The following is a 144,179-nucleotide window of genomic DNA, read 5'->3' on the forward strand; positions in this document are numbered from 1 at the left end:
TGACCTCACCCACTGACAAGGCCAAGGGTGCACTGCAACAGCAGAAACAACGTAAAACAGTAACTCTTGTTGATTACAATTTTATATTTAATATTACATGACAGCATATTTACCCAGTATGAATACCTCACAATGTCGCAGGAAATTTCCCCTTTTGCTTTCTATGGCAGACATTTTTGGTGTGACTTTGTGAAGTAGCTTTGTGTGTAAAAGTGACCGTTTAGACAACATATTCTGCTGTATGAATGCAATATATAACAGAGTGACAACAAAACAATCACGGACCTCGATGTCGAGTGGTGAATGGTAAGTGTTTTAAAAAATCTGTTAACGTGTCATCCAACGTCATTTAAAAGTTAATTGGCAACAGGTGAACACAATTACAATGGCTAATCACATTCGTTTTTAATTCTTATTCTTAATGTTTCATGCAAGTTGCATTAAAAAGAACTAGGTTTCAGAATTGTGTTGTTGTTGTTTTAGAAGGTTGCTTGCCTTTCACAGTCATTTAAGAAAACTCATATGCATGGACAACGGATTTCATCTTATGAGGTTTGTTACCTTTAACCACATGGATGATGATGTATTTGTGCAAATTTTGTGATTGCTCTCTGAAGACAGTTAAGGGATATGTTAATCATCAGATCTTACACAGACATGAAGCAAATGCTCAATTTCCATGTTGCTTCCCAGAATGCAAAGTTAAATTCTCAAAATACAATGCTCTCAAAGCTCATGTTTATCGCCATCACAAAATACCACATACTCATTTTGATGATTCGACGGGCACGTTTGTTTGCAACAATACAGACTGTCAACAACGATTTACAGACATGAACAATGTCCTTTCTCATCTCAGGTCACATTTAACCAAGGGAGAGGTGGTGTGTTGTCCTTTTGAAAAATGTGACAAAAAATTCAGTTTAAGATCAAGTTTCACTGCCCATGTTTCACGAAACCACAGGACTTGTACATTTGCACAGTTACAGATTATGGATACTTTATCTAAGCAACCTTCTTCAGCATTTTTTGTTGTTACTGACGATGAGGTTGATGAAAGTGAATTCACAGACTCACTGACGAAATGTAACGCAAAGTCATTGTACATGAAAAATCTCTGCCTGTTTTATATGCAGCTACAAGCCAAATACCTGGTGCCATCATCAACCATTCAGATGATTGTGGAGGAATTCAGTGGATTAAATTATATCTGTCATCAGTACACACAGAAGATGTTCAGGGAAATACTCAAGTCAAAAACGGCCCTCTCACAATGTGATATTGAATCTGTGGTGCAGACTTTGCAAGGTCAAGATTTACATTCATCTTGTAATTCATTACTTTCCACAGAATACCAAAGAAGACAGTATTATCAGAAAAAATTTTCGTACGTGCATCCACAAAGTATGTATCTTGGTCGTGATGAGAACCGAAACCAACGTTATGCACAGTATATTCCATTGAAGAACACTTTAAAAACCATGTTAATAGACCCAGTGGTGTGGGAGCAGTGTGCCAAACATCAGCATGTACACTCTTGTGTGTTCTCTGACATCTGTGATGGCTCTGTATTCAAATCCATTGACTTGTTTAAGCAGCCTGAGATTACAATCCAACTTATTTTGTACCAGGATGCCTTTGAGATTGTGAATCCCCTTGGGTCAGCTAAAAAAAGACACAAAATGATTGGAGTGTATTTTACACTTGGCAACTTTGAGCCATTTTACAGATCATGCATTGATAACATTCAGTTATCACTTTTGTGTCATGAGAGAGACTTTAACTATTTTGGTCAAACCAAGATTTTTGCTAAATTGTTGGCAGATGTCAAAGAACTTGAAGAGCATGGATTTGTAACATCTTCAGGTGACATAGTACTTGCAACTATAGTGGCTATCATCGGTGATAATTTGGGGTCCCACTGCATCGGTGGTTACTCACAGAACTTCAGTACTGCCAAGCATTGCTGTAGGTATTGCTTGGTATCTCGCAGTGAACTTCAGAATGTGTGTGTAGACTTTCCCAATCGCACAGTTGAGTCCTATAAGGCGGCAGTGGAAACTCTAAGGACGACCGAAGAAAATGTTGTAAATGGCTTGAAGTTTGACTCCATGTTCAACTCTCTCAAATATTTTCATGTTGCTCAGCCTGGGCTTCCCCCATGCATTGGCCACGACTTGTTTGAAGGCGTTGTAGCTATTGATCTTGCCATTTTCTTGGAATACTTTGTAAAAAGGAAGTGGTTTTCATATACACAGCTGAACAGGAGACTTGCACAATTCAAATATCTGGATTCTGATGCTGGTTCTGCCCCCTCTCAGATATGTGAAAAAGGCAGAAAGTTAGGTGGTCAAGCAGCTGAGAACTGGTGTCTCCTCAGATTTCTTCCTGTCATAATTGGAGACAGAGTAGAGTCACAAGACCCTGTATGGCAACTGACTGTTAAATTGAAAGAACTGGTTGAGCTAGTGTGTGCTCCCAAGATTTTCACTGCACAGATAGCATATCTCAACGTCTTAATACCAGAATATCTGGAAACAAGAAAGGAGCTGTTTCCTGGTGAAAATTTGAAACCAAAACATCATTACATGCTTCACTATACGTCACTCATTTTAAGTCTTGGACCTTTAATTCGTTTATGGTCATTGAGATTTGAAAGCAAACATTCCTACTTCAAAAGAAGTGTGAGAAGAACACAGAACTTTAAAAATGTATGCAAGACATTGTCACACAACCATCAACTTCTTCAAGCATATCTTCACTCACAGTCATTTTTTTCACCAAAGCTTGAAAGTGTTGACTTGGCCACATTCTCTCCTCATTTGTACAGTGATGCTGTGTGCGAAGCTGTTGAGACAAGCTTGCTTAATGAACCAGACTTTGTTTCAACACGGGTAGAATACAAGGGTACCCTGTACAGGAAAGGAAACTTAATTTGCCTTAAATGTGAAGAGGAGTTTTCTATTTTACAGTTTGGACAGATTGAGCTGATTTTTGTGAAAGATGATGAGATGACTTTCCTTGTGACTCCCCGCCCCTCAGTGTATTTGCATGATTATGGACTTCATGAGATTTTGCCTGCGACAAAGGAATTAATTTGTGTAAATGCTGAGGAATGTCTGGATTATTATCCCTTAAATGAATACAGTTTTATGGGACTGAAGGTCATTACTCTGAAGCACAGCGTTGTTCATCTGTAAAAAGGATAAACTGTCCTGTCCCAACAGAAATGGATGCATTGTTGACTTTTATTGAGAATGTGTTCCCAAACCCTATAACTTCAAAGCTAGCCATAGAGGGTTTGAACAGCCTAGGTGTGGAGACCATAGATGACCTACAGTTTTTGAAAGATGATGATCTAGGTGGCTTTCTGAGACCGATTGAAGCAAGAAAACTAATAGCCCAAATCCCAAGTAAGTTTTCAAATCAATGGTTGTTTTTACATATACACTAGTCAACATTTGAAGCGGATCAAAAAGTTCATTAAGTTCACAAGAACAGGTATTGGTTTTAAGACAATTATTATGAAAGGTTTGATCCACTTTAAATGTTGACTTGTGTACATGCATACATTAGATGAACTGGAAAAACAACACCCCAGTCTCTTTCATTCTGTACTTTGTTAGCTGTACTCTTTACTTGTATTACAGTATGTCAATGTGTTTCTTGTTTCTGCAGTATGGTTTTTAATGCAGTTTTTTGTTTATGCCATGTAGATATTGCTTCCACTCTGCAAAACACTGCCAATGATTTGTCTGCTGAATACACTTCCGATGCATCAGGTTCACCTGCTCCTGGATGCTCAATTTCACCATCCACCTCTTCAAGTGGAAGACGTGAGTAAAACGCTGATACAACATTAAACAATCCACAAACATTTTGAAAGCAAAACATGTAATTTGTCAATTCTTGTTATTCATATACAGAGAATTTGCAATGTGAGCATGCCCAGCCTTTAGCACGCCTGGCAAACAAATTGTGCCACACGTGCAGTTTGCAGAGGCGTATATGTATATGTACAAACCCGATTCCAAAAAAGTTGGGACACTGTAGAAATTGTGAGTAAAAAAGGAATGGACTAATTTACAAATCTCATAAACTTATATTTTATTCACAATAGAATATAGATAACATATCAAATGTTGAAAGTGAGACATTTTGAAATGTCATGCCAAATATTGGCATGTTTTTGGATTTCATGAAAGCTACACATTCCACAAAAGTTGGGACAGGTAGCAATAAGAGGCCGGAAAAGTTAAATGTACATATGTACAAAGTTAAATGTACATTATTTTCCGGCCACTTATTGCTACCTGTCCCAACATTTTTGAAATCGGGTTTTATATGTATATGTGTATATGTATACAAATCTGCAGATTTATTGTACACTAGTCAACATTTGAAGAGTTTTGGGTATTGGTTTTAAGACAACTATTATGAAATGTTTTGATGATCTTAAAATTTTGACTAGTGTAGTTTGATGGTACAAATCAAACTGTGATGGCACGGGGCCTCAAAACATTGATTTTGGAAATTACAAACATTGTGATCCATACATGTGCCACTGTGGTGATTACCTGGTGCATGAATGGCCAAACCGTCTCCATTTGAGTCAGCAGCTTATGCCAGCGGAGTGTGAAGACTGTTGTGCATTGTTCAGAGCAACTACAGGGCCACAGTGCAGCAAATCACCAGCAACACGTTAAATGTGCCCATTTTATGCTAGTGATTTGTTGCACTGGGGTCCTGCGGTCCCTGTGAAAAATGCACAACAATCTCCCCTAACAAGTCAAGGACAAAAAACAAGTCTGTGCACCACTTTAAATGCATACTCTATATAGTGGCACATGAACAACCCACAAAGCCACATGCCATCTCTGTTTGTCCGTTATTAAACTTCAATAAATCTGCAGCTTGGGAATAGGCAATTTTGCCAAAAAAATTCAGCTGCATGAAAAGTGTTCATCCTGTAACCTGTGGACATTGGTTTATCTTCTAGGTGACAGTAGCTGTGAAACTTCGTTTTATGACCATGACTGGCATTATAGTTTTGATGTTCCATGGCAAAAAATGCCAGCAAGTTTTATGGAAAAGTTGCGAAATGGCGAAAGGCCAAATTGCTCTGAGAGAAGACAGTTGGTCCGCATTGTTGCTTCTGAGATCCTGGAAGTCAGCAAATGTCCAGCAAAAAAACATGTATCAGAAATAGCCCGACAAATGGTGATTGCATACCCAAAGTCTTTCAGAGATGAGATTAATTCCCAGGTTGTAGGAAGTGGATATGATTCTCTCCTCAAACAACTGGTGTGTAGAATTGACAATTTTAAAAGAGCAAAAGCTATTAGTACACCACTTTGTGGTACTCTAGAAGTATCAACACAGAAACGAAAATTGTTATATGGTTGTATTAGTTCTGATCCACAACTGCTAGTTGGAGAAACATCCGAATTGCAGCAGGAAAAGAAAGAGAAGTTGCTAGTAATGTTTCAAAATAATGAAAGTGATGTAAAGACAATCTATGGCTTAATGACTTCTACTTACACCTCTCAAAGAAACAACATCCAATCTGGAAAGGAAACCAAAGATTTACTTGATGAGTGGCCATATCTTTTTCAGCCAGCAGGAATGAAAGCACACTTTAAAGAGCTCACTGGCATTGACATAAACAACAGCTTTGAAGAGTCTGCTTCCAGTAAGTTCAGAAGAATATTGGAGTACTTTCAATTTCAGTGCACAGAAAGAGCAAGCAGAGCAGGGAGAATCCTCACAAAGTATAGAGCTGGAGGGGATCATGTTTGTGGGGCAGTGATGTTGCTGCTAACCCATTTCAAAAATGACCAAGACCACTTTCTTGTGATGGTAGAAGACACGTCTGTTACAAGTGATATATGCTCAGAACAGCTTCCAGCAACACCATGTATAGTAGTGTGTGGTGGGTATTATTTACTATGATCTTGCAACACAATAATTCCTGGTTTCGGGTGACCAGAACTCACATTCTGTTAAATATTATGTCTAACTAATTTTGTGTTTGTTCAAAGGAGAGAACCCACTGACAGACAGTGTGTACATGGTAGCAGTAGACCAGATGATTGTAAATGACCATCTCTTGAGTTTTACAGAAGCTCTGTATCTGATGTTCTCTCTTTACTATATATTGAACATCAGTTACCCTGTAGAACTGGGAGCCACACTAGAATTCTTGCAAAGGTAATTCATAGACTGCATTCCTTTAGTTAAGAAGCATACAACAATTATTTAAGGATATTGTTTGTGTTGTGTTTTAAAGGTGCATCTTTAGGATAAATCCTCATAAAGGTACCAAGGTGGAAAAGAGAGAGAAAAAGAGAGCGTACTCTGTCAACCCCAGAGTATTGAGTCTGACGTCAAAAATTGCTGCATTTGACTGGGGAGAGTAACAGGTATAGAAGCTCTGTTGTGCACCAAAGGACAATAATTTTTATAATTAACTCCAATAAATGTGATGTAATTGTCTGTGGCCAAAACTGAGAGTATTTGGTTAAGGCTTGTTGCTGTTTCTGCTCTTATTTTGGTTTGGGTTTTAATTTTAACTGTTTGTGTCCCCACAGATGTGGTCTTTCAGAAGATTGATATTTCGCTGAAGAACAGGACAGACCGACTTTTTGTAAATCAGTGCAGCGCTTTGTTCATTTTTATTACCTTGTGATGTGATAAACTTCAAAACTATCAGACTCCAGGCCCAGTGTTTTTGTTTATTTTAAATTGAACACATTTGTGTTCTGAAACATGCTTTATCCATTTTCCCCATTTGACATGTTCAGAATGATAAGAATCCAGGTCGACTTTTTTTTTTTTTTTTTTTATTGAACAAATTTGTGTTCTAAAACATGACTTTTGCTGGGAAGTGTTTTTCCATTGTTTGATCTTGAAGGTTTGCTATATAATAAAAAGCTGAAGTTGTTTACAGCAATACTCTGGCTACCATAATTTATTTTACATATAACATTTTACAAAAGTTTGTATTGTAGTATTTCTTTTTTTTTTTTTTATCATTGCTTCTGTCACAGTGTACAAAGATGTCCCTGTACATTTGGTTTAAATGGGGGTGCACGCTGAAGAAGTTTGATAACCACTGGCTTATAGATTTGGCTTTTTTGTGATTAAAAAAAGCCATTTATTTGCAATGAAAATTTAGGAAATGTTTGAAAAGTGGTAATAAGGTGCTTTATTAAGAGAAGAGTGTTTATTAAAAATAAAGTATTTATTGGGTAGGCTTAGGGGTCCGTGTAGAAGGGCTTTTATTCTCACAACAATGTAGCATCCATTTAAATTTTCTAATAAATTTAATCATTTTCACATTATTATTATTTGATCCTGTTAATCTACAAAAATGCTAAGGTGCAACTATCTGCCAATATAGATAGCATCTAATTAGTATTTACACTTACTGCAAATTTGATAATTATAGTTATTAAATGAAAATTATTTACACCCAATGTAAATAGCATCATGTCAAAATGCTGATATTGTCACTTAGTGAAAATAAAATATATCTGTATTTTTCTTAGTGTAAATAGCATCTACAGATGGTTATTTCAGATTTTGATATGGAAATCATGACTATTAACTTACCTTAACAATAAATGGTTTTCCAGAAGTGGTGTAACAAGTGGGTTGGACAGGAGTGTGTGTTTGGATGAGGATACCAATAAGTGAAAGCATACTTGAAATATGACCTCTTTAACCCCGGGAGCAGTGTGGGGAGAAATTAGGGTAAGGTGCCGTGCTCAAGGGCACCACAGTCGCAAGACGCCGGAGGTGAGCCTCGAAGCGGCAACTCTTGGGTTACAAGCCCGACTCCCTAACCACTAAGCTACAACTGCCCCCATTGAAATAAACTGCTCTAACAGCCACAAGAGAAAACTGATGCGTTTCGCCACTAAACACAGCGGCAAAAAACTACAAAAATATGATTTTATAAACAACACAGTCCAGCGCCGGATCGCCTCTTTAAAAAGCGAACGGTAGGGCTATGTATGACATGTATAAAATCAAAAGTAGGCTAAACACTGACTAAAAATCAAGGAAACAACATAGTACATTGTGTCGGATCATCAATGAAGTTTATAAAAGATGCGCAACTTAATTGAATGTCTTCAGTGGCAAAGCCACTAGTGTGGAAGCCTCGTTTATTTGATTCTTGTCAAGTCCTTGGTTCGAATCTGTATTTTATACCTTTTGGTATCACAAATCACTTCGAAAAGGCATTTATTTTCAACAAAAATGAAGTAGAAATAAAGTGTCTAATGAGTGTTTAATAAAACACTTTATACTGTATCCTGTTAATGTATACAATTACCGAGATGCGAACAGAATCTGCCAAAATATAGAATATAGCATCTAATTACTATTTACACTTATTGCAAACGATCGCGACATTTACATGATGTAAATAAAATATATATTTGTTTTTAGTGTAAATCACAACTGTTGCTTTTTGCACTTAGTGCATAGTCACTGCCTAATTCAACTGGAAAAATGTTAGCTATATTTGGTGTTAATGTATGCATTTTTAGTGGAATTTCACTGTTCTGATGAAAATGTGATATGACTGTGAAATTCTACTGGTTTTCTCTGTAAAACTAAACATTTTTCAACTCTGACCAAAAAATATACAAGAATGTTTTTTTAAGGACAAGTCAGGATAACAATAGACAACAATTACTGTTATTTAAAGAAAAATGTCATTTTTTTGCAGTAACAAATTTAAATAGTTAAAAAACAGGGAAAATGTACATAAGATGTGAAAGTTAGCATTTTTATGGAATTTCACAGTTCTGATCAAAATGTCATAATACTGTTAAATTCTACCGTTTTTTTCTGTAAAAATACATTTATTTTTTACAGTGTAGCAACACCTTGGTAACAGCAAAGCAACACCATAGAAAGCACCCACAATACCTTAGCGACCACATAGCAACACCTTAGGACCAGCAAAGCAACACCATAGAAAGCACCCACAATACCTTAGCGACCACATAGCAACACCTTAGTAACAGCAAAGCAACACGATAGAAAGCACCCGGAATACCTTAGCGACCACATAGCAACACCTTGGTAACAGCAAAGCAACACAATAGAAAGCACCCACAATACCTTAGCGACCACATAGCAACACCTTAGGACCAGCAAAGCAACACCATAGAAAGCACCCACAATACCTTAGCGACCACATAGCAACACCTTAGGACCAGCAAAGCAACACCATAGAAAGCACCCACAATACCTTAGCGACCACATAGCAACACCTTGGTAACAGCAAAGCAACACAATAGAAAGCACCCACAATACCTTAGCGACCACATAGCAACACCTTAGGACCAGCAAAGCAACACCATAGAAAGCACCCACAATACCTTAGCGACCACATAGCAACACCTTAGTAACAGCAAAGCAACACGATAGAAAGCACCCGGAATACCTTAGCGACCACATAGCAACACCTTGGTAACAGCAAAGCAACACAATAGAAAGCACCCACAATACCTTAGCGACCACATAGCAACACCTTAGGACCAGCAAAGCAACACCATAGAAAGCACCCACAATACCTTAGCGACCACATAGCAACACCTTAGTAACAGCAAAGCAACACAATAGAAAGCACCCACAATACTTTAGCGACCACATAGCAACACCTTAGTAACAGCAAAGCAACACGATAGAAAGCACCCACAATACCTTAGTGACCACATAGCAACACCTTAGTAACAGCAAAGCAACACGATAGAAAGCACCCACAATACCTTAGCGACCACATAGCAACACCTTGGTAACAGCAAAGCAACACGATAGAAAGCACCCACAATACCTTAGTGACCACATGGCAACACCTTAGGACCAGCAAAGCAACATCATTGCAAGCTCACACAATAACTTAGCGACAACATAGCAACACCTTGGTAACAGCAAAGCAACACGATAGCAAGCACCCACAATACCTTAGCGACCACATAGCAACACCTTAGTAACCGCAAAGCAACATCATTGCAAGCCCCCACAACACATTAGGGGCCACATACAGTCCTGCTCACCATTATTGGCACCCTTGGTAAATATGAGCAAAGAAGGCTGTAAAAATAATTCTGCATTGTTTCTCCTTTTGATCTTTTATTAAAAAATATACAATATTCCAACATTTTATTAATGAAAAACAATTTGAAGTGGGGGGAATATCACATTGAGAATTTTTTTCTCTAATACGCCCTGGCCACAATTACAGACGCCCCTAGAAATTCTTATGAGTAAAATAACTCCCAAGTATATTCCCGTTCATATTTACATTTTCTGAGCACACCAAGGGGACTAGAAACATGACAATGTCCAGTTATGACTTCTTGTTGCACAGGAGAATAAATATTAGTAACACAAAGCCCAAGCCCTTCTGCTCTTATGGAAAAATAAACTGCACCATATTAATCTGCCACACTGGAACTTCAACTAGGACTGGGATCTATGGCCATATGGAACGAAAAATAGTTTTTTTTGGCAGCAGTAACACAAGATGGGTTTGTTGCACACAGGGACAAAGAATGCACCATGTCCACAGTTAAATATGTCACCAGATCTTCATTGTTGTGGATCTATTTTTATACCAGAGGTTCTGGACATTTTGTTCAGATACATGTCATCATGTTTTATATCAAATACCAACAAGTAAAAAATCAAAACCTGACTTGCTCTGCTAGAAATATTCCAATGGGTCGTGGTTAGATCGTCCATAGGCACATTGGTTCAAAATAAACATCAACATCAATAAAAAATAGGTCACTGAACACAAGATCCTGCCATAGCCATCCCAGTTCCCTGACCCAAACCCTATAGAAAATGAGTGATATGAACTGAAGAAGAGAGAGCACCAACATTTGAAGGATCTGGAGAAATTCTTTATAAAGGAATGGACTTAGATGACTCTCAATGTATTCTCAAAACTCATCAGACCGAAAAGAAAATACCAAGAGCTGATTTTCTCATAAATTTAGGTGAATTAAATACAAGGGCCTACTATTGTAGCCAACATACACTCACCTAAAGGATTATTAAGAACACCTGTTCAATTTCTCATTAATGCAATTATGGTGGTGGTGTAATGGTGTGGGGGATGTTTTCTTGGCACACTTTAGACCCCTTAGTGCCAATTGGGCATCGTTTAAATGCCACGTCCTACCTGAGCATTGTTTCTAACCATATCCATCCCTTTATGACCACCATGAACCCATCCTCTGATGGCTACTTCCAGTAGGATAATGCACCATGTCACAAAGCTCCAATCATATCAAATTGGTTTCTTGAACATGACAGTGAGTTCACTGTACTAAAATGACCCCCACAGTCACCAGATCTCAACCCAATAGAGCATCTTTGGGATGTGGTGGAACGGGAGCTTCGTGCATCCCTCAAATCTCCATCAACTGCAAGATGCTTGCCCTATCAATATGGGCCAACATTTCTAAAGAATGCTTTCAGCACCTTGTTGAATCAATGCCACGTAGAATTAAGGCAGTTCTGAAGGCGAAAGGGGTTAAAACGCAGTATAAGTATGGCGTTCCCAATAATCCTTTAGGTGAGTGTATATGGAAGATTGTTTTTTTTTTCTCAATGTGATATTCCCCCTACTTCAAATAGTTTTCCTTCAATGAAATGTTGGAATATTGTAGATTTTTTTTATAAAAGATCAAAAGGAGAAAAAATCTGATTTATTTTTACAGCCTTCTTTGCTCATATTTACCAAGGGTGCCAATAATGGTGAGCAGGACTGTAGCAATACCCAAGCAACCTCTCATGACAACTTTTAGCAGCCACATAGCAACACTATGGCAACTATATCAATCTTTTTAATTTCAAAAAGAACTAAAAATGTTACTGTTGACCTATAGATAACAAAGCATGTGCATGCGCAAGTGTGTTTTTGTGTGCTTTGGCTTGCGGCCCACAGCCAGGTGCAGATTAGATGAAGAGAAGATATCCATCAGAATATGTGAGACGCCAACATCACATTTAGAAAGATTATTTTGATGGAAGTGAACACTTAAGCGTGATGTTTTGAAAGTGAATATCTCTGTTCTGTCTCTGTATCTCATGGAGCATGACAGTGAATCTGTCTATCTATACTTCCACACGTCTTTCATTCTCATGGTGGACCTCTCGCCTCACAAACAGCTGTTCCTTTGACAAGCACACCTTCATTGGCTGCAGAAATACACATGTTTCAAAAGAAGACAGTGAACGGTTGTTACTCAATCTTAAGTTAAACAGCTGTTTTCTGCACGCGTCTAGAGTCATTAAGAAAACACACAATAAAAGAAGAGCCCGAGGGATTGATGACGCAAACTATGCTTATTTCACAGCGGTTAAGCAAGCTTTATATAACTCAAAAGAGCCAAACTGTAATAAAAACTATGAACGAGCCACAAACTGTAAACAAATTGTCAGGCTGTTCCCAAAAGACACTTTTATTGCTTCAAGAAGTTGTTTTATTGTATTTTGCATAGTCAACACAACCGTTATCTGCACCCTATTTTCCTCATAGACTGAATGATGTTTCTATGTAATAACAGGAGAACAAAATAGATGAGAAGAGCTTTTTAAACAGATGCAAATGTGAAAGAATCGTGAAAAGCGACAATTGTACAGTGTTGTGAGGGCTTATTATGCTTAAGGAGAAGAACGCACAACATCAAGAATCGCTGACCTACATTAAGAAAACACAAATTTATTATTGACAGCCTAGCTCAGATATAATGCTTTATTTAGGAATTTGAGGAGAAATATTTATGGAGAGGTCACGTCATTTGGGATATCTAGGAGAGACGTGAGGCTTTTAGACTCATTGCTGTCTAGAAGACACATCTAGGAGAATTGAAATAAACTTATTTGGGTTCTAAACTAATTTGATTATTTGAAGAATTAAAGGGATTTGGATGATTGTGTTAACAAGTACATTTTAATGGGTGGGACAGTTATGCAAAGCCAGGGTTAAGAAGCTTCACAATAAAACCCAAAGTGTCAAAACAAACGCAATACTACACCATCCCCTAGTGGTCGGTTTGGGAACGGCATACAAAATCCAAGGTTGCTGAAATTTTTGGGGGATTAAAATGCTTTGGATTTAAAGAATCTTCCTGGGCACATTGGAAGATGTGGAAGGAAACCGTGAGTGTTTAAACCTTGTGTATGCAGTGAACAGTTGTTTTTCTTTCCTTGGCTTAAAAACAAATCAGACTCTATACAGTTTATGTACCCGTAATTCATTTCAGTGTCCCAGTGGCAAACCTGCAAAGCATTTTGGGTAGTGTCAGTGTAGGTCGCAGGATTCTGCATGTATCCCTCTGAACACGGTAGAACTGCGTCACTGAGCCTGAAAGTGTGAGGTTGAAATGCACTGTCACAATGTGTGAGGTCCATTCTCATAAGACCCCCCAAAGGTTTTGGTGTAGATACAACACATGGATCATCAATGTGCAAAATAACTTGATTCTGCTCGATTTTGGCGCTTTCCGAGTCACTGCAAGAAAAAAGTAACCAGCGCGATCACCATGTCATCTATACTGTCATTTTATTAAAAACATCCTTCCGAGTTGTGATCCAACGGGCTTAACAATAAATATCCATCAATCATTCTTTCATTCCTGTTCCATACCTCCTATCCTTCACAAGTGCTTGGCAAAGCATTACAAACTTTTTAAAACATTTTAGGATGATAATAGTTGACTTACAATGAGGACGGCAGAGGGCAAACCCCCACGATCTGAACGCTGCTGATATCTGGATCCTTTAGTTCTCTACAACTGGTCAGGAGATCTCTCCGCGGAAGCTGTTGGTGAAATAAATTCACATATCTTAGATATCTTATATCTTAGCCGAGGAATACTGTTATAAATCCTTTAGTTATGACATTCCCGACAATATTTTCTCACTGTCATGTCGTTTGGGGTTATTTTTTTATGTGGAAGACAAAAATAATTCTTTCTATATGACAGTACTTACAGTAGTATAAGTGAACGTTTATGTGACCGCGTCTATAAATCGAATCTAAAAGGCGAAAGTAGCCCAGTAAGTTTAGTCATGGATTTACATGAACTTTTGTCGATAAAAATGCATAAAAATGTTAGGGAAGATCACAAAAAAATTCAAGTTTAAATTTCACAATCGCTAACAACTAAAAACCAATGAGTAAGATGGTAATGAGAGTAGTGAGACAGGCCAGACGTCGCCCTGTTGTAGTAAAAGTCACATGGACTACTTTTTTATAAATTACTAATACAACTATTTATGTCTAGAAAAGAGCTGCAGATCCTTCATTTATGTGTTTTCGTGGATAAATAAGCATCATAAAACATCAACATCACATACACATAACATCATTTGACCATTGAGACACCGTGACACTTACCTGTCTCACCTTAGAGACTTTACTGTGAACGGGAGACGGAAGAGACGCTTTCCAGTCTCTCAGCCTTCTGTAGGTAGAGAGAAAGATAAAAGTAACTTAAAGAGAGACATTGCATGTAACAAGACATACAGAAAAGACTATTACTGTACCTCTGCGTGACAACAAGAATGAAGAAAACTACAACAGAAATGGCTACTGAGAGGGTCGCGATGAGGAAATACAGGACAAATGCAACCAGACGGGGCACGAGAGGTTCTGAGACAAACACACAAAGAATGTGGATGAGTTTACTGTGTTTTAGATTGATATAACTGTAAAACGTTACTTCTTTAAGGATGGTACCAGGTTGTGTGGTCCAGCTGACAAGGTCGGTCCACTCTGAAGGATATCCAGCGTAACGCTGTCCCGGACGTCTGGGCATGCTCAAACTGCATCGGACCCGAGCCCGGTACTCTGAGGAACCAATAAGAGAGCGTTCTGGTATAGAAAAGACCGTCACTGGATCAGGGAGAGAGATGGTCTTCACATCCTTCTTAAGAAAGACAGACATAAAGTAAATATACACACCGAGGGAAATAAAAGTATACAAGCTGCCCACACAAGTACTCACAGGAGTTAATGTGCTCCAGTACTCAAGCTGGGAAGTAAGACGTATGGTGCGGTACTTGGGGAGAGTCCAGTTAAGGATCCAGTCCTCTCTGCTAAGCTCGACACATAGAGCCGTGGGACACGCAGGTTGGACTAGAACACAAGGATCAAACATACGCATTAAACAACTTAACTGCTCGCAGATATTATATGAAGTAGATATTGCTAAAAGAATGGCCTTTCACTAAATATACTTGAAATAAGCAAACACATAAATACCATGTATACATGGGGGGTTGTGGACTGGTACATAGAACATTAATATAAAATAAAATATCATAAGGCTATCTCTTGTAAATACGCAATGGACGAAGAAAGACCTTAACCTTTATGTTATTAAATGTAATATAATTTCACCATTTATAATCTTAATTTACTGCACTATGAACAACAAATAAATAATAATGATTATTAAAAATAAATAAATACTAATATTTTAAATAAATACATTTGCATTGGTATAATGCACTGTGAACAAGAACACCCAATTAATATTCTGATGATGTTGAAACTTTTTATTAGTGGCAATAACAACAATACTAATAATAATAATAATACATGTTTTTACATAAATACTAATAATCACAATATATTTATAATTTTGATTATTATTATTATTTTAGTGCCTTAAATTTATTTCATTTGATTTCTGAGGCTAAATTAATTAATTTATTAGATCTATTTATACTTTTTTTTAATGAATTGTTGCCCTATTACTTCATATATTATCGTTACATCAAGTTTACAAACAAAGAATTGCATTACAGTAATTTTACAGTGCTTCCTAAAAACACACTTTATACCCTGGTAAAATCATTATGGCTCGGTTTCACAGACAAGGCTTAGCTTAAGCCAGGACTATGCGATAGTTAAATTATAGGAAATTAAAGTCGCTAAAGTCGCTAAAAATATTACTGGTGTGCATCTTGAGACAAAACAATAGCAGTGAAATAATTTTTCTGTTTAGACAGCTCCGACAAGTCTTAAGCCTTTTCTGTGAAACCAGGCATATAATGCATAAACTGTGTCTCTTTAATACAGTATCTGGTGATTAATTAATATACACATTGTGAATTTGTGTGTATTTATAGAGGTACTAACTGTGTTTGTAGGCGTGGATGACTCTGGTCACTGGTGTTGGTGTAAGTTGCACCTCCTGTACTCCAGGTTCAAAAATGCTGAAAACGCCAACCATTCTCAACAGACCCCTCGAATTCGTGACCTCCACGTTATCAACACAGCACCACTCACCCCTTAGAGAGACACTCAACATGTCAGATATATAAATGGCTCATTAAAATCTCATAAAACACACACGTACTTACAGTGAACTAGAGTGTGTTCTGTATGAAAGCGTATAGCTGATGTACTGCGCCACATCTGTCGTCAGCTTCCAACTACAGCTCACGTTCCTCTCACCACGGTACACACAGCGTAGGTTAGTGGGACCAGGAAGCTCATCTAAAACAAATATACGATTAAACAGTTTGGCTGAATATAAAACAAAGGTCAATACGACTCCAAAACAGCAGGGGGCTCCACTCGCATAAAGAATAATATGAGTTCTTATACTCACAGTCAAACATCAATGTGGGTCTGTCAAACAGCATCCCGCTTCCCTCTGTTTCAATCTTGTTCACTTTTTCATTTGCTGATTGATGAATGACGTCCACTTCCTTAACATACACATGAGATTGCTTTAAACAATAACAATAAATTATAACATAAATTCACACAAATATGGTGCAGATTTGGTTTCGAAATCTAAAAGGATCACAAGAAATGTGATCTGTTTGTTCTGACAGTTCAGTCAATATCTGGTGTAAACGATGGAAGTGTGAGTAGATGTAAAGATCGGATTCGTAGATCAGATTTCAAACCGCTTATGGATGCGGTTTGGATCGAGCTTGTAAACACTGGATGTGATTTGATATTTAAGTACAGAATACTAAACGGATTTGAGTTGGAAAAACCACAACACATAACACTGCATGTCCGAACAAAGACAAATGTTTTCGCTTCAGTTAAGCGTGACCTTCGAAGTCACCTGTTCCTTTTGACACTCACTGTGTGTCGATGGTCATGTTGTCTGAAGGGGTCAGAGGTCAAAAGAGTTTTCGAACAATCAGGGCTTAAACACGAGGGAGATAATATGTCATTCACCTGCTTAAAAATCCACTTTGTGTCATCTATAAATAAGTAAAAAAGATGCATTATTCACGCATTCACTAAAGCAAAAGAGACATTTTCTATAAAAATGAACAATGGATAGTTTGTTCATGACATAAAAGTATTCAATGATGACAATTTTACTGGATTTAGTGAGATTGTAGGTTCTGGAAACACCAGGAGAATGTGGCGTGTGGAAGAAAAACACATCATCAAAGCCAATGGCAAACAGCGATGTGTTATAACGGCAAAACACTCTCTCCTGCCCAGGAGCATTCTGGGAAGGGACGGGAATACGAACACAGGGAGCAACTCTGGAATAAAGGAAATAGTGAGATAATAATACTGGCTAGACATACTCTACATTTATGCATCTATTTAATGCGATATACATATGAAGAGCTCTTTTCCAAAACGATATAAATCCATTTTAATAGTCTTCATGAAAATGACATTTTTTTACCTAGACCCATACATTTTGATAATATTTAATTTATCCTGTTAAAATGATCTGTTGGCTCAGTCTGAACATGTTAAACAATGATTGTCAAATGAAACAACAATATTGTCGATTTTAAATTCAAGTTTTTTTTTTTCAAAACGCTACAAATCCATCCCGTTTTCAAACAGTTCGGGTTAATTTCATTTCAAAAACAAACAAACAAACAAGAGAACATGCAACATATGACATCAGGGACTCATACTATAAATGAATATAAATCAAATAAATGCAGATGCATGAAATAAATGACAGCCAAATAAAATAAATAGTAAATAAAATAAATATTTTCAACATCATGTTTCAATATTTTCAACCACAATAATAATTTAAAAATAACATACAAATACCACTAACGAGCGAATTCTGATTGGTCGAGAGGACATATCGCAAATAGGCTAAATAAAGGTTCGGCACTTATAGCGTTTTGGAAAGAAACTGCATCTTGCAGAACATTTTAAACAAGGAAATATAGCGATTTGGCATGAAACATTGATGGAGCAGTGAATAGGTTTAGTACACAGCAAAATATGTAACTTCATATGTATTTGAACATGTGCAATCCCTGGGATGGAACCCATGACCTTGGCGTTGCTAGCGCCATGCCCTAACCACTGATCTACAGGAAAGCTATAAACATGCTAGCTAATATAATTTCCTTGTTATTTATTTAGCTTGTTATCAGAAATAACCTGCTAGGACCTCTTTCTGTCTTACTTGCAGTTGTCTGGGTCCATGTGGAACAGAGAAAGAGAAAGACTGGGATTTTTCCTCCAGCTACAGCGAATGTGACTACGGTAGTCATTACGACACTCCAAAGACTCCAGAACAGAGGATTCTGGGAACAGAAAGTTGAAGAAAATGCTATATTCATGCGTATGTGACAAATATTACTGGTTCGGTTTCTGACTCTGATATTGCAGACTGTTTTTTATTTTAAAGTTTCAATAACCCAAACCTGATGTTAAGGCGCTCTGTCGAGGACATCGTGTAAGTGCACATGTGCACACATCAGACGTCAGGAGTATAGCCAGAGTCAAACGTAGAGAGCCCGCTGGACACATTGTGACCCCTGATCAAATCAACTGAAAGAAAATTTAAATTTGTGTCTCGTGTTATAGCAAGAAATGTGGTGTTACACAAAAACAACCAAAAACATTGAATAATTGACCAGGTGAGTGTATACAAGAGATAAAAGCTGAGCTTACCATCAAACAGGATTCAGTCAGTATGCAAGTAATGTGAAGAGCGATGGCTCTTCTCCAGTCCTCTATTAAAGCCGGACATCTGCTGGTCATGTTGACATCTTCAAGTGGTATGAACTTATTTTAGCTCGTGCCAACATGACCTCAAATGTGTTTACTTTCACCAAGTTTCAAAACCGCTTTGCTTGCAGATTTCAATGCACCATATGATTCCTTTCCTATTCTTGCAAGTGTTTTTAGTGCACGGCTTCTTTTTTTTATAGTGTTTCCGACATTATCTCTCATTACTCTTCATGATATTCTGGCCTCTATAAATGGGTCAGGTCCCTCTTTAAATTATTTTTACAGCCGTTTCATTGTCCGGCAGGCGAAAAGCCAATCGCTTTGAAAGTCCCATCTAAATATGCCACAGTAATAGCACACACTATCTAGCAGGGCAGGTTATTTGAAGTATAACTCAAATCCGTAACACATACAGTACGAGTCTTATGCCTATACGTTTAATATCTTAGGTTAGCATGTGAAGAAACTTAAGCAGTGAAGAGTTATCACTTCTATAAGCATTGGTGACATTTCTTTAGTGATTTCTTTAGATTGCACTGCATAGATATCATAATTTAGGTAATAAGCGATTCCAATCTTTCTTTCTTTAATATATTATTAAAGATGTATTGAGAATTGTGCATGCATGTTGCGTGAGTGTAAACATAAGCTCAGCTTGGAGAAGAATTTAGAAAGGTTTGGCAAAAAAATAACACAACACAGGTGCAAAGTTTCTCTAGTCAAGATCCAGAAGAATGACAGCTAAATAATACCACAAGAGAAGATCAACAAATACGAATAACTGTTAAAATTGCATCCATTAAATGCTTTATTTCTTGTAAGCTTGTTGTTTTACCATGCATTGTTTTGTACATTAGAGCTGTTTGAGTTTTTGGCTAACAAATGCCATAAAGGTTAAAGTATTTGTCCATTTTTAACATACTCATTAAAAATAATGTATACAAACATGCCCTCCAGACATCGATCACTACTGTACAATATATGCATATACATGTGGCGCTGAAATCAACATGAGCAACTCACCCATGATTTATAAATAATTACCGAAAATATTTTTTCTGTTTTAAACAGGAATTAAAAAAAGGAAGTTGGCCAAGGAAATGCCCAAAGAGAGCAATTTAGCAACCCAACAAAAAAGGTCCAAATGTCACATCGCCATACAAATAAAAACACTTGAGTAAGTACAATAATGCGTTGTTATATTTATGTATAAAATATAATAGCAACTGTGTCTACTATGTAATACTGATTGTGTTTATACCACAAATTCATTTTCAATTATAAAACACATGTAAAACAAAGAAAACTGTCCGGTAATTGTGAAATTAAAAGGAATCTGTGAAAACAACCATAGTCTCTAAGGGACAGTTTACCAAAAATATGAATTGTGTCATCATTGATTCACCCTCGTGTCATTTCAAACCTGTATGACTTTCTTTCTTTTGCAAAACACAAAAGAAGATGTTCTCAAGAATGCTGTAAACCACCAAGACATTTCTCAAAATATCTACTTTTGGGTTCCACAGAAGACAGATTCATAAACAGGTTTAGGGGAGGGGCGGTTGTATCAGAGACAGAATGTAGCTTTTTGCCATAAACGTCCCCTTTAGTACTCTGTGTTGTAGACCGACAGATCTTTAGAATGTGTTACCAGCAGCTCCCACGGAAACTGGTTGACGGGTCTTTTGACCCCTGCCCCCGTCCGCTTGCTCTCTCGTACCATGAGCGTGACATCTTCATCATCTAATACCCGTATCACATCGCCCGCGGGGTCTCGATAGTTCAGAGCAATATCTTCAACCTGAAAAACGTCCCTGAAGGGAGGAAAAACAAATTGCTCAGCCATTTAGAGGTCACAGCGAGTGCAAAAACGATTAGTATGACACCATTTCACTTCGTTGGGTTGTGTTAGCAGTCACATGACTCATATGCGAACGTTTGGCTGCTGTGCATGCAATGTGTAAATAATTGATGCATTATCAACATTATACAAATCAGGCTTATTAATACGCTTTTGTCAGTCGCTGAAACTCAATATTTGAGCTACAAAATACTGTTACCGTTATCTGTACAGACTACACAGGCAGCTGCCATTGAAATAACAAAATACAGCATTAAAAGCACACAAATAGATTTTTGAATACATGCACTTATTATTAGGAACACCATACTAATAATGTGTTTAACCCCCTTTCGCCTTCAGAACTGCCTTAATTCTACGTGGCATTGATTCAACAAGGTGCTGAAAGCATTCTTTAGAAATGTTGGCCCAGTACAGTGAACTCATTGTCATGTTCATGAAACCAATTTGAAATGATTTGAGCTTTGTGACATGGTGCATTATCCTGCTGGAAGTAGCCATCAGATGATGGGTACATGGTGGTCATAAAGGGATGGATATGGTCAGAAACAATGCTCAGGTAGGCCGTGGCATTTAAACGATGCCCAATTGGCACTAAGGGGCCTAAAGTATGCCAAGAAAACATCCCCCACATCATTACACCAACACCATAATTGCATTAATGAGAAATTGAACAGGTGTTCCTAATAATCCTTTAGGTGAGTGTATATACATAGTTTAAGAAATATTTTATTAATTTATTCTTTTGCTTATCCATCATACTGAACTTTTTTTACAGCGATTGCTGCAGTGCATTCTGGGACTGAATTCTTCGCAAAGGATACATGTGATGCTCTCTTTGAATTTTTTCTTATTTTTTTATTTGGAACAGTTTTTGTTTTGTTCATCGTGTCTTAAACTATTAAGGTAGACAATTAAAAAAATGTAACAGACCTTTCTTTGAGGGAAAATACATTTTCATCGCTTTGCTATATGAATCCATGGAGAAAAAAAACAATTTGATGGACATAAAAGAACAGGCCGTTGAACAGAGCGCTATTCTCCATTTGTTCGCACGCAACTTAACGCAGGTAAGGCGGTTGTGAATATAAAAAAAAGACACTGTTGTTGTTAACAGAGAACAGTAAAAAATGTAGATGATGATGTTGAGAATGAAGGAAATAAGCAGAAGATCACAAGGTGAGTTATATAATTGTAAAGAACACAATTTGTTCCACACACCAACAACTGCTGACATAATATGGTGAGGAAGGCGGGACAGGAGCCGTGAGGCGGGGCCGGTGGCGTGAGTGATAGTTCGAATCAGCTGTGAAACCGGTCCCGCATATCTCACGGCTCCCGTCCCGCCTTCCTCACCACAAGTTGCAATGCATTTTAGGTATGTGCATGTCAAACAGGAATGTTTGATATACCCAAAAGGAAAATTAAGTTTTGTACCTCATTCTGGAGAGAAGTTCCAGATAAGATGGTTGAATTGAGATGTCTTCCTCAACGCAAATGTCCCTACAGCAAATAACACAAACACAAACATCACAATAAGAACCATACAGTACAACAATTATATAAGATTAAAAATATATACAAAAAATATGAGCGGGGTCTTTGCCCGGGTTTTCCGTGTTGTCCAAGTCAATATGGCAAGCCAAAATAACAATAAGACAAGCATTTTTTCCAATAGTTTGTTGGTACTAATACAAACAAGTGTAATCTTTATCTTCCGTTCTGACCTTGTATCGATTCCTTCTGGCTTCAGCATATTGCAGCGCAGGCAGCTATATGAACCCCGAGCACGATCTTGTTTCTTGGAAGCTCCTCCCTCGTCATCAGATTCACTCTCAGGAAGAGGTTTAATAATCTTTACAAACGAGTCTGGAAAGATCCCCGTTTTGTCCCTCACGGTGCCCTAGAGAGAGGACGCATGGCATAGACGTATGAAGGTGTCTTCAGGATGTCAAGACTCTAAGTATCTCTCTGATGCGTCCATCCGACCATAAATGCTACAGTGCAGACTCATCATTTTTATTTTATTATCATCGACAGAAGGGGAAAAGTGAATGTTCTGAAAAGGCAAGGGCACACCATTATCGAGAGGTAATAATTCCCAAAAAAGGAAGATATGATTTCGACAGCCGTTATCTCTTCAGCAGGTACATTCAAGCCGCCAAAAAGCCTTTTGGCTAGAATGAAGCAATCTGAATCTCTCTTTCAATGGATCTCCATCATGTTATTTAAGGGTCTTATTCAGGTCTGTTATATCCAATTTTTGGTCGTCTCACTGCATTCAGTGCAATTCGTTTCAAGTTAACCCTTCTTGTTATGTTTGGGGTCAAATCGAGCCCAAGGCATCTCCTGAAAGTATCCTCAGTTAATAATCGGCAATATAATACAGAATACACAGTTACGGTGATATTTCAACGGAAAATGAAAATTCTGTCATCATTTACTCACTTACTTGTCATTTCAAACCTGTGCGCCTTTCTTGCGTCCACGGAACACAAAAGAAGATATTTTGAAGAACATTGCTAACACGCACGCATTGACTTGCATTGGTTTTGTGTCCATACAACAGAAGCCAATTGGTGCCGGCGCTGTTACAGACGTTCTTCAAAATATCTTCATGTTTGTTTTGCAGAAAAAAGAAAGCCATACAGGTTTGAGTGAGTAAATGACAGAATTTTCATTTTTGGGTAAACTACGCCTTTAAAGCGGGCTTACTCTATAAAATGAATACATTTTTGCAAATAAAATGTATTCGTTTTATATAGTATTTTTTAAAGATCAAATGATACTACTACAAAGAGTTGCACATCTCTAAAGTTTCATAAAGCTGTTTTAATGTTTTAAATGCCTTCGGTACATTTATATTGTAGGTTCTACAGTCTTTTCAAATGTACAAACGTGCTTGAATCTCACTCTACGAATATCTACCAATACTAATGAGATTACTTTTATCCTTTTCAACTCTCTCTCTCTCTCTCTCTCTCTCTCTCTCTCTCTCCACCTCCTCCTCCTCCTCCCTGCCTACCAATTGTAATCTACCTCTCTCTCTCTTTTATTCCCTCCATCCTTGTATCTTCTCGCTCTCCATCACTTGCTCACCTCCAGCCAGTCTGCGTTGACTCTCCTCAGGAGGAAGATCACGTCTCCAGCTTTCAGACTGAGCTCAAGCCGTCCGCTGGCGCTGAAGTCGAACACAGCCTAACACACACAGCAAGGACACGCAAGCGGGAGACACACACACAGAGGGAAAGAAAAACGCATCCTGAGTGAGAGAGAGCTGCAGGTAAGAGAACCTGTGCTTTAAGAACTTTGAGAAGAAGAAGGTAATTGTTGGAGGAGGCTAGTTAAAGAATAAGTGATGAGAGAATTAGAAAATGTAATAAAGTGAGAAAGACGTGGTAAATGCTGGTGTACTTTCAAAATATGCCATGGTTTTCCCACATAGTTTTCGCCTTTGTGCATACAAGAAAATATGCACAAAGATAAATATCATACCATACCATAGAAAAACTTCAAATACTATTTACAAAGACATTGTATAGCACGTCCAAATATCACTGTATTCGGACCCTAACAATACTTAAAAGAATTTAAATCAAGGTCATTTCATGTACCATGGTAATAGCAAGGTATTCTTTGAAGTGTCCTGTAGTACATGGATGTTGTTATCAGTATCATGGCATTACCATCTGAAAATAGCAATCGTGATGCTTTTTACAACAGAAAAGATGTGACTTGTTTTTAATCCGATGATAATTCCATTACAGCAGACACGATTCAAATGTGTAACTAAATGTGAGTGTATGTGAGTGTGTGAAAGTGCCGTTTTGATCTCTGGTAAGTGCAGCGTGGGATCAGACGCCAACTAAGACAACGAGAGAACAAAAATACTCTGAAGACTAAAACTGCAATGAGCCAAGGAAGAGGGGAGAGATGTTGAAAGCGATATATGATATGGAGTGATGGGAATACAGAAGATAGAGAGACTTAGAGAGAGAGAGAGAGTGAGTGTAAAAGCATGTAAAAGCATGTGTGTGTGCACGTCCTCCAATGACATTTGTTTATTACATTTTGCAAGCAACAACTTCAATGGTTTCGTAGAAATACCTTCTACACGCGAAGGACTTTTCTGTTTCACGAAAGGTCCTTTGTTAATGAAAACACGTTCTTTAGATTATAAAATGCAACCTGATGCAACTATTTCACGAGGTGGTTCATTTGATAAATTCATATGTTGTGAATCGTACAAAATGTATGAAAAACTCAATACTGAAGCCCAAGCACTAACCACACCCCTTATCCTAACGTCACAAGCTAATCGTACAAAATGTATGAAAAACTCAATACTGAAGCCCAAGCACTAACCACACCCCTTATTCTAACGTCACCGGCGCCAAAGCAAATCGTACTAAAATGTACGAATGAGATTGTTCAAATTCATGCAAATTTGCCACATCGTAAAACAGTTAAAAAGCTTAGAAAAAAATGCTTCTTATAAGAACCTTTGACTGAATTGTTGTTGGTGGAAACACAAATATTTCTTCAATGGCATCGCTATGAAGAACCTTTAGTAGCGCTTTCATTTTTAAGAATTTGAGGTCTACAAAAGTCTAGGAATGGTATTAAAGCCACAACCCAGCGGAATGGTTTCATTGAAACACAGCATTAACATTTTCTCAAAATCCCTGAGATTTCAAAATAGACACAATTGAGACATGCATCAAGAGTATAAATCTGAGAAGTCTTAAAGTCCTTTGGTATCTAAAGCATAGTTTTTTGTCAACTTTTTCAATTTAATCTCATTCCTGACTAGGAGACACTACTGATAATATTTAAAGAGATCTTAACTTGCATTTGCCTTTGCATTCCACTACACACCCCACGGATCGCTGCAGGGTAAACATGTGCTTAAACTGCTGTGCGCTTACACACATGCGCGTGTGCATGTGATGGGTGCGAGTGGGCATCTGCTTTCGCAGCGCCGTATCTGTGTTTAGATAATGCTGTAAATCTGCTCAGCTGTGGGTCGCTTGGTTTGTTTGCTCGAGTAGGAGTGTGTAGGTGAGACATGTTAGATGTTACCAGCTAATTACATCTTGGCAGTTACGATAAGTGTGAGTGTGCGTGTGCGTTTGTCCGTGCGCGCTCGTAGGCAGCATTCGAACAGAAAGACACGATTCGTGCCAAAAACCCATGCAATATTCTTCATGAACTCAGACCGAGTAAACGCAGAGAACAATGAAACTACAAAAATCCCACCGCAGCTGTCAAACCCTAAAAATGGCTTTTGGGTCAATTGTGTTAGCTCAGTTTTTATATAGTGCAAAGAAAAGTATATCGGTACAATAATTGGATTCTTTTAGGCACATTAAAGCTATTTTTAACACTGGGAGAGAAACTGTGATCTATCAGTGAAACGATACCTCTTATGAAAGAGGATGCTACAATGAACAATGGCCAGGATGAAACAATGCACCCAAACCGCACACTATAAAAAGTTAACAGGCGAGAAAACAACACCTTTGTTGAGTGACCATTCCTCATAACAAGCTCTCGCTTTCCCTCTATATGATTATTTTTGATTACGTGACTAAATCACCCAGGAATGATATAAAGTAGAAACGTGTGAGAACGGCCACATACACACGCCAACACACAGCTACTGTATAGGGAAAAGTGACAAAGCAATTTCCTCCCCCCGCGTTCCCATCGTAACATATGTGCTAATCACCCTAGCGCTGAGGATTTATCTAAAACACAAAAACAGTTTATTACCTCGTACAGCATCACTGCATTTGCTTAAAGGGATAGTTCACCAAAAAATCCAATTCTGTCTTTACTCACACTCAAGGTGTCCCAAGACTATTTAATTTCGTTGTTTTGTTGAACACAAAAGAAGACATTTTGAAAAATTTAGGAAAACAGTTCTCAGGCACCCTTGATAACCATTTTAATGTTTTCTACTGTGGTAGTCAATGTTGCACCAGAAACCTTAGTTGCAAACGTTTTTCAAAATATATTTTTTGTGCTCAACAGAAGAAGGACATTTAAACATGGTGTGGAACAACTTGAGTAAATGATAACCGAATTTTCACTTTTGGGTGAACTATCCCTTTAAGTCGTGATGTAAGCACTCAACCTGGTCACACCAATTGCGTATAAATAACACGCTGTTGCATTATTGTCTAATATGTACAACGTATTTATGAACGCAAAATCACAATTTGGCGTCCGTATTATACGATAATGCACTGCGCGTGTTTTTTATACGCAATTGGTGCGAATCTATCACGTAATTTATCACATCTATATATTCATAATTCCTAAACATAAATCGCTGGGATTTTGTTATGGTGATAAAGGTTAGGATTGTGGCTTTTCGAAAGTTTAACAGCACACCAAAAAGTTTAGTTTGCTTGTGATTGTTTTTTTCTTGCTTCTAATGAACTGTCGACAGTTACCACTATACCATTTTATAGACCACTTTGGAAGACTTCCTACGCCGGTCCAGAAGAACTTCCTTTTTCAGTTTTTTTACACAACACAAACGTTTCAACACAACACAACTAACAGAACATTTATAACCGAATTAAAATGTTAAATGAATATCTTTACATTTTCTTATATCTATATGTAAGATTGAAATAAATGAAGTACCAATGTTTACATTTTGCAAAGTGGTCTATAACATGTTATTCTCGATTGACAGATTACAAGATTGCAATTAAACTGTAATACAAAAGTATAAAAATGAATCCACGCTAAAATTTCAGCACTACATTTTCGGTGTCATACAAGAACAAGTATTTCCTTCTGGAAATCCATATCTAGTTTGCATCGAGGCTACGTATTCTTTAAAATCTACGAATTAAGTGATGTGAAGACCTCGGGGCTCAGGCTGCGCTCAATATCGAAGAGAACAGGGAACTAGTAGAAGTAGGTCGAGAACAAAGACAGATCAACCCAAGAAGGTCTAAAAGGAGTTTAACAAAAAGGTGCAAACTAGTGGCGTGAACCACAAAATGCATATTCCTATATACAAAGCACACACTGTATTTTACCACAAACACAACAGAATACTCAAGAATGTAAATGGCTGCCAGTGTGTTTTCTTTCTAGCAACACTTAATTGAATTGGGTCTTTCCTGTTTGCACAAATTTGGCGAGATATTTCGGCATGGGATCACGGAGTCACAGAAGATATCTAATAAAAGAGCGACTCTGGGGGTCACAAATCGCTCTCGTTTCAATTAAAGAGTCAATGACCTCTGAAAATGAGCTCATTAGCACGTGGCCGGCCAAATGGGAGGAGAAGAGATGGGTTTTTTCTACCTAAATGAGTGACCCAGTTTGGCTCTTCTCAACTGGGGTACCAGAGTGGGATATAAAGAGAAGAGATCGGTCTCTTGAGCCATGACACATGACAAAAACGTTTAACAAAAGAGGGTGCCGCTTATTAATACTTTACAAATGGTCTATAAAGTTGTAGATTTGCAGAAAATAATTTGCAAGACCCCAAAGTAATGCTTAGAATAAAACACATATGGGTTCTGTGGATAACAGAACCCAGACGCAGACCATTACTTTTCGAGGGCAACAAAAACTTTCATCAACAATAACTGGGGAAAACAAAGCCAACGAGATTAGATATTAAACTAAAACAAAACTTGACTTGACTTATTTCAACTATTATCCACCAAAAACAAATTACAAAATTCATCATCATGATAAAACCATGCATGTGTGCTATACCTGCAAATGATACGAAAACAGAGAGCTCATATCTCTAACAGCATTTCTGACAGCAAAAGTGGACTGCTGTAATGGGAACTGATCCATTTAAATACTATCTGCAATCTTCCTTTAATGGCTCTCTCTTAGCAGTTAAACTCCTTACAGTGATATGAGGGAAAGGAAGAGCTTTGACATTCAATAAAGCAGTATTGCTATCAGACAGGAAATGAAACGCTAGATATGTTGGTATCTATATTTAAAGATTTATTCTCGGGATAGCTTTGAAATCTTACACGGACTTCCACATATTCTTATCTGGAATGATTTCTTGTGAGAACCATGTTTGCTGTCAGGCCACTACAGAAAAACCAAAACACAATGTTTTGTCAATGTAATACATATTATAAAATAATTGTTAGAGGAAGGAGACAGCAACACTGTACTTTTTGTTTCATTTTTAACAATTCTTGAAGTGATAGTTCACCCACCCAAAAACCTGTCATCATTTGCTCAACCTCCTGTCGTTTCAAACCTGTATGACTTTATTAATAAAATCTCCCTGAGGTCTGATTTAATCAATCTAGTTAAAAAGGTCAGACATCTGACTTCAAGCATGTTCTAGTGGTTTCTCCAGAAGCATGTACTGTATTGCCTTGTGTTCGGTTGGTCTGGAAAGGTTTGTACAGTAAATAAAAAAACAACATCTCTAAAGAGAAATGAACATGCTCAACAGCAGTGGTCCTCAAGCTGGGGGCCAAAAGATGGATCCAGGGGGGCCACAGATGTTGTGGCATTTTATGAAATATAGAAATTGACCACATTTATGCAATAAACAGCAGACAAATAAGACATCCAACCAAAATAATTGATTGTATAGTGCTTCAAATGGGAGGGGTGGAGTGACCCGTTGGTTAGCTGGCAACCTCATCGCTAAATTTCATACACTGGACCTTTAACATCCCATATATTTACCACTAAGCGACACCTCCCACATATCCATCTCTCCCTGTCATGTTCTATCTGTTGTTATGAGAAAATAATACTCCGTTTCCTCCTCTCATTTGGCCAATCACGCACAAGCATATGTATTTTCCGGTGTGCTTCATGTTGCTCTCACACTGGAATATGATGTCATGACCCACGACTATGGAGACTCAATTGCAGGGGTTTTGATAATGAATTTATTGCGTTAAAACACTAGATAGGTAATCACAAGAGTTCAGGGATACGCTGGCACCCAATCCACGGGGAGATGCTCAACCCGGAAGAATCTTATAGAATCCGTAGGTGCGGAAAAGCCATGGGGTGACGGCCCAGCTGTGGAGGCTCGGTACGGGGTGGCGTCTCGACCCGATGAACTCACGGGTCGAGTTCATGTCTGTGGCAGTCAGTGCAGGCTATGAACAAAGCAACGGTCTGACACAAGACGAGGGAACAAGAGGGATTAAATAGGGAAACCTAATGGGAAGCAGATGAGACAACTGGGGAAAGGAAAGCCTGATGGGGGAAACACGAGGGCGGGGTTATGACGTATACACCGAGCACTATCAAAACAAACACTTGCATGTGGTCGACACAAAACCAACACACCTCCGTGTCGGACAAAGAACCGCCGTTTCCAGGGTCACGACATATGAAGACAAATGTCTAACACTGTGAGATTTATCAACACCTGCTACATTGATGTACATCAGAAAGACCCATGATAGGAGAAATCTTTTGAGGAGATCATAAAAGATGGGCATGTGTTTGTATGCTGGTCAAGGCCACAAGATATTTGAGAGTAATTCACAAAAGAGTCAACATCTGTCTTCAAAGCTGGTGTTTTACTCTTCACTATTAAGATATCCAGTTTGAAGTCCAGACCCCAACAAACCCAAACCCATGGTTGGGAAAATATAGACAAAAAGTCAATATTATTGAAGATCTCAATATGACCTCAAGCATTTCTCATCAAATTTACCCAAATCCAGATTATTTCACCTCTACAATCTACATTCATTTTAAGCTTCAAGACTCTCAAGGTCTCATTTGTGGCCATTTTAATTTCTAATAAGAAACTTTAGGAGAAACATCTGAGACTAATTTTATACATAAATGTTCCTCTGCGAATATGGCATCCGCAGAAACCACAAATCCAGAGAGTCCTGCCCTATTTCTCCAAAAGGTTCATCTAATGTGCAGGAGCGATTTTAAAACATTTGCAGGTCACTGCCATAATTTCTGAATCCACACACTGTATTTTTCACATAAACACACACCCTTCTGTCCCTGCCTGAACATGGGCGTGGGTTACACATTATATTGTGTTGCAATCAAATGATGGACTGGACGTTTTTCCGGATAGGTCTGACAGCAAAGAGAGAGTATGACAAAATGGATGAAGTCTCAAAGAAGTGAAAGTACTCTATAGTATGAAAGCAAAGTGATAAATTAAAGGGACAACGAGATTATAGAGCAATGGAGGGATTAAAAAAAAGGTGGAAAGTGAACATAGAATATATAGACATAAGGGTGATTGACGGAAGGTGAGAGAGACAGCGATGGAGACGAAGATAAAGAAATTTGCGGAGCCGGGAAGGAAATAGACACAGAAAACAGAGGATGACCCAAATGTGGTCATTTCCATCTAATGTAAAAACGTGTAATCAAATTTGACATAATACTCCATAATGTTAAATTTTGCTGTAGTTTTGCAGCAAGTTTGCCAGTAATTTACTGTAGATTTAATTAACTAATTAAACTACTTTCCTGCTACTTTTGTTTTCAATTTGAGTTAAACTTTACTTTAATCAAAATTAAAACACTTTGACTCTTGAGATTCAAAATGAGGAAAACGGTCTCATTGCTGGCATTGGCACAGTTACTATCCAAAAATGACAATCTTCCTATTTCCATTTTTGTCTTGTTTTCTAGTAAAAATATTTAAAACTTTTTAAATTACGATACATTTATATAACAAGAAAAGTGACCTAAGAAATGTAGTCTTGTTTCATGAAAGAAAATATAAGAAATAGGTAAGTTTAAGATTAAAACGAAATTGTAAATTAAATTTACAGTAAGTTACTGGCAAACTTACTGCAAGACTAAAGTAAAGTTTTAGTGCAGTGTAGGCCTGATCTAGCTACTTTGCATTTCATTTGTGAGTTTTGTTGTTTTAACATAATTGTTCATCTGAATTCCATGTTTTAGTCTCCTTTAAGTGCGACTTAAATCTATTTACCGTATTAGGAGCAGACTTATATGAAGCATTTAAACATCTTGTGTGACTGTTACACCATGTCTACACCGGACCCGACCGGCGCCACACCACACACATCTTGATCTACTGTTTTTTTTAAATAATAATGAGTTTTAATGCATCCCATTGTCTTTTGCCGTGTCGTATGGCGCCGTTTCCGGTGTAGACACGGTGAATGAGGAGCTACACGGAATCAAAGTCATCCTGAAATCACATTAACCACAAAACTATGATGTCATGGAGTCATTTAGATTTTGAGAAAAATCTCCTACCGTGATTCCAGCGTGTCACTTTGAAATGATGTGCTTCTTGGTTTTCACTTTATTGAAAGGGGTCGGCGTTCTGGTTAATGTATTTGCTTACTGGCCCAAATCAAAACAGTTTAGCCCAGAACCCCACCTTTAAAATGACGCTAAGAGATTCGTTTTTGACCGTTTTTATCGTCTGCCAAGATAAAAATCATAAGTCCAACCTCTTAGAAAAGCAACAGCATGTCACGCCTCAACAAGCACAATTTAGGATTTGAAGTTTGATTCGTGTCAGCAGCACAAACAGAGCAGAATGAGTTATTTACTTAGGTTTAATAAATAAGTTTTGTTCAAAACCCAAAACCTTTAGTTATGGTAAGGACTGCACTATTAAAGGAACAGGACAATTACGAATTGTACCAAATCTGTATCAATTGCTTTGTTCAAATGAGCACAAAGAAAGATATTTGAAAGAATGCTTGTAACCAAACAGTTTTGGGCAAACATTAACTACCATTGTAGGAAAATGTCTTCGTAAACGCTTTGTTCTGACAAAAGAAGATATTTTAAAGACTGTAGGAAAGCAAACAGTTCTGGGACACTTTTGACTATCATTATAACTTTTCCTACTATGGAAGTCATTGGTGGCCGAGAACGGTTTGGTTACAAACATTCTTCCAAATAGCTTTCACTATGTCCATAAGAACAAAGAAATTGTGAACTCGAGGGTGAGTAAATGATGACAGAATTAGAATTTTTGGGCAAACTGTTCCTTTAAAACGTTTAGTTATTCTTCATGGTGTGAAGAAAAAGCAACAGATCCACTACATGAATCCAACCGATCTTAAATGTTATCTGTGCCATCGGTTTTCGATTTCGTGGAGCCATGCAAATGTCAGTGGAGGCTTAAGTATTGAAACTGTATGTGTGGTATTACAAGAGTTGTAGAAAAGCACCAACCTCCACATAAATTTGTGTCATAATCCTCTGACAAAATGTGAGAGTTTTGTAACAACAGTTCACAAGAGCTGTGTGTGTTTTGCTTAATAACCTCCTAACCAGAATGCTTGAGTGTACAATGTGTGTGTGTAGTATGTAGTGTGTAGGCTGTTGCTGAAAGTGTTTCCAAGGAAACGCTAATGTACCTCTGCTCTGGGAGCCAAGAGAAGGTCTGTTTTGGGCTTTACGGTTTTCCTAGTAAGGGAGAGAGAGAGAGAGAGAGAGAGAGAGAGAGAGAGGGAGGAAGAGAAAGAGAGAAATGAACCTCAAATGGACAACAAAACAAGCAACGCTTTTCTTGAAATGCTCTTCCAATTTAAGAAAATGACAGTCACATTGAAAGTCAAACAAAACTAGATTGATTTTTATTAGAGGCTGCTCTTTTGTAACTTATTGCGGCTTTACAAGATTTTATTATTTTTTTGATATTCAATTAGTCGCAGATGTTTCTCTTTGTTGGGTAAAATTAAAAGAAAATTAAAATTAAAAAGACGATTGTTAACTTACTGCTGGAACTAAAAAAGTTTTTTGTTCCTGTCCATTGAAAGTCACTGCTGTGTAAGAGAAACAACTAAGATATTAAAGGTATAGTTCGCCCATAAAATACAGTATATATTTTTTTTTCCATTATTTATTCACCCTTGTGTCATTCTTAACCTGTATGACTTTTTTCCTTCAACCAGGGCCGTCTTTTGGGCAGTGCAACTGGTGCAACTGCACCAGGCCCCGCCCTCTAGGGGGCCCCGCTGCAATTATGATAAAAATAATTTTTAAAAAGTATAGAGTTGGAGTAAGCGTGATCTAAAACATCTAAAAACGTGCATTTTGTTTTCTCGGTTTACTTGTCTGATGCAGGATATTTTTACTGGCTATCACAAACAGGTATTGATGTTTGTTACAACGGCAAATGCTTGCGCGTTTAACGCAATGCTCTTGCGAAAAGAGAACCCATAGGAGGCAATCACAAGAAAACCACGACGCGAACCGGTGACTGAGCATTATTTCAAACTGGGCTGTCCTGTAAGGTGGAGTATTGATTTAGGCACGGACTGGTGACTGATTTGGCAGCCATCACCGACCGCGCACTCATGTGTTCGATTGGCTTCCAAAGATGAGTATAACCATCACAATAATCGCAAGTTTAAAATTTGTTTTTTTAATACATTTAGGAGGAAAATCTTAAATAAGCTTATTTGTTGTATGTTTTCGGACAAATTATTTGTTGTGGCCTGCTTGTATTCTGAAAAAAGTATGTATACTGCTATTGACATTCCGCATTGAAATTCTATTAGCATATTTGACCAATGAAACATTGTAGCACTTAATATCGTATACAAGGTTGGATATTAAGACAGAAAAGGGGCAACCCAGGTAGAACCCGGCGTCCCTATGCTTGGGACGGCCCTGTCTTCAACAAAACACAAAAAAAGATATTTTAAAGAATGTCGGTAGCCAAACAACACCGGACACCATTGACTTCCATAGTTTTGACACAAAACCACCATGACATTTCTCAAACAATCTTATTTTGTGCTGCACAGAAGAAAGAGTCACATCAAGTTCGGTAGAACTATCCCTTTTAGATATTATTCATGGTCTTATCTTAAAAAGAGGAGCCTGTTCAGCAGCAGAATGTGAAGACATGAAAAAAGTTTCATGTTAGTAGAAAGTTTTGAAAACAGTATCCATTGCTAAAAGCGTAAATGAGGGAGGATTGTGGGTTGTCTCCTACACTCTTCGTGTGGGGGGCCGCAAGCGGCGCAGGGCCCGGGGGATCTGTTGGCTGTCCGACTCAGTCTGGTAGAAAAACATCCGTATCAGATCATCCAAGAGTACCCAGGTAGGCAAACACAGCAACCTCTGTTAAATAAAGTGAGAGAAATTTGTGAATTCAACTTGTACAACACATGAACCATGACAGATAAAATCGGTGAACAAAAAAAGAGAAGTAACAAAAAAGGGAACTGTTGATTTTTTCTGGTAATTCCACACAACACTGTTTGCTCTTCCTAAATAACAGCACAAAAAGCACATGAACCCAATCATTACTAAACACAACTCCCACTAGCACACTACCACCGCGATACAACCGAAAACGTTTACAAATGCCGAGACTGACTCACCTTCATGTAATTATTGAGCTCTGGGATTCTTTTCTCTGCAATCTCCTTTTTGTTGCCCATGAAGACCTTACCTATGGCAAAACAAATAAAGAAACGAATGGCATAAACGAATGTCGGCGTCTCAAAGCGAATTAATTCATAACTAGTACAATCAAAAGCTCGCCGAGGGGTTAGCTCTGAACATCGCTATTGTCCTCTAATTAGCATTTAGCGCAACAGGAGCCCACGTATTACTGTAAATTGCATTCGTGTTTTTGTTTTGATTATTTCGCCCAATGGTATTTTTAATGATGTGAGGAAAGGTATGTCAATACTGAGGCTCGTGGTCTTTTTATGATCCTTCCGAACCACACTTCCTGTGAACTGTTGTGTTGTGCGCATTTAAAGCTAGACACGCAATAAATATGTCTTTCTGTTTCTCAGGTTTTGCCTCTCAAGCAATCCTGCTTCTCGCAATAAGCTTTAATTTTTAACCTGACCTGAGGGAAATACAGTAGGCCTACAATTCAAGAGAAGCCCCACTATGACACATCAGGGAAGACGATGCTAACCCTCTCACGTGAACTTTGCAATTCTATTTTTAATATTGCGTAATCATATTACACATGAATTGCTGTGAAGAGAGATACTTCCATTGTCAAACATGAAGGGGCTTTATTTAACTCCAATCTCCTAGATGCAGGTTTAGTTGGCATGACGCTTTGAAGAAGCTCTAATGTAAAGTCACCAATGCTCGTTCCTTACGTGACATAAATGAAACAGTGGGTAGTTTGCCAAAGCCCTCTCCTTACCGCAAAATTGTATTATATACAGTATGTACGATAGGTCAAAGACTGACAAGAAAAGAGAGAGATAGATAGAGAGGGAGAGAGAGAGAGAGTTAAAGCTAATTAAAAAGGGATGAGAAAGGAGGTTAAAGACTTGAAAACGCATCAAGTAAAAACACTTTGCAGCAGCATCTTCTGCTAGGGTTTGAAATGGCAAAAGTCAACTAATTTCAGCAATACTGGCACATTTCAGACATACAAAATTACAAGCAGTATCCTGTTAACTTCAACAAGAGATTGTTCACCCAAAAATAAAAATGATGTCATCCTTTAAACCTGTATAAAACGCAAAAGAAGATATTTTGAGATATGTCTCAGTGGTTTTGTGTACATACAATGGAAGTCAATGGGAGACAATTTTGTGTGGTTAACAACATTCTTCAAAATATCTTATTTTGTGTTATGTAGAAGACCGGAAGTCATACAGGTTTAAAATATCAAATAATAAAATAATTTGATGAAAGAATATGTTTTCAACGCCCCCTTTCCATTCAAATCCATTCTTACATGGCATGGGACTAAAACACACCCAAGCTAAAGCTTAAAAACCGAGCATCGGTGATGTAAGCTAGATAAAGAGGAAGACGGGAATGGACAGAGTGCTCTCTCTGTGGAAGTGATGTTAAAAGTATGAAACCGGTTTCAATATCCCAACAAAGAAATGTTGTCATTCACTTCTATTTCCTTCTTTTTCTCTGTCTTTCTCGTTTCCTCGATTACGGTAATGTCTGAAAATTTCACATACATAATTCGAAGACTTCCGGACCAGTTAATAAGTAACTTTGTCGGGAACACTATCAAGTACAAATATGAGTGAACTTTGACTCCGGAGAAACACCTGTGAAAAGAAATCTTGATAATAGCAACAGAATGCAGAGAAGATGTGGTATGATCCATCCAAAAGCACGATGGGATTCGAATGATTTAAGATCTCTCCCCCGACTATACAAACACGTTGTTTGAGCTGTTCGTATTTAGGTGATGGCCAAACTTACTTTAAGGCTGAATTTGTTTCGTTGGCTTTTATTTTGGAGCTTTTATTTTGGACCCCTATTAGTTGGGTAACATCCCCATTCGTGACCTCATGATTCATGCACTTGAGAAATGCACGAGAGAGATTATATCATCCAAATCTTTTATGGTGTCATTGTATAACATCATAGACCACTTTTGTACCAAGCTACAGCATTTTTGCTAAAAGAAGTGTTAGCGAATTAGACTTTGTTTTGCTTTGTATACGTACGACGGATTTGACAAAACTTCACAATATACTGCAATCGGCTACAATCATTATATTAATAGTAATTTATTATAATAATATTTGTTTATCTAATTTCAGTAGATATTCCAAATAATGTGAATTATTTTGCCAATGATGTCAAACCCTGAAATTTTTGGTGTTGAATCCAGTTTCTGTAAATAACCAAACTGTGTGTGTGTAGAACACGATTCGGCACGTAAATGTAATTTTATGTTAAAAGACTTGAGAAGTGGTAACAGTATTTAACCGCAGCGTGTGCTGCATGTGGCCTTTGGAGGTGAACACAGATTTCCCCAGAGCTCTTCAACACTGTTATTCAGTTGAGGCTGTGTGGTTACAAACCTGGCAGGATCGGTAGTTTGCCTGTGTTATATCCAGTCTGGGCTTCTGGTGAGTACTTCAGCTGCAGGCTCTCGTGTAGAGTAAAGAACTGCCGATATCTTCTGTAGATCAGGTACTTAAGGTTGCCCTTGGTCTTCACCTCAATTACAAACCTCTGCAAAGATACATGAAAGTCAGAGGCTGGGTTTTTAATACGGTAAAAGCTCACCACAGGCTATGGATTTACAACTACCCACAGTAACCCGCCGCTTTGTGTCTAGGCACCCTTGTGGGGCTTAAACCTGCAAACTGCCTAGTTTGAAATCCTTAAACCTCACCCCTAACACAGCGCTAAAATAAAAAGATGAGACTAACGTTATAAACATCAAAAGGGTGTGTGAGCCACAGATGAAACAAACCGTAGCTCAAAGGTTCCTACACAGGCAGACAGGAGTTAATTTAGGTCGTGTTGAGGGGATCTGAAGATCTCGGAAAAACGTACGTAGTAAACAATGAAGCCTTTCTTCTCCTCAACATCAGCGATGGTGGCAGAGACCGGAATGTTGTCCGGAAGCTGGTCGAAATCACTGTAAGGTCATTAAATATAACTTTCACTTATATTGAGAGAACAATCACATTTAAGAAATTCACAGATTTTAACGTTTCTGCGCTGAATCAGAGAAATTAGTATAGTAGCGCGATGTGTCACAGTATTTTATACAATGTAATGCACAATGGCCATATTTTGTTAAAAAAAAAACTAATATGCACAAAAAGTGTGTGACACACCACTGTTGGAATAACCACTATAGGATGTATAGGGTATTCAGTAAATTAGTATACAGTATGTTATGAATTATATAGAAGTTAGTTTGGAAGGATATTCAAATGCATGTTTTGGGCAGTTTTGTTTTACCATTACTCCAAACCACACATATACCGGTCATTGCGGTGTAACTTTTACTACAAATATCATAGCTGTGGCACAAACATGGTTGATTGTCATAAGGTCTTCCCACATTTTAAATACTGGCGTTTAGTATTTATTTACTCTAGTGTTTTTCGTTTTTTAACTTTACCAGAGTTTATATTAAGTATGCATTTATCAATTCACTACATTACAGCATATTGAAGTATAAAGTGTAGTTATGACTATAATATTCTACTATTTCTTACAGTTAACTAGGCTTTATTATATAGTAAAATGTAGGCCTACTACACTTCTTACGTGGGCTGGTGAGAAAACTACTGTAAACAAAATCATATACCACAACACATAAAAGAGCAATAAAGGTTTTGCACAGATGAAAGTGAACCGATGGAAAACACGCAGGTTCTTACCTTTCATCTCGCAGTTGTTGCGGGAGAGACATGCTGGAGATCTCCCGACGGACAGATACACAAAGACGAAAAGAGACAGAGAAAGTGGAAGTGAAGCTCGCTGGTGGTGGTTTTCTGAGGCGGGTTTACAATTGCGCTAAAGTTTCTCCCATCACAGAGGAACCGAAACAGTCTCGACGTGCAGGTGCTTCAAACTGACGGAAAGAAAGAGACAACAGACTGAATGAAAAGAAGACATCAAAACATATCAAATCAACCTGCTCATTCTTGTCATGTGGTCTCTTTCTCTTTCAGTTTGTCGAGCAGTCAGTTGTTCATTCATGCAAATAGATAATAAGAGGAATTCGGGTCAGTATTACAGTGGCACGTCAGCAGGTGCGGCATTGCACATTATCTACAAAAGCCAATATGGTCATAATTCTTAGGACAATAAACATGATTTTATTTGAGTAAAAGTGTACTTACTATGTATTTTCATCCATCTCGAAACTACAAATGGCTAGAGAAAGCACCATTTAAAATAGTTTCACAATTAATTCATCATTAATTAACATGAAGAAATCACATCGTTTACGTTGTTAATTCACATTGTTGGTCTTATGAAAATTACTCTTAAATCTTTATACTGTATTCTTTGTATTTCTTAAACATTGCTCCGCCTACAAACGCCTCTACTCTTGGGTGACGTCACCAAGCCATCAAAGTTTCAATTGACTGTAACAGGAAGACCTCTTTTTAGACCCGAATCAATTCTCTATTGATAAAACACCATCCTACATTTTTGTTAAACACCCTGTTCATCCGAATGATGCCCCCCAATGACGTAAGTTTGGGGCTGGGCTGACACAACAGACGACTTATCGTGAGAACATTAGCGTCACAAAAAAGCAAACGTTTGTCAATAATTTGTTAAAAAAAGTTATGTTTATGAAAATACTATTCATTCCTTCAAGTTTAAAACTTTTAAATAAAAAAAGTATCCAAAATACGCGCGTGTGTCTTCAGCAGAAGTAATGAGTTTAGTGTAGTATAATGAATCACCGTTAGGTGGCAGCAGATCTATCATCTATCTTCCCTTTTTAAATATATATATATTTTTGTATAGATCTATATATATATTTAATGTATGTATCATCATATTAAAGATTTCCCTTGTCACTAGAATATTGTGCTTTGAACTAATCCACTCTATTTTTACCATACTGTACATATCACCAATGTTCTTCTAAGGTTGCGTAAGCCTGGTAATATCAGTCAGGCAAAGGCAGTTTCAATCTGGAAGGGTGAACGTTACAACGTTGCAATCATACAGTATGTACCTACACGGACGTAGATGAGTTTACATTTTAGCTCAAGGTCATGGCAGCTGCAACATTGAGAGGTTTCATATTGCCAGTTCGGCGAGAAATAGCGATAATGTCAATTCAAGGCCAATGTTGTCTCGGGCCTGCTCCATGTAGGCTACATATGACATACATGCCTGTATTTTCAGTTAGCACATATGTTCTGTGACAATAAAGAAGGAGGGTGTAAAGCTGAATAACAGGACTTTGTTTAATGAGCTTGTATTAATAGTGACTTATTTATTTACCACTTTTAATGCAACATTTTTCTCCTGTTTTGTTCAGATGATCACATAAAATCGAATACGTATTTTATTGAGATAAATGTATTTTTTGTAAATTTGTTTTTTATTTACCTTTCTGCATAGAAAAATACCTCAAATGTTTTTTTCCTGGAATTTCATTTCCTTTAGATCGCAACGAATGATGTCCTCAGAGTTGATAACCAAATATGAGATCAAAGCTCAATACGAACGCAAATGTTTCTCATCAAATTATAACAAGACCTCATTATACGAGCTGAGCTATACACATTTATTTGGGCTTTACACTGTTTAATGTCAACAACTGTCTCATTCAGGTCTAATTTTCTAATTTTATGTGGGACTTTATTCTTTCTCTCGCCGTCTCTCTCTCGCTTTTACACGCACACAGCTGCGCTGCCGCTGTAGGTAGTGTGCACCTGTTATCTTGTGCAATACTCCACCTGTTGTGGACTCCATACGGCACCGTATAATGCTTTCAATTAACACAGATGTTATGCTGATCAAAATAAATCTACTTCTTTGGGACTGATGCTTTTTCAAAGTGCTTTCTTACCATTCTAGTTTTGTATCCATGCTTACAGCATGGCTTGTCGTTTATTATTACGATTCTGTTAAACTATATTGTTGTCTCTTTAGCTAAATGTTTAATGATACCTCATTTAAAGGTTGCTTTCGATAAAAGTGTCTCCTAAGTGAATAAACATAGATTTAAGAGTTTATAATGATGATAGAGTGCTGTCATACAGTATATTGAAGAATGGGAGGTATTCACTTGGTTTCTATTATAACTAAGCAACCAGTTATGGCAAGTTGTTAGGAAGAGGGCAGTCCAGTGGATCTGTTTTCAGTCTATTTCTGTCTCACTATCTCACTCTATCTGTCTTTCTGTTGCTGCTTTTCTTGCTCTTCCCCACAGCCAGCCGTGTGTGTGTTTGGTAATTGCAGAGGCAGTGTAATGTAATAAGGCCGGTAGAAATGTGCATTTGTGTGTGCGTGTATGTGTGAGGAGACTCAAGATCACTCATGCATCAGGATCAAGACACGGTGACAGTATTCAGATTTCTAATAGTTGGGAAGTACTGTGTTTAAAAGGAGTTCCTGAGAGGAGAACAGGAGAACAGAGGAGAAAGGGCTCCTTATTGAGCATTTCATAAAAATGATGTCAAATACAACAATATGCTCATATTGTTTTTAAGGAGGCATAGGAAAGGCTTTTTTAAAAAGTAGAATTTCATTTGTGTCCTTGTGTTGCACATGCTACTGACACATTGAGCGGTGGTTCTTATCTGGGTGTTGAGAGTTTCTGTCTGGTGTTGTGGTCCCTGTGTTTTAGACCGAAGACAGACTGCCAGAAAAATAGATAGGCAGACAGACAGACAAGTATACAGATAGAAAGACAGATAGACAAACTGAAAGACAGACAGCTAGATGGATGGCTGGATAGACAGACAAACAAACAGACAGACAGACGTATAGATAGATAGATAGATAGATAGATAGATAGATAGATAGATAGATAGATAGATAGATAGACAGACAGACAGACAGACAGACAGACAGACAGACAGACAGACAGACAGACAGACATATATAGATAGATAGATAGATAGATAGATAGACAGACAGACAGACAGACAGACAGACAGACAGACAGACGGATGGATGGATGGATGGGTAGATGGATGGGTAGATAGAGAGATAGATAAAGAGAGCTGGACGGGTGGACAGATAGAAAGACAGACAGACAGAGAGAGATAGATGAAAGGACGGACGGACGGATAGAGACAGACAAAGAGATGGACGAATGGACGGATGAATGGATGGACGGAGAGACAGCAAGCTAGCCAGCCAGACGGACTGACAGACAGAGAGAAAAAAAGAGAGATATAAAGAGAGCTGGAGGATGGACGGACGGATAGAAAGACAGACAGATAGAGAGAGATGGACAAATGGACGGATGGATGGATAGAGAGACAGCAAGACAGACAAACAGATAGAGAGACAGACAGACAAATAGAGAGAGATGGAAGAAAGGACAGACAGACGGTTGGATGGATAGAGAGAGAGAGAGCCAGACAGATGGACAGACAGATAGATAGACAGAGATGGACGAATGGACAGACCGACGGATGGATGGATAGAGAGAGAGAGCCAGACAGACAGACAGAGAGATGGACGGACAGATAGAAAGACTGACGGACAGATAGGAAGACAGACAGACAGACAGAGAGAGAGAGATGGTAGAAAGGACAGATGGACGGACTGACGGATGGATTGGGAGCCAGACAGATAGAGAGAGATTGAAAAATGGACGGACGGATGGATGGATAGAGAGACACACAGATGGAAAAATGGACGGACGGAGAGACAGCCAGACAGACAGACAGGGATGGATGGATAGAGAGACAGCGAGACAGACAAACAGACAGACAGAGAGACAAATATAGAGAGAGATGGAAGAAAGGACGGACAGATGGATAGATAGACAGACAGACAGACAGACAGACAGACAGACAGACAGACATATATAGATAGATAGATAGATAGATAGATAGATAGATAGATAGATAGACAGACAGACAGACAGACAGACAGACAGACAGATGGATGGATGGGTAGATAGAGAGATAGATAAAGAGAGCTGGACGGGTGGACAGATAGAAAGACAGACAGACAGAGAGAGATAGATGAAAGGACGGACGGACGGATAGAGACAGACAAAGAGATGGACGAATGGACGGATGAATGGATGGACGGAGAGACAGCAAGCTAGCCAGCCAGACGGACTGACAGACAGAGAGAAAAAAAGAGAGATATAAAGAGAGCTGGAGGATGGACGGACGGATAGAAAGACAGACAGATAGAGAGAGATGGACAAATGGACGGATGGATGGATAGAGAGACAGCAAGACAGACAAACAGATAGAGAGACAGACAGACAAATAGAGAGAGATGGAAGAAAGGACAGACAGACGGTTGGATGGATAGAGAGAGAGAGAGCCAGACAGATGGACAGACAGATAGATAGACAGAGATGGACGAATGGACAGACCGACGGATGGATGGATAGAGAGAGAGAGCCAGACAGACAGACAGAGAGATGGACGGACAGATAGAAAGACTGACGGACAGATAGGAAGACAGACAGACAGACAGAGAGAGAGAGATGGTAGAAAGGACAGATGGACGGACTGACGGATGGATTAGGAGCCAGACAGATAGAGAGAGATTGAAAAATGGACGGACGGATGGATGGATAGAGAGACACACAGATGGAAAAATGGACGGACGGAGAGACAGCCAGACAGACAGACAGGGATGGATGGATAGAGAGACAGCGAGACAGACAAACAGACAGACAGAGAGACAAATATAGAGAGAGATGGAAGAAAGGACGGACAGATGGATAGAGAGTCAGCCAGACAGACAGACAGCGAGACAGACTGAGATGGACGGACGGAAAGAGAGACAGACAGACTGACATATAAAGAGAGATGGATGAATGGACGGATGGATGGATGGATAGAGAGACAGATAGACATACATATAGAGAGAGAAGGACGGATGGATGGATAGAGAGCCTGCCAGCTAGACAGACAGCATGTGTATTTATTTGTATGGCGAGTAGATCACATCAGTTAGCTTATTTGTCAGGTCCAAAGTGCCAAAGATAAACCTCAAGAGAAGACACAAACACACACACTCACTCACTCACTCGTCCACCTTCACCTCTATATAAATACAAAAGCTGTAGTGTGACTTGTAAAAGATACAGCATATAAAATAAACACTATAACAAACAACACTCAAATGGCACATGCTCCCACACACCACGCATCAACACAACCTCCCATTATCACACCATATATCCACAGGCCCCACACACTGTCAGTAAGACTGAGATGATCTTGGCCTCTGGCCTTGAATGCCACTTGCAGGAGGAAAACCAAAAAATTGAGTTCGACTGTGAAAGAAAAGAGGACGGGCAGAGGTGTGTACTTATGTTGTACTTAAGAATCCAAAGACATCTTTTCAGACTAAAAAAGAAGGTAAACAGTAGACATTAGAATAGATTGCATAAAGTGATTTATAGGGTGAGAGATAGACAGGTGAAACAAAACCGATTTGATACAGATGCTAATATCATTAGGGTGTCATATTACGGGGATCACGCAGAGCTATAAATACCCATCATGCACTGGGGTTTTGCAGAAACGTGTATGGAGGTTGTCCCCTATCTTTCATTGGCAGTCTTAGTATGCGTTGGCGAAAATCTTCGGTGGGGGCGCACGGCCGATATGCCATCAGGGTCGGTCCCGGACGAAGGTATTTTAACACCCGGGCTTAACAGCCTTAACATATGCCTGGAGTCCACGGCTAGAATAAACGGTCATTCCTTTTCAACTTCCTACTTAATAAAATCCAAAAAATGACCTCTGATATCTGACTTCGAATTAACAAATTGGTCGAAATCTGGAAAAATTCAGTAAAAATATCCAACATCCACAAACTGAAAGCAATGTGAGATCTTGTATGAAGAGCTAATCAGAGCTCAGATATTAGCAAGACTTTCCATAATACATTTTCTGTACAGTACACTTAAACTACTTCCTCCTTTTTTCTACTATGGTAGTCAATGATGTCAGTTACTATCTTTTTTACAAATATATTTCTTTGCGTTCAACAGAGTAACGAAATGTACACAGATTTTGTACGATTTAAGGGGGAGTAATTCACAAAACAAATTTTCATTCTTGGCTGGAGTATTTCTTTAAAATAAGGTTAAGTCAATCTGGATGACAAGATAGGTTAAATGAACATGGTGGGTTGGTTAAATCCTTAGTTGGTTCGAATGTGGACATATTCTAGGTTTGATTTGCACATATTTTACCCCTTAGCGTTCCCCCTACCAACCGTGGTACAAATACAATTGGGTACAAATACAAAAAGGGTTCAAAAGCTAAGTACAAGGCAGCATTTTCTTAGTTTTGCATGAATTGAAAAATCCCAGAATGCACTGTGAGAAGCTTAGTAAAGAAAATCTAAGATAGTGGACGGAGGTAAGAGAACTATCAATGAAAATATCAACAAATTGTTTACTCCACATCTTTGTGTGTGTTATATTTTCAAGCAAATTTGGGTTATTGGTTCATATTATTTTCTTATTATTATATCATTACATGTTTTTAGATTACTTGTTTATTTTATTGAATATTTTATTATATAATAAATTGTTATGGGTTTAGCAAAATAGTTAACAAGCACAGCAGTGTTCCAGAAGTCCAGAGGTTATTTCAAAAGAACTACACCACCCATAATCCCGAAGAGACCACGACCAATCAGAGAAGTCACTGTTTCCATGGAAACAAGGATTGAGTCAAGACACCTCACTAGTGATCGTCCACTTTGAGTAGTTACGGCCTAGACCATAGCAAACCATTTGTTTTAAGTTAAGATGCTGCTCTAGAAGACAGCTGTCCATATAAGAAGTATGTAGAACGAAGACAGTTCAGTACATTTTGGAGTGGAACAAGACACAAGACGTCAAATGGGACTGGATTATTAATAGCAGCGTTTGATACGTTAGCGACACCAAGAAAGTGATCTCAAACACACACACACAATCCCTCATTCTCCTGCGTGTTGTGTTATGAGCCAGTCTCTCCTGAAATAGACAAGGAGGGCCGGCCAGAGTATAAAAGATGTCCGGTTGTCCCCCTTCTCCCACCTCTGGGTCTCATCTCTCACACACTCTCTTCATTTTTCTCCTCCCCGCCAGCTAGGATCCACAGGTAAGGATGGAGTTTAGGTGAGCAACGAACACGTGACGTACAGGGATTTGTTCACGAATGCACCCAGTGGAAAATGTTATCGCTTAGATGTTGCTCTTTTCTAACTCAAGAGATTGAGAACAGGTACATTTCATTTGCTGAAGGTGTGAAATATAGCGTCTCAAATGATTTTAATGTCGATGTCAAGAACATAGAGCTGAAGAATTCATGCGGGCAGCTGAGATCATTTGGTTTTGGAAGAATTTGATCATCAATGTTCATATTGAAATGAATGTATTCTTTGAGCAGCGTTTGAGACATTGCTGGGATCTCTTGTTTATGACAAAATGGGAAAATTAATGAATAGGGGTCCCTTTTTGCTAAATCATTTAAATTCTTCCATTTGCTCATCTTTTCTTATTATTTATGTATTTTATTCTTATATTTAAGAGAAATCATTTCATATAGATCTTGTTTATAAAATGTTCTTTCATGTTAGAATATTTTTTAATAAGCCGAGTTAGTGAAGCTATCTTTTGTTGCTAACAATAATTATAATAATAATAATCCTTATTATAATAATAATCTTAATAATTGTAATAATAATAATGTTATTTATGTTTTAAAATAAGCCTAACAAGTTAAAACATTCCCATCCAACAATAATAATACAAATTTAATTATTATTATTTTCATTTTTTTTTCATTTTCTTGTTTTATTATTAACTAAGCGAGCTGCCCATATGTGAGTGCAATCGTACAATATGTTGGCTTCAATATAATGTTGTTGCTTGAAAAAGTGGATAAATAACTAGTAAGTAAAAAATGCTTACAAACACTTCTTCTCGAAAGTCATTTTTTATTAGAAAAAATCATATTGTACTTATTTATTTACATGCATTATTTGTCCGATATGTTTTCCCAGACTATGTTGTTGTGCCGTCTACATAAATAGTTTGCGATGATTTACAGTACAATATTGCATGAAACACATCAACACCTGCTGTGCACCGAATAACTGTAAAGAAAACATTACTGTATCTCATATATCACACCATGTATGTTTGCTCTGGCATACAGCTAGCTGGTCGACTTCTTATAATGCTTTCTGGAAGACAGTTTTGGGATGGTAAGGCCCTTGGAACACTTTTCTTGCATTTTCAGAAAGGAAATGTTGTACTTTACATTGCCTATACATTAAGTATGGGTGGGTGTGGTCTGACAGGGTCACATATGAGACACCTGAAATATCATTTGACTTTATAATCCATGATCTCACTCTTACACAGAAGGATAGTGTTTCTTAAGAGAGTGCATACATACTTTTGCCCAACCCACAAACACTTGGACGAAACATACCTCACTTAAATAGACAAACATACACATACACTAATGTCACGCATGCCACCTATGCAGCGTACGAATGCTGTAAAGTTATTTACGGTTGCAAAAGGTTGAGATGAGAGCAATCAAATCTGTTTTCTTGGCAGCACCGCTGATTTTTCGTCAGTGTTTATTACAGACGCTTGGACGCTAATGGATCGAATAGCAACCTGATACAACAGAAGAGGAGTTTGTTCAGCATCAAGAGCTTCAGATATTAATTGTCATTTGGATATCAGGATATAGAAATTACAACCAAATGTTAGGGGCCAAAATCCAAATTGAACACAGACTGCTGTTCCTGCAACTGAAAGATTTCAAAAGCAATTACTTGCATACTTATTTTTGTTATTATGGTGGTAGCAAAGTTCACATGAAATTCAGAAATCAGACATAATGATGAACAAACAAAGATATTAATACGTTCGATAATCCAACAATAAGAACTAAAACAATCTGATAAAACATAGAGCTTGGATACACTGTGAATTTGCTTTGACATAAAAGTCATATGTATAAATCCAAAAAATCAAAGCAAAAAATTACCTTTTCAAATGTTTAGATATAGGCATCACTATCCATTTCAGGAGTTGTAGATCAACACACCAGATTTATCTAAACAAAACATAGACATTACAGTAAAGTTGTATTAGAAACATGACTGTAAATTCTTATTGTAAAAAAACAGGAACCGCATTATAAAAATACTCATAAAAACAAAAATATTTTTTTTGCAAAGAAAAATGACATGTTTATTATACACCCAGCTTTTATACTTTCGGTCTATTTATATAATATGACATTTTTACCGCATTTAAAAAAAAAAAAACGTGAAAATGCTGTAAAACACTCAAATTATTATAGTGTACAGTGACTTAATAAAACTGCATAAAAATAGTGATGAGTTTTTGTGATGGAGTTTTGTGGCATACATGTACAGTACACTACATGGTAATACAAAATGCCATGACAGACAATATTTTGCTGGCACATCATCATGTAAGAAAAAGACTAATTTTTCATCCGCAATCCCGAGCTGCTCAAAGCCTGCTGGGAAATCATGTAGTGTTGAGTCACACACACATATTCTGGCATCTTTATCTGTTTATATCAGTCATTAGCACCTACTATTCCTCTTTCTCCACCAGCTATCAAGATGGCCATGAAAAACCTTTTGAAAGAGGACAATATCAAGAAAGCCCTTGATGAATTCAAAGGTGAGTTTGGCAACATACATACTTTTTATTTAAAGAAGCTTTTGGGGGTTCAAACAAGTTGTTGAGTACCAAAGTACCATTTTCTTGTTGTTGATTTTTGTCTGTTTGTAAAATGCATTTACAAGTTAAGGCCAGCATCACAACAGGTGTGATGATGTAAATAGAAAAAATGTTGTTTAAGGGCTTTTCTCCATAGACATCCATTGTAAGTGCATTATTTCCTAGAATCTTTGTATGTTTTATGTTTCTATTAAACAGCCGATGACAGCTTCGACCATAAGAAGTTCTTTGATGTGGTGGGGCTTAAGGCTTTGTCTGCTGAGAATGTGAAGTTGGTCTTTCAAGCCCTGGACGTGGATGCCAGCGGCTTCATCGAGGAGGAGGAGCTAAAGTGAGACAAAACACATATATACACAATAGACAGACGTTTAATGTGGCTATATGTGGTATAATGCCTTTTTTGTACGTTTTTAGTAATGTCATGGCCCTTTCCATGCACATAAAATACTTTGTGCAAGACCTATATAATTGGTTTATCTTTGTGACACTTGGCCGCTGTCTCTTATTCTGTCTTTATTTCCATCATTGAGCAACTGCAGGGGGTTGCCAGATTGATAACCAAAAGAATCACCATCTAGACAGAGAGCATCTGGAAGTCATACTGCATATCTTATTAAATACATAATTTAAAACACTGATCAGTGCATTTATCATATTTTGTCGAAACATTGAATAGGTTGCCAGATTACGGTTATCCCACCTCTTGATTCGTTTCCCTGTTAGGTTTGTGCTGAAGGGCTTTTCTGCAGATGGCAGAGATCTTACCGATAAGGAGACCAAAGCATTCCTCGCTGCTGCCGACAAGGATGGAGATGGGAAAATTGGCATAGATGGTAAAAGTCTTGGCACACTTGAAGAAAAAAAGTTTAGCCAAATATGAAAGTTCTCTTCTTATTCATACTCAGTTTGTATTACAGATATGCTATCTGAAACGCATTAATCTGCACAATGCCCAACTAACTGCTCTTATGTTCTTTTCAATTAAATTTATATAGAAATCCGACTCTTATATGAATCCGTATGTGTAAATTTAAAGTCCTTTGAAGCTGAAACTGAACGTAATTCCAATATTATCCCAATATGTTTAAAATACAGCTCCCAATTTTACAAAACAAACTTCGTATTTTTGTGACAACTGACAATCTTAAAAAAAGTCTAACTAACCCTTGCAATTCTCTTTCAGAATTCGAAGCTTTGGTGCACGAGTAAACCCTTAACATCTGGCAACCCTTCACATCCCTACTCTCCTGTGAATAACTACAGCCAATCGCAGTGTACGTCTCTACACATCATGCCATGAGCAAGGAGCAGAATACACCTCCCTTAACCACATTTATTTATTTTCTTTTTTATATACAAGATCAGTCTGTTCATGTAAACCGTTTAATTGAGTTAACCATTTCTCATAAAACACCTGTAGATTCATGTTCTGCTTTCACCTCTTCTTTACCCCTCACATGTTTCTCTTCTTTCTTCTCTGTATCTCTATGTGTTACTCTTTCCTTGTCACGCTCCTTTCATGTGTAAGAGCAACTGAACACAGTGAATTCCAGAAGAGAAGAATGAGACGAAATGAGAGAAATAAATATTTAAGAGAGATTAAATAAAGCCATGCGTTGAGAAAAATACAGCAGTTTCCATTTGTTCAAAGGATTTCTTCAATGCACAACATGTTATATTTTATTTTTTAACATGTTTTATAAACACCCCCATTTGCCATTGTTTGATAGACCCACCACGGACTCACGCTATTGGTTGAGTCGGCACAGTGTTCGTATGAATGGCTTATTGTTGTTTCTGCAGAGGGATTTTTTTTGCCTTTTTTAGCCCTAAAATAGAAATACTTTTAAGATTCGAAAATGAGACACTTCATCAATTAAAGTCTAAAATAAAATGAAAAACATCATTTAATATCCAGACCAAAACTGCAGACATTCTTTTCTTGTAATAAATTATTCTTTAACATCTAAAACACAAAGCTTTTCAAAAATGTGTGCTGATCCTATTAAAAACACTCTACATGTAACCATCTTATATATTTATATATATAAATAAACAAATGACCATACACATACACACATGAAAACAAACCCTGTCTCTACCAAAATGTGATTTTAAAAATAACCATATTAAACGCCTAATAATAATAAATTATTCATTATTTTACATTTATTTTGCTGCCAAGTCATCCACAACTATCTAATCTTACATTGTTAAAGTATAGAATTAGTTAGCATTTTTAGGTTTAAAAATGCCTCTTAAACGGCGGGAGGACATGGTAAATGACTAAAGCTAATCCCTTAAACAGTTTTATTTAATTTTATTTCAAAAGAAAAGAGAATAATTTCTTATGTTATGACCCCTTTAAAAGATTAGGTAACTCAATTCAACCGAAAAAAAACCAATGTATCAAGATTATTTGGAAAGCAATATGAGCTAAATATCTAATAAATTATGTAAACAAAATTGATTTATAAATTTAGTAAAAATCTAAGGTGACTTTATTTCATAAAATCTAAAGGCATTTAAAGTGTATATTGCTTGTCTGACAGACAGAGATTGACATTTAGTACAGACACTCTGAGCCAGTCAGAGTTCAGATGATGTTTTATCGCTATGGTAACCGTCAGTGGATCCGTGGTGCTGATCTGTCGTTGGTGACTGTTGGGCGGAGCTTCACGGTGGCGAAAGGATTTGACCCTCTAGTAGAAGAAAAAAAAAATACAAAAAAATATGAACCTTTGTCATTAATATATTATTTAATATTACATTTTTTCCATTATACAGTAGTAATAAAAATCTGATTTATAAAAAACTTTAAAATGTGCTGAACTGTATGTTAAATTACAGTTTGTAAGAATCTAGCAGTAAAATATCCAAAAAACCACTAGGCCAATGTTATATATTTTTTTCAGCCGAGTACTTACAATATCTCAAATGTTTCCAACTGTTTTTAAATCCTGAGAAAATTGCTATTCTAAACAGTGGAGCTGGGCCGTTTAGTCGCCTGTCAATGGCGTAATATCCGTGTTACCCTTTGTTACCGCCTTTACTGACGTAGCAACCGCGTGAAATTGTCGTAGACAGATGCAAAAGTAGTTTGTACCGTCGGCCCGTCTAACATAATCGCAAATGATGTGGGTACATTCAAAATAACTTTGACAATGATTGATTTGAACACTTAAAACTGCGCAGTGTTATCAAACCATCGAATTGGACAATTACTGTCACATCTATGACTAACAATTTAGTTTTAAACCTTACAGTACTCGAGTCTAATTCATAAAATTATTTAATCAAACGCAACATTTATAAAACTTTATTATTGTCTCTTCCGCTAACATGATTTCTCGTTCCCGTCTGATTGATGTATCAGTGGTACCATCAGCGGTGGAGTTTAAGACAATATATCCCATCATGCCACGCTTCTACATAGCGTCATCAAGCTATGCGATTGTTGCTGTTTTTATCGTGCGCCCTTTAGTGCAGATTTCTACAAACTGTACCTTTAAATGTAATGATAATAGTAAAAGTCCCCAAAATCTGGATGTTTTAAAAAATAGGCTTAAGTGATAGTTCACCGATAAATAAATATTCTGTCATCATTTACTCATCCTTTTGTCATTTCAAACTTGTATGACTTCCTTTCTTCAGTAGAACAAAGAGAAGATATTTTGAAGAATGTTGTTAGCTGGACCCCATTCACTTGAATTGGTTTTGTTTCCATACAATAGAAGTGAATGGGGGCCAGTGATGTTTGGTTACCAACTACCTTCCGAAAAAATTAAGTCATAAAGGTTTGAAATGACAAGAGGGTGAGTAAATGAAGACAGAAGTTTTGGGTGAACTATCACTTTAATACTCAAAATACAAAGAAATACAAAAATGCATATAGAAATTGTAAAACTTATAATTAAAACATACATTAAAAGAAAAGTTAAAAGGTAGTACCTGGGAAAAAGAGGGTGATCTTGTTGTTGTCTATGGGCAGCTGTCCTCTGCAGACAAACAGATTTAATATAAACAAACAAAAGACAACCAACCAAATCTTAATAAATATCTCTAATCTACCTCAGAGGTTGATTCCACCTTTCTCATAGGCAGAGGGGAGTTCGGAAGGTGCGGAGCCGGAAGCAGCAGTTCATAACTTTTATGTTCCACTTTGCTCTCAAAATGAGACTCCGCCCTTCGAACGTCAGCCGATCCGCGGCGTTGTGCCACGGCAGGTGCTTGGATCTCGTTGTAGGTCTTTTGAATGATCTTGCCCTCGTTGACAGGGAGCGGAGAGACCGGGCGCAGATCGGCCGAAGCTCGACGCATGGTTGTGACGTCGCTATGGCTTTTAAAGTCTGAAGCTTCTGATTGGCTGGTTGGCTCCAGGAGGTTGTTCATGCTGTGGCTTCGGTGGGACGGCCCACTGAAAATAAATCAGTAAGTTAGAATTCAAATAGCTCCACCATGTAAGTCAATACAAAAGAACGGATACCTTGAACCCAGGGGTAAAAAATCGTCAGCGCCAGCAACGTAAGCAGCAGGAAACCAGCCTTGACTAAACGGAAAGGAATCATTTTGGGGTGAAAACGTCTGCCAAATGCGTAAATGTAAAGAACACCGTAAACTAAATCAAGGTTTAATTTACTCATGTAAGCCATATTGGCGGCTCTCACCGGTGGCTTGATTCATGACGTCCGTACAGCCAACCGTTCCGGGGTTCTGGTATGAGTACAGTCACCATGTCACCGCGGGAAAAGGGCAGCAGGACAGGATTGGATGAGGGGAGATGCGATACCATGGCCCTCATAGACCGACCACCACCAAGACCCAAAGACTCCCCCACAGAGCTGGAGCGAGACCGACTGGGCATCGGAGACGGGGCTGTGAAGAGAAATACACAAAACACCGGGGATGGAACCGGATTTCATCACGATCAACAGGAAACATTCTCCAATGAATTTATGACTTCAAAAGGCCTCCAAATGTTGGTTGTAAGTTATTGGATCACTGCTGGAGTGTAGACGGTTTCTTAACATTATAAACGCAACAGCAAACTTTATAAATGTTGGTTTTGCTGTCGGCAGTATGAATCAAAGGGTTTGGGTTGTACATGAGGGCGTAAGATAAGACTCCAGACCTCTAGAGGGCACTCTGCCCAGCGGCTCACGCTGCATTTCACGATCTCCAGTCTGAAGAAGAGAGCCCAGGGAACTTTTTAACTGCAAGACATCAAAATCTAAATCCTACAGATCCCAGGCATCTTAACACAGGCAAATGATAAAATTGCTTCAGCAAGTGAATAAAATGAGGACTTTTTTCCACATTAAATATTCAGCGAATAGCTTTACACGTTAAAGGGACACTTCACCCGAAAATGAAAATTCTGTCATCATACACTCATCCTCGAGTTGTTCCAAGGCTGTATCAATGTCTCTCTTCTGATCAACACAGAGAAAGATATTTGGAAGAATGATGGTAACCAAACAGTTCTTTGGCACCATTGACTACCACAGTAGGAAAAAATGTCAACGGTGGTCAAAAGTGCCCCAGAAAAAGGGGTTTAATTGGGATTTGTTATGTGCCGGGGCTCTGTGGGGTATTATAGGGTGTGTATACGAAGCTTATAAACTTATTAATTGACAAACTGTAAAATATAAGTTGAGAGAGCCCTTTGCTTTGAACAATAAAATGCTGATCAAGCTCTTTCTAGATGCCAGCAGTTTACAAAGCTTCATGTGATAGGAATAAAATCTTTCGTCAATATCAAATATCTTCATTTATTAATGTCCACAGAATTGTTTGTATGACCTGTGTATTTCTACAACTCACAAATAGGCAGTGCTAGGCTGGGCGCTGCAGAAAGGAAACGCAAGCGCACGCAGAGCGTTCCAATGGTAATATTTCTCCCTCCGAGGGGGCTTTTGGGAAGGGGACACTACAAACGTCACTTAGTCGAAATAAAGATAAAATGGTGTTGTTTTTATTGCTCCTTTTGCTCGAGTATACGGTTAATGTACGACTGCGAGTTAGGTTAAGTTACTATGTTGCATACAAATCCAATTTTCAATTTCAACCAAAATTCAATTGTTACTTAAACTTGAGATTCATGCAAGCACTAGAAGAGCCTCAGACATGTTGGGAGCGGAGCTAGATGGTCAGCTTATGTGCCGGGGCTGGCCCTGGTCCGATTAAACACCTGCCCGGACCTTTTTTCTTTCCTACATTCTTCAAAATATCTTCTTTTATGTTTGACAGAACTAAGAAATGTGTACAAATTTGGAACAACATGAGGGTGAGTAAAAAGACAGAATTTTAATTTATGGGTGAACTGTTCTTATAAGAATTATCTAGTATTCGAAAGTATTTTTCGAGGTGGATTAATTATACGTTACACCACATTCCCATCATGCCTTTGTCACCTGAGCCTCTTGATCTGACGGAGTGGGCGTTCGCGGTCTGGAACTCCTGGTCTCGCTGACTTTCTGTTTCCACCCCTCGGCTCTCTGCTGGAGAGATACCCCCGTCTGTCGACACAGGACATACAGGTGAGCTCATGCAGTGGACCGATAAGGTTGGATAGGAACCGAAAGAAGGTCAACATGTCTGACTGAGCACTACTAATGAACTTCTGTAGAAAGCAGCTGTACCTTGTTGATAAGAAAAAGTAGCGACTGCGTGAGTCCGCAGTGTTTCTCAGCCAGGAAACGATACCTTCTTTCTTCCTCTTTGAGAATTTCAAGCTGGCTCTGTCTCAGGTATTGCATGTACTCGCTACCCTCCTGCATAAACACACATATGTACAGTTCCACACACGCTCCGTTCCAAACTCTAGTGAGCTGTTTGATGCTTTCTACATCGATTATTATATATGTAATTTATAATCTGCAATTTTATGTTTCAAGGGTCAATGACGTGTTTTGTGTCCAAATTCATTATTTTCCTAAAAAGAATTTGAATAAATACATGTCATATATCAAATGGATCTACAATATGTCCTTTATAAGAAACCCTTTTCATTTTATTGAAATTCAATAGATTTTTTGAGTTTTGGTGTTTGAAAGACCAAAAATGTCAGGTGGTGCGACCGTCCGAACATACAAACAGAGAAGAAAACTGAGAAATAAATGTTAATTTTCTCAATAAAATTCTTAATAAAATATTTTGGCATGATTTTATGTTAAATTTCTTATATATGAGGGGAAAAATACTCAGTGGTAAATACATTAAATGTATATTATTTTAAATTAATATATGGTCGCACCACCTGACATTTTCTTATTTGTCATTGACCCTCAAACAGAGATGGCGACTGATGCAAAAGTTATTTACAGATTGAAACCATAAATTCATCACAGTTCAAATTTAATTGCGATTTACGTTTTAAATGAAGAAAAATTAATATAAGATCAAATTTACAATTCCAATGCTGGAATGTTGATTTTGCGTGTATCAATGCATTCTGCGATATACAGTATCAGCCAAAGATGATGTTCAATAATTGCTGATTGACACACTAAATAAAACTAAAGTACAACAACAAGTAAGAATACTGACAATATAAAAACGTCAGACCATGAACACCTAAACCCATTCATGTAAAGTGTTTTGGTTTTACCAGTGTGTCTCTGAACGCTCCACGTCTCAGCTGTCTCTCCAGGGCCGCTGCCTGATTCCTCACTTCCAGTTCATACACTCTACGGCTGCCCTACACACACGTACACAGACACACACACACACACAAATAGACTTTCTATTGATTTTTTATCAGGCTAATACAAAATTGTATCCCGTTACCCTTGCTTTAAACCTAAGCATCGCATACACGTGCATGACACTAGATTGATAGAAAAATGCGATTTGACCGATTTATGAGCCTTTTCTTTTATTTAGGAACAGTAAGATGTTTAAATCTCACAAGTTGGTTGTAATGATATATTCATTATATACAGTAGTAGTTAAATAGCTATATATTATATATTAATTCTCCCGGAAAAGCACACGGCAGCATGGAGAGCAGGAGCAGGAGAAGGAGCATGCGAAGACATCACTTGTGTGCAGAAGAGAGAGAGCATACGTTCGCGAAGTTCAGGTGTTTGTTTGTTTACTGCATTTGGGTGATGAATGTTATATAAACTGTGGATATAAAGCTGGATTTGAAGATCGTTTGAAACTGATATATAAAGATGTCTGAAATAAGGTGAGTGAAACTGATGTCTGTGTTTTGTTGGCAGTGTGCTTTAGTTCAGCCTACCCCTCCCCCCCGCTAGCGCCATATGAATATGAATTCGGAAATGATCGTACAGCTGTATCAATCTTTCATAAATAAGATCAAACTAAATACTATTCAAAGATACAAAGTATGCAATACTACTCTATAGGTACTCAAGATTAATATGAGATTGACAGAACCCGCGTGTGTTAGGGCTGATTTAAATGATGATTTCAAAGAGCATTTTCAGTTTTTCTGAATTGACTTGTTATATGTGTGTGTTTGGGCAAAATTATTATTTTTGTTGAACCACAAACAACATTTCTCCCAAATTTCAAACAAAAATGTTGTTTCTCTTTGCATTTATTTGCAGAAAATTAAAACTGTAGAAACTGGTCAAAATAACAGAAAAGATGCTGTGTATTTTTTCAGCCCTCAAATAAGGCAAAGAAGACAAGTTCATGTTCAATTTTAAGCAATACAACAGTAATATTTGTACATATATTTAGGAAAAGTTCAAGTACTTTTTCATGTGATACCCATGATTTGAATCAAAGTTTTCATATGTCTTGTCATTCTATCGTAAGATGTTTATATATATAAGGGCAACCCCCTATGCACAACATAGGAAACCCGCACGGTTCCAGACCAACCTCAATGTATTCCTCATCCAGCTTCACATTCTTGTCCATGGCCTGCAGAACCTCCACATGAAACCAACAAAACTGGAACAAAAAGGGTTTTATTCAATTCAGTTTAATTTCTATAGCACCTGTTATAACATACACAGTTGAAATCAGCTTTACAGAAAACATTTTAACATGATAACTTGATAATGATAAAAAATAACAATATATAAACAGGAACATTGTCAAAACATTCTGTCTCAACACATTTATGTCTGTTTAAAAACAGTCTTGTTGAGACAATGCCAACAGGTGTCAATATAAAGATGTTGGACTATTAAGATGCTATGACAAGATGTGAGCTCACCACACCCTCCACCTCAGCCGTCAGCTTCCGCTGGGTCTCTGATATCTGAATCAGCACGTCACCTGGACACAAACAAGTACATTCATTCAATAATTCAGAATGAATACATATTTAATATGTGCAGAAATGGAAGAGTGGCTTTTGTTAAAGAAGGTCCAGCTGTGATCAACAGCAGAATGATATGTTGTTACATCCCTATTCATTAATAATGATATTATAAAATTATGAATAAATGTATAATTCATATTAGAAAATTATGAATAGTATTTTAATATGTCTGTTATTATATGTCTACAGTATTAATATATTGTCTGCATTGTTCATTTACATAAAATAAGAAATATTACCGCTTCAGCATGAATACACTGTTAGTACATAATTTGTAATCTAGTATAATTTATTTATCTTTTCTAAATACAGTGGTTTATTACCATTATCAATCCTTAACAAATATTATCGATATCGTGTTATCGCAATAGATAAAAAATGTCTCATTATTATCGTGGTCACATGACTGTATAAAACGACAGGTCTTCCGGGCCTAACATTATATTTTATTTTATTTTATTTTATTTTATAAAGGGTACTTTTAGGTCATGTGACCCATTCATGCTATAACTCATACCTCTAAGCAAAAGTTATTTTTAGTGAATAAAGAAAATAAAATACTGTACCTTGTATGTTGTACAGAGATATATTCATATAAGAAGATTTCATTTTGTTACATCCCTATTGATGAATAATTATGATGTTTTTAGTGCATTTAAAGAAAGTCACAATGTGGATTTAAAATATAGTAAGAGACGATTACCAAATTCTTTTACAAAAGTATTCCAAGGCACTTGGATCACGGTATAATAATAATAATAATATCACGGTATAACCATAATACATCCTTAAAAACAAAATATTAACTATAAAAACCATAGTAGCCTACAGTATGTTTTTTGTTACTTCAAACACCACAGTTTTGTCATGTTGTGATGTCTAAAAACTGACAATAGCACAATATTTTTGAATACATGTCAACTTTCATATGTGTATAGCAATCTTGGTGTTGTGCACTATAGGGCGAATCAGTGAACTTAGAAGGGAGAAAGAACGAGACCGTGCATGTATAATTTAGATTTCAACGCTGACATCGTAACTCTATCGTGGCACACGCGCACACACTGTCTTATCTGCTCAACAGCTTCTAATTCCTGCTACTGTAATTACATTATAATTACATTGTAATAACAAGTAAATTAATCACCAAACTGTATCACCATCAGCCCGATTCTTAGATATACCTTAATATTTTTTTGGTAACACTTTCTTTGAAGCATGAATGTATAATGCATTATAAAAGTAGTTTTAAAGTGCACCATTTAAAGCATTCTAATGTCTTGTAAATAATTGTTAATAATTGTAAATATTTGTTATTAAAGTAAATACAGTAAATACATTATAACACTTAGCAATTCATTGTTACATATACTATACAATAACTAAATTGGTTATAATTCTTTACAACTACATATAATGCATTACTACACACATTATGAAGAATTCATAAAGTTTCAAGGAATGTGTTACCGTTTTTTTATTATCAAACTTTGGTCTCAATGTACATCACTGTGTCACCCCTATTGCAAAAATTCATTTGAAAGACTGAAATACGAGTACTTAATGAAGCAAATGGTGTTTAATGGTAAATGTGAGGAAGCATCTGCCACTGGACACTTTTGCCAGGAACAACCATCGCATGAGGGATAAACAATCTCCAAAGCAGCCAGAAAAGACAGATATCACATCGGATGATATCTTGCCACACAATCTGTCAGTTTAGACACACAAAACACAGACGTTTGAATCTTACCAAGCGATTTGGATGATAAAGTGTTGAGCGCCTGCACGCCCATCTTAGCAAGAAAACTGAAGTAGGCCTCACTCGACAGAGCCAGGGCTTTAAGACACACACACACATTCATAAAAATAGCTAACATCTGAGACAGAAATAGTGCAAAACACGCAGAAATAAACAGCATAAGGTGCTTTGCTGGTTTAACTTGGTGTTAGCTGGTATGTCTACCTTAACAAGCTAGTGTTTTTGAACAGGTTTGGCTTTTCTTATTTTAACAAACACATTTAAATACATCTTTTGTGACCTGACTATATGTGGAAAACACAACATGACACCCATATGCTCACCTTGAAATGCTTTGATGTAGCGGTTTCCCAAAACAACCAGCTGTTGTAAACCAGGATTAAACTGATCCATGAGGTTCTGAATAACCGAAAAACATCACCAGAATGTTAGTGTTTATGATGAAGTTCACACAAAAAATGACATGTCATGTCATTTCAAACCGGTTTGACTTTCTTTCCGCGGAACACGAAAGAAGATCATGTGACGAATGCTGATAACCAAACAACTTTGGCCTCCATTGACTTGCATGAATACAAAACCACTGCGACATTTCTCAAAATATCTTTTTATGTGTTTCACTGAAGAAATAAGGGTGGATAAATGACAACAGAGTTTTGTGGTGAACTGTCACTTTAAGTAAGGAAGTTATGTCATTATTGCAAAATAAACCCAAACTTGATGTCCAAAACACGATGGCGTCTTGCGTGACCCGAATGGGGTTTATTTGGTGTAAAATGATCATGTGAGTGCATATTCTTTTAATTTATTATACAGCTACTTTGCAAATAAATAAATGCATGTTAAATATTGATCATGCTGATATATTTATCTGGTTTAAGCTCATCAAGCCTGGCTAGTCGGGTGTTTAGATTGTAAAACCAGTAGCATGAGCATATAAAAAAGTATCAAAACTTCTCTAAAGAAAAAAACAGATCAGATAACCTCTCAAGCTTTTTTTTAGCAGGAACAAGACTAATGGCTTGACTGGGATAACATGAAACTGCATTGGTCAATATACAAAAACATCTGTCCGCTAAATATCCCATTCGATTAACCATAATAAAAAGCTAGGTAATAATTCTGAATTATTTATAAGCATTCTCTATGTACCATTACAGCTTGAATGAGAGTAATTCAAGACTTACGTTATAAACACTCAGGGTTGATCTATGCAAAAGGTCACTGTTAGCACCAGACATCTTCTTTCTGTCGGGGAGAAAAACACAATTAAAGATACAGAACCTACATTACAAATAAACATAAAGTACTCAAAAAATGATCAAATGTACCGAGGAACACCGAAACGAATATGAGTTTGGTTTACATACCTTTGATAGTGAAAGTTTTTACACTGTAGTTATTTTTGGTCCCTGTTGCTGTGTGTGACGACACACTCTCTTAATGCCCGTTATGGGTCTTTTCAGGTCTGTTTGTGGCTGTTATAGGCCGAGACAGAGACAGGGAGAGAGAGAAGCCCAAATCTGATACGGCCGAGGGTTTTGAATTATTTACTCGTCTCATGACATGATGTGGAGGAGAAGGCCGTCTGTTTGACAGGCGGGCGGTAGATACACACTTTAACTGAGAGAACAGTTGTAAGAGCAATGCTTACGATGCTAACATCACTGACCTGCTCTAATGAGACACTCAATGATGGATGGAATCGTGTACAAACAACAAATTAAAAAATTTAACAGTTCATCCAACAACTCAAGAATACTGTGCATGTATTAAACGTATCCAAGAGAGAAGTGTGTTTCATAAGGAATGATAACAAAACGTGTGCACAGTATGTTTAAAAAAAAGTAAGACCAGAAAGTTTAAAGTTATGAAATTGATATACAACTTACTTTTCTACGGCAGGTTTGGCGTTTTGTGTCTTGAGACATCTTCGAAGAAAATTGATCTTTATTTATACAAATATTTAAATATTGCTACTGTCCTGCTGAAATCTCCATATTTCTTAATTTTGCCATAAATCCTTATTATTAGTCACCCTTTAGGTAAGTCACTGGGTTTTGCAAATATCTTACCAATACAAAGTATTAAAAAGTGAAACTTTAAAAAGTACAGTGTTTATTTCCATTTCATGAAAAACAGCGAATTTGGACATCCGAAGTTTTGCAAGGTCAGCGACGATATATTTATAAATAAACACATACAATTTGAATAGAGTAAATCATCACAACAGACAGAATAATTATTATTAACATATTTGTCTTTTTTATTTTGAATAGTACAATCACTTCATTCCATTAAAAGGTTTCAAATCAGTGCCACGGCAGCAGGTCATGAGAATAAAGTTTGGTCTCGAAACAACAGAATAACACCTCCAATATGACAAGTATAAGTTATCAGAACATAATAACAAAAACTTCCTAGAGAGATAAATAAAAAGTAAATATGTTATTTAAAAAAACAAGGCTATGGAGTAATTCAAGAAGTATTCGGTTCATAATTTATTTATCTCATTGTTTAAAAGCTTAGTATCATCTGTCACTTCCTCAAATAAAAATTCAAGTATTCAGTGCTATACATGATATATTGAAACTCAAAAACCCAAGGCTTTTTCTTCATTCACAAATGACACAAAGTACATTTGGGTACACAGAATGTAAGGATGAGAAATAAATGCTGTATTTTACCTGCGTTACGGCAATTTAATTTTGCTCACGTTCGTGAGAACTGGCTGGCCTTATTCTGTTCACCGTAAGATGGAGAAGGTTTCCTGTGTTTCACTATATACGATAGCTCGCCCCATAAGTAAAAGACATTTCTTGAAAAGTATAACTGTCACATATTGAGTCCTCAAAGGTTACTTTCTATTATGTGCGTCCTCAAATACTATTGACACCGAACACACTGCTACTCACTTCTTTAAATATTAAGACTGTAGTGGTTTATTAATGTATTAAAACTGATCTCACTCTGACTCACATCACACAAATATATATATATATATATTTATAAATAAGTTGCATCTGCCATAAGCCCTGATTTATGACATATATACACTAATGTAAACAAATCCATTATTGTTGCACATTAAATTTGAAATAATCTGTTAGTGTTTGTGGTGTGTCAGTGCTGTAGCAGCTGCTGGCAGAGCGTTTGTATGACTTCTCTGTGTTCATACAGGTACATCTGAGTCTCCCACAGCATGTCAACTAACACAGCATCACTGACCTCATCCAACATCACCTCTTGAGACAGCTGAGGACTAAACCTGATAGAGAGAAAGAAAGAAAAAATTAAAATGAAGGAAGGCAGGGAGAATGGATGGATGGAAAGAAAAAAAAACGAAAAAGGGAGGAAAAATAGGATGGATGGAAGAAGAACGAAAGAATTAAAAGGAAAGAAGGAAGCAGAAACGAAAGAAAGAAAGAAAAAATAAAGAGAGGATGGATGGAAAGAAAGAAAAAGAACGGATACAAGGAATGAAAGAAAGAAAGAAAGAAAGAAAGGATGGATGGATGGATAGAAAGAAGAAAAAGAAAGAAAAACAGGAAGGAAGGAAAGAAAGATGGATGGATGGAAAGAAAAAAAGAAAGAAAAACAGGAAGGAAGGAAAGAAAGAAGGATGGAAGGAAGGATGGATGGAAAGAAAAAAAGAAAGAAAAACAGGAAGGAAGGAAAGAAAGATGGATGGAAGGATGGAAAGAAAAAAATAAGGAAGGGAAAAAGAGAGAAAGGGTGGATGGAAAGAAAAAAGAAAGTGAAAAAAGTAAGGAAGGAATGAGTTAAGAAAGAGAGAGAGGATGGAAGGAAGGATGGAATGAAAAAATAGCGAAAAAAAAGAAAAAAAAAGAAAGGATGGATGGATGGATGGATGATGGAAAGAAAAAAGGATGGACGTATGGATAGAAAGAAAAAAAAGAAAAGAAAGAAAAAAGGATGGATGATTGAAAAAAGAAAGAAAGAGAGAAAGAAAGGATGAATGGAAGGAAAGAAAAAAGAACGTTAAGATGGAAAGAAAAAAGAAAGAAAAGATGGATGGATGGAAAGAAAAAAAGTGAAAAAATGGAAGGAAGGAAGAAAGGATGGATAGAAAAAAGATGAAAAATGGAAGGAAGGAAAGAAAGGATGGATGGAAAGAAAATGCAACGAAAAAAAGGAAGGAAGGAAAGAAAGGAAGAGAGAGGCAGAACTAAATTAATAAAGGAAAAATAAAAGGCAGATGTGATATGAAAAACAGGATTTGAGGTCATGATGAGTCGGAACAATAAAACAGATGATACAAAAGGAGGGCGAGCAAAAGGTCAGTTTTATCCCACAGTTCATGAAGAGTGAGGAGATTTGCATAATGCATCATAACGGTAGAAATAAATCTGAGATCAGTCATGAGGATGTTTCTCCTCTCTCACATTACAACAAACTCATTATCACTGAGAGAATGAGACGCACTTACCTGTGATAGTTTATATCGGCCATCTCACACCACGCACTGGCTCGGTCCACCGCACAACCATCGGAGTCTGTGCACTGAGAGAAAAACATATCAAGAGTTGAAATAAAAATAACAACAGCTCAATACGTTCTGACCACCACGACAGCGCCTGAAGCATCATTACCTCACGGCTAGTCTCTAAGGGCCAGACCGTTGACTGATAGTCTCGAGTCTACGATTTAGTTTATTCAGGTCAGTCCAACCCTCCACCCTCCCTTTCAGAGCACTACGGCGGCTGACACAGAACAAAGATGTCATCCTTTTTCGTTTCTTTGTCAAAGCACAGTATTTATGAATTGCGCTCTGTAGAGCAGTTTGTCCGTTTAGGGCTACTGTTGAAACAACACGGTGAATTCCATGTAAGGGGACCCGTGGTGTATGTAGATAGAAATAGCTAATTCTAAGATAATAAAAACATAACGCTTCATTATGTAGGTAGAAGACAGTTATGTATATTATATTTCTTTCAATAGATCCTCCAAAATATAACACACTGGATCTTTAAGTATATAACTAAGCTACAATTTGTAATGTTTTGGTTGAAAACAGATTCAAAATAATAAGCTCCTAATAAGGAGTTATAATTTGAGCTACATGGTCTGATTTTGCAATAAATGTCATTTTGACTCCATCCCATGTAAAACATAACTAATAAAAATAACTAAAAAAAATTTTTCGAGAAAAAAAAGCAAAAAAATGGAAAGACTGAAAGGATGGAAAGGAAATAAAGGGAGTAAAGAGGTAAAGGAAGAAAAGAGAAATGGAGGATGATGGATTGAGGAAAAGAACGGAAAAAGTAAGGAAAGAAACGAATGAAAGACAGAATGGATGATGGAAAGAAAAAAGAAAGAAAGTAAGAGAGGATGGATGAAAGGATGGAAAGAAAAAAGGAGCAAAAAAAGGAAAGAAAGTGTGGTGAGGAAGGCGGGACGGGAGCCGTGAGGCGGGGCCGATGGCATGAATGATAGTTGGAATCAGCTGTGCGCACTCCGGTTCCGCATATCTCACGGAGGACATCGGTAGCATAAAAAGACGATCGATGGGACTGCTGACGAGAGAGGACCGGGCCGGGACATGTTTTTAGTTTGTACAAGAACATAAATGGCAATAGAGAGGAGTTATATTATACATTGCAGCATTAAACAGCTAATTCTTAGTATGAGCTATAGCAGCGGTTTTAAACGAATGAAATAGTGGCCTAAATATTATTTGAAAAAACTAAAACTAAATGAAATTAAGAAACGTAGCCTCAGCAAAAACTCAAAATTAAATAAATAGTAAAATAAATCACATAAAATGGAAATCATAAAAAGGAAAATATTAAAAGTTAACATGAAAATAGCTAATTTAAAACCCTAAAAAACTCTATATAAATAAAACTGAAAACAAATCAAAGTTTGCGATACCTAAATGTCGGAAATTACTTTTGTACACAAAATATAATTGCGCCAACAAATCAATTCCATTCTTTATATTTTTGAGAAGGCTGACTTGGACTGAATAATAAAGAAAAAGCAGCCAATAGGTGGGAATGAGGCAAGACCTCAATAAACTTTAAAGAGGGTTTAGTGTGTAGTTTGTACGTGTGAACTCACACAGTCCACGAGCATCTTGCCCAGTTCTTTGGCACCAATGAAGGTCTTGGCGAGCTCCAGGGGGTTTGAAGGCCTAAAAACGTCCACTGAGTTCACTGCCACCTGTGGTGGTTTACCGGTACCCAGTGAGAGCACCACACCTAACCTGGATACATCCGAGTCGCGTGCCTAACAGAGTAAGAGAGACAAGAATTCAATGTATATTATATATATATATATATATATATATATATATGTGTGTGTGTGTGTGTGTGTGTGTGTACATATATATATATATATATATATATATACATAGATATACTGTATATATAAACACACATATATAAATATATATACACATAAACATATACATTTATACATCATATATGTATGATTTTGAAGTCCAAATAAACAAATTACATCTAAGGGATTTACTCCCACACAAGATGATTCCAAGGCGAGAAGACATAGAACTAAGGAACAGTCAGAGTATTAATAGTGTCCGGCTGATGAGTCTGACGGGCAGGTGCGTAGATAATTGACGAGGGACAGGTGAGGGAGCGTGGAGAAATTACGTCCTTGGGGAAAACACAGCGAAAACCGGCTGGGGACCGACAGGATTGTGACACTACAGTGGTAGCGCATTTCATTTCTTTTCTAGAATGTTTGCAAAGTTTTACAGACCTGTGCCTTCAGGGCTTTGTTGTACTGATGTATTTCTGTCATGGCATCTAGTGTCGGGTTATTAGCGAGCAGCCCTCCATCCAGAAACCGTCCCATTGGCCGAAAATACGTAGGAGCTGCGCCACTGGAGCGGGCGGCACGCCATACTAATTGCTCTGAGAAAAAGCCAGAGAACACTAATCATCGAATGCAGTAGAAACCGAAAAAAAGAGAGCGACGGATAACTCCCCTCGCACATTTTTTCATTAAACAAACAAACGGCCGATTAGCTCTGATGGGAAGTGCAATTGCGCGATATGATCACCCGTGATCTTGCACTCTGTGACCTTCCCCACACACTCGCTCTCTCACACACCTTCGTCTGTCACCTTCCTACGCTTTCTGGGAGGTCGAGAAAATCCTACTATCAAAACATCTTCGTCCTCCCACCCTGCAACGGCGACAATAAAACTTTACGCATGGTTTGAGGTAGATGACTACAGCTAGCACATAACTGACAAACCCTAAGGGCGTCAGACCTCGCAAACAAACTCATCAAGTGCAGGACAGGAAGTTGAGAATTGACAAGTGCATGAAAGTGAGAAAGTTACCTTGCGGTACGGTAAGGGGTTTAAATGTGGCCGTAGAGGTGTAAGGAGGGATTCTCTGCAGAGCCGGCGGGTTGTAATTCCGAAACAGATGCAATTCTCCTGGATGTCTGTCTGCAAGGACGCTAGTTACCATTACCCTGTTACAAACAAACAATATATTTTTTTTATTTTTTTGATATGCATTGTTAATTTAATGTGGTTCCTAGAGATCAAAAGTCAAAAGAGGCCATCTTGAAAGTAGTTCACTTCAAAATTTTCCCCCAAAGTGAATGGGGCAAATTTTGAAGTGAACCACTCCTTATGACATTCTGGTCCACATATGTCTAGGCAAGCGCCACTAAAACTGAATTTGTTCAAACAGCATTACTTGGGGTGCGTGACATCTGTCATCTTGGTATTTTCCCCAAACTCATTCTTGAGAAAATCTTCAAGAGGACCGGACTCATACGGCCGAGAGCCTTTAAACACCTCCTCTTTCATTCTGAAGTATAAACAGCGCAGATACTCCATCGATTTTCCTGATCAGGTGTACATGAAACAGAAATTGATGCTGCTGCATTTTTATAACAGGCGTATGTTAAACCAGTACACGTTCTACACTAGAACAGATCAAAATAGTAATACTTCAAAAAAATACATTGAAAGTGTCTCAATGTTAACATTGCTATTGTGCTACAGAACAAAGCATCCAAACATGCACATTACTAACTTGAGTTTACATGCTGTTAGCTTACCATTTAAATTATTGGACAATGCTCACCGTGTACGATAGCTAAGGCCAGTATGCCCCCCGTGCTGGTGCCGCTAACCCAGTCAAAGAGTTCAATGATAGGCCGACCCGCCGCTTTCTCTAGAGCGATCAACATCTGGATCAGAACCAGACCCTTTATTCCTCCACCGTCAAGGCACAACAATCTGTCCATTCTTTATAAAAAAAAGATTGTTCAGATATACCGTAAGTGATATTGTGTCTTTAAAGTCTACAACAGAAAACATTCAAACTCAAGTACATACTTTTTGCTTCCTGTTTTGACCCCATCCACATCAGTAAACCCTTGACTCATGGCGGCAACGGCTGCCGCCACATGCACGATGTCATCAAAGCCTATGGGCCGATGAAAGACGAGATGTAAAAGCGAACCAGTAAGTACTTTTTGTATCGCAACTCTACTATAGATATGTTATACCTAGATGCTCAGTTAGCAGCTCACATGGTACATGCAAGCTTGTAAAATACTTTATTACGGTAACATGCGCCATAACAAAAGCTTAAGATCTGCATGTAAATTCATGCAAATGAGCGAGGATACTGTGAAACATATTCTTTTGGGTACAGAGTCTATGTTTCATATGCTCAAATATATTGCAGCATATTTGTCTGTATAAAGTCATAATGAAGAGTTGCGATTTTTACAACTTTTCATCTCGACTTTTACATGGTGGTGCAGTTGACATGTATGGGGCAGCTAAATGACATCTAGGTATTTATTTATATGGCATAAATAAGTATAAAAAGGAGCATCACATGAGAGTGATGGGACTTGCAAAACAGGCAGCAGCAGAAATGAATAAAGGTTAAAAAAATAAAGCTTTGTAGTTTTGGGGTGTGATGATTTTTTTTAAATAGGCAGAAAAGTCCTGAAAAGTCTACTTAAATTGGCCATTGACCAACATATTAAATGTATATTCTTTATTTCTAGGCTCAGTACCAAATTCTAGCAAGTGGCCTTGATCATTTTGCCTTAATTTTACCCTAAATAAATTATTTCAGACAAAATCTAACAAAGCACCACATCCGTCCTTTATGGAAAAGGCAATACCACGATGCATTGTTTTGAGCTTGATGAAAAAAAATCATTATCAAAATACTATTATTTAACACTTAAACATATTTTTAAATGTTAACAATTGAAAAGATATATTTGAGAGTACACTCAACAAAAAAAATTGAGACAGCATCAAAAGAAACAGGGATTGAGGGACAGCATTTAAAGTGACAGGACACCCAGACGTTTTGAGGGCGGGGTTTTACCTATAGCAGGAGGCGGGGCTCTGCTGGCTCTGGGGGGAGGGGTGTCGAGAGTGGGGGGGTGACACCGTTCCACCCCTACACTACACAGCATGTTCAATAGCACCTTACGGTTGGGCCCTTTAATATTAGCACAGGATCAGAGACATGCACACAGCCCCACCCACACCATGCAATAAAAGAAACAAAAAAACATTTCATCGTAGTTAACAAACACACAAATGAGCAAAAACAAACATTACATTGTTTTCAGAATAACTCAAACAACGACTACAGCATATCAAAACATAGAAGTGATAGTTCACCCAGAAATGAAAATTCTGTCATCATTTACTCACTCGAAAGGAAGCTATTTGGAAGAATGTCAGTAACCGAGCCGATCTGACATTCTTCCAAATACCTTCCTTTGTGTTAGCAGAACAAATTAGTTTATACAGGTACTCGGAACAATCAGGGGTTGATTAAATGATGACAGAATTTTCATTTTCGGGTGAACTATCCCTTAAGACCCAAATAACAACATCAGTTTTTTTTTTCAAACAGAGCTGTTTAAACTATAAACGTAGTATGTCTAAATGTCCTCTTTATTAAATAGAAAAGTTGTCTTTGTGTGCAGTTTTCTGATAAAAAACTTTCTATGATCCAACAAACATTGTTATGTTTGTTTGAACGGTCTGACATGTCAACTGCTCGCTTAACTAATGTTTTTGACGGATTAGTTGTATGTGCATAAGAAATACAGTATATGGTGGTTTATGTTAGATGAGATTATGGTTGCATGCATACACTCCAAATGATGTCATGCAGCACACTTGAATTTTGAAGGCTGTAAATTCGGTTGACAGCTTAACTTTATTGTAAACTGAATCTTTTTTTATTTTTCATCCATCAACGAAACATTCCTCCTCCACTCACCCTTGCTGGTACGGGCAGCGATGAGTCCTGGTGTCTCACCCAGATCATTGTGAACCTCAACATCTGCTCCAAACACAATGAGAGCTTTGATCAGGTCCATGTTATCCAACTGTAGAAAAGAAAGAAAACATGTGATCTATAAGGAAAAAAGTTTCCTTTTTGTTTGAAAGTATAAATACAATTACTTACAGACGTCATGGATGAATCCCACAGAAACATGTCACATATTTCATCATTAAAATGAACAAAAAAATCTGCCTTTTTTTAGACAAAATGTTGAATGCATTGGATAAAGGCCACTAAGACCACTAAATAAATACATTAAATGATTTTGTTTGAATGATTTAATAATAATTAAATAATTTTTCCATGTAATGTACTTTTCTAGACTTTAAAATGACTATTTTAATATTCTATTCGATTTTACTATTCGGTTAGCAGTATTCTTTTTAATTTCTTTCATATTTCCATTTCTTTCTTCCCTCTGAAAGCCTCTAAAATGTTTTATTCACATAAATATTTCAATTAAATAACATAAATATATTATGAGCAGCAATAATGTCACCATGACAGAAGTCTTATGGCCCTCGAAACAAGCTTCGCAAAAGTTCCAATTTATTTCTATCGATTTTCTTTTCATATGACCCAGATATTTCTCCGCTTCATAGTGTTATTAGATTCTCGCTCAAACCTTCATTGCAAGATGAAGAGCTGTGTTTCTATCCTGGCCTTTGATGTTGGGGTCGGCTCCATGGGTCAGCAGTGTCATTGCGGCCTCAAAGCGCCCCCTTTTGGTCAGGATATGTAACGGACTCTCTCCAGTCTTGCTCAGATAGTTAACGTTACACCCTCTTTCCAACAGAAGGCGACTCATCTGAAGAGAACAACACGGGCAATGAGAAAGCTGTTGATACCTTGTGTTATACGAGCAAATAAAGCATGGAGTATTTCAGACCTCAGCAGTCTTGGCCCAGTGGAGAGGAGTTCCACCATAGCTGGGATCCTCTGCCAATAGCTGATTTGGGTTTGTAGATAAAATTGCTTCGGCACAGCTAAAATCAATAAGAAACAATGAGAGATTGATGTATTTAAGCAGCAAGTGTTGATTAAAAACAATGACACTTTTGAAATGTGAATTAAAGGTATGGTTCAACTAAAAATGAATGTACAAATTACATTGTGATACAGGTCATATAAACAAACAAAAAAGGTGATATCATATTAACTTTAAGAACAATTAAAATAATTTGAGCCTGTCGTTTATTTTTCGCAGAAATAAACTTTTCTTGAACCTTTTCTCACTATACTTCATGGCGGCGTGGATTGGATAGCCCGTACTCCCCAAGATGTCACAGCGGGCTCCGCCCCCTATCAGGCCCTTGACCGCCCCAACCCTGCCGAGACGGCACGCTACGTGGAGCGGCGTTTCCCCAGCAGCATTCAACTCGTTCACACCGGCACAGAGCTGAGCGCACAAAACCTACGACAATCATAATGAGATATGAGAATATGTGTTTAGTCCACGTTCATTAAATCCTCCCCACACATTTAGCAGGTTTGCCTCTCACCTCTAAAACAACAGAGGAGTCTTGTTTAGCGGCGCAATGCATGGGCGTTTCTCCATTTTTGTCTTTGACATCCGTGCGAGCCTGGCATTCCTCCATCAGCTCACGTACGCAGCCCACATCTCCCCTCTCGCAGGCCAGGTGAAGAGGGGTCTGACCCAAACCATCACGGGCGTTTATCTGGCTGCAGGAGAGCATCAACGATATCATGGTTAGCTTGGAAGTATATAAACAAGAAAATACAGAATGGCCGTGTTCGAACATAATAACCATAGCACTTATATTATCACAATATTTAGTACACGTGCACAATTTTCTGTATTCAGTGAATACCAGAATTGTCGACAACAAAGCATGTAGGATACACTGGGTTGGATAATACATCCCAAAATGCAATGCACTCAGCATGAACTTCTATTTTTATTGTGACAGATCCATCTAAAATGACATGCAATGAAGTGCTTTTTTTCCTTATAATACAAAGAATTGGGTAAAAAACGCAAGCTACATTCAATTTGAGATGGGAACTGGACACCACTGAATTAAACATGTGCTGAGGTCAAGTGACAACTACGTAGTCCACTTTTATTACATTGCAGACTGTGTTACACACTATTTTTGTACAATAAACAGTAAAAAGTGTGTGATATATACTGCCCTTAAAATACAGCTTTAAAAAACAATGCACGTGTCAAAAGATGACCTCTGAACTTTCACCTCAACACGTAATTGTGTTTCAGGCAGTCTCTCAGTCCCGTATCCACGGCGATGTGAGCTGAGCTCCAGTCAGGGTGATTCCGCAGGCAGTCTACGATTGGCTGGAAGGTCTCAGGTTTCAATGGTGGGCGGAGCATCTCGTAAAATGGGCGGAGTTTGAGGACATACTGAGGGAACCAATTCATTGCACTCTCCTCTGAGGAAACCTGGAACATCCTAGTCGTGGACGAAACACAAAATAACGTTGTTTTATTTAGGATAGTAACGCTAAACTAAGCATGCACTTCTTTGGTTGATGAAACACGTAATTGCTTAGCTAATCGAATTTTTGGTTGATGATAACAGGATGTTTTATTCTGGGTGGCAGACTTATGTATTGAAAGCCTCGAGCCACAAATGGTTCTTTGTGGCCAAGGCCTCAGATAACTGTTTCAACAATGAGCTTTCAGCGAAGGAAATCTGTTCATTTCCCAAATGAAAGAGTTGTGTTAAGCTTTATTTTCTGCGTACTCTACGTCATGGGGTTGTGATGCAAGTCTTTTATCAAGATCTATACAGGATTCTGCTAAAGCAAATCAATCACAGAACATCAGGAATGTCCAAAAAACGTGAAAGGATTTCTTTCAGTCTCAAATAAAACAATAGTGTATATGGGCAGAAAATGCTTTAGACAAAGTGTAGATGCAAATGGTGAGTCATTCCATTACAAGGTATGGCCCATATACTCTCCAGAAGTTCCAGTATTGAATTCTTGAATGAATCTTGATTATATCCTGAATCTACCAGTGAAAAACAGGCTCAGGTCTCACCTTAGTCCTACAGATGATGACTCGGGGCAGAGTAGCAGACAATCCCATGACTGGCTCTGCTGGTTCTTGTATAGGACCAAGCGTCCCTCCTGTTTCAACAGCACTTTTCCATTGTACTCCGACAGCTGCACATCCTTTACGCGGTAAGGGTTGGAGAAGAGGTTTGACACGTTTGAGCTTACCGTTTCATATATACGACCGAAGAACTGCATGATGACCTGCAGTACGGTGAAATGTTCATCATTAGCAATGCATTCAAAATTAAGATGAATCTTATTTTAGATCTGAACATAAATAACCCACAAAAATAAGTTCCCTTAAGGCTTCAATAGACGCAACAACAATTTCAACATTTCCTGTTTTTTCATCACTATGTTAAAAAACGACCCACAGAACTAATATTATGGCTTTAACAAGACTGAAGCAATGCATGTAAATATGCATTACTGCACATACAGTAAACTTCTCACATCAGTATGCATGATATGATCCTTGACACACATAGGGAGGAGCTGGAAACAAGCTTCATCACTTTGGTGGATTGCGGGTCAATGTCTGTTTTTGACCTTTAAGTTTCAATTGATCAAACTGTTGCCATGTGTCACGTGACTCATACGAGCTCATCATTGAAGTCTGGTGTTCACCAAAACTGCACCCACAGTCACCCAGAAATACTTTATGGCTGTAAATGTTCAACGTTTGACTGGTTTGACGATTTCAATCGCACGCACACGTCGGTTTATTCATCTCGAAACCGGAAGCGTCACCGAAGCATGTAGCATTGATGGGTCGATGTCGTACTTGAATTATCCGGCTTTCACAGTTACTATACAACTGACGACAAACAAAACTTCGGTTTATATAGAAGACGATTTTCAAGATGTCAAGACCCAAGATCAAGCAGGAAACCATGCAAGCAAGTCAATACTGTTACACACGCCAATGACACATAACGTTACTCTTTAAATTACAACACGTTATAAGCAGATAATACGTCTTAGTTTTCGCTTATCGTTTTACCTTTGCTTTAAATCATTCTCCGGAACGTTCATCGGTGTTTAACCTCAGAAGACAGCAGATTTTTGACAGGACATCAACAATCAGTCCCTTACAACCAAACGCCATGTGAAAGCCTGACGGACAGACAGAAGAACCAATCAAAATCAGCGTTTTTAATTTTGGTGAGCATTCAGCCAATGAAATAAGAGGCGTTTTTTAGACGGGAAAAACATCCATTATTACCACATATTTAATTTATAAGAAAGTGGTGTTTGATGATATTATGATATTAGGTGTTACGATACTATTTTAACATCGTTGAGTAAAAAAGTTTTTAATGCAGTTACAGCAATTACGGATTAATAATAGGACTTTTATTTTTAAGTTTATAAAGTTTTAAGCGCACATAAAATAATTAAAATACCCAAAATGTTTTTTTTTGTATTATTAGATGAATTAACCTGGCCCTAATAAATGCCAATGACATAAAAGCCTAATTCGTATAATTTTATATCCGATTCAGATTCAGCTCGTTTTTCAACATTATTTCAACATAACTATATGAAATATTTTAGCCGATAATAACACAAACAATAATGCAAACATTTTTGCCATAGATATAACACAAGACAGAAGCGAAAGAAATAGACGTAAGTACGACTTCATCGTACTATGGGACTATTGAATTCATCCCTATGTTTACGTGAAATGTTTTGAGTGAAATAATATTTTATAAAATCATGAATATGATTACATTAAAAGAACGTGTTGTGTTTTTTTAGTGGTTTAATGTTATTTTCCAGTTCTGCCAGACCACGTGACGCTGAACGGGTTTGCTGCTGTCACAGATTGTAAAGTGAAGAGCCGCGAGACGGAGCCGTCTGGAGCGCGCGCAGCAGAAAGATGGAGCTGACGGCGATAGGAGACCAGGTTTTCGCCGCGGAAGCCATCCTCAAGAGCCGCGTTAGAAAGGTGAGTGCGAAAAGAGGAGGTTTTTGGTGGGGCTTCGGGTTGTTTTTCTGCGACGAACGGCACAGAGGTCGTCTTTCGTTCGTCTCTCGATGGGGAGCAGCAAGGCGCCCGCATTGACAGGAGGGGGAGGCCTACTTGCAGATGTTTTTCGATTTAGCGACACTGTGCATTTATCTGCACGGAAATAATAAGTAAAACTAGACCATTAAGATATGCAACGTGTGATTGATGTTATAAAACGGGGTCGGGTTGTGACGGGGATTGACAACAGCCCGCTAAAAGAGCAGCAGGGGGAGGCTGAAAAGGGGACAAAGTGTCTGGCAGGAGTCCATTACAAAATCAATGCATGCTGGCTGACCCAAGATTCAACAGATCTTAACTATTCATGAGGATCGAGAGCTTTAACTGCTGCGTTGTGTCATGCAAGGAGGTCTAAATCGCTGTGTAAGATTGTATTTAGATGCACTTTATTGAATCCCACAGATACAAAGTGTGGGCTTCAGGCACTTTTTGTTTTAAACTGATGATCTATTTATCATGTGTTCTCGAGTAACTGTTGAATCAGGAACATTTTCTCTCTTTCTTTCTCTTTGCAGGGTCATATCGAGTATATGGTTAAGTGGAAAGGCTGGGCACTGAAGTAAGTGTGTAAGAATATATGAATGTTTAAGATGTAAACAAATACTTGTTGAATTACTGTGGAGATGGTTGCATCTGTAAAATGACATAAAACAATAGTAACGCACAGTATCATATGAATTGGATATTATTAAGCAACTTTAATGGTCGTTCATTGGTTTTTAACATTTTCTGTTGTTTGCATGGAAGAGGAATGTTTTTCTTTATCATTACAGCATGTGTGCTTCAGTTTAGTAGGCTGTACTTTTAAATCATACTTTTTATTCGTTCAAAAGTATTATAAGAAGAACATGCACTTCAACCTTTTTCAACATCAAGGTTTTTGTATATAAGTTATATATATTATACCTCTTATTTTATAATTTTGTTAGAAGAACAATTGCTTTGTTTGTTTGTGCATCCAGATCAGCTAAACACAGCTGAGGTGAGACTGTCTGTTTGTCCATCCAAAAGTAAACCAGTCAGTTTTATTTAGTGATGCGAGTATTGTGAAAATGCACTTCTCTTCATCTTTAAATTAAGATAAAGAGGAAATAAAGCATGTCACACTGCCGTCAGTGGTTACATTATTCTCCTGTTTGTCAAACCTTAAGGAGTAGTAAACTAAAATATACAACAGCCCGACCGGACCGACCCTTATTCATCTGTTGCATGAATCTAAAATCCTCATTCTAAAAAAAAGACTAATAGACTGTATGTGTGATGGCTTTGCAATATAGACACAGCACGTGGGAACCAGAGGCGAACATTCTTGATGATCGACTCATCGCAGCCTTCGAGCAGAAGTGAGATGGTTATCTATATTTCTATTTGCATCATGCACTCTTATTAAAAAGATAGTTCACCCAAAAATAAAAGTTGTGTCATCATTTATCCACCATCTTGTCATTCAAAACCTGTTGATGACTTTCTTCTGTGGAATACAAAAGAAGATATTTTGTGAAATAGACAAAGGGGTTCAATGTTAAAAAATAGATTATTTTGTGGTCTGCAGAAGGAAGAAAGTCATACAGGTATGGAAAGACATAAGGGTAAGTTGGTTTAGAAATATGATTTTGGGTTAACTGTTTTTCCATCAGACATATATAGACCATTGAAACCATGATCTTCAAAATTAGAGCCAGGAAAACACTGTTGAGATTGCTGCCAGTTAGAGTGGAAACTAGCCTCGCTTGTGGATTTTTAAACAAGGATGACTTTCATTAAGCTACAAAGAGTTTTATTTGAATTGTAATGGTTTGTTCTTGAGACTAGAGTGATGTAATATTTTCCTTGGCTTAAACGGTGCTGTCCCACGTTTCATAGGGAACGGGAGCAAGAACTTTACGGCCCAAAGAAACGTGGACCTAAACCAAAAAACTTTGTAATGAAGGTATGAGTTTTCTCAATAATGTTCTTTGAGCTATTGTGTTTTCTGTGGCTTTTACATACACGCAAATATGTTCAAACTCAGATGCTTTTATATTCGTATGCTGATGCTTGATGCTCACGGTACTTCTGCTTTTAGGCACGAGCACAAGCGGGTGAAACACCTCGAAGCTCGAAACCCCGGCGTGCTCCACCTTGCACTACTGCGAGACCAGCCCGTGCTACCAGTGCACCTCCTTCATCTTCTGCGAGTTCAGTGGCTCCTCAGCCTTCATCGTCTTCATCCTACTCTACGGCTCCAACCCCCAGGGTTCACTCCTTAGCTGCTGCTCACAAACTGAAGAAGGACATCCACCGGTGCCACAGGATGTCTCGTCGACCTTTGCCGCGACCTGACCCCATGGCCAACCCCTTCGCATCCCGTCCTCCCATCTCGCCTTTCTCCGAAACGGTCCGCATCCTCAACCGCAGGGTCAAACCACGGGAGGTCAAGCGAGGTCGAATAATCTTGAACCTGAAGGTCATCGACAAATCGGAAAGCTGTAGGAGGACGCCGCAGATGTATGGAGGACGGGCGAAAATCCCATCCCGGAATCGAATAATAGGGAAAAAGCAAGGGGAATTGCCCTACAGGCCATTCCAGCATCCTATGAAAATGTTGGGCTTCCCTATGTATGGACAACCTTTTGGGCTTCATCCCGGTGGGTCATTATCTTCCACGACCAATGAAGGGTCGGACGCCAGAACCAATCGGACAGGCGGCAGCCAGTCGACTCAGAAGTTTGAAAACCAGTCTCCACCTACTCCGTCCAGCTCCAGCAGATGTAACGGCAGCTCTCCTTCACTTTCTCACAAACAGCCTCAACCCGAAACGTCTTCTTCGACTAAAGCGAGCTCCCAAGCCTATGCTTCATCGTCTCCACCTTCCGAGGACGAAGGCCAGGGCTCTCCGAATCCGCCCACGTCTCGAGGTGGAAAGCAAAGCCTTCGTCGACGCCCCCAAGCTGCTCGGGCTTCTACTGCTCAGGTTAGTGGCCGCACTACCGCTTCACTTCCTGAGGAAAATAGGGCGCCAAAAGAGGGGGACCCTGACTGGCGTCCCGACGTGGCACCCAGCCGTGCCAACATATTAGTGACCGACGTCACCACAAATCTTCTTACTGTTACCATCAAGGAATTCTGCCATTCTGGAGAGGGTTCTGAGAGCCCAACCTCCCCCACCCCATCTGTCTCGTGAAGTTCCCCCCAAACTGCTCCAACAACTTGCCGTAATGATATTCAAACACCCTTAAAGTTGCCATTAATGAAATCGAAAATGTATTTTTTCATGAATTCTAGTAATATTTAAGGCAGGGGTGCGTCCCCTTACCTGTAAACAAGTGTTCAGTTGCACAGCAGTGATGTTATGATGATTTTGTAGTACTTCATGCTCTTCTTCCCCCTCTTTTTTCCCCAGTGATCCCGTCTTTCCACAGCCTAGCCTTTTGCCCAATTGAACCTTCTCTTGTCACCTGCAGTCCTGTAGAGACCTACATATCCATATCTCCAGCACCCACGAAATGTTCCTTCACATCAACCAGCTTTCAGACAAACTTTTCTCGACCCAAGTAACACCAGGGAACCAACTACACAAGACGGTTTCAAAGTCTCGTTATATCATGCACACCCAAGATGCTTTTTCAAGATCCAGCCAGTTTTAGTTGAAGATTGTGTTTTAATTGCACAGGTACTTGTAAATTGACCCTCTTTATGGCAGTATATGCCTTGTAAGGCCACGGCATCCAAATCTTCAAATGTAAGCCATCAGGTGTAGAGGTGACTCTGTAAGCACGCACAAAGCTGCAAAATCCAGACAACGGTTATGTTGCTTTCTTTTGCTTTGATCCAGATGTCCACCAAGACTCTAAACTGACGTTTTTCCAAGCGTGAATATTAAGGACTGCATCCTGAATGTGTTACTGTATGTCAAACCTTCCACATACTTGACCACCCATTTCCCTTCTTTGAGAAGTATCTTCTCCCCTTTGCCTTTTGACTACAATAGTTACTACCATACTCACGTAGTATCTGTATCTTTGGGACTGGTTACCAGCAGAAATCTCTACATAACTGTATTGAGGAGTTCAACACCCTTTTAGAGACTTACACGAGTCTTCTATGAATCTACCAAATGTAACAAATTGCCTTGGTTGATGAAACCCATTCACACACTGTTAGATTTACAGTCTGGGACCATGTCTATTGTGTGTGATGCATGTAGGTGGTACATTAACTTTGTCCTGTAATCCGTGCACGCGTGTGACTGGGTGCTAGCATTAAGAAAACAGACCTGGGATAAATCTAGATTTTTTTTCTTATGTTAATGCTCTTTGAAGATACCCTCAAGACCAAGAAGGTTTGATGTGACTGTTCTTGAGCTTAGTTTGCTAGTTGTATAAGAGCCATACAAATCCATTTACAACTAAGTGTTGGTTAACTTGCCATGTTGGTATGTCACATGACATACTGAAGAATAGTTCAAAGAGAAATTGTATTGTCATCTAGTGAACCTGCATAGGTAATTTGCAAACTCTCTTGTTTTACATAATGTGGCTGTTACGTCTGGCAAAAATGTGAAAATCTGCATCAAAATAGCCAGTACAATTCGTTCAATATAACTTTTGTAAAACCTTACGTTAGATTTGTGTGCAAATTTGTTGTAACTCCACGAAATTAAAAATGTGAGAACTAATGACGTGAGGTCTCGATGTGCCATACTGTATTTAACTGTGCAAACAAGATTTACAATGAGGGCTGTTTGTCATTTTTCTAGCTTGACTTCATTATCTAACAGCACTTCAAACATTATGTCCTTTGCTTTAAAGGTATAGTGCATGTTTACTCCAGTTTAGTGATATCTAGTGGTGAGCTTGAGAATTGCAACCAACGGCTCACTCCACCCTTTTTCCACCCTTTTGAAGCATTACGGTGGCTGACACAGAATTAAGACCGCGAATTTGTGACAGAAGTCGTCAACTTTACAATAATGTATTTACGAAACACGTTCTGTAGAGCAATTTGTCCGTTTAGGGCTACTGTAGAAACAACATGGAGTTTATGGCAGCTTGGTTGTACTATAAGATGATAAAATGTCAGACTCCACTGGAGGAGGCAAACCTCATTATAAGATTTAATAATAGAACACAATTAAGTTTTACGTCATGGAAGTATCCTGTAATGGAGTACACTTGCTCTTTATCGTTGTGCTTTTAGGAAGAAATAAACCTGAGCTGTAGAAACATTGTGAAAAATACTTAAACATATTGTTATGATTTTTTCCTATATGTGTATAAAACGGTTTCCTGTTCATTTGTATCTAGTAAATGAGTTGACCCCCGTGAAAGCTGAAACAGCCTGGAATTTGAGCTTAAAACTCAATTTATGGTACAGTTACTTGACTTCTGGTCGTGTAAACTGTCTGTAAACTTTTGTGTGAAATATTTTTTTTTCCAAATCTGTTTATCCCAGGTCTTAAATCATTCAAAGTCGTTCATAGACACTTCTCTGAGGCTGCCTCACGTGTAGTGCATCTGTACAAAAATATCAAATGTGGAAGCATGCATTGCCTTTACTCCGTTTGACACCATGACATTGTTTCCTTCGCCTACAAAGTGTTCCACGTACAAACAGTCCGAGTATTTGTTTACCTTGATATCCTAAATGGTAGAAAATAGATGTCTCTATGGTGTGAACCAGCGCAAGATGGTTTCTCATAAATAGGTAGCTTAGCACTATAATAATATGTGGCCTACATTTCATGCAATAGGGCTTGTATTTTAAGGGATGTAGGGGCCCATCATGGCACAGAGATGAAGAGATTATGTTTAAAAATTGTAATGATGAAGGTTGTATCCTCAAATAGCAGAACTGATCTATTATTGTTATTTTTATTCTTGTACTGTAGAAGTGAATGATTCGTGCTGCCTTTGTTTCATAGCCATTGTTGAGTTTTACTAGTCTAATTTTGGGAATGTATAACCCCCAAACTTTGTGATTTACGAGTCATTTATTTGGTCAAATGTATGGTTAATGCCATTATTGATGCTGATTGTGATAATGATCTTGTCGCTATGACGTTGTAATGTAATGGATGCATGATTTGTAAACCCTAATTGTACAGATCATTTAAATACAGTTGTTGTTGCTTTATGTGTTTCTTGAAAACGGATTTTATTAAAATCAATTTAAAGACACTGACTTTATGTTTTTTTATTCTGTCGATTGAATTGTGGGTGAAATGAAATCAGAAAATCTGATTATTTAGGTTATTTGAGTTATTTTAAAGTTGAAAAGATCCACACAGTCTAATAAAGAAATACATAACTTTAATAAAAAACGGTGATGTGGTCACTTGTGTTGTTTTTGTGGTGTTTTTAATATGCTTTAAGGCAAACCATGTGCAAATGTTTCGCTTGCTTGGTGTTTTCTCCATTAAACTAGTACATTACTTTTATTTTTTTTCCGTTTGTTTAATGGGTTTTGTAACTTTTCTTGCATTTAAGTTAAGCCAAATTAAGATTTGTATACTGGTAAAACCAAAATAATACTGGTTAGACAAAAAGTTGTGCTCAAAAGTTTGCACAGCCTAGGTAAATATGACCAAAGAACGCTGTGAAAATAAATCTACATCATTAAGCCTTTTGATCTTTTGTTTTAAAAACTTAAAATTTCATTAGATTTTTTAACTGGGGAATCTCATTATGAAATAAATGTTTTTCTCCATTACACATTGCACATAATTAACCATACCACTTAATCTATACTTGTCTTTACCTATAATGCCTAATGGGTTTTAAGAACACCTGACAAGAGATCATAGACAATTCCTTTATATAGAAATACTCCATTTCCATGTTGGTGCTTCTCCTCTTAAGTTCTCCCCACTCATTTTCAGTAGGGTTCAGGTCAGGGAACTGGGATGTCAATGGCAGAAGAACCGATTATTTATATTTTTATGTATTTTGATGTTTGCCTTTTGGGAGGATAACTTGAACGTGAAGCCCATTAAGGTTAACGTTTGCAGGTTATAGCAGGGGAACAGTCCATAACAGCTGAGAATTTTGCTGTCAGAAATTGCTCCCCCTGTGTTCCAAGAAATTGTAAATTCATACTTCTCTCACATTTACACTGATGACTTTCAAATCCATAAGAAGCAAGTTCTCTAAGTTTCGGGCATATATCACTTAATTTTTCAATCAAAGCAGCAGAAAATATAATAACATCTAGGAATGTTGCTGTCAGATAGGGGTCCCCAGTGTTCAATGAAAAGAAATGAAATCACACCTCAAACCAACAAACTTCACATAATAAACCCAAAGTACTAACCCAGGGGTGTCCAATGTCGGTCCTGGAGGGCCACAGTTCCGCAGAGTTTAGCTCCAACTTGGCTCAACACACCTGTTTTGAAGTTTCTAGTCTGCTTTGTGAGACCTTGATTAGCTGTTCAGGTGTGTTTGATTAGGGTTGAAGCTAAACTTTGCAGGACACAGGCCCTCCAGGACTGACTTTGGACACCCCTGTACTAACCGCAACACCAGGGGGACTACTGGACAGGCCTGCCTGAGTGTGAAGCTCTTCAAGACTTTTATCAGGGGGAACTCTATCTGACGCCGGATACTTTTGCTGTGTTACATGAGACAGAAACTTCAGTTTTCTCACATTAACACCACTGCCTTTCAGAAGCACAAGGAGTAGGTTCTCAGAGTTTCTGGCTTATATCACACTTTTTTTCCTTCAAACCGGACAAGGTCTTATATCAACTTTCTGATTATTTACATTGACATGTATTTGGCAGATGCTTTTATCCAAAGCGACTTTTCCATTGCATTGTCTTATGCATTTGTTTTTGACTATGTGCAATCTCTTTGGATCGAACCCATGACCTTTGGCATTGCTAGTGCTATACTTTAACCACTAAGCCACAGGAAAGCATCCAGTCAGGATCAGTTTCCCCTATTTTCAATAAGAAAAAAAGTGAAGGCAGCCACTGACCTGCCCATCCCAAACCAATAGTAAAGTGAAGGCAGGGAGAACATTATGTGACAGCAGAATATGAATGAAAAAAAAGAAGAAAGTTCTATCATCCTTTACTCACCCTTATGTCATATCTAACCCTGTATAAACTTCTTTGTTCAAATGAACACAGAGAAAGATATTTGGAAGAATGTTAGCAGATTTCAGTTCTCGGACATCATCCACGACCATAGTAGGAATGTTTTTTTTATTGCTTTGTTCTGTTGAACACATTATGAGATATTTTGAAGAATTTAGGATTACAATGAATTCTCTGGCACCTTTCCATCCTTCCATCCTTTTCATCCTTCCCTCCCCACCAACACACACTTACCCAAGACTGCTCCCATATGATCTCTTCACCATAATTGCAATGTGAAATATATTATTATATATTCTATCATATATATCTTTCCTGTAGCTCAGCGGTAAGAGCATTTGTTAACAATGCTGGGTGTGGGTTCGATCCCAGGGGATTGCAAATACCTATGTATTAATGTATAGGATAAAGCAATGTAAGTCGCTTTGGATAAAAGCGTCTGCCACATGCACAAATGTAAATGTATTATATTAAATATATATATATTATTACGTTTTTTTTCTACAAAGGTAACTACTCCGTGCAATATGCATTATTCTTATAGGTTTTATACAAAGTTTTTTGTCTCTTTTTAATTTCCTTTTTTATATATATTTTCGACAGTATATCCTGCTTCGTTTTATTCCCGTTGCACTACGTGTCATGCACAAAATTCATTTTGGACGAAAATCTAAAATGACAAATAAAGTCAGTCTAAGTCTTTGACAACCATACTATGGTAGTAAATGATGTCCTTGAACTGAAAATGACTGACATTCTTCCAAATATCTTTCTCTGTGTTCATCGGAACAAAGTAATTTATACATGTATGAAATAACATAAGGGTGAGTAAATTATGATTTTTGCACAATTTTATGCACGAATGACGTGTTTGATGGGGGCGGGCTTACGGAGGAGGCTGTAACTGTGACCATGGCTCCCGGACCGCCAGTGCAATAGATAACTTGAATTATAAGAAATGCACGACCTATGTTTATAACGCACTCGTGCATTCTTTAAATACATATACATTAGAACGCACACATACCACACTTTAAAAACGTAACTTTTGTTCAAAGCGAGCTATATGGATGTGCAGGTTACAGCGCGCTGCAGCATCAACTCTGCGCAAAAAACAAACAGCCCGCAGAATGCAGCAGAAAATGCACCAAAGAAGAAGAAATCTCGAAGGGGGAAAAGAGGGAAACGTCGGAGGGGCAAGAAGGCAAACGAGCCTCCGCCGTTTTTACCACCGGAGGTAACGTTAAAGTTAAATGGATACTGTATGTGGCTGATGCTAACAGTTAGCCTGCGGAGATTCTCACCGTGACGTTCAACGTTAAATAAACAAGCTCTCACAAGACAGACAGAAGTACAAATTTTGTGTCTAATAACCGTGTCCTTTTGATATATATTACATGTTATTGTCATTTAATAACGCTGTAATAACAAGTGTATTATTACAAGATGCTCAGCAGAATATGACGTAAACACAACATCCCGAACAGTAACATCCGCCAAAATGGCATTACCCTAAAATTTGAATACATAACGTGTAAAAACGTTTTGTCTATAAATATAAAGACAATTGTGTTATTGTACATTATAAAACAATGCAAAAAAAATGAATTACAAATGCTCCTCTGCTGCGTTTTAGACATCTCGGATTTATGATATTTCCGAGATGTATCTCATCAACCCGGAAATAATTTCTAGAACAGCATTGTTACAATGTTAATAAAACATACTTTGAGTGTATAATTGACATTATCATTAGTGATATTGTTTTTTAATGTTTTTAATGTTACTACAATCGTAATTTCCCGGTTTGATTCGGGAAATATCCCACATCCGATGTGTCTGGAACGCAGCACTACTTTTGCCACATACAGCTTGTCGAAATCTCTTCTGCAGCAATTCAACTGTTTTGACACATCTTTGTTATCTTTTAGGCTGAAGAGGGAAACATTGAATACAAGGTACACGGCCACTATGACAATATCAAGTAATAAAGAAACGAAACTCTCATTTGAATGTGTTTTCTGACAATCATCTGCGCAGCTGAAGCTGGTTAACCCCACACAGTATCGGTTCGAGCACCTGGCCACACAGTTGAAATGGCGACTCCAGGAGGGCCGCGGGGAGGCTGTGTATCAGATCGGGGTGGAGGACAACGGTCTGCTGGTTGGACTGACGGAAGAAGATATGAAAACATCATTGAAGACCCTTCGCAGGATGGCTGAGAGGTATGCAGACTAAACAACATGACGTCTGACAGACATCTCATTCATTCTTTCATGTTAATGCTTACACGTTTTTTTGACTTTGTGCAGGGTGGGAGCTGATATCACACTTCTGAGAGAGAGGGAAGTCGAGTGCGATCACGCTCGACGAATAATCGCAGAAGTCCTCGTGCGGAAAGTTCCAGATGACCAACAGGTTAGCTAGTGATGCAACAGTGAGTCGTTTTATTGTAAATTGCTGTTCTTGTAATTCTAGCAGTTGTAGCACAAAGTTTGTAACAGAAATGTTTATGTAACACATAAGCAATTCATGAATTCAGAGAATTAAATTCATTTTGTGTTTTGTAGTAACCTACTTTAATTTTGTCTTGAGAAGTTATAATATTTATACACGAGGATTTTTTTCGTCTTTAACCTGCTTTCTTTTGGTAAATTGTGCAAAATGAATAAAACACAGAATGCTTAGATCTCAAATTCTGTCCCTTTTTCAAAACCTCGAACATCCTCATTTGCCATTGATCCACATGTGAATGTTTTACAATTTTTTGAAGATGTTGTGTATGTATGTGTAGTTCCTGGATCTTCGTGTGGCTGTTCTGGGTAATGTGGACTCAGGGAAGTCGACTCTGCTGGGCGTGTTGACTCAGGGTGAGCTTGATAACGGCCGTGGCAGGGCGAGACTTAACCTCTTCAGACACCTGCATGAGATTCAAACCGGACGGACGTCCAGCATCAGTTTCGAGATCCTTGGCTTCAACAGCAAAGGAGAGGTCAGTGATTTTCTTTGCTTTCTTTATTTTCTTAATGGTTAATAATTATCTAATGTTCCTTCTTTAATACGTTTCTGTAGCTGTTTCTGTTTTCTGAATATATTTTTGTGCAGATGATGATTATTCTTTTTTATGGAATCTTTATCCTTTTTGTTGTATTTTTTAATATGTATTATGACTGTTATTTATTTTTCTAGCTGTTGTCAAGGCTTTTACATTAAACAATAACTTACGGACTGAAAAAGCAAAACTTTGAATTGTGATTGATTCACATTTTTTTATCAATATTTTTTTTGCTGTATGAGAAGTGGATGGTGGTTGAAAATGCAAATGTTGAAACTTAATAAAGAAAATTTTAATAATTGACTCGAACCAGCAATCACAGTTTTTTCCACACTTACCAAGTTCTGTAACCTCCTGCTCACCTATTTGGAAAGGAACATAAAGCAATTGTCTTTTTCTCATTGATTTAGGTTGTAAACTACAGCGATTCCCGTACAGCAGAGGAAATATGTGAGAGCTCTTCTAAGATGATCACATTTATCGATCTGGCTGGTCATTACAAGTACCTTAAAACCACCATATTTGGCCTAACAAGTTACTGCCCGGACTTTGCCATGTTGGTTGTAGGGGCCAACACAGGCATTGGTTAGTATTTTCACATGCAATTGATTAATTTCCATTCCAAATCTCTTCAGTCTGTTCTATTATATCTAACATTCATCATTTTTTATTTCCATCTTGTCAAAAAGCTGGCACAACGCGGGAGCACCTGGGTTTGGCCATGGCCCTTAAAGTGCCCATATTCATTGTGGTGAGTAAGGTGGACCTGTGTGCCAAAAGCACCGTGGAGAAAACCGTCCGTCAGCTGGAGAGAGTTCTCAAACAGCCCGGCTGCAACAAGGTCCCCATGGTGGTGGCCAACCCTGATGATGCGGTGACCGCCGCACAGCAGTTCGCACAATCTTCCAGGTACACGTGAATCTTCCAGTGCACCGAACTGGATCACAAAGCATCATGTCAGCCATGTCACCCTGTCGCTCTGTTGTGCATTACTACTTTGCGTGTCTGCGTATATTGACGCATCTCTGTCCCCACAGCATTACGCCCATCTTCACCCTCTCCAGTGTATCTGGGGAGAATCTGGATCTTCTGAAGGTCTTTTTCAACATATTGCCTCCTCTAAGCAACAGCAAGGAGCAAGAGGAACTCATGCAGCAGCTCACAGAATTCCAGGTACACACAAACACAACACACACAAAGCAGCACACATGCCGTCTCCATCCTAAATTGATGTGACAACATTGTTTCTTGCAGGTGGATGAGATTTACAGTGTTCCTGATGTGGGGACTGTAGTCGGTGGTACACTATACAGGTCAGTCCATATCGGTTGCATCTATAGCTTACATTTCACTTTAGTTTATTTTTTGTTGATAGTTAATTTCTTTGTTAATTTCCTCTCTGTAGCGGCGTGTGTCGTGAAGGAGATCGGTTAGTCGTGGGCCCTACGGACGATGGGAAGTTCTTGAGGTTGAAGGTGTGCAGCATTCACAGAAATCGCTCCGGATGCCGCGTGCTGAGAGCTGGACAGGCGGCTACGCTTGCGCTGGGAAACTTCGATCGCTCATTATTACGAAAGGTCTGTGAAACTGTAATGAAAACAACACATATTGCACTGACGCAGGGAAGACTGGAAAACAGTAACATTGCACTTGTGTTTTTAGGGCATGGTAATGGTGAGTCCGAAAATGAACCCTACCATCTGCTGGCAGTTTGAAGCTGCCATCGTCCTCCTGTTTCACGCCAAGACGTTCCGCCGTGGTTTCCAGGTCACGGTGCACGTGGGGAATGTGAGGCAGACCGCAACGGTGGAGTGCCTGCTTGGCAAGGTGTGATTGGTTAGGTTTTGCTAAATAAAATGTACCTTCCAGATTTACTTTTTTAAGGTTAGGGAAGAAGCTCCCCCCAAAAGTGCTGTTATATTTCTTCTGAACACAACATTGAGAATGGGGGGGTCATATGGCGCAATGTATACACATTGTATCACATCTAAAACATAGGATAATATTAGTTTTAACCATGTCATATGACCCCTTTAATAAATAATTTTCCTTTAGGTTGACAAGGTATTACATTTATTTGAAATATTTCTGTGTGTGTCTCCTTAAGGAGGAGCTGCGGACAGGAGAAAGAGCCGTAGTGTCTTTCCGATTCTTAAAGCACCCCGAGTATCTGCGCGTAGGGGCCAAGCTGCTCTTTAGAGAGGGAGTGACCAAAGGCATCGGACACGTGACGCACCTTCTGCCGTCCACTCAGAACCACGTGCCTGACCAGAACCGCAACCAGAACCACAGTTAGATACATAGAGACCCACAGGAAGTGACATCAAAAACATTCGTTTCCATCATGCAGTCATTTCCTTGACCTGCCTTTGCCTACTAATTCTATTGTGCACCTTTTATTCTTTCACTCATGTTAGCAACAGGCTGTGTTGTGCTACTTTAATCATAGATTTGCCTGTTGTTTTGGCACCTTTTGTAGGTTTGTGGTGTAATGGTTTCTCTGTAACGTGTGTCTGGTGGGAGAAAGAGCTCGAAAAGTTTTGTACATTTCTACTTGTGTGTGTGTGAGTGTTTCCAATATTGAGGTAATTGGATGACCTTGAGAAGGCATGTGGGATTTGGAGTCGCTAAGCTGTGGTCTAAACAGGGTGTCTGGAACCACTCCTTCCTTCATTATAGATATGACAATGCAATGGTAGCATCTATCTGATTGAAAAATGTGTAATTGTCCATTTTGGCTGTAAAATTTCTCAGATCCTCTGCAGTATTCAACATTACACATTACCCCCCCTTAAAGGTCCAGTGTAGGAAATTTAGCCGAATATAGTGGCACACTCCACCGCTCGCCCCTCCCTTTCGAAGCACTACGGTGGCTGACACAAAACTAAGATGTCGTCATGTTTTCGCTTCTTTGCCGAATGAGATAATTTATTTACAAAACACGCATATGTAGAGCAGTTTGTCCGTTTAGGGCTACTGTAGATACAACATGGCGAATTCCATGTTAGGGGACCCGCTATGGGTGTAGAGAGAAATAGCTCTTTTTAACATAATAAAAACATAACGCTTCATTATGTAAGTTTTTTAAAGACATCTGAAGACATAGTTATGTATACTATATTGCATTGCGGTCAATAGATCCTCCTAAAATATTACACACTGGACCTTTAAAATAAAATGTTTCTTTTAAAAACCTTTAGAGAACCAAAAATGTTTCTTCTATGGGACCGCTAAAACTTATTTTTAGGAGTGGAGTGCATTTGGCGCCCCCTTCAGATTTACGATTCCTTCAGTATTTTCTTTACAAATATGAACTCAAGAAGGTCAGAAGAGAGAATCGTGATGCATACAGACCACGTTGAATATGCGCAAATTGAATTTCTGTGAAATTGTAAAATATTTTTTTGTCAATTTGTTGCATTCTTAAATCGCATTCTTAAATTGCACCTATTCACGTAAGAATGGTTTCCTGCACATTTGAGACAAATTTGCTGTTTTCAATGACCGACAACGATTGATCAACTAGTTTGTTGGTGACATGGAACATCGCCCCCTTTCTTTAGCACAATGTACCAAGTCACACATTCTAACCACGAAAAAAATTTGTGTGCTTGTTTGTTTGGAAGGTCGTATGGCAGGGTTCGAGCGAAAGCACATGGCAGCTTTGAGCAACCGGCGTCTGTTGTTAAATACCACGCATGCACAGGAACCCAGATAACAATTGTTGTTTCGTCCACCCATGCTTTTCTATTCGAGATATTGTGCAATTATTAAAAACGTTGAATGTATTCATCATTGATCTAAATGTACGGATTACTAACTAACAATGTGACAGATGTGTAAAAGCCTATTTTATTCAACAGCGTCCTAGTGTATGCTTCAGACTTTATTCACCAGAGAACAAATTTCAGACTAAATTCTTCGTCAGAACCATTATTGCGTAAATTTAATGGTTTTACGAACAATTTAATTTGTTCTCTGGTTTCATTAACGAATCTCTTCTCACAGTAATTGTCAACGGTGCATGTTGTGCTTACACAAACAGTTAACATTGTCTAAAGTGCAGCCGGTTGGCTACATTAATGTTGGGATGTTCCTGAAAAGGTGAAGCCTGCGGACAAAATCAGACATCTATTGCTTCGGTGTATTAGTAATAAAGAATTAACGTTTGATTGTGGAAGCCCCTTGTTGTGGTTTCAATTTTTATTAAAGAAATATAATCGTATGTTTTGAACCAGAAGGTTAACTTAAAATCAAAAAGACAAACATGTAAGGATGTTGACTTAACGTTTTTATTACGATAAATGATAAGTGGTATTTGCGCTGCAGAATAAATTGTTAATTGTTCACAGAACAGACCGTTGTAGCGTAGCAGCAAGCACCATAAGAACAAGCTCATGGATGGCGTTACGGATAAGATAAAGAAAAAATATAAAATTCTCAAATCTGCAAGAGGTTTAGTCCAACAAATGAGCGTTTGTGCAACAGAAATCTAAAAGAAGAACAATAGCAAATCACTGAAATCCTTCATATGAGACATAATACTCTTGATCAATTTATCAATTTTCATCGATAAATTCTCCTTAACATTCAAACATACATGCCTAAATGTGCATCTAACTTCAATCTACCTGTGCTAAAGGTTTAAACCTTACAAACATGTAAAACATTCTGCTATGAAACTTCTATTCATGGTTTTTCTTCACAACTCAAATCCGATGAGTTCTTCAGAACTTCCTTCAGTGCTCCGGGGCGAAGCGCTCATTGAAACAATAGACCTCATTTCCTCCCCCAAAACCTCGTCGTCAGCTGTGCAGATCTCCAGATATTACGCGAGGCTTCTCTGTCGGGGCTTGATTCTTGGATACAGCTGCAAAAAAAGAATTCTGATCAGCTTGTAGTAAACAAATGCAAACAAATAGGACAATTGAACGTGGTTTCTCACCCCGAGCAGGTTGCGAGGTATATAGCCCTCGTTGTCGGCGCATCTCGCCCACCACCACTCAGTCTCTTCGTCGTCTTCTCTTCTTAAGACCGTCAGACAGTCTCCCTCTTTAAACGACAACTCGTCCGGAGACTCGGCATCGTACTTCCACAGGGCATAAACTACACCCCTGTTCATGATGCCCATCTTCTCCTGCACACCTATGGAAAAACAGCAGAATGCACATTTTTGACAGATGTTTTACAAAAGTTATGTTTTTCGTAACTCGTAAGCACCATGCTCTACAAGTTTGTCTATTTTGTAATATCAGGTTTCTCACCGTAGAGAAACTGGGAGCACTGGGCATAGCCTTCCTCCATCTCCTCGCACTTGTCAGCTGCCGTCTGCATGTCGCTGTAAGTCATGGCGTAAACAGCAGCTCCGGACTCCACCAGGAACTTACACACTTGCACGTTATTACAAGAGGCGGCACAATGTAGGGGAGTCCTGAAAGAAGAAGTGATGTTGTATTACGTTGTATTGCAATTATAGGCAAAATTATATACAGTCCTGGACAAAACTGATGTCCAACTTTGGAAAATGTTTATTATAAATACCTGAATGTTTTGTTCCATTTTATATCATAAACCTCAAAGTTTAATGGTTTAATCTAACCTAAGGGGGCACTTTAAAGTCCCAGTGAAATTAAAATGACAATTCTTATTTTTTCTTGGAATATTGCAGCGTTTATAGTAAATAGCTTATCAATGTGGGTCGTTTTCTTATTAAAATTCATGTACATTCATAATCTTCAGTTCAATCCTGAAATCCATCTAAAAATGACGTTAAAATGACTTGGCCGGAGCAGAGCCATTGAGAGAGAGAGTTCTGCCAACGGAAGTCCAAAACGCTGGAGCGTCACGTGATTAATTGAGCCTTCAGATAGTTCCAGGAAGTTATGTTTTCTCTTTAAATGCTTTATTTCTTTCATTGTTTTATTCATTAGATGGCTTTTGTCTTTGAATGGATTAGAAGTTCACCTCAGTTTGTCTGTTGAGTCGCAGCGTCATGCGTTACCAATAACTTCCGGGAACTATTGAGATCCTCCATGAACGTTCCATTGGAGTCAACCAAGTTACACATCCAATCAATTCGCAGTGAAAAACGCAAGCCCCGCCCACTACTTTTCTCCTTTGAAATTCCTTTTTACTCAAAAATGGTCAGAATATGGAAGTAAAAACAATCGCAACTTCCATTTCACGGGGACTGTAAGGCAAACGTTCTCCAAATGGGACCTTCCTGAACATTACTTTTGGCCAATGCTACAAACACAGCAAAATGTCGTTTTGAAAAATGATGTCGCTTACCATCCATCACTATCCGCAGCATTCATGTTCACTCCAAACTGCACCAGGAACTTCACGATTTCCGTGTGTCCAGCGCAAACGGCGTTGTGCAAAGCCGTGATGCCCTCATCGTTGGGCATACTGGGGTCGTCCACCTGAACAAATCACACATGAGCACGCTAGCATTGCAAAGCTCTTATACGACACCAAGTCATGTTTGGTATCGCAACTACTGCATATGCATGCTTTTAAAGGTCCAGTGTATGAAATTTAGCGGCATCTAGAGATGAGGTTGCGATTTGCAAGCAATGGCTCACTCCACCCCTCATGCCTTGGCTTTCAAAGCACTAGGTTGGATGACACAGTACTAAGATGTTGTCACTTTTTCGCTACTTTGCAGAAAGAGCTTACTTATTTGCGAATCGCGCTCTGTTGAGCAGTTTGTCCATTTAAGTCAGTAGAAACAACATGGTTAATTCAATGCAATGGGATATGCGGTGTGTGTAGGTAGAAAAAGCACATTCTAACATAATGATAACATAACGCTTCATTATGTACGTATACACATTAGTCATGTATATTTACATTGGACCTTTAAATTGCTCTGTACTTGATCAGACTGATTTATCTCGACCATGATCCCTTACGTCGTATATGATTCTTTGGACCAGGTCGTATTCGCCCTCCAGGGAGGAGTCCAGCAGGAGGGCCAGTGGGTTGAACCGCACACGCATCCCGTGGTCGATGCGCTCCGAGCCCGTCTTGCGCAAGTTTGTTCTTTTGCCCTGATAAACAAGAGAGAATGAATGGTGGATTCACGATTAGGAACGAAGCATCTCATTGTCTGCTTATTTATATTTTATGCAAATTACTGGTAGGACATATATACAGTACATATAAATCGAATTAATAAAGTTAGTCTTTAGACATCAAGAATTTCTAAATATTAGCTTGACTTTGAACAGAACCATTCTTTCATTTCGCATATTAAAAGCCCATTGAGGGTCACTGGTTGCCACTTCTGCCCCATTTAAATGTTTAATGAGATCTGCGTGCAGAATTTTATTTCGACAGGTTGCTAAGCAACACCCCAGAATGGATGCTCTGATTTGGATCTCCACTGACCCGACCTGTTCTCGCATTCTCTCCTGCTCTCATCTCTATCTTCGGTTGTACTTGTGCTTGAAATATTCTTGTGCTTGTTCCAAGTACAGCCTTACAAATTCAATCCGTATGATCCACTTGGAAAGTACAGAAGCACTGAGGTACTCCACATTACAGTCATGTGAATACCTAAACGACCCATACATTAGTTGACCCATGATGTACTTACAACTGCACTGTTCAAGACACTTTTATGGCTGACAATCTGTTTAGTGGAGGTTTCTGATTGGTCGGAGCAAATTTAGGGTGTATTCTTTATGTGGTTTACCTACCGGTGGGAGCGTGACCTGTCCTGTGACCTCCGGAGCCTTCATATTAGTACTCTCCTCCTCTTGCTCTGTTATATTGGGATATGGAGGTGGGGGGTAAGGTGGGTACTCCTCAATATAAGGTTCTGGAGCGGCCGGGCCGTAAACTTCCTGTTCTTCTTTAAGCGGTGGCGGAGGGAACAATCCAGTGCTGCTATCATCCGGAATGGGAGATCGAGGTGGAAGGGCAGGAGGGATCTGATCTTCATCCTCTTTCTCACACTCCGGTATCCTCGCGTCACAGAGTCCATCCTGGGGTCCATTCTCAGCCTTTCTGTTACCATCCTCTGCCTCCACCTGCAGGAAGCCAGCTGGGATGGTCTCCATCGCCGCCAGTGTGGTCTTCTGGTAGAGGAGCTTCTGGATGTTGGGTCCGCTCGGACCCTCGGGTTCGGTTATAGAACTGCGTTTTTTCAGGGGCCTGGGCGCATGGTGCAGTCTCTTCCGCAGGGCCTCCAAATCGGCATCGCTCTGGAGTCGATGGGAGTTTGAGAGGAACGGCAGCAGTTTGGTCGGACTGAGGGGGCGAGGAGCGCGTTCTGTCTCCTGGCTCTCGCCGGAGGAGGTTGAAGGGGCCGCGCTGGTCCCCTGGTCTACCTGATCACCATCAAAGCCTCCGAGTCTCTCAGTATGACTGCTGTCCTGAGGATAAGACTGCTGCCCCCCACTGGATGGGATAACTGGTTTACCGTACACTGAGAGAGGGAAAGAGATAGGAATCAGGCACTTTGTTAAATCAGCTTTTTTAAACAGGAGGAGTGTCATTTCTTATATATTCCAGAGTAAATCGTAAAATAAAATTAAGATAATGGGTACCACTGTGGCCTGTATAGACACAGATGGACTTAAAGAATTTAACTTCGGGCCGTTGTTTTTCAAGAAATGGAAAAAAAAACTTTTTAAATTAGTAAATATTGTGTTAAAAAAGTTGACAAGCATTTTTTAATAATTTATTATGCAGAAATATTTGCAAAACCCGGAGTAAAACACAAAGGGTCACTCTTAATAATGATTTGTTGCAAAAACATTAATTCATTCATTTTACAATAACCAGTTAAATGTACATTATTCTTTACTTTAGATAATACAGTTTCATTCGTTATGAATAATTAGCTAAATAAACAATTCTTACACCAATAATATCATTCAATATTAGTAAGTTGTTTATGGTTGTTCTATTATTACAGATGCTTATGTTCACGTTTGTTTGGAAGGCTTTTATGACTCGTGTCCCTGTCCCGCTGTGTCCTTCAAGGGTGCAGAAACGTCATTTGAAACACACCCAATACTTTGTTGAAATATGATACAAAATTCAGACAGATTTAACTACATTACCCTGCTGTAATAATAAAGCGGCTCGATTCTAATACCATATCCGAAGCATTTCTACCCTCAGGTGAGCTTTAAAGTTGAATGAAAGCTTCTGAACTCCAAAATGATTTGGATCGTATGACAGAAATATTGCCTTTTAAAATGACATCTTAGAAACACCTAAGCAACGAACTGTTTTGGGGGTCGTGTGAGGTGTCTGTACTCACATCGAGGTTGTGATCGGGTCAGCGTGCTTTGTCCTTGGTAACCCTTCCCAAGAATGCTCTGCTGGGTATACATTGAATAGATAGAGCTCGCTGCTACAGTTTGGGGCTTGCGGAGCGTGCCGGTGGTGGACGTCTCTTTCCCTGCCTCTGCTGTGAAAGGACGTACCGTCGCGGCGGGTAAGGTGTCCGGTTTGGAGGGCAGAGGTGCGGGTAAGGTTTGGTTTTGGGATGGAAGGGGCATCGGAGGTTTCTGATTGGCTGATTTGCCTTTGCCGGGGAAGGTGCCTGTGCTGTATGGAGGTTTGTTTAAAGTGGACTGGCCTGATAAAGCAGGTTTGGGTTTGCTAGGAACAGGTGGAGGAACCTTGCCGAATGGTTTCTCTGCAGACTAGAGGAGAAGACGACAATCAGCATATAACACTTATTCAGCAAGAAGATAGACATAAAACTCAAATTCAGATGATATGAAAACATCAAGCACATTACTGAGGTTTAATATGTGTATCTAGTGGGTTGCTTCTGTTCTGGTGGTGGGATCTATTTAATATTTTCATATAACAAAAACCTCAGGTGTGTGATGCATTTTTGTTCATTTACTGCAAAGCATCTCTGTAATTCTTGTCATGCGTTCATACATTGTACATTTTGTTCGAGAGAAACTTCACCCAAAAATGAAATATCTGTAATTTTGTTTTAAACCCGTATGACTTCCACGGAAGAAATCTTTTCCATTCACAGAAAGGCTGTATTTAAAACCTCATTGTGTGTCTACACAAAAGAAACCAGCATATGGTGGTTTGGTATGTTTTGGTTTATGCTGGTTTAAGAAGGTCATGTGCTGGTTGATAGCTGGTTTAAGCTGGTCAAACCAGCATCAAATCATACTTAACCCAGCATATTCTGTTTTTTCAACAGGGTTGAGTTATTGATAGACTTTAAGTGATAGTTCACCCTTTTAACAAAACCTTGCTTGTGTTTATTAAACTGCATGTCAAGTTATAATAATACGTTTATTTATTTTATTCATGTCAGTTCCAGAACAGTGGACCAATCCTGGGGCCGGTTGCATAAACTGTTTGGACTAGTCTTACAAGTTAGTCATCTCTTCTTCAAGACTGGTCATAACTTCTTTGAGTCAGTTACAAAAAAGGTAGATTGTTCTTATTGAAATCTAAACAGTAAGACCGATTATTCCTAACTGACTGCTAGTCAGTAAGTCTTGTTGTTAAGAAACAGTCTTAACTTGGCGGCTATGTTTGTGCAACTGGCCCCAGAAGACCCTGGAGGCGGGCACGCATTGTGTGCTTTTGTTTACAGTAGCAAATTATATTTTTTTTCTGTTATCGCATCCCATCTCAAAAGGGTGTCTTGAGACCCTGGCGTTCAGCACTGCTCATTATTTTAGCTCCCTGTTTTTTTTGAACATTTTATTTTTTGTGTGTCTTGCGTTTTTAGACAAATGTGAGCAAATTGCCCCTAAGGCCTAATTATAAAATGTCACCTCTGCACTTTTTTTTACAAATCACCAAGGAAAGGACAAATGTTCTTTACTTTTTAAAAGTATATATTATATTTTAGGGTGTACAGTGCCATTAAAGAAATAGTTCTCCCAGATATAAAATCATCTGTCATCATCATGTCATCATTTCAATCCTGTATGACTTTCTTTCTTCAGCGGAACACAAAAGAAGATATTTTGAAGGAAGTTGTTAACTGAACAGCTTGGACACAAAACAAATGCAAGTCAATGGGTGCCGTCGCTGTGTGGTTAACAACATTCTTCTAAATATCTTCTTCCGTGTTCTGTTGAAGAAAGTAGATCCTACGGGTTTGAAATGCTTTGTTAACTATCCCTTCAAGTCACTCAGTGCAGTACCTGGGCATCCCTCAAGAGGTCCTCGCTACTCTGGTTCTTTCGTAAGGGCAACGGCGGCGGTCTCAAATCTGCCTGAGGATCTATAAGGAACATTTAATAGAACATGGGTAAGCATCATGCCTTAACTGTCACACAACGCTAAACTTTTAAGGTTTATCATTGTACCTTTCTCCTGGGAAGCGTGGCTGGTCATACGGGGAAGGGTTGAGGAGTGGCCATGGGCACTGCGGTTCGTTTCAGTACTGGAGAACAACTCTGAATCTTTGGACATCTTACTTGTCAGGATACCAATACCTGCCACATAAAGAAAAGACAGATGGATCATAATCACATTGGCACGAGAGAATAAAACCGTACAACACGACATGGACGGTACGACAGTGTATGTCATGTGACTGTAAAAATGTCTTTGGTTGTTTATAAGTTGCCCATGCAATGTATAAGACACGGAACAAATGTCGGAAACAAAAGATGCATTCTATCTAAAAGCGAATGCGCACTCAGACCTGCCTGAAACGCCTCGTGTAACCACACCCTCACAAATCTACGTCGGTATTTGACTAAGACCGCCCGAATGTATACGCAAGTAAGGTGGGCATACAGGTCAGTACAATTGCTCGGGAACATGATGTTCCTAATATGGTAAGAGGCGTTATATTTCTGTCACACGCTTGCAATAATCAACCAATCACTACGTACTGGTTAACTGGCCAATCAAAGCACACCTTGCTTTTCAGAGCGATGAGCTTTGTAAAAAAGCTGCAGAGAAAAGAGGAGATACAAACATGAACTGTATATGTGAAAAATAGTGTTTTTGAACTTAAATCGTGTTTACACTTTGCATCACATCTAAAACAAACGATAATATTCGTTTAGCCATGTCCTATGACCCCTTTAAAGCCTTTATGTATAATGCATTATAAAGGGTTATTAAAGGCTATAATTATTCATAATGTGTGTTGTAATACATTAAATGTTGTTGCACAGAATTATAACCAAATAAAAAATGTAAAGTGTAACAACGAATTGATAAGTGTTATAATCAATTAACAGTAGTTACAATTACTCATGAGACATTACAATGCATTATAAGGTGCATTACAGGACATAGTTAATATATTAAAACTACTTTCATAACGCATTATTAAACTGAACAGAAGTATTACGCAACATCGGACGTCAGGGGAAGGAAGACCTTGAAGGAAGGTGGCTAGAACAATGGATGCAGTGTTACTTGTATTGCCAGGGTCACACCTTTGTTTGCATTTATTTAAAGTCTTTATTAAAAATCAAAATTGACAGTTCTCATAATCTTTAAACAAAATCAGTAAAAGTCCCTGTGAATTTAACTTCAGTATCCCGACACATTTCTGACTGAAATGCAATATCAAATGACAAAAACAGTGGGCGTGGCTTGAGGTCAATTCTCCTAACTGATTGGATAGGCTTTTCGTTTTGAAATGGATGTTTCGTTTGAAACCTGTTAGATTCACATAAACATTATCACATTTTTTAATAAACAAACAACAAACGTACCTGTGGTTGGTTTTGGGGGAGGTTTGGGCACAGTAGTTGTGACGTCGGGGTAAGCAGGTTTCACCAGGATCTCTTGTCGGGGAGGAACCGGAGGGGCAGGGGTGGTCTGAATATACGGCCCAACAGCGGCAACCCGGGAGAGGGTGGTGGGCTGAGAGATCTGGCTTTCGGAGGGCAGCTGCAAACACAGGACAGAATGAGAGAACGTTACATTTCTGCCAAAACAAGAACAAACAGATGAAAAGCAGAAAGTTGCTCACAGGTAAGTTCTCTTTCTGTTGGAGAGCAGCTTTCTTCTTCCACAGTCGATCTCTCAGTTCGGCCACTCTTTTGTCCATGGCAGCCATCTCGAGGTTCCTCTTGTTTAGATTCTCTCTCTGGTGCTGGAGTTTGGCACTTTGCTCCTGGTTCAACTTATTCCTCAGCTTAAGGAAAAAAAAAACGGAAAACGGCAGGACAAAAGAAGGACTGTTACACTTTTGGTGTGAGGCAGAGACCAAAATAGTTTCATTTTACAATCTATTTTATTTCTCTATAATTCTTTATCGCATACTTATCAGCTATAAGGGTCCATAAAATGATATATACTGTTTATATAAAAGCCAATTCAAAATGTTGATAAATCGATAATAAAAAATGTTGCTGTGTACGATCACAATGTGGAAGTCTTAAGGTAAAGTAGCTAAAATAAGCCATTTAATTCTAAATGTCAAGTCTTACATTACGTTAACATTATAAATGGATATACAAAGTAAAATGTGTAAAAAGTGTACCTGAAGTTCTTTGTATAACCGTTCCAGTTCTCCTGTTGAGCTCGGCCCGACTTCGTCCATTTTGCCGCTTCGTAACATCTCTAGCTGTCGACTCAACTCCTCCACCCTGCTGACGGCCACCACCAGCTCCCTCTGTTTCTGCTGGAACATGCCGTTCATCTGCTCTATCTCCTCCACTACAAAGAGCCAGAGAGTCAAGAAATGAAGCACATCCTTCTCTTGTTAATTACTCTCTCGCTTTTATTTCCATGATCATTTGTTGTTGTCCCTCATGATTTATTTAGTCGCTAATGGCGTTTTAGTATAAGGAAACAGTACAAAAAGTGACTTTTTCATTAGTGGGCAAATGGGCCACGACAAATGGTGTCTTGGTAAATGATCAAGGAAGAAATCCCCAAACATTTCTAATGAGAAAATACGAACATCTCGAAAATAAGTTATCTCCATCTTAAGCTCATAATAAAAAAAGATGATTGAAAAAATAAAAAATACCACATTTGAATTAATTAAAATTAATAATTTTATTAAAAAGTCTACTTTTACATATTCCACAGTTTAAGTACAATTCATTTAAAATCCTTTAAAGAACAGAGTAATATTTCAAATATAAACTGTAGATATCTAATCAGTTCTAGAAGCACCAAACAAATGTAAAAATAAAACCTTTTCTCAGACTAGTTTCACACAATAGCCCGTCTGACATCAGTCAGCCAAAGAGGAAGTCCCTTCCAAAACGCACACAATTGGTTTGGCCAATGGTGCCACATGTAAAAATGACATGTTTAGGTAACGTTTAAGAAACGTTTAACTAACGTCAATTTAATTTAATTTAATTTAGTCATTTAGCAGACGCTTTTATCCAAAGCGACTTACAGTGCACTTATTACAGGGACAATCCCCCTGGAGCAACATGGAGTAAAGTGTCTTGCTCAAGGACACACTGGTGGTGGCTGCTGGGATCGAACCAGCAACCTTTTGATTTACCAGTTCAGTGGTTTAGACGTCAAAGTAACGCTTAAGCAAGTCGATATTTCTACATTCATTTATATCTGGTCCGCTCTCCTAAGTTTTCAAGGTGCTTTATACTAGTCCTGCATCCTAAGTTCTGACCTAGTTTACTGTTGCTGATGCGTTTCTGCTCCACTTGTCCTTTAAGCGCTCGAACCCTGCGCAGTTTGGCCTCCTGGTTCTCAGCGTTCTCCCGCAGCAGCTTTAGCTTCTCCTGCTCGGACGCCTGCTGCTGCTGTTGCCTCTGGTCCTGCATCTTGAGGAAATGCAGTCGCTGCTCCTGTGAGATGATGTCAGGTTAACATCTCGCAGCTTCAGACATCATTAAATATTGAAGAAGCTCTTTAATTAGAAGCGGGTTTAAATGCGCCCGCTGTTTACATTCAGAATGCAGATAGAGCTCAATGTTTGGATAGTCTGTGAAGCTTTATTTTCTATTTACTGTGAGCTCCTATCCTGTTTCTCTTAACAGACGGAGCGATGAGTTGAAATAGTCTGTGGGTCATAGACATCAACTAAACATCTATTCATTCAGTACCTTAGAGGCCAGTAGCTGTTGTTGGGCGTTGATCTGCTGCTGTTGCCGTGACGCCATCTCCTGCAGCTCACTCAGGGTGATGTCCATACGAGGAGGAACCATCTAAATATTCAGAGCAAGACTTTATCATGATGGCCTACTGAGCTTCAGAGCCTCTAATCTCGAGTGGTTATCGGTTTGTTTACGTAGAAACCTTAAAGGAAGTTCATACTCACTCCATTCTCCATGTGTCTGTCCATTAACCCCTTCACCGCATTTCTTTTGACAGGAGGCTCTGGAGCTCGGTGACCTCCTGGAGTTATAGAAAGCAAACGTTTAAAAAACAAACAAAATGGAAACCCTTCAAACATGCATTGAAGGAAGGACTCGAGAAATATCTAAAGAACAGAATATTTTAGCGGATGGGCTGTGAATTGAGCCAGTTAGTTATGGCTGCACAATATTTAAGCATGATGGGATTTAATTAAAAGAATAATGCAATTTGCACCGTGCGATATGATAATGCATAAAGTTTGTAAAATCAGTTTAAATTCAAATAAAATCTATTTATAACCATTGTATGAATTGTGCAAACAACGTGTTTTGCATTCCTTCTCGCATAAGGACGCTTTAGTCATTCCCAGTTTCCCTGATCTCTCAACTATCAACTTTGACCTAAGACCTGACTGAACAAAAAATGTTCATGTATTTATTTATTGCAAACCTTTGGTATATACACATTTACGGCATTTCAATGATTTCAACATATCTTGTAGCCTCGCAATAAGCCAGCACCCGTACCTCCCTAGCAACCTCTCAGAAAACCCTAGCAACAGCAAAGCAACTCCCGAGGAACTGCAGTACACATCAAGACGAACTCAGACTGATCCAGCACGGTTGGAGTTTGTTGGTGTTTTTAGGCCTTTGTTCACTTGGCGTTTCCTGATAGCACACATACCTCTTGGGGACGTCTATTTGATGTCTGCATTTAAATCTGCATTTTATTATTTTCTCATCTGCAATCCATCTCTGAGATGTCTCCAGGCAGATGTCATATAGACATCTAGAAGACGTCTGTAAGAAATTTATGATTCAGAATGTATGTTAATTGCCTTTTCGAAGACGTTTATAAGAAGTTTTTACACAGCAGATGTTTTCAAGATCTTTAGCAGAGACGTGCCTGTGCTATCCAGGTTAACACTGTAGCATTGTTGCCGCACGTTTTGCTAATTTTGGAATTTACTACCTGTATTTTCTTTACAAAAAATCTAGCTGGTGGGATGAAAGTTGGGAATGCTTCTAGGGGCGCAGAAAAATCGGTTAAAAGGGGCTCTGCGCAAACCAAGTTAAAACATTTAAGCCAACAGTTTCGCCTTTAAACAAACCACCCATAAAGACCAGGCACAAAAAGCCTGAAAAGCAGAGATTGAGTCGGCCTTGAAGTGAACCTTATTATATAATAGCTGTTTGACCCGACAAAACAACCAGTGCTCAATTATCCTGCATTTGCCAGGGTCCCACTTACATAACATCAACTTCAGCACCAACAACACTAGCCGCTTATATAGGTTACCAGATAAACCGGTCTAAGAGCAAAACAATGGCAGCAAATGACCTTGGTCGCAGTCTGATACCCCCTGGGTCCTAATAAGAGCTTACCGGTTACACAAGTGCAAGGTTTTACCTCAGCTCCGTGTTAAAACACACCACAAACACAGCGATTAGAAGCCACGCTGGGTGTAATTGACAGTAATTACCCCCGACAGAAAAATAAGGCTGCTTGTGAGAAAAAGCCACGCACACAAGGGCGACACAGCCAGCGCTGTTGTGTAACAGACGCTCTTTGTCCGGCACAAAAGGCCAATGTCACTCGGTGAAATCTGAAACCGTGCACACGGTATTGCATGACTGGGATGTTAAACCTCTCGCGGGACGAGAGGGATTCACTTTAAACCTCTCGTGGGACGGGGGAGGGTTCACTTGAAAGACGATGTGTAAACAAATAAGCAGTGATGGTGACGTGGAGTATTTGTGTTTTAAAAATAACTCGCGACTCAATGAAGAGGCAGGACCATAGTAAAGTTGTGGTTACTGTGGTTTTACTACAAATAAAACACAAAAGCTGTAGTTTACTACCATAAGGCAAATCAGTTACTATGTAGAGTGTATGTCGAACATTTGACCAGTTCACTAACAAAAAAAAGATACTTTCACGGCTTTTGGGACTGTGGTACTATTGAGGTTACTTTTTTGTATGGCCCGTAACATGCGTTTTATGTGTGCTTATGCAAGAATGAAAAAAAAACGAAATTGAAAAACGTGTTTGTATACAGAAAACATATAGCGTGTTAGCATAGAGTATGTCTGACTTAACTCTTCATTAAGGCTTTTAATGCGTTTGATGGTACACGATGACTCACAAACAAAGAGTAACTGTGTATGGTGTACGCCTGCTTATTTGTCTCACACAGGTGTTCCTCCACCCCCCGAAATGAGGATTACAGGACGCACAATGTCAATATCTCTTCAATGTCTCAATAGTTTATTATAAAGGGCAATGAGAATAAATGGAGAGCACATTTCTTCTATGACATGGTCTTTATTTAACCAAATTTTCTGAGCTTTACTTTAAATACCTTTTATTCTCTCTAAAATAGCCTGAACTTACTTGAACATGGCGTTTGTGTAGTTGCTTACTATACGTCAACTACTGCCTCAATTGCTTCTATTGACACCATCAAGACATTTTTTTGATTTGCATACAGTATTTTCAGGAAGATATAGATCTGTTTTTACAGGGTCCGAAGGTCCTACCATAAGTCAATGCCCACACAACACAACAATCCAGCAGTAAATAATTCATACCCTCTCCGTCGTAACCATGTCAAATTTACAACCTCTCTATTCCCACTCTCCCATTAAAGGAAATGACATTCACACTGGTTCGCATCAACACTGCGGCCGCGTGACATTGGAGCGCCAAAGGCGAAAGGATGCATTTGAATGCGCCATTGAACTGGCATGAGAACAAAGGCGGTCTGTGTTTCCATCATTATCTAATCATACAACAGTGTGATAAGGAAAACTATCTCATAGGATTTGTTGAACGATCACATTTTTATTTTGTCATATATGTTTAATATTTTTTGGTAAACCACATTTATGTATGGATTAATGTGAAATGGTAATGTGGTGTAATGTATATGGATTCAAATTTCATAATTTACCAAATGATAGGGAGCCCCAAAATCTTTGAAACAAAATCTGATTTGTTGTGCAAAGTAAACAAATCTTTGCACACAAATCAACAACAACAACAACAACAACAACAACAACAACAACAACAACAACAAAAACAGATCTTGTCAACTTTTTCCTAAATCAACCCCACAATACTGTTGAACTCCGTTATCTCTCTCTCTCTGACCTGTTTCGTGGCCGGGTGCTCTGTCATGTCGCAGGAAGAATCGCACCTCCGCCCTCTGCTGACCCCAGCGCTGCAGCACCTCGATAATTCGCTCGCTGTCGCCAATCACGCGCTCTGAGAAAGGAAGCGACCAATTAAACACAAGGGATGCAAATAAGATGGCAAAGATCCATTCTGGAGAGACCGTTACACCACTGTCGCATTGACACATGCAGAATAAACTTCTATCTGTGATGACTTTACTAAAATGTGTTGCCTTTCTCTACATAGTGAAAGCGTATAGGAACCAGGTGCTGTCAAGTTCTAGAAATGACCAGAATAAAAGATGGTGAAAGGAAGTTGTATGTGTAAATTATTCACGATAGCTTTGTTTAAGAAACAGAAATCTTGCCCTCCACAGCTCCTAAAAATTTTCAACTGTCTGTTCTTTACAAAAAAACTTTCATATAATGTTTTATATGAAACCACTTTAACTTTTATCGTAGGTTTAGGTGCCACATTTTTCATTTTCCATTTAATCTCATAACATTTGGGAATTTACTCGCACAAACTTACTTATTATTACATGGCTTGATCCCTGAACTAAGAAAAGGCAAAGAAGCATGTCAGCACATACCAGAACCTCTCCAGATCTCGGCCAGATAGCAGTCCACCTCCCCCGGCTCTTTACACATGTCCACCACATCTCTGCACAGCGTCTCCGGTGTGATGGGAAGCTCGGTGAAGTGCTGGTCGCTGTTGCTGAGGTACACGGTCAGGAACATCTGGCCCAATAACAAAGGAGGCAGTGTTACAATGCGCTTCCTGGCTTTTTAAAGGCATAGTTCACTCACATTGTTCAAAAATACTGACGCCGGAAACTTTTTCAGATGACTGGACTTTTAAAAAGAAATGTTCCAAGACCAAAAAGAAGGTCCTTCGTGAAACTACTAGCCTATACACCAGATGCAGACATAACTTTATAATACAGTAGTACGTGTAGGAAAAGGTGAGATGGATGGCTCGCCACAAGAAGAACATTGCTGTATTTCTGTCTTGGCACTTTAACTGCCGCCGGCACAGATGGCTGTCACATCAAGAGGGTTCTTATCCAGAAATAAAACACGAGCATGGGGTAATTAGTTAGTAAGCACAGAGCCAATTGATTTGTAGAGTTTCAGAGAGAGTGAGGTTGCTATGGATAAGGGTATTTTCCTTTTAGGAATATTATACATTCATATAAAATCAGGATCAAACACAGATGAAATTGTTATTGCTCATTGAATGCTTATAATATTTTATTAAGATAACGATTTCGACTCCTAAAAGAAAAGAAAGGTTTCATTTAATATTGTGGGTTCATTTTGCTCTGGTTTTTGGAATACAGATTGTGGTCTCCATGTTCTCCACTTAAATAACAATCCAACAATTATGGAAACAAACCACCATGAGAAGTCAGAAAACAAAATAACAACAAATCAGTCAAACCCGAAATGTAGGTATTTTGTTGGAATGGGATAGTTACTGCTGACTGGACAAAACTCCTGTCAATCAAGTTATTCAAGAAGATTGTTCGACGTTACTATGAAGAAGGACATTCAGATGAAATGTAGATGTTACATTTCAAAGCAAATTTCTTATGGCCTTTTCAATTTGTAATTGTAGGTTAAATCCAGACGGTTTTTAATCTTAAATAAAACGTACAACCAAAAATGTTACTGAAAATTGTTAATGTTTCAGAAATATATCTGTTATTTGAACTTCGGTTTCATTTATTAAATTGGGTTTAAAATAATGTGACGCATTGTTCCATGAACCCAGTAGCTTCCAGTCTGTGTTTGGCTAGTGTCTTATAATATAAATATTTACATTTTAATTGAATTTATATTATAATTATTGTATAATAACTGTATTAAATAAACGACTTGTTGAAATTTGTTGTATGTTCATTTTATAACAACCAATATGTCGAATGGGTCGTGCAGTTCAGTCATATTTAAACAAACCATGTGGTATATTGACATCTAGCGGTGGGGCTTGGTATCGCAGTCAAAATTCAAAATATTGGAGAAACAAGTTTAGCCATGTAACCGTCCTTCTCGGTTTCTTTTGCTTGTTATAAGAAATAATCTACAGGCACTCTATTAAACTTCTACGGAAGTTAAGGGCAGTCAATGTACGCGCGCATGCGCAGTAGCGTTTGTTTATGTAGTCACTTTCAAACCGTCGATTGACCCAAATCGTGAGTGTATTGTAGCCTTGTGATATTTTCCGTGTTTCGTATTTACAACTAAGTATTTTAACTTACAGATTCTGAATGCAATAAACATATGAATAAGAGGACATCATCTTTCATTGTATTGAAGGACAAACGTGTGTTTATTTTCAGACCGTCGGCCGCAGAGCTATTATCACAGCTGATAGAGTGCAAAAACACTCAGCAGTTCTCTGTTACCGTGTGTGTGTTTCTTGGCAAGGGATACCAAGGTACTACTATTGCACCAGATGGGTTGAGGAATAACTCAGTGGCTCTTCTACTTTAACCTGAGAAACATAGGAAACAGGAACTGCCTAGAGCTCTTCAATCACATGCCATTTTTAGAAAACCGGTCAATTAACTTGTATCCCCCCTTGGATAAACATACAAACTAAGCTTATATCTTGCAGACAACCCGCATTCTGCCATCCAAACCAGCACCTGGGACATTTCTGTCCCATCATTGATAGAATTGGATCATTTCAAGCTTGATTTTAACTTCTTTGCACATCTTGATCCAAACCACCTGAATTTCATGACCTGCAATTCACCGCTCGAATATTAAAAATGAGATTTTCACTAACCGAATTTCAAAGCCATTATTCTGCCTTTATCTCTTGAGCTGACCTGTAGAAGTCTTTATTAGATAAACGGCTCTTTGAGGAGACTGACAAGCTCTTAAAACCTCCAAATCGAATTGTGGACGGAGCATATTGCCTCATGCCTACATGGAAACCGCAGACCTCTTACGTATTCATTCTAGACGAGTCATTCAAGGCGAAACAAAGCTAATGATGTATAAAAGTGTATTTTTTTCATATCGTAAAATAGTTTTTTCCCTGTAAGTCCCATCGTCATTTCACATTCCAACTATTCTTTCATCATCGCAACCACAGCGTTTGCGAGACATTTCTATCAACATTTTGTCAGATTTAGCTGTCATCAATGTGTCTAAAAGTCTGGCTGCTTGATGAAAAGTGCTTTGGAGTCACTGCTAGCTACCAGGGGACATAAAACCCTTGAGAGATCACAGCTGATGGTTACAGAAAAGCCCCTGTGCCGAAGGCCAGCCCGCGGCAGGGATTCCATGGTTAATCCCTAGAATAATATATTTTGGAGAAATCGTGATGTTTTGATCCTATGTTAGAGAATGAGCCAGGGCATTAGGATTACAGTAATGCATCACTATTTTGCAACAGGGCACTGTTTATGTTGCCACAGGTAACCACAGGTGATGTAACAGATTTGAATAGTCAAACATACTGCCGTGTAGTATCAGCTGACAAGTGCTACCTAATACAAGTCTTTTAATATTCAAAAACGCAACATATCCTGGTGATGAGTCATGAGGGTGGCATGCTTAGGAGGGTCATTTCCTCTCATTCACTGGTGTGTACAAAAATATTTTATTCAAAATAAATTAATACTATACAGCATTATGTTTTTTCTGACTTAGGATCGTGTTTCAGCTTCATTTCTACTTCAAATATGTGTTACCTTCACATTTTAACTCTGTTGTTTACACAATGCAGATCAGCTCATTACGTCCATTTTGATTGGTCGAGGGAAAAGGATGTCATTCTCGTTCTATTCACTCCAAGGCGTTGCCTCGGGCAACTTTGCATTTCATCCTTAAAATGAGTAAACATTAAACAAAAGGTTTCGTGACTAAACCACGTCTTTGTCGACAGCTCATTTGCAATGGAGAGCGCAGCTCTGATGTAACAACGTTTGTGAGAACAAATGTACCCATTTATGCCAAAGCCGACCAAGCCGTGATACTTAAATACTAGTTCAACTCACAAATTATACGATATTCAGGAAACATTTCCATTATAGGACATATGGTAAAAGAGGTTTTCCATCTTTAAATGCAGAAAACAGCAAATGCATTGTTTAACCTTGACGCACAACCAATGACACGGCCTGTTCAGTCACTATGGTTTTCATTAACTGTAGAGGATCATAACACTGAAAACATTCATGGAGCCAGTGCAAAGGTGGGCCAAATCCCACCACACTGAGTAGAAAGCAAAACAGTCAACCCCAAAGTCAAGAAAAAGGCCCAAACGCAGGTGTAATCCAACGCATGCTGAGTGCATCAATTATTTAGTCTGATCACTACAACAGCAGCTGTCAATACAAGCTCAGATCAGAAAAACACCAGGAGCTTGCTCACGTATTTTATCATGACTGATAAAGTTGTTACAGTTCTTGGCGCTTTTCTCAAAAAAGCAGCCGTAGCTGCAGCAGGGCATTTGCGCCCGCAGTCGGCATGCAGCGTGTCACTGCAGAATCAGCCATATGGCCCCTGCAGATTGACACAAAGCACGGCTCATGTGAGGATTAGCCATGAGTTCATACAGTACTCTCCGGCCCACATACTGACCCTTTAAGACCTTGCAGCCCCCGGAGAGAACTTATAGTTAATTGAATAAAAATGCTGAGGCTTTTATAAAATAGACTCGAGTCCCTGAAGGTCTGAATTTTCTAATAGCTTGTACAGATTTAATTTAACTTTTGCTACTAGTTTAAAAAACAGTTGAGATGACTTTAGGTTCTCTGTTTAGCTGTATAAACAAGTATTCTTTGTATTGAATATTAGATATTATCAAGAAAATTGTGCTGAAGTTATAAAAATTACAGATTGTCGTGAATATCGAAGCGTTGAAAATTAGGATTAGCGTGCCAAAGACGGCACCAATAGGCAATTTCACTCCTTTACGTCTCACGAGTACCAGAAAGTGTATTTTTTATTATCAAAATAGTGATAGCAGGTGTAGAAAGAGACAAAAACGTGAATGATGAATTAGGGGTTGGAATAAAATTTGATTCTTGGATGCATCGCGATGAAGACATGGATGATTCTAAACCGTTTCACAAATGTTAGTTAATGTATAAATAACGTAATGTTTTTGAAACAAAAAGGTGGAACTCCATCGCAGAAGCAAAGCAGCATAAGGACAGTTCAGAGTGCGCACAGCTCACGCACTTAATTTCTATTTTATTGTTTTTTATCTTAACAGAAACAGAAAAATATCTATATAAGAGTGGCTTTATTTGGCAGTAAGTTGCATTAAAATTCAGTACGTGACAGTGCTAGTCTGGCGCAAATGCAACGTGATGACATCAAAATATGCAAATTAGTATGTCAAGAACATAGACAGTATAAAATGTGGACATCGTGACATCACCCATAGGTTTGTGTAGAGTAAAAATCTAGTCTGAGGCGCTCGTCGCCATCTTGGCATCGCGTGCCACTCCCGGATAATCGAAAATGGGCAAAAGGCGGGATGTGGTAAGAGCCGAGGTGCCTGGTATGCTGAAACACCTTGTCACTCAAGTGGCACGCACCTAATTTGCAGAATTTTAAGGCTTAATATAAGTTAAATGGGTGAGTTATAAAAAAACTCCCTCGTCACAGTTGTCATGAAGGGTAGATATACTGACCAAAATATTTTTTGTACCAGGCTGTAAATGTGTTATTTCTGCTGTTAAGTTGCCCATTTTAACATGGAGCTCAATGAGATTCTGCTCTCTTTTGGAGCCAGTCTCTAGCAGCAAGTCGATAAATTGCAATTAAAGTCACTTCTGTATTGGGTTCACGAGAGAGCCCGGAAGGTTGCCCGTGGGTCAAGAATCAATTCTGAATCGAATCATGACCCTCAGAAAGGATTCTGAATCGAATCGTGAGGGACCACAGCATCCCCCCCATGATGAATTCATCCCCCCAAAAAGTCTATAAATATAATATGGGATCTTTTGGTTTTTGGTTCGTCTACATTTTTTCACTAAACATTTTGAACCAAATTATGGTTATTGAGGGCAAAGGGACCCCACTTGTATTTTGTTCATTCTGGAGCAACAACAAGACAAAAAACATGACGATAAATATCAAATAATATGATCAATATTTTGAAAGAAAATATTGTCCAGCCCTGTACCATAACAAAATCAGGTCAAGTTAAAAAACTCAAGATGCATAATTTCCGTTTGCTCACAAGGAGCCGAGCTCTCCCAACACGGACTCCTTTGCATAGCGGCAATGTTGTTGTGTGGAATGTGATCATGGCAACGGTTGCTCCGGCAACCGGTAACCGCGATTTTGGTCATTGTTTCCCTGCGAGGCCTCAGGTGGCTGAAAGGGCCTGACAACAATCATTGATATTTATAACTCCAAATGTACAGCCTTTGAACTCAAGTGGGTCGGACAATTATATTACCACAAGCTAATCTCATTCTACAAGTGCTCTCGGCCCAAGTCATCTATTCACCTGTCAAATCAACTAAGAGACTTGAATGGATAAAAATGGTTTGTCTGGCTACTTAGGCGATGGGAGTTTTGTATAATGACTCTAAAATGGATGACCGCCCAACAAGGACCCAACAATACCGTTCAAACGAGGGAAGCTATGCAACCATGATCACGTTCCTCTTGGGAACTGTTAACAATACTCTGAAATCGTGAATGCATTTTAAAACGCGAAGACAGGCTACTTCTCCAAAATGTCAAGCTGAGAGGAATATCTCACTTCTGCTTCTTTCAAATCACTATTGTTGTTCCGTTGAGATTTACAACAGCAGGTAACTCTCAGCAAAAACAATGAACGGAGCTCAGGAAGATTTATGGGTTGAATGCGGAGCTGTATTTAAACTCAAAAGCTCACAAATTCACCTGCTTTAAAGCTCAAATACATTGATGTTCTCACAAACGTGAACGATTAAAAAAAATGTATAGCTACGCTCAGATGGAGATGGGTTTCCTTGCGGGGTTCCGACAAATTTATCTGTCAAAGATGTTTAGGAAAATTTCGTAATTTCAATCCCATCTGAATCTACCGTGATTCATTCACACTACCGCTATAGAGAACTACCCACGTTTTTTAGCAAACTCAGGGGTCCTCTGAGAAATCGAATCACATCCAGATAGGAACATCTGCAGTGTATTATTTCACAACGCTTCACATTTATTTTGACCTTCGCCAATATGTAATTCAAGATAAGTTTGTCATTGCACTGCCTGGTACAACTCCATTCCGCATAACTTCAAGTTGTGTGGGCTTCGCAACTTGGAATTTGAATGATTATAGTTAAGAGTTTGTCTATGTTAGAAATAAATCAATATGCTGAATGAATCTAGTATCGTCACGTATTGACTGTCACCATTCCTCACATTATTTATGTGCATAATTGAATATCATAGTCTTGTTTACTTCTATGACTTTCCCAAAGCAAATCCCACCATAGAAAAGATATAAGAGAACCCCATCCTGTTTACACATGAACATAAAACCCCATATTCTATGTTAATAATTAGACTTCAAACATTGTTCATAAACAAATATTGTGCTTATGACCTCGAATGTTTCCCCACGTAGGTTAGTATTTAGTAGGTTAGTATTCAAAACTGATTCATGTTCAAGATCCTTTGTAAATATCCTTTACCGACCAACAATGGAAACCACTTCCTCACAAGCTAAATATAGGATACTGTATCCACCTTAAACAATAAACACTCGTATTTCTGGTTGCAGAAACTAGAAATCCAGGTACGCAGTATAAGGAAATCAAAATCGTGTGTACACAAATCGTATGTGTCATTAATTGACATCTGAAAATGCTCCCATTCTAGTTTGTACACAAGGATTACAACTTACACTAATGCAGGGGAGGCTATAAATCCACGGATATTACTGACAGTTCATCCAGAAAGAAGGCATACATCCGGTGACGAAGCCTAGATTAAGGATTTACTTGAAAATTAACCCTTTCGAGTGCAGGGCACCCAATACTGTTTCTTCATGAGAAGGTCAAAATGACAAATGGCCCTTGTCATGAGGAAATGAGTGACACTGTCCAAAATGAAGTGGTTTTACTGGCGAGCATAAGGTTGTGCGCCTTACACTACGCGAGTGACTCACCTACATGAGTAATGACACCTCATGTCACACTAAACATTTCTGTCAATGGAAAGGGGTAGGCATGCGTTACACCCAAAAAAAATACAAACCCCAAAACATAATTTCATTACACAATATTACTGTCCATAACAAGTCTTATTCGTCCAAATATGTGATTTAAAAATGATAGGGGCTGTTGAATATTACTTCTATATTATACATAATATATTATGACATTTGAGCCACCACACTGAACAGAATCATGCTTGGTGTTAAAATAAAGATGTCTACTCTATATGAAACCATGCTTTATCATGATCCCGTCTGCAGTTGTGTGCATTTTTATTCATCTGTCTCAGTGTTGGTCGATTATTCGTGCTGTATTTCATGGATATTCGATGGATGCATTATGTGTCCATTATCAGAGGACATGTTATGAAATGTACAGAAGACTATTTAAAATGAACACCAATACACATGGTGTCTTTTGTATTTATCATTAATCTCATGATGAACAGTGTAGCCGGTTAAAACATGAAAGGTTATACATTCAATACATTTGTTCAGTCTACACTCCACGTACAAAAAACGGATTGAAAACCCAAGTGGACGTTTAAATACACGACCTCGACTGAACTTACCGGCATCATATTGAAAATAAGCTCCAAATATGATATATTCCTTCAGTTATTTCCTTGCGTTGTTGATGCAAAGAAAACAACCGTCTTCTTTTTTGCTCGCCTGATAAGTAATCACTTGCAGATTAGTCGTACGTGAATGATCCTCTTCTTTTACGCATCATCTTTCCTCCGACAACTTTGTCCGACTGTTCTGGTTTATTCTCGAAACCTGTTGCGGAACGAACCGACACGAACCCGATAAATAAAGTAAATAAAGTAAAGTTTATTACACAGATCGCTCAGACAGAGAGAGCCGCAGACCGCCGTTGACCGCTCGCGATCGCAACGATTCGCAGATATAAGGGCGGTTTAAAGACACCGGTTTTACGAGATTGTTTTGTTGAGGCTACGGACCGCTATGCGGATCGTAGGTCCACATCACATCCGTACAGTTCGTGTGTGATCGTCGTCAAGGCAGCGATGCTTTTCTCTGCTGGATCAACAAACGCAACCCAACCCAAGATGACGCTGCGCGAGATTCCGAATAACCCCGGCGCGTGCACGCACGGAAAACTCCTCCTCGCGACGCGCGCGCTTCCCGCCCCCTTCACTCACTGTTAGCGCTTCGCGGAAAACGGTTTGTGTGAACGAAATTGTAGTTTCGTGATTATTTGAACTACTTTTGTTTCAAGAAACTTTATAGTTTGCAAAATGAAGAAACATTTGTTATTAATAATGCTCAACTGGCAAACGCGCGAGATCAATGGACCCACGACCACTAGGGAAAGTGCGATACTATCACATTTATTTTCACTTCATTGATATTATTCTGTATATATTCTTTTCTATACTTTTATCAAAACATCTCATACTGTAAACTTATAGATTATATTGGATTGGTTTAAATAAGGAATATTCTGTCACCGGCATTTTTCTAAATATCTTTTTTTTGTGTTCTGCAGAAGAAAGAAAGTTAATGTTAATGAAAATAAAATAATAAAGATTTTATTTAGATATGGATCCCATGGATGCAAAACATTTTAATTTAAGTATTGATAACTTATCGATATTGAATCGAATAAAAATCTAAATGAAGCGAAACCATCTAAGAATCAAATTGAATCACCATTTTGGTCACAAAATCCATCCCTACAAAATATTTTTAAAAAGTTATTTTTTAAATATCATAGTAATGTTGTATTATGTCTTTATCATGTTTTTTTACAGTATCATATATACACTGTAGTATCTGATAGATCATCACTGTACCATGGTTCCCAGATCAGATCAGAAAGCAAATATGAACAAAAATAACCTAAATATTAAGACCACACCTAGATCTGTTTTGAATAAATAAGCATTTTAGCCTCACCTGCAGGTGAGAGCTGTCCTGGTATATCAATACTGTAGCAGGACTCAAGATTACACAGCTACATATATGCATGTATCTTTAAGGGGTCATAGGCGCGAATACGTGTTTTTCTGTGTCTTTGGTGCATTGTCCGTGCATGTATTAGAGACGTAAAATTGTACAAATTAAAGTGTAGGAACAAAAGATGCATTCTATCTAAAAGCGAATGCTCACCCAGACCTGCCTGAAACACCTTGTGTAACCACACCCACACAAATCTACATCGGCTCTAGGTATGATTTGATTAAGAATGGCCAAATGTATACTCAAGTAAGGTGGGCATACCTGTCCAATATTTCCAATTGTTTGCTTCCAATAACCTGATGTTCCAAATATGGTAAGAGGTGTTATATTTCGGCACATGCTTGCAGTATTCGACCAATCACTACGCACTGGTTAACTGCCCAATCATAGCACACCTCGCTTTTCAGAGCGATGAGCTTTGTAAAAAATCTGTGCGTTTCAGAGAGGCGGGGCAAAGAAACGTGGAAAATACAACGTTTTTGAAACATAAGTCGTTTGTGCACATTATATTACATCTAAAACAAACGATAATATTTGTTTTAGCCGTGTAATGTGACCCCTTAAACTATAAAGGGAATAGTCATTCTGCACTGCAGCAGAGACAATAGGCAGGTGGTCTGCATTAAACCACATCCTCACACGGTTGGGTGGTGCGAACAGTTCTTAAGCGTTAAAGAAATTGAGCAAAAGTTGTTTTTAACTCCCTGGAATCATGGTGGATGAAATCACAGGGGAGCCGCTATAGTAGAATTTCCATTTAACCTTAAAATAAAGGAGCTAATCCAATTTTATCTTTCTTAAACGCAGTTTAATGGATTCATTAATGGTGTTTGCTGCATGAGGCAAGCGTCACTAATACTATTGTTCACATTTAAGCTTTGGGAGACAACATTTTTAATATTTTTCATTTATTAAAGTACTTTGTTTTGTTTTCAATTTCTTCTTGTTTCATTAACCACATCTTTCTTTCTTAAATTATAGAGGCTGTTATATGTGAATGACTTCTAGGTGAACTCATCTGTTTGTGCTACAGACAGAAATCTGTCTGTACTCCAGTTATTCTTCATTGGTATTATGATCTGTTTGGGAGCCTATTCCTTTGCAGCGGCCTTCATTTCCTTCCTGCTTGGAAAACACATTTTTTCTTAGAAACATCCAGCCCCAGCCCCTTTCAGGAATACACTGCCGCTGACATGAGGGCTTCGACATGACATTTCTGTGCCACTTACTGGACTTGTTCAGTCTTGTGTGCCTCCATAACCACTTTGACTAGCTCCTATTTTTATCCCCCACCACACAAACCGCACAACAACCAAACAGTGATTAGCCTTATGATTTATGATAACAAAGTCTTATGTATAATTGCATATTAAGTGACCACTTAGCCAGTAGCGACCACAACATCCAGCATTGTTATGGTCAGGGCTGTCACGATTATTACAGACAATAATCATCTAACGCAATTATTTATCCAAATCGCATTTATTTCAGATAAATGTCAAAATCTAATATGGCGGCTTCTTGCAACTCCGTATCACTCACCCATCACAGTTCTATTGGTTTCCATTATATACCATTATGAACCATTAGCTTTTTCCATTAAAACCATTTACAAAATTCCTTATAGTGTTGTATTTTGTGCATTATTTGTGCAAGGATTAAATTGTGTTTTATTGGTTTCCATCTGCCAGATAACATCCCACAATAGTATTCATTACATAACAGAAACCATCATAGTTTCCATTAAAACAATACAAACCCATTATAACCATTGAAACCATTATATTTTCTATTGTTATTTTCAGCAGGGACATTTACTTCAAACAGTTACACATACTCTACCTAAATTAGACTATAAGACCTTATACCTTTAATGCAGTGTGCCTTAATACTTTCATCCAGCTGTCTTTCGCTCTTCCTTTCTATTCTTTCGGTCCTTTACCTCCCGTTTCTCCTTCTCTCTACGTCTTTCTTGACCTTGGAGAGCACTTGTGATTGATGGATTGGGGAAAATGCTGTGGCATGTTCTGCACGCTCTAGATTAATGATGCAAAGGTTTGGATTTACATGTATACGTGTGTAAAAAAGCCTCTGTTGAGTGGATATTATAGATTTCAGTGCAATTTTTCAAGTAAAAACTGTGAAAAGCTTGTTTAGGATTGAAGGCAGAATGTGTTCCTTTATGTCTTTTTGTGTTTTTCTGCCCCCTTCTGGATAGATGAGGATATGATAGATGCCTAATAGGAGGTACGGCCCCCAAAGTGAAGCCCACCCTGATTGTAAGTCAGTGGGTTGTCGCAGAGGCCGGCCTGGGAACAGGCGTGCATTGTCGACAATTTACCTTATCAGCTTGGCCTGCAACCCAAAACTGAACCAGGAACTGCAGTTGTAGTCTGACAGGCAGCAGGGGGCATGACTTCAGACCTTATTCACAGTCTGTTGTGACGGACATGGCATGATCTGGGCTGAGGCGGGTGGGGGGATTTGTTTTTGTCCGGCACTAAATTATATTTGTCTCTGAATATCCAAGAAAGCACAAAAAATCATTAGTATTTCTCTTGTGTGGACATAATTTGTTTGTGGGACCTGATTGTGAGCGCACAATGTGACAATCTAACATACATAATTGTATTCTATTTTATTAAAAGTAAAAAACATTATATCTCATTTTTAAATATTAATATTAAATATAAGTAAATAATATATGTCTACCATTAAATAAGAACAAATTACGCATTTGTTGTGACGAAGTTGGGATCATGCACTATTTTTTAGTGTTTATTTATGGAAATTGCATATTTTAATTAAATTCACTTGAATATTTCAACAGTATTGTGCAATACATTAAATGCATGATAATAAAGGCATTAGATATATTAGTAAATACCTAAAAATAAGTACACAATACATAATGAAATAGAATACAATATAGATCAATGCAATTTTTATTTTAGCCATTTTTCATAAGATATACAATTGGGGTGCTGTTAAAATAATTCTGTAGATTGCTGTTATGCATTCTTTCTTCAGTAGATGGCGCTACTCCGAAGCATTTCATGCCGTGAAATGGGACGTGTGCATCTCTGATACAGCGAACCTGTAGTCTTGAATGTCATGTCCAGTGAGTCATTGCTTAAACAAGCCCAAACTGTAATCTGGCAAAATCTGCACAAATCTGCAAATGTATATGTATTAGGTCTAGATGCTTTCGTTCCAGAGAGTTTCTATAGCTTATTCGGAACAGCATTGTGTAAGTGGCCAAAGGTTGTGGACTCGATTTACTTTGGACAAAGTTTTCCTAAAAATGGGCAATGTGAGTAAAAAAGCAAGGCAGGAGAAATATAAAACTCTATGCTGGTGCTATAAAACACAGTATAAATATGTTTGCGCCTCGGAATTTAAACTGAAAAGAGAAAATAGACTCAAACAGGTTTTTTAACATTAATGCATTTGTTCCATTAGCAGAAATATTAGTACAATGGCTACAAAGCGGTGTTGATCCAGTCTTAAGAAAAAGTGTCACACCGATTTGCACAGACCGTGAACCGCTGGCAATTGTGTGCCGTGTGTTTGTTTTTGTGAGTTTGTGTGTGCATAAACGGTGTGTTTTGTCTAAAACAGACTCATTCGATTTTATGTGCCGCATAAGAAACTGTCTAAGATATTGACGTGAATGACACGTTTGCTTGATAACATGTATGTTTCCTGATGCATGTTTTATCCACACACAGAGGAGACAGTAGAGCAGATGAACGGAGGAAGGAAAGCAAAAATAATAGGGGTGTGTTTCTCATGCTGTTTAATCTCCAGACATTCCCTAATTTCTCTAATTATCAAGCTGCTAAGCAAACAGAGGCAAGCGGGCAGGAATTGGCCGTCTCCTGCGGCTTACACTTCGGGGGGTCGTGTCTAATTTGAGCGAAGACCCGGTACGTCTCTTGCAAAAACACATCTAGGGCTAACGTACTCCTACCAGCTATCCTACCCCTCCCTATCGACCCCTGCCCAAATGCACCAGCTTTATGGCAGATGGCGTAAGTTCACCCTCCCTCTGAACTTCCAGTCCACCCCCATCCTCGGCAGCTTTTGTGCCCCTGTGCGTGCGGTGTTAGGGGGCTGCGACAACAACAGCCCCCCCCAAAGCTTCCTCCCGCCCTGCCCTGCTATTGTAAATGGGGTTGAGGCTTTACGCGCGATCAGGTGCCCTAACAGGGTTGTCAGCACCCGAAAAATCATTTTAATCCCAACAGTGGTGCGTCATGGCCGCTGGAGTCCATAGTACTGTCTTGTCACACTTGACCGGGTTTGATCTCAAGGCCCGTTGTAGAAGCTTGCTGCGCTAGAGGGGCCACGCTAAATCTTTCAGTTCACTTGTTATTGACTTGTTTGTTTAGTTGTTGAGCATAGGGATGATAAAACACGACTGAAGGTCTTAACAAGTCACCGAATTATTTTTCGATTGAAGTTTGGTTGCCTTGTGTTTCAATAAACAGTGCTCCTTCAGCACCTGCTTACATCACTGAACAAAGAGGATACTTATTGCTCAGAGGTTTCTCTTTCATGCTCTTGTGTGCTGATGTTCTCCGTACAAAGATAAATAAGTAACTTGAACAAAGCATTTTTAGTTAAAGGACTCAAATGATTGTTTTACACTTACTGAACAAAATTTGCCTAAACATATTTCTAACAAAGAATCTTTTGTTGACTTTAGTTTGTCAAGTTTTTGGCCAAAATGCGTCAGAAAGTCTCAACTTACAAAACAGTGTATTCTGAACAAGCAATATTGCAAGAGTTTGAAAGTTCCCAAGGTGCATTGCAGCATGTTCAATTCTTTGTTTATTTTAAAGATTAGTGTTATAGTTGTTGTTGGCTTAATTTATGCTTTAATATCGTTGTTGCTGTTTGTTATCTGTTGATTTTAGAGTTCTTTTAATGAATGATTGAGATTTGTGTGTTTATAAATGTTGAAGTGTAAGTGCATGTGTATAAACACTCAATACAAACTGTTTAAACAGTCATTTGATCAAAGTTTTGGTCTGTTTGAGGCAGAAAACATTTACAATTGTAGTAAAAGACAAATACATTTTTGTATTTTAATATTTAAGAGTATTTAAAGAGTACTTCGTTTATTTAATTGAGTTAATTTAAAAAATTTCATCCACAAACAGATATATATAAATTGCCTGAACGACAGTAATTGGTGTGACAATAATATCTTTATTAAAAAAATAAGACAACCAGCATTACATACACAAACAAATTTAAGTTGGCTAAACAAAGTATCATTATTTTGAAGAATTAAGTAATATATACGTTGAGTCAACACAAAAGTCTTACTGCATCAGGTTTCCTATTTTTTTTTACTTTGGCTCTATTTTTTTTACACTGTGGCTCTGGAGATTTACATTTTCAGATATGCTTTTTTAAAATGTGTCTCAGGTTTGTTTCTCTTGAAATTGCTGGAGAAATAGAAATAGATACAGAAGACAATCAATTACATAAAGAATATGAATGTGAAGATTTAGATATAAGGTATTATGTAGATTAGATCACTGGTAATTGCATGAGTTTGGGTTCGTAAATAGGGTTGTTCCGATACCCATACTAGTATCGGACATGCTACCGATACCACACACAATTCTGGTATCAGCGAGTACTTGAATCAATGTACTGATCCAATACCATTTTCTTAAACACAACCTAGTTATGACCGCTAGCTTTACTTAACGCTGCAAATGGGAAATCACTTCTTCTTCGCTGATCAGAATGCAGATGGGAAGTTGAGCTGTGTCGTCACAAGTTTACTGTTTAGAGAAGAAGAAATGAAGACGTGCTTGCAGTATCTTTGGCAGTATTCAAGAGTGAACCAACCTGCCAGTAAAACTGTGACTTAAGAATAAATAATATTGCTGTGAAATGTCTGTCATATAATAAAAATACTGTAGTTTGCTGGATCACTACTCGGTTTCGCCCGATACAGTGAGCCCAGGTATCCGTATCGGTATCGGGAAGGGGAAAAGGGTATCGGAACATCTCTATTTATAAATGGTAAATTATATTGACTTTTAAATACATACTTTGAATTGTAGATCTGAGCATAATTTGTGACATTGTTAAGATATGTCTTGAAACTTTTGTGTATCTATAGGATACTACATAGAAGGCCTGTGTATCGTCAACCACTTCACAATGAGTTACGTATCCCGATACGGGTACATTTTGTATTACATATCTCATATGACAGGTTTAAAGTTAAATATACTTGCAGAAAATTGCCATTCATAACTAATTATCAGTTAATCTGACAAATCAATGCATAAAGTTTGAGAATGAGTATTAAAAGATGAAGTCCTTATACAGAGACCGTTATTTCTAAAGCAGGGTTTCTTGGCTACATCGTATGTACAGTATGAATGTGTTTTACAAATAGACAATATGTATAACGAACTAAACGTACAGTCATAGTGAATAGATTTAATTAAAAAAGACATGTGTTGAAATGAAATAGATGGCAGATTTCTAGATATAATAATATGTGACAGATGCTGTAAGATTTAAGCAGGTCTTTGTTCTTCACTTTCTATTACATGCACATTTACTGTGGCTCTTCCAGGTCTTACTTTTCAAACGCCTTACTGTATTATGAGTGAGCGGCGGGAGTTTCATTGATTTTAATCGCGTGCAATAGTTTTAAATTGGAAAGAGCAGAAGCAGTGCATTTTGCCTTAAACGCAACCGTTTAAGTGAATGACACGAGAATGGACTTGCATGTATAGTGTGCTCACGGATGCAGAGAGAAGGTAAGAGAGCTTTTAGACTTTAACTTTATGATGGTGAAACTTTTCAGTTAATCTGAGGGTCACATGCATATAGAATCGTGAGGGGCGAAATGAAAACACGGATTTACTCTGAACAGATCCTTCACAACACAAATAATAGTTACACAACATTTTTAGCATAATAATTTCAAAAGTGCTGCAGAAAAGTGCTGCAGATATGATTTCATAATTTTCTCACCCTCACCTGTATTTCATTCTTCTTCAAATATTTTGCAGAACGCTGGTGAACAAACAACACTTGAGGCCATTGACTTCCATTGTATGAACCCAAAACCACAGAAATATTTATTTTGTGTTCCACAGAAGAAAGAGTCATATACAGATTTTGAACCATGTTGACTGTAAAAAAAAATTATGACCATTTTTATTTTGGGGTGAACTATCTCCTTAATCGAAGAAAACTTTCAAATCGTACAAATCTATCAAGTCTTGAGGATTAAAATCAAAAAATACTACTACAGTATATACAGAACGATAATATATGAACAATTCTAGCTTTAATTTCAACTTTCCTAATTGAAGAGAAGTTACGACTCAAGCTGGAGACAGAGCTCAAACACAAAAGAACGGACTTAAAAGTTACTGTGGAACAATCCCTCTCAGCTCTTCCTTAAAGCCTAAAACTTGATTAAAATGTCAATTGCACAAGGCAAGATTTTGCTTGGTCATGAGTGTTATGTAACCGCTAAGGGAGTTCAGTATCCCTTAGGTTATCTCCATGACAACAGGGTTCAAGTCTCTTGGGACCCCTGGCACACGCGACCCTTCCGCAGGGCAAGACCCCTGGGGCCTGGGGGTGGGGACACGTGTGGGTTAAAGGTCACTGGACACCGCGGACACTGAAAGCGAATTGGGGAAGGGTTATGGCGACACGGGCCGAGGTCATCTTTAAGAAAGCCTCGCATCTCCATGCCATTAGTTGCGGTCAAAGACTCAAAGAAGTGCTTTCTGACTATCGAAAACGTGATGACCCTTAGAGCGGATGACACACGCCGCCAATTTAATCTGATGGACACGTTTCACCCTTTGAGTATGTTTTCTTTGGCTACTTTGCATCCTAAATTTATGCTCGGTGTCTTTTGCCAATTGGGTGAATCGCTTGTCTCTAGAAAGTTTGGATATTTATTTTCATATCTGGCGGTGGTCGATCACAATGAGTTTTTCAATGAACAATTTCTAAACCAAGTTGGTCAATCCTAAACATTGTCCCTTATTTTTGCAGTTTTAACAGCTTTTTATGGTTCTGTCCTCACATGGTAGGCAACAGAGCAAGGAAGCAAATAGACGATGGACAGAAAAAATCAATACTTTGCGTGTCCAGTGGCGTACACGGATGACAAATGCAGCGACCGAGGACGCCAAGATCAGTTGGCCAGTGCAGGGAGAGAAAAAAAAACGATGGGGTGGGGGTGAGTTGAGAAAAGAGTTAGCTAGGAACGTTTTTTCGTAAAAGGGCCTCGCTCCCTCCTCCTTTCTCCTCCTATTGTTTTTTTTCTTCTCTTTTTCTCTTTTTGTGAACTGTAACACGTTCCTCGATACGCTTTGTTATGGCGTGACAACCTGCTGACAAACTCGCTGAAATTTTAACCCTCTCCCGTTTCTCTTCCCTTCGTATCTCTTGCTTGTGATATCGTATTGTACGGTTGCAATTTATTACTTCTACAAGTTAAACGAGTGGAGGTCACATTAAAGAAAGAGCAGATCGAATAAAAAAGCTTCGGGGTGAGATTTGTGGCCATTCCGCCAGCTCTTGCCCCACCTGCCATCCGTCCATGATGGAGGGGGTGAAAGAAGAGTAGAGCGGGGAGCTGCATCTCTCTTTCCCTCGGCTAACTCACCCTGACAGGCCGGGAACGCAGACTGCAGAGAGGAGGAGGATGAGGAGGCGGGGTCTCTGCCCCCACCCACCAATCACACGCTACCCTCTCTCTCAGCCACTGGCAGCAGGGCGAAAACAGTAGCAGGGCTAAAGCTAGTGGTCCTCTCTTCTCCTCTCCTCTTCTGCCTTCTCTCTTTCCAACACTCTAGGCATGGAGTACTATTCCTCCATCTCCCGGGCGTCACGCCTCTCTCCTCCACCCTGGCTGACCACTGCAGTGCAACCACGAGGTACTCTTCTTCCCTCTCTCCTTCTTATTTCCTTCTCTCTTCTTCAGGCTGTCGCTCACGTATATTGTGTGGCTTGTTGCTATCATAGATGCTCCAAAAGAACTTTTCAGCAGCTGTGTGCGAGCTCGTTCTGTTACTCCCAACAGGACGTCTAAATGTTTAAAAGATTGCTGATGAGTATATAGTAAATTTGTTTAAACGTTTTATTAAATGCCTTCTTTCTAAATGAATCATGCTTATTTGTTGTTTTACATATTTGATACACTGCATGGCACTCTGGGTCGTAAACACATGTTTATGTTTTGACCCCACTATAAACAGGTTGCAAAATGCTACATTTACCAAACGTTCATTGTCATTTAGTTGCACAACTTTACTGTTTTCTATTTCGTATAATGTTTACGTTTTTTAACAATTCATCCACGTTACGCCTTCTAAAGAACCTGCTTTCTTGTGATAGAAATAAGCAGATGAGAATTATGCCGCTTTTTACACATCTTATTCAACAGGGCGCAAATATTTACGTCCCTCATACGATAAAAAGCAAATTCCACTCGCAAAGTTTAGCTTTGATATCAAGATATTAGATCAGCATGGCACACTTCTGTAGGGCGAACCCGTTTCCACCGAGCACGTTTCTAAAACCAGTGTCCACCCCCTCTCCTGTCTCTTGTATTGATTGGTTAATGGCATTATTTGTGGAGTGTGCCTCTCTGGACATAAGCCCGTTTGGGCCCCCTCGCTGCATTCGTGTATATGTGTTTGGTCAACAGAAGGCCATTGAGAGCTGACCAATGGTCATCTTTCAGCATTATTCGCTTTCACACCGAAGGTCAGGGGGGTCACAAGAAGTCAGGGGGTAATAAGTTTAACCCTGATAGGGCCAAGGTCACTCGTGGCGTGACTCCAACGATATCTAATCAATACATCCCTCGTGCAATCCTCTTCCTCGAATTTGGAACAGGACTGTTTGCCCATTCACTAAGATGGTGCTAGAAATAAACAAGTACGCCGTAGCACCACGTGCAGACCAAAATGCGTTCAAATGCATTCGGTTTCGTGAAATGTGTTTTATAGGTGTTATTTTCAGTCCTAAATCATTAATTGGGAAATCTTAGTGTTTTGCACATTGCAGAAATTTGCGTTTAATCCAAAGTATCTGTGTAGACGCTCTTGGGTGCAACCAGCCAATTGTTGGTGGCAGCGCAGGGCAACACCCACCCGACAGATTTGTGAACCTTCTGGAAATTATTCACTCTGCGCCTTTGCACCTGCATGCCTTGTCTCATTTTTAGCGCCCATCAAGAGTATTTTTCCAAGTGTGTATTTTCAATTATTATTTCTAACAAAATGTAAAAACACTGTTTGAATTTATTCGTGTTCCTTTGAGTGGTGGAGTGAAAAAAACGTCATTTTCAAATGTTGCCTCACAATACCCTTATTGATATTCCCATTCCAACATTTTCTCATGGAAATTTCTGTGAAAAAGGAGATTAACCACCATTGAGAGGAAAGCTTTGAGAATGCGAAACGCACTGTAACTGATTATCGTTGGACAATGCACACTTTAATATTTCACTTCAACCCAAATCCAAACTCAGAATGAGTTACGAATCATATAGAGCAAACCATCAAAGTCAAAAGCGGTGGTAAACGGACAACAGAAAAAGCATATAACACAAGATTGAATAACTATAAACATAGTAATATTCGTCGTGACCCAGATACAAATTTAATATCGTTGTTGGTTTTTGACAAATCGAGTTCCTATTTGAACAAAGCCGGTGGAAATTGAGTTGCACTGCAGTTCAGCAAAGATGATTTCAAAAGTCCTGGGTGAAAAACAGCAGGTGTGGCTGCGCCGTACCTTGCGATAGAGACAGCCTGAATGTTTAATCATGAACGAACCACAGTGTGGGAAGGCCACCGGCTGGGCCGCCTCACGCGATAAGAACCTCCATCTTCACTGAGTCAGCCATTTTACTACTGATCTCCTTCGCTACATTTTACAACTAAGCTGGTCGTCTGCCGTTCGGCACACACCCTAACAGTAATCTATGGATTTTATTTTATTTACTAAATTTCTCGCTATAAACATGCGAATGCAAAAAGTCAAATACTTCCTTAACTACGCACAAAAACAAAACACACAGCATGACCACGAGTGCCGATATATCTCAACTCAAATTCGGTTTTGCATCAAATTCGTAAGAAATACAGCAATATATCGTAAAGGTTTAACCTTTCCAACAACCCCCTTGTGCCGATTGTTCGTCATTTGCGAATTTCATGAAAATTCAGTCTTTTAGATGAATTAATGGCTTTTCTGAATTTGTTTCGCAGATACACATCGATATGGGTTGACGAACAGGTAGACGAAATTACATCAGCGATAAAAAACGATATACTATTGCGCAGTGCGTTGCAAAAATAACTCAAAACAATTTTCGCATAATGTTTGTTTGCATACACCATGCCGGAACTCTATTTCTTGCTAAGGAAAAGTTTAGTTTTAGTTTGAAGTGCTGCGTTTCGATACAAGTTGTGTAGGGTTAAACATCCATAAGCTAGACAGTGTCACCCATTTAACCAGGGCGCGTACACTCAGGGCTCTTTAACATGCAGATACCACATTCCTTCCGTCCCACTGGAGAGAACGGGGGAAGAGGCGAAAGGGATGAGCAAAAATCCTTCTTAGGATTGCATCTTGGTAAAGAAACCCAAGCAACGGTTAAACAGGAAGAAAGTGACCTGCGTGGTGGAACGCCTATCGGGTAAGCAGGAGGGAGCGAGATAGATCAATGAAGGGGGTGCTTTGGAAGGGGGGGTTTGCTGCTTTACAGGCAGAGAGATAGGGTGGGATTTCATAGACTGGGAGCACATGCTCTCTCCACAGCAAGAGCCAAGATACGCTTATATAGTATAGTACACGTGTATATGTGTTTGCATTGGAAGGCCCAGGACAGGCATCCTGAGACAACCTTTAAATGTGAGGAAAAGGCAAGGTAAGACGCCTTTAAACGATATACTAAAATTGCACGTTTTGGATAGGGGTCGGCAAGTGGTTCATTTGGTACCTTCTTTTAGAGAGCAAACTGATTTTTTTTCTGGCGACATTATTTATATGTAGATTGTGCATTTTGCCGATTAGTTATTTTATGATGAGTTTATATTTCTCAAAAAATGTGCTTTGTCATCGCGGGCAACTGGCCCATATGGCACCATCAGTAATTCAGTTGATTGCAGTAATGCATTCATTCATTGATCAGTGAAACCACTACTGTACTTGCACATCTGCTCCTTTTCACAATGTGCTCGAGCAACTTTAATAACTGAAGGAATAGGCTTCATTTTTGTTATCAAACATAAAAATATAATGATTTTTAATTTTAAATTGTATTAAAAACATTTGAAGTAGTCTTTTACGATTTTTTTATAGATACAGGCATATCATTTATTGATTTATATTACTGCAAAATATATGAATTTATAATTAGAGTAATAAGTCATATTTTCATGTGTGTGAATGTGTAAGTTTGCATTACATTACAACATACAACCGTATTCAGTTTAATGTTCAATATAAAATATAGGCCTATGTTGTCATATTGTATGTCAGAAGAGGAGCTGTATGGGGTTCAAATGAGGCAGAAGGTTCATCACGTTAGCCTTCTCATGTGCGTGAGCGAGCACTAATTGAAGATGACTATTACTCTAATTACAGAGTAAAGTCCAAGACGTCCAGGGTACGAGAGTAGCAAAACTTCAGAGAACACAATATAACAGCCCTCATTAATGAGAACAGTGCAACATCAGAAATCCTTCTGTCAAGGTCTGGCCATATTGTCTTTTTTTGTTTTCAATTCTCTACCAGACAATATGACGACCGAGGGGGGTCCCCGGCCACATCCACTGCCGGTCAGGCCGTTCCAGTTTTTTTATTGTTTTTTTTCTCCTTTGGTCCCTCTACCCCTGGTGGGAAACCATTTAGACTTTGGGTCTGTGACAAATAAAATGTCATCCTCGTTCAAGTCCACCGTGATTGTTTGTGGGCAAGCTCGGATGTCTTGAGATGTTGGGTTAAGGTGAGAGGAGGTCCTGGGATGGGCTCCGTCCCCTTTGCACGCCAACTCTGGTCGAGCCTAAGTTCACGAACACCGCTGGTCTTCTCTAACAATGCCGTTTGCAGCGCAGGGGTCCCCCAACCCAAAGCTCACGCAAATTTACATAGAAACACCATTGTACAGTCAGTCTTCTGAATATGGCCACCAACTGACTCGTCTCGTCTCAGTTTAATGGGGGAGGAATGTTGTAAAAAGATAATTACACAAGCTAAAAAGCACAAATAACAGATTTCAATGTGTAAATGTGTTAAAGTGTATTCAATAAGACGGAAAAGTGGGCAAATGGCAAAACAAAAAAAAACTGAATGAAACCTTTTGCTTTTTTGATTAAAATATTATATCTAAAACTAATGAGGAGTAAGTTGGAATATTAACATATTTATGAAATATAGCCTTATGGTGGTAAATGGGTCAGGGAGGGTTTTTAACTCAGTATGACGCCCATTTATTTAATTAAAAATCAATAATTTCATTATAAATATCTTTAATCAAAAATATCTTTGATTAAAATTGTAAAATTTCCTTCTGCTTCACTGTGTTGCTTGAAAAACAGCCACATTTACACCCATGTGGAGTTTGCGATCTTTGTAGACAAATCCAACATTTTATTAAGCACAGGACAGATGAAATATTTCGTTTTACTGAAATACAATGTCAGGCATCTAAGAATAAAGTATCTTGGGTTCAGTGGTAAGCAGAATGTGAAACGTGTACAGATATTCATAACACATAAGACACTGAGAGTATATGGGAGGGGCATTGTTTTTGTTTAGAAACGACCCAATATAAAAATACGACAATTAACATTTGAATGGCCACCTTTTAAATCAAGTAAAGAATAAGTTGTAGATTCAGATTTCTATATTTCTTTTAATTTCATAACATTTCATTAAAAAGAGCCACATTAAACCCAACTTCAAAGTTTCAGATCTTTGCCAACAAACCATAAATTCATAAAGCGCGATGCAGAACGGATACAAAACCCCCCGATATTTTCGAATGAGCAATGTATTTTCAGTTCAAGTCAGACAGTAAAAATAGAAAAAACATCACTGTTTTTGCAGATAGCCACATCATAGTAAAAAAGAAAACAAGGGCAGATGTTGTTCCACCATTTAACTCTTTTGTTCCCAGCATGGGCAATCGCTGACCCAGTTTTGACTGTCAATATTATCCTAAATGTTAACTAGATATTGAATAAAAATTAAGATGAACAATTGAGGTGATTCTGTTTTCATTTGCCCTATATTAAACTGCATACCTGTCTTCCAAAAGACATGAGAAGAAATTATGCAGAATGTTGATGCAGCTCTCAAGCATTTTGCCAAACATCTCTTGTTGTGTTCAACCAGATAAACTTATTCATGAGGTTGAGGAAATAAGCAAATTGTGCAAGGCAAATGAAAGATTTGGAAATTTATAATGATCATTTTTACACAATAATTATATGTTACGCAATTGCAAAAATGTGTAATTATACTTAATGAAAACATAGATTCAGTAAAAGTACAAACTGGAACTCACTGTAACGCTCATGTTTTCTTTTTGTTGTTTCGTATAAGGTGCTCAAATAAATCACTTTTTTTAGCCATGGTTCAAATGGTCTACACAACTCTCACAAAAGCATAAGACCATCAAGCTTTGTAAAAGGTCTGCTAGTTTGGGAAGAACTGCCATTTGATCTGGTCTACAAGACTTAGTTTAACAAACACAGAATTTGCCTCTCTCTCTCTCTCTCTCTCTCTCTCCTTTCTTCTAAGCGTTGACGCCGTCTTTCTCAATTTGTTGCAGCATACAGAGGTGTCAAAGAACCCGAGCCGTGACTCTAAAGAAGAGACAGCAAGTGGGACATACACATCGGACGCTTGGACAATGCAGGAACAGGTTCCTGTGAGTTTGCCATGGCGACCGGTGGGCCCTGATGACAGCGGGGATCACAGCCTCGCTTTGCAAGGGTGTGTGTGAGTGCTGTAGTTTGGGGGGGGTGAGGGGTTATTGGGGGACACACGCCAGATGCCTTGTGGAGACGCCCTTCAGCCTACTGCCCCTTGCCATCGGATCTCTGCCTTAATGGATTAGAGTGGTTGTTTTCGACACACTTTGCATGCGATTGCATGTGCAAATTCAGTTTCAAACCGATATTTTTTTATCATTTAGCAACCACGCGACTAAAGATACAATGAGCTGACTGGGTAATCTCTGCAGGCAACTGTGATGTGATTATTGTCTCACATTGACCTGTAGGGGTTGAGTAGTCTGTTTACACCTAAAACCTGCCCCGCAGACAGAGAAAATAACTTGGTCTTGATTTTCCCGCAAAAGTAGATCTATGCTAATCTGTTGATGCTAAGGAGCTAATCTGCTGCTTTACAATAACAGCTTCAAGTTTCACTAAACCCAAACACAGTTTTTTTTCAACCGTACCAACGAACTGAAGTTCTTAAATCAACTACCCTCCCCAAGACGTGACTGTCTTTGCGCCCCCTGCTGACGGACTGTGATACGGAACGGCTGATTTTTGGCATAATCTCAGCTGGCAACTGTGAGTAGCGTGTCGCCCCTCTCACAGGTGCTGCTGGGGTTCTGTCACGTGCAGCGACCTGCTACTTTCATTCACAGCTGGCACACGAAAGAAATTCTCATATTTAATCATATCCAACAGAAAGAAATGTAAAGTAATAGAATCTCCCTTTTCTGGCTACACAGGATGTAGCTGTGCTGTAAGGGAAGTTTCTAAAGCGCTTGAGTTTTCAATTATTCATCGATTTACAACTCAAAGAATCACTCATTTTCCGTCCTCCCATCAATCCATTCCTCATCAAATGACCACACTTGGTAAAGTGTATCTGATGTGATGATACTGGAGGAAGTTGAGTGGGTCTGATGTCTGAGAACTTTCTGATGTTGGTGTTACTGCATCAGGAACTGATTGGATGATATATGGGAGCCATCAGTTCTTGATGCACTGCCTTCAGCATCGAAAGAGACGCCCCATCAGCCAGTCTTTACTGTTACACTCTAGTTCACATCAATTATTTTTTATATTTATATAAATATATATAACAGTACTTGCATTAAACAGAATTGTAATGTTTAGTTAGACAGAAGAACATAGCAACATGTTTTTTTTGCATCTAGCTTGAAAACTGTCATAGTTTGAAAACAGACAAAATACTTTTTAAAAGCATATCATCAGAAATGTCCACACATACTTACACTTTCCTTTGTGTCTTTGTTGGTCTTGACCCCATAATTGCTGCTTGCAGCTATATTTTGTTTTGTGTGCCATGTAGTGGCAAAAAAATTACACATGGCAGCTTTTTAATATTTTACATAAACCAACTAATTTTAACCTATTTTATTCGAGACATTGCATGCATTAACAGTATACAATTGCATCATAATATAGATGGGATTATGACCATTACAGCTGTTGTTGAATGTGTAGTGATGGATAAGCACACTGTGTACTTTAAACACAAAATATTGTTTGTTTTATTACATATTATATTTTAATAAAGTTTTTATTATTGTCTATCTTTCTTTGAATACAAATTATTTGAATCATTTTGTTTTCAAATAAAATGATATTCTAATACGTCCAGTGTTTGGAAATGCACAAAAGAAAAATGAAATGTGATAAGCCGTCACTATTGATTGACTTCATTTTGATGCCAAGTCGTTGCAACAGTTTGAGGTGATAATGTTGTAAGATGAGAAAACAAAAATGTAAAAAATAATTGCAATAATAATAAGTTATATCAGTGAGACAAAACGATACACGAGAAAAACAAAGATAGAAACGAGAGCTATAAATATATTATGTATAATGTCGCCCTCTGGTGGTCATCATATGTCACCGCCACCTATCAGCACTTAGCGTGATTGTGAAGCGACTTGCAGAGTGTTTCAGTCTCAGGATTGAAGCTTTGTTGTTCAAGTATCACCATATATATATATTTAGGAACTAAAAATACCGACAGCTCATATGAGCTCAATGGGAGGCAGAAATAAACGCACGAAAAATGCGCGCAAACTGGATGCGCACGATGCGCCTTCATTAGATCAATCAATCATCGACAAACGTCTGAATATTATACCTGGGGGACGACAGTTAGAGCGAACACCTCCATCCAAAACTGAAAGCGTCTCAGACCAAATATATAAAGCAGAATATTCAACAATATCACGGAAGGTGATCAAAGAAGAGCCGTGCATACAGGTAAACAAACCTTGAGGACACGCGTGGACCTTTGTGTGCATCACATGCCTAATTTATGTGTAAACTTAACTTTTATTGTGATTTTTTTGCTAAACACAAACAAAGGTCCAGCATATTGATGTAGGCCCACCCTTATTCCACTTAAATGTGTTTATTCTTAACATACTTTATTATGTTTGTCTGCCTCTTACTATTTTAAGTATACGCTTATAAAACACCAGTATTTGAAAATGAATGTTACCATTTTGTCTTCATTATCTCCATTTGATGTGTATTTGATACACACTTACAAAAGGACAGTCCCCAGTCAGGTCAAGGATCTTGTTATCCTTATATTTAGTATTTTACCACGTAAACATTTATTTTTACCTCATCTTAATATGTCAACCTTTATTTTGTATTGTAAATAATTGAAGAGTGGATTTTAGCAAAAAAAAAACAGTAATTTCCTAAAGAAGCACCTTGAATTTTCGATGATCAAAGTTTAGGCCTTGATTAAGAATTCAGAGGCCCTTGGGCACTAGTTTCTTATGGTTTTATATGATTATACTATAAAATATAAATAAATTCGTCCATTTGTAAAACTTTACAAACACCTCGCAACTGACGTTCTTAAGCAAGCGTGTGATGTGTTACAGTAAACGGCATTTACGAGTAGGCTATTATAAGTATACCTCTTTAGCCTATATATTATGACATCATAATATTTGTGTGTATGGAAACATTTTGCAATGTATATAACAGCACTGTGGATTATCTAATATTGAAGGCTAAATATTGGTAAAGTAAGGCAGTTAGACATGATCATCATTATATTAATATAAAATTTATAATTTGCAAGGAAACGCAACCAAATAAATGTTTGGATAAAACTCTTAACTATTACGATTTTAGACAACCACGAGGAAATTTCAACTCACTCACAGATTATATTTACAACACTAAAGCCGTTCCCATTGACATATTTTCAGTCTCTGTTGTCAGTTCAGATTTATGACGCGATGTCATCTAACAACTCGTGATTTCGGCTTTATTCTTTCAAACAGCCTTCGTCTGGTCACCATGTGCATATTTAGCTACGGACAAACTGTGTTCATATTTATATATCCAAACAGTCGATAACGGTGACAAGTTGTTGGAAACCCTGTTTAGTTCTCATTTCATTCAGGAGTCACCTGTCATACGTTGAATTGAATGTGCTGCTTTATCCTGCCGCTCAATGTACAGAGTGATGCCGAGAGAGGGGATCCCTGCGCCGGGAAAGAGAAACCTCAAGCTCAGGGAACATTTTCCCACTGAATGAAAGAAGTTTATCCAAGAAGTTGCTAGATTTGTCGCTATGTGCTTCTACTGAACAAAAGCCGCAAGAGGGATCGTAATAGTGACTAAAACTGAAAATGTGAACTTTTCTTCCCCTTGCCTGGGCCCCAAGCGCGCCCATAATTCCCTTTGCATAATCCGGCCCTGCCAAAATTAAAGTTATACTTAACTCTGTTGACTTCAAGCCCTGTATTATACAAAAAATAAATAAATATACAAAGCATAGTACATTTTATTAACACCTGAACGTGTTTCGGGCTGATATAATGCTTAGTGTTGTACAGAAGTGTATTTATAAAACAAAAAAAAACACCAATTTAATGTATAATTCTTTCTTTTCTAGGAAATGACTATAAACAGTTCCTGCGATGGGTCAAGTGAAGTTCTCGAGCATCTTAACGTTAAAGACGAAAGGAAGTCCATCAGAAGGTCCAGTTTAACAGCTGCAAAAGGTGTCGATGTGTGAAATCTAAACTTGTTTATATATTTGTATTACATATTGTTTGTTTCACATCTCATATACCAATTGACTGATGGAATTAATATTCACTTTGTTTTTGTGGATATCAAGCCACATCTGGGAATGCAGATCCGGAAACCTTCATCCAGGGAATGCAGGGTTACCAGTGGACAAGCACAGACCTGGAATTTGTCTATCAAACTAAATGCAAGAAGAAAGTTCAGCAGCTTCAGGTGAACGATTTTGCCTGGAATAAAATACTTGTGCATTCTCACTTGAAGATTCACTTGTCGCACTGGAAATAGAAGATCGAATGCATTGTAGATATTATTTCAGTGTTGTGTTTTTCTGTGTACGACTTTTAAAAAATGCATGCTGGGGCGTTAAGCTGCTTATTTAAAACGAATTTGAAACTATTGGTTACAGCAAAAGATAAGAGATGTGCAGAATGCTCTCAAAAGCACTAGGCAACTGCGGGACGTGGCTGTTGCTGACCATAAAAAAATACAAGAAGAGCTTTCAAAGGTGATCCGAGATCATAATGCCAACACACGATTCTTACACATTTGAAATTTTCGCACCGACTTTTGTGCATTTCTGAAATGCGATGATCACACAACACATATGTTTTTGACTGGATATTTCAGATGTCGTCGCTTGAAAGGGTGCAGGAAATGTCCAAGGAGACACTCCTCAAGTCACAAAGCTCCGTTGAGCTCGAAGGGCTCGATTTCAAAGGTCTGCTAGCTCAACTGAAGGTGTCCGATGTGCAGCATTTTACTTCTGAAGAGAGGACGAACATAGGCAAGCTCAACACAGAGGTGACGAAAGCACAAGCAATGAGGTATGAATCCAACAGATCCCGACACGGTTTCTGTGTTTTTGAACTCTGAATTGAAAAGTTTGTCTGTAATGTTTCAGACTCAGTTTACTAGTTTCATTTGGTTACAGAGAAAAGCAAGAGCAATTCACAAAGGAAATTGACACCTGTGAAGGGAACATCGACCAAATCAAGGTGATTATAGCTGGATCATTGTGTGCAATTGATCTCATTGTAACACATTGCATTTAAAATTATCTTTAATTTTGATTAAAAAGGTAAAAATACAGACACTGACTGCGGAAATTGCTGCTCTGGAATCCCAGCGGTCGTCTAAGGAGGTAAGCGTCCATCATGTGTCTGCTGTTGGCGCTTTAGTACATAAGGGCCCGGTTTCACAGACAAGGCTTATGGCTAGTCCCAGACTAAAATGAATGTGTGACATGTCTTAACTGAATAAAACTTGCCCAGAAATATCTTGAAATATATGAGTGCCATTGATTTGTCTCAAGATGCACACCAGTAATGTATTCTTCAAAGGCATTTTTATAAAAGTGACATAAATATTTTATTTTACCAAGGGATGGTTCTAGCATAAGCTAAGCCGTGTCTGTGAAACCGGACCAAGATGTTTTTAATTCAATTAAAATAAAATTTTTGACCTGTAGGCGGCGCCACTCCCTGACAAACCAAGAAAACGAGTCCGGAGAGGTCCTAAACCAACCACCGCCCCATCTGCCCCGAAACTTTCTAGTAATGCTTCTTTCTCTCCAAAACGTTTTGTCGACTCAAAACCCTCATCTGTTCCAAAACGCCCTTCTGCTCGATCTGCCCCAAATGGATCAACTGTCCCCAAACCGCCTACATCTGCCCCAAAAGCTTCCGCTGCCCCTAAACCCTCCTCTGTCCCAAAAGGATCAACTGTCCCAAAACCGCCTACATCTGCCCCAAAAGCTTTTGCTTCCCCTGAACCCTCCTCTGTCCCAAAAGGATCAACTGTACCCAAACCCCCTACATCTGCCCCAAAAGCTTCTGCTGCCCCTGAACCCTCCTCTGTCTCAAAAGGGTCAACTGTCCCCAAACCGCCTACATCTGCACCAAAAGCTTTTGCTTCCCCTGAACCCTCCTCTGTCCCAAAAGGATCAACTGTACCCAAACCCCCTACATCTGCCCCAAAAGCTTCTGCTGCCCCTGAACCCTCCTCTGTCCTAAAAGGATCAACTGTCCCCAAACCGCTTACTTCTCGATCAGTCCCAAAAAGATCAACTGCCCCCAAACCGCCTACATCAGCCCCAAAACCTTCGACTGCCCCTAAACCCTCATCTGTCCGAATACCCCCTTCTGCTCGATCCGCCCCAAAGGGATCAACTGCCCCCAAACCGCCGAGATCTCGATCAGCCCCAAAAGGATTACTTGCCCCCATACCACCTACCTCTGGATATACCCCAAAAGGATCACTTGCCCCCAAACCGCCGACATCTCGGTCAGCCTCAAATGCTACCACCTCCCCAAATATCCCAGGGGGTGATGTCGGGGGTCTCCGGCGCTCTAAAAGAATCGCTGCCAAACAAGACAAGTGAGGTATCTTCTCAAAAAACACTTTGAATGGCAAAGATATTTCAGTTTTTTTCACCTCATGTTCATATAAAGGTGTTTATTTTATAACAAATGTTGATTTAAGGTCCTATCTAGGACAGATGTCTTTTTGAAAACTTCTTTTAATTCATAGCAGTACCTTTGTTTAGACTTTAGAGGAACCTAGTTTATACTTTTAGACTTTGCTGCCCTCTTGTGGATATTTGGAGTTTTGCGTTTATGGACACTGAATGGTGGTATTCACAAATCGAGTGCAATTATGTTAGTTTACCCAGCAGTTTACGGCAATACGTTAAGAGCGCCTGTTCTGCATGTTGTGTAATGTATTATTTTTTCAGGACACCTCATGTTATGAGTGTTTTGCTTAGCACCCTCTTGTAATGGTTTTCTTGTGGTCTGTTCAGTCCTAACGTTAGTGTTGGCACTGGTTTTGTGTTTTTGTCTGGAGATGAATAAATGTTTTTCAACTTCTCCTACATTTATCTGGGTTTGTGTTGTGCAGTCTTAGAGCTTTTCAGTAATATCTATGAATTGCCACAGTGTATGTTTGGTACAATGTGTGGTTGAACCTTGCAACCCAGCAGCCACTCTGGAACAGTGTTGTTTTCCACATTTAGTGATGTTGGGCTAAACAAGCTCCTTTTGTGTTTCATCAACAGATTTAGTTGATTTAGTTATTTATCGCTTAAATTAGAGAGATCTGATGCATTTATCAAAACATTTCCCCTGGTTTCTTTGTGTACAATACAAGGTTATTATTGTTTACATAAAACTAATAACTAATAAAACATTTCTGAAGTTTGAAACCAGATGAAATTTGGCAATATATAAATAGTAATATTTAAAAAACTGAACAAAACTTTAAAACAAAAAATGACCAAAGTTGCCTTAGCGATAAAATAACTTTAAATTAAGGCACTAAAATTATTTTAATATAAAATTGTAATAAACATAACTCAAAATAACAAAACTGAAATAAAAATATATTAAACTTAAGTAGTAAAATAAAAAAGCACATAATATAATAGCTGAAACTTACAGTCTAAATATAAAATAAAATATTGAAACTACAAAAAATATGTAATCAAGACTATGATAAGAACTCTGGTACACAGCCTCTCCCTCAGAAAGTCATCTGACTTTTATGATCGATGATTGGCTCTTTTTACGGAAGGCGGGACTTCTGCTGCTAAAGGAACCGTATTGAGTGTTGCCCATTTATAGAAATCTTTTGACGGTTGTAAGCACATTGTTTTTTTGCTAGAATGGTTCTAGGTGGATTCTTGTGTGATTCTGGGGTGTTCTTGGTGACTTTAGTAACATTAAGGACTCCTTAAAGGGATAGTTCATCGTAGATGAATTTATTCACCCTCAAGTTGTTCCAAATCTTTGTAAATGTCTTTGTGCTAAAAAAACAGCACAGAGAAAGATATTTTGAAGAATGTACAGCAAACAGTTGGGGCACTTTTGACTACTTTTGTAATTATTCCAACTATGGTAGTCAGTGATGGCCAAAAACTGTTTGGTCACAGGCATTCTTCCAAATATCTTTCTCTGTGCTCATCTATGTTGTTGTTGGGGATAACTGTGGAGACTATAAGGGTTTATAGTGGAATTTATCGCACCAATGACTTTTACAAGGTTTGAATTTTGGTGAAAGAGAGAGAGCACATTAACACTTTGCTGAATCACAGCTTCTAGTTATCGTTGGCGTGGAAACAGTGGATGAGACTGTGAGAGACTCCAAATGTGGTTAGCAAATTATCCAAGCCTGTGTGATTTTATACGGCGGGTAACAACCTCCCCCGGGCTTACATCAACAGATTTCTGCTGGGTCTGATAGAATCGGTGAAAAGCGCGGTTACACTTTCAAAACAGTTGAAATTTTGTTTACATTTTCTCCGCCTTATTGTCTTTCAGTAAAGACAAGATCATATCCCACCATTGTGTACCAAAATTGTGTTATCGAGTATTAAAGCATTTACAAGTATTCCAATAAGTCGAACATTTCATTTTAAAGGTCCATTATATATTTTTTGTTGGATCTATTGACAAAAATGCAATAAAATATAGATAAAGATCTTACATAATAAAGTGTAATGTTTTTACGACCTTAGAATGAGCTATTTCTATCTACAAACTCTTCTGGTCCTCTTGCATGGAATTCACCATGTTGTTTCTACAGTAGCCCTAAACGGACAAACTGCTCTAAAGAGAGTGTTTTGTAAATATGTTGTCTTCCTCTGCAAAGAAGTGAAAACCTGACATAATTTTAATCCTTTATCAGCCATCGTAGTGCTTCAAAACGGAGGGGTGATGTTAGCCGTTGGTTGCAATTCGCAACCTCACCACTAGATGCTGCTAAATTTCATACATTGGACCTTTAAAGGAATGCATAAAATGTACTAAAGCAATAAGAGTGCTGTGAAACTGTAGCATGGTAGGGATTCAGTTGCAGGAATGTTTGTGCAATGTGTCACTGGCACAGTTCTTTTATTGTGTAAATAATGGAAGTCAATGCATAATAGTGAAAAGTCCTGTTTGTGAGCGGTATATATTTCAGCCATTAAAATAGTATTTGTTGGTATTGCCCTAAGACACAATAAACTGCAAGAAAATCATTTCACATGGTTGTTTTTTATCATACACTTGTTAGAGAGAAAACCATTTTTCTATCTAAAGAAACGCCTTCCTGATGAAAGTCGATATTTGTGATTCTCAAAGATCTAGATCACATTTGGCCTCAAACTCCGAACAAACTTTTTAATGGTTTAAAGAGGCCAGGATGTGAAATTTAGCCTTGATTGTTTTTCTTGTGGACAGACGTTCGCTTTTGAATAGAAAGTTTTTGCATGTCAGACCAAGAAGGGAGCCCTTAAATATTTGAACCAGCTTGGTGATGCCTGGACAAGCCATCCAGCTGTACCAACAAGTTTTTTCCAGTGTACACAGCTATCAAAGGCCTTTATAGAAACACCGGACTCTGGCGTTGGATCATACACCTTCCTCTATAATGTAACTTACATGGCATAGCCGTCACACGTGACTCGGTCGAACAGATGTGTCCCGATGACCTCATGACTTAGATGGAAAGATTTTTGTGTTATCACCAACCATCTGCTATTTGCTTTTAATTTTATCGATTGAACTGCGTGAGAGACCCGTAGAAAAGTTGCATTCCTGGACCAAGTGTGGAGCAGAACACCGGTTTACGACAGATCTTTTGATTAAATGCGAAAACACTGAGATTTTTATATGGTGAAGTAAAGAATGAAGCCAATTTAAAGAGGTAGTTGAGAAAAGTGGTTTTGTGTCCATACAGTGGAATTCAATAGTTAGTTGGGTTACCAACGTTCTTCAAAATATCTTCCGTTGTGTTCTGCAGTAGAAAGAAAGTCACAGAGGTTTAGAATGACAAGAGCGTAAATAAATGATGAAAGAATTTTCCTTTTGGGTGAACTGTCCCTTAAAAAGTCTTTAACATTCTGAACAAATACAGTACAGAAACGGAGAGATTCAGGAAGAAATCCAGCTCTCTGCTTGCAAGCCGAGCAGACGCTGCACATTCCGCCGCAATGAACTGTGGGAAACATTGAATTGATCTCAGTTTGCTTCGTTCCAGATTTCTCGGATGTTTGACCATGCTTAGTTCATTACATGGTCAGTTGGGTTTCATATGATCCTTGTTCTGAACCTACGAAATAAATGTCCAAACAAACAACGTCTGTCAAGGCCGGCATAGTGTGAGGCCCAATAACTCGACCTTGTATTTGCGTTTTTATTCTTGTAATTTTACCTTGATTTTCAGTTTATCTCTATAACAGGAAGATATTCATTCGAACTGAGTCGGTTAAGGGTGCAGTTGCATGCTGGGATATTATGAAAGGGTATTATTATGATGATGAATGTGCAGAGCTGGAAGCCACTTATGTTAGCGTAGCAGATTAGCTTGTGTTTTTCTAGCATTAGCGGTAAGTCTTAAGACACGCTCGGCACAGGAGATCCGCAGTGAACGCAGAAAGCCAATGGTCTTGTCCAACAGATACCACGGATCTCATTTAAAACTCATCGCGCCAACTTGTTTATTATTGAGGTCACTCTTGTTTAATCGACCACAGATTTGGATTCGCTTCCAGTTCAAATAATCACATTCCATCGTGTTGCATAGCAAAACTGATAGGTGACTGTCGAAACCAAGTTTTTATCTCACACTGATCCTTTTATTCAAGCTTTTGTGTCCTGGGTTTCAAAACCGCATTGCATTTCCCATTGCTGCCACTAGAGGCCAGTGCTGCATACGAAGGCATCCATATAAACTTCCACCAGAGCAGACGTACAACTACACAAAGACTGCCAGTCTCACCATGTAATGTTTGTCGGTTTGGAGGCCGTCTGTGGTCGTCTACCCAAGCCAACTAAAATCTCATAAAACTGCATTAGAGTGACAAAGAGTGTTCGAAATGTGGCATCGGTTGTGCAAAGTCTAGCCAGGCGGCGCGAAGTGTGAAACCAGCCATCCCGAAATTGAAAGCCCTGGTCGCGAAAGACCGTCTGACAGCGCTTTTTGATGGCCCCTTAAATTCCTTGTCGAAATTAACGCGGTATTCCTCTGGAACTGATTTGAGATGGCTTTTTTCTAGCCAGGCGCACTACTGGTATTACACAGATACAGCATTAAATCCACGCTAGTCCTCTGGCGGCGCTGAAAACAATGTTTTGCGTGAGTTTTATTTTCGCTTTAAATCAGGATGACTGTTTATAATGGGGATTCCGCTGCGGGACATTTATTGCTCCTGTATTTATACGCCAGGAAACAGACTGACTTATATGTCAATAGAAATACTTGTTTCTACTGCGATAAAGTAATTTTTACTTCTGTTTTTATTATGGGCCAAGTTATAGAGCACACACACCGAGTTGGAGGATCATTTGTAAGTCTGTTTGCTGTGAAATTTTGCTAAGAGGAACTCCAGAACATGTGAAGCATGCAGTTCATTCCTCATTTTCAACTGTTATACGTTTTATTTTTACTTTAATGGGGGGATTGGAACTAAGATGTTTTACAGAAACGCTACAATTTTGACACGCACAACACTTTCTTCTGTGGGAGATATTTTGAAAAATGTGTCGGCGGTTTTGTGTTCTAATAGAGGGGAAATGGGGCCCAGTGTTGTTTGGTTACCAACATTCTTCAAAATATCTTCTTTTCTGTTCTGCAGAAGAAATAAAGTCATGCAGGTTTGGAGTGACATGAGGGTGAATATATGGTGGCAGAATTTTCATTTTCATCTTTTTAAATATCAAATGTTCCTGTATTTTTTATTTACCCCTTCACACGCCTGTTTTTCTCTTCCATGCACACAATGTAGATTTCCATTTTTTATGTGTTTTTAAGAACATTACGATTTTTTTATGGTGAGATATACAGGTAAGCCTTACAAAAATATTTTTTTATTTCAAAAGAGTTAAAAATATTTTCTGAATGAATCTAATGAAAACAAATTGAAGTTGATGTACTCGGATCCTCTTCTGTGCCACTCATTTTGGTCCATTTTAGAGCTTAAAAATAGAAACCACAATCTATTCTTTAAAATGTAAAGTGGTTTGTCACACAATCGTACTTATCATAGTATGTTAGCGAATAGTCTTGCGTGATGGGCTTCTCGCATGCAAGGCCTATAAGCGAGGCTGCAGGAAAACCCCTGAAGTCATTTGTTTTACTACCTCAAGAGGAATGCTTTTCAGGAAGAAAGCGGTTTTGGGGAAAAGGCAAAAAGAGGCGTTGAACGAACGCTTTAAGGTGCACTGCCAACAAATAATGGAGGGAGCAGAATAAAACATCTGAGACTAAACATTCGAGTACATGCTGTCCGGCGCAGAATGAGGTGACGGGGGTCACATCTGAGAAACTCTTAGACCCCTGCATTCTTCAAATCTCAGCTGCAGAATTCATGAGGTGAAATTTCGTTGTGTTGTGGATAATTTGCTTCCCAGTTATTTTGGAAAAATGTTTTGTTACATACCAAGCAACGAAAGCCTCTATCAGACTAAACATTTTGAACGGTTGGCCTTTAAGAAGTACAGACACCAGTTTGTATTAGGTGAGAGTGTGGACATTGTTCTTTACAGTACTTTCTCATCATGCGTAGAGCCTACTGTATCTAGTATCAAATGTAAACAGAGAGGTCTAGATTTACAATTCCTGTGGCCGTGTATTTTTGGATAACGCTGTACTTGAAAAGTTTTGAGGTATTGTCCCATGATGCACTGAGTTTTGGCTGTCCATATAAACACATTACAAACGCATTGCTTAATTCTCTTCTTGCGTCCTTTCTCTTCTAACACATTGATTCATGTAAAAGTCGAACTCAATCTTATCTTAACGTGTGTTATAGGCTAGTAAATTGGATAATGTTTTTTTTATATTGATAAAATGCTGTGGCTGCTTAAAGTGATAGTTGTAAATTCTGTTATCATTTACTCACCCTCTTGTCAATTTAAACCTGTTTGAATTTATTTTTTCTGCAGAACACAAAAGAAGATATTTTGTAATGTGAAAAGTACTTTTTCGTAAATTAAAGTGGCTACATACAATTCCCGTAATTTTTCGTCTTTTATGGTGACATTTATTGTCGGCAAAGAGCATATTACACACTCACCATTTATTGTTTAAATGAAAGTGTATAATGCCTAAAACTACTTCAAATCGGATACAAAACACACCCACCGTCTACCATTGCCAAGACAAAAAGAAAACAATAAACTAAACTCAAAATTTGGTTTCAGTGGCTGCTTGGGACACTAATGTAAAGGATTAGTTTGACCAATACTAAATAAATACGAATAAATTTTTTTAATACATGTTAAATTGTTGTTTGCTTAAGCATGTGTTAATCGTGAATAAACATGAAGCTATTATACATAACTTTTTATAGTTAAATAAACAGTTTTCAATCACTGAGCAAGAATATAAAAAATAAAATTTGAATGGAAATGTCTGTTTGACGTCATTTGATTTCACCACGGAAAAACATAAGGTTTCAAACAGAGAAGGCAGAAGTTACCGATTTGAGATTTAAAGGTGCTGTTTGTAACAATTTTGCAGGAAAATATAAAAAAAAAAAAAAAAATAGTATTATATATTTTGTTCTGCGGATTACTTACAATATCTCAAATGTTTCCAACTAGTTGTAAATCGTGAGAAAAACGCCATTATCCGCAACAATTATAAAACTTTACGTCATCCGCTAACATGACTTCTCATTCCCGTCTGATTGATGTTCATCGGCGGTGGAGTTGAAGACAACAGATCCCATCATTTCAACCTCCTTTTGACCGTGTGCCCTCTAGCGGCGTTTTTTTGCAAACGGCACCTTTAATGTAATATACTGAAATTCATTGATCTAGTTTTTTGTAATACACTTGTTCAGCCTTATGTGCATATT

General features: G+C 38.4%; 9 protein-coding genes across 12 annotated transcripts; 4 read left to right on the forward strand and 5 right to left on the reverse strand.

Annotated features, from left to right (window-relative positions):
* Positions 1-12,963: 12,963 nt before the first annotated feature.
* Positions 12,964-20,045, reverse strand: LOC130430675 (interleukin-3 receptor class 2 subunit beta-like). The gene is made up of 13 exons (XM_056759821.1): positions 20,042-20,045; positions 18,468-18,588; positions 17,396-17,565; positions 17,150-17,271; positions 16,659-16,758; positions 16,408-16,543; positions 16,184-16,335; positions 15,045-15,175; positions 14,777-14,966; positions 14,584-14,689; positions 14,435-14,501; positions 13,758-13,855; positions 12,964-13,546 (listed from the first exon to the last, which is right to left on the reverse strand). Exons 1-13 carry the CDS (start codon positions 20,043-20,045, stop codon positions 13,135-13,137), a joined length of 1,809 nt encoding a protein of 602 aa, XP_056615799.1. The 3' UTR covers positions 12,964-13,134.
* On the reverse strand, positions 19,803-39,242 carry ncf4 (neutrophil cytosolic factor 4). Its single transcript, XM_056758919.1, has 10 exons — positions 38,975-39,242; positions 38,136-38,220; positions 37,655-37,808; positions 35,225-35,295; positions 34,834-34,961; positions 33,248-33,296; positions 23,979-24,077; positions 22,607-22,782; positions 22,317-22,382; positions 19,803-20,832 (listed from the first exon to the last, which is right to left on the reverse strand). The coding sequence occupies exons 1-10, from the start codon at positions 39,004-39,006 to the stop codon at positions 20,625-20,627; spliced, it is 1,068 nt and encodes a 355-aa protein (XP_056614897.1). The 5' UTR covers positions 39,007-39,242; the 3' UTR covers positions 19,803-20,624.
* pvalb7 (parvalbumin 7) lies at positions 23,999-50,659 on the forward strand. Of its 2 annotated transcripts, none has more exons than XM_056758920.1 (5): positions 23,999-24,162; positions 48,886-48,954; positions 49,213-49,345; positions 49,738-49,847; positions 50,198-50,659. In XM_056758920.1, the coding sequence occupies exons 2-5, from the start codon at positions 48,894-48,896 to the stop codon at positions 50,221-50,223; spliced, it is 330 nt and encodes a 109-aa protein (XP_056614898.1). In that variant the 5' UTR covers positions 23,999-24,162; positions 48,886-48,893; the 3' UTR covers positions 50,224-50,659. The 2 variants fall into 2 exon arrangements, with proteins under 2 accessions (XP_056614898.1, XP_056614900.1); XM_056758922.1 differs by lacking the exon at positions 23,999-24,162 and adding an exon at positions 46,309-46,375.
* A 735-nt stretch (positions 50,660-51,394) lies between these two features.
* On the reverse strand, positions 51,395-61,321 carry baiap2l2b (BAR/IMD domain containing adaptor protein 2 like 2b). The gene is made up of 14 exons (XM_056759477.1): positions 61,268-61,321; positions 60,404-60,479; positions 60,072-60,158; positions 58,211-58,272; positions 57,871-57,942; positions 56,624-56,713; positions 55,656-55,787; positions 55,428-55,532; positions 54,146-54,227; positions 53,682-53,889; positions 53,501-53,563; positions 53,086-53,431; positions 52,966-53,012; positions 51,395-51,716 (listed from the first exon to the last, which is right to left on the reverse strand). Exons 1-14 carry the CDS (start codon positions 61,319-61,321, stop codon positions 51,641-51,643), a joined length of 1,500 nt encoding a protein of 499 aa, XP_056615455.1. The 3' UTR covers positions 51,395-51,640.
* A 1,001-nt stretch (positions 61,322-62,322) lies between these two features.
* On the reverse strand, positions 62,323-74,588 carry pla2g6 (phospholipase A2, group VI (cytosolic, calcium-independent)). 3 transcript variants are annotated; one of them, XM_056758453.1, is made up of 17 exons: positions 74,473-74,588; positions 73,453-73,670; positions 72,644-72,859; positions 71,930-72,110; positions 71,654-71,841; positions 71,317-71,413; positions 71,053-71,235; positions 70,362-70,470; positions 69,450-69,566; positions 68,432-68,522; positions 68,178-68,341; positions 67,785-67,935; positions 67,418-67,554; positions 66,828-66,982; positions 66,165-66,332; positions 64,531-64,604; positions 62,323-63,348 (listed from the first exon to the last, which is right to left on the reverse strand). In XM_056758453.1, exons 2-17 carry the CDS (start codon positions 73,662-73,664, stop codon positions 63,204-63,206), a joined length of 2,388 nt encoding a protein of 795 aa, XP_056614431.1. In that variant the 5' UTR covers positions 73,665-73,670; positions 74,473-74,588; the 3' UTR covers positions 62,323-63,203. The 3 variants fall into 3 exon arrangements, with proteins under 3 accessions (XP_056614431.1, XP_056614432.1, XP_056614433.1); XM_056758454.1 differs by lacking the exon at positions 69,450-69,566; XM_056758455.1 differs by lacking the exons at positions 62,323-63,348; positions 64,531-64,604; positions 66,165-66,332; positions 66,828-66,982 and adding an exon at positions 66,992-67,257.
* On the forward strand, positions 74,528-81,662 carry cbx6a (chromobox homolog 6a). The gene is made up of 7 exons (XM_056758456.1): positions 74,528-74,633; positions 75,255-75,423; positions 76,020-76,063; positions 76,782-76,847; positions 77,368-77,434; positions 77,570-78,457; positions 78,887-81,662. The coding sequence occupies exons 2-7, from the start codon at positions 75,355-75,357 to the stop codon at positions 78,887-78,889; spliced, it is 1,137 nt and encodes a 378-aa protein (XP_056614434.1). The 5' UTR covers positions 74,528-74,633; positions 75,255-75,354; the 3' UTR covers positions 78,890-81,662.
* A 2,805-nt stretch (positions 81,663-84,467) lies between these two features.
* On the forward strand, positions 84,468-90,501 carry gtpbp2b (GTP binding protein 2b). The gene is made up of 12 exons (XM_056759848.1): positions 84,468-84,818; positions 85,513-85,539; positions 85,622-85,806; positions 85,894-85,999; positions 86,376-86,573; positions 87,047-87,221; positions 87,326-87,545; positions 87,674-87,809; positions 87,891-87,949; positions 88,042-88,213; positions 88,299-88,463; positions 88,744-90,501. The coding sequence occupies exons 1-12, from the start codon at positions 84,648-84,650 to the stop codon at positions 88,930-88,932; spliced, it is 1,803 nt and encodes a 600-aa protein (XP_056615826.1). The 5' UTR covers positions 84,468-84,647; the 3' UTR covers positions 88,933-90,501.
* Positions 90,502-90,914: 413 nt separating this feature from the next.
* On the reverse strand, positions 90,915-114,359 carry tp53bp2b (tumor protein p53 binding protein, 2b). The gene is made up of 18 exons (XM_056759464.1): positions 113,831-114,359; positions 105,670-105,817; positions 105,054-105,167; positions 101,863-101,939; positions 101,648-101,749; positions 101,212-101,389; positions 100,102-100,277; positions 99,589-99,753; positions 99,329-99,506; positions 97,958-98,086; positions 97,793-97,872; positions 95,917-96,304; positions 94,343-95,073; positions 93,554-93,691; positions 92,928-93,061; positions 91,901-92,067; positions 91,582-91,781; positions 90,915-91,506 (listed from the first exon to the last, which is right to left on the reverse strand). Exons 1-18 carry the CDS (start codon positions 113,837-113,839, stop codon positions 91,465-91,467), a joined length of 3,156 nt encoding a protein of 1,051 aa, XP_056615442.1. The 5' UTR covers positions 113,840-114,359; the 3' UTR covers positions 90,915-91,464.
* A 17,826-nt stretch (positions 114,360-132,185) lies between these two features.
* Positions 132,186-137,170, forward strand: si:dkeyp-34c12.1 (uncharacterized protein LOC570187 homolog). Its single transcript, XM_056759353.1, has 8 exons — positions 132,186-132,538; positions 134,202-134,310; positions 134,430-134,551; positions 134,745-134,843; positions 134,966-135,162; positions 135,270-135,333; positions 135,417-135,479; positions 135,807-137,170. The coding sequence occupies exons 1-8, from the start codon at positions 132,305-132,307 to the stop codon at positions 136,716-136,718; spliced, it is 1,800 nt and encodes a 599-aa protein (XP_056615331.1). The 5' UTR covers positions 132,186-132,304; the 3' UTR covers positions 136,719-137,170.
* The last annotated feature ends 7,009 nt before the right edge of the window (positions 137,171-144,179 follow it).

Source organism: Triplophysa dalaica, chromosome 10, assembly GCF_015846415.1.
Source record: "Triplophysa dalaica isolate WHDGS20190420 chromosome 10, ASM1584641v1, whole genome shotgun sequence".
Taxonomy (NCBI): Eukaryota; Metazoa; Chordata; class Actinopteri; order Cypriniformes; family Nemacheilidae; genus Triplophysa; species Triplophysa dalaica.

Coding starts and splice junctions, on each gene's coding strand:
- LOC130430675 (XM_056759821.1), bottom strand. Junction 15,176..16,183: donor CATCCACGCCTACAAACACA/GTTAGTACCTCT, acceptor CTTGTGTTCTAG/TCCAACCTGCGTGTCCCACG. Junction 14,690..14,776: donor CAGCTGGACCACACAACCTG/GTACCATCCTTA, acceptor TGTTTGTCTCAG/AACCTCTCGTGCCCCGTCTG.
- ncf4 (XM_056758919.1), bottom strand. CDS start 39,006: ATGTCTCTCCCGCAACAACTGCGAGATGAAAG. Junction 35,296..37,654: donor CAAACTACCGATCCTGCCAG/GTTTGTAACCAC, acceptor GTTTTGCCATAG/GTAAGGTCTTCATGGGCAAC. Junction 24,078..33,247: donor TCTTGGCTCCCAGAGCAGAG/GTACATTAGCGT, acceptor TGTGTGTGTTAG/GCTGTGTTCGACTTCAGCGC.
- pvalb7 (XM_056758920.1), top strand. CDS start 48,894: ATGGCCATGAAAAACCTTTTGAAAGAGGACAATATCAAGAAAGCCCTT. Junction 48,955..49,212: donor AGCCCTTGATGAATTCAAAG/GTGAGTTTGGCA, acceptor TCTATTAAACAG/CCGATGACAGCTTCGACCAT. Junction 49,848..50,197: donor TGGGAAAATTGGCATAGATG/GTAAAAGTCTTG, acceptor ATTCTCTTTCAG/AATTCGAAGCTTTGGTGCAC.
- baiap2l2b (XM_056759477.1), bottom strand. CDS start 61,321: ATGTCTGGTGCTAACAGTGACCTTTTGCATAGATCAACCCTGAGTGTT. Junction 60,480..61,267: donor CAACCCTGAGTGTTTATAAC/GTAAGTCTTGAA, acceptor TCGGTTATTCAG/AACCTCATGGATCAGTTTAA. Junction 51,717..52,965: donor GATCACCCTCTTTTTCCCAG/GTACTACCTTTT, acceptor TTCTTCTACTAG/AGGGTCAAATCCTTTCGCCA.
- pla2g6 (XM_056758453.1), bottom strand. CDS start 73,664: ATGCAGTTCTTCGGTCGTATATATGAAACGGTAAGCTCAAACGTGTCA. Junction 68,523..69,449: donor AGCCCCGCCTCCTGCTATAG/GTAAAACCCCGC, acceptor ATCGGCCCATAG/GCTTTGATGACATCGTGCAT. Junction 67,555..67,784: donor ACAGATGTCACGCACCCCAA/GTAATGCTGTTT, acceptor TGTTTGTAACAG/GGTAATGGTAACTAGCGTCC.
- cbx6a (XM_056758456.1), top strand. CDS start 75,355: ATGGAGCTGACGGCGATAGGAGACCAGGTTTTCGCCGCGGAAGCCATC. Junction 75,424..76,019: donor TCAAGAGCCGCGTTAGAAAG/GTGAGTGCGAAA, acceptor TTCTCTTTGCAG/GGTCATATCGAGTATATGGT. Junction 76,064..76,781: donor TGGAAAGGCTGGGCACTGAA/GTAAGTGTGTAA, acceptor TTTGCAATATAG/ACACAGCACGTGGGAACCAG.
- gtpbp2b (XM_056759848.1), top strand. CDS start 84,648: ATGGATGTGCAGGTTACAGCGCGCTGCAGCATCAACTCTGCGCAAAAA. Junction 87,222..87,325: donor AGGGGCCAACACAGGCATTG/GTTAGTATTTTC, acceptor CTTGTCAAAAAG/CTGGCACAACGCGGGAGCAC. Junction 87,950..88,041: donor GTCGGTGGTACACTATACAG/GTCAGTCCATAT, acceptor TCCTCTCTGTAG/CGGCGTGTGTCGTGAAGGAG.
- tp53bp2b (XM_056759464.1), bottom strand. Junction 96,305..97,792: donor ACCTCTTGAGGGATGCCCAG/GTACTGCACTGA, acceptor CTTCTCCTCTAG/TCTGCAGAGAAACCATTCGG. Junction 91,782..91,900: donor GTGCTCCCAGTTTCTCTACG/GTGAGAAACCTG, acceptor GTTTTTCCATAG/GTGTGCAGGAGAAGATGGGC.
- si:dkeyp-34c12.1 (XM_056759353.1), top strand. CDS start 132,305: ATGAGCTCAATGGGAGGCAGAAATAAACGCACGAAAAATGCGCGCAAA. Junction 134,311..134,429: donor CAGTTTAACAGCTGCAAAAG/GTGTCGATGTGT, acceptor GTGGATATCAAG/CCACATCTGGGAATGCAGAT. Junction 134,844..134,965: donor TACAAGAAGAGCTTTCAAAG/GTGATCCGAGAT, acceptor TGGATATTTCAG/ATGTCGTCGCTTGAAAGGGT.